Raw genomic sequence first — 144,179 nt, forward strand, 5'->3', positions numbered from 1 at the left:
AAATATTTTGTTTTCATTGGATCTGTAAAAACAAAGTTTATTTTGGCACATGCATCAACCTAAGACCGTACCTACCACTCATGTGAGTGACGGAACACTTGGCCATAAACAGTTTCTTTTTTTCTTTTAACTAAAAATTAAATATTTACAAAAATTAATTACAAAAATAAACAAGAATGGTTTCTATCTAATCATGCAATTATCATTAGTTTTTTTTTTATCGCTACTGTGTCAGATAGTATCAATATATATATTTAAAATATTTGAGAAAATACTAGTGTACCAAGAAATAAAAAAATATTTTTAATAGTATCACCGACCGATATGTAAGATAAGACCACCGAAAGTGAAAATAAAAAAGATTTGATTGAAAATGAAAAAGAATAAACTAAAGTTAAAAAAAATTAACCCTAAAATGGAAAGAGAGTAAAAGGGAAAATTAAAAGCTTTGAATTTTCACTTTTTGTTGGCACCCCAAGAGAACAAAATATCCTCAGATATTGAAAAAGATATGTTTTTATGATACAAAGAAGAAAAGTTTGAAAAAAATATAAAATAGTACCGTTAGAGGGAGACCTTTTAAAACTTTTAAATAAAAATTATTTATTATTTTCTAATAAAAAATAAAAATAAATTCGATTCCTTAAGAAATGATAGTCAATTAAGTTGAAGTTGCTTGGGAATAAAGGAGTAATCAATTATATTTTTGTTTTATTTATTATTGGGCAGGACGCAGGAGGAGTACTAAATATATGTGGATGTTGAAGTTGGAAAACATGAAGGATAGTAGAAGTATATTTAAAACATATTTGTTTTGTATTAGGAACAAAAATTATCACTTCTTTCTTCCATTTTTTTATTAATCATGTAACTATTTGTTTATGATTAATTTTATATTTAATTAATTAATTGAAGGAAAGCTTCATGTGCCTTTACTTACAGACAGAAAAGACTAAAGAGAGTTATAATTTTAATTATTATTATAATTTTAATAAAATAAATGAATAATGTTGAATTATTTGAAGTTTTTGAATAATTTTACATTCTTTAAAATGTGTTTTTACAACTAATTTATAAATAAATAATGAAAATATAACATTAAAAAACCTTGGACTGACTTGCATGTAACGAAAACTTTGAAGGAGTAAAAAATCAATTTAAAACACTTAATCTATAATTTAATCAATTTTATCCTATCCTAAATTGTATTTTAACAAATGATTTCAAATGAATTTTGAAGATAAAATTTTAAATGATTTCTTAAAAAAGTAATATATATATATATATATATATATGAATTATTGTTAACAAAGAGTTTCATTTATTACATAACGTTAGGAATCATATTGAATTAAAATTATATTACCAAGCATGTTGGATTTAAATACGAAGCAATTAATATTTTAAATACTTTAAAAATGGAAATACATAATTTTATTGCTATCATTTACGATTTCAAATTAGTATTTATATTCCTACAATAATTATGAAAATTAAAAAAAATTATTTTCAGCCTTTTTCTAATAACATGCTCAATCAATCAATAGTGGTACCTCATAATGATATCAATTAAATCGTTTATTTTAAAAGTAACTTTAAATTAATTGACTCCTCGGAACGGAAATTACTTTTAATTTTTTGATTAGAAAAAAGAAACAACTTTTAATTTAAAAGTTTTAAAAGCCTCGGTCTAATTCTACTGTTCTATATTTTTATCAGCATTTCTTCTCTATATCTTTGAAAACATTTCTTCTTTCTTAACATTTCCTCAACATTTGGAAATTACAAAATAAAAGCAAGGGCGACAACTTTTAGTTTTCTTTTTTTTATTCTTCTTCTTTTTTCTAGGGCCATTTTTTAACTTTAGTTTATTTTTTTCCAATTAATTTTTAAAATTTTCACCCAGTATTGCCTTGGCATATCCGTATCAAACGGCACAAATTTAAAAAAAAAAAAAAAAACTAATGATGATCGCATAGAGGGTTGGTCCTGCTGGAACAGTTTAATTTATCTATTTTTATTTCTCTCATTTTCATAATTATTTATCGTAAAAAAAGCCCCATAAACATGGCTGATTTGTACAATTATGTTTATAAAATGGTATTGGCTAAGGTAGAAGTTGGAATGTAGATGTATGTAAGATTAATGACATCCTGGTGGTTGGATAAATAAATTAATCCCTTTTACAAACTTCAAAACTAAAGACGAAAACTTGATTGTTATTTGTAAATGTTGGACTTCAGAAATTAACAAGAAAGATGACAATCAATATAACCAATCTTCGAATACAACTAATTTATGAATCATGGTGATGAGACTTTAGTCAGTGACTTGAACGTCACTGATGGAGCGAACATAAACGTCCCACTCTCAACCTCAAACGTCTCATAACGAAGGAAAAGCTCCACCACCATTACTCTACACAGCTGTACCACCAGATCTTTCCCAGCGCAATGCTTGTTCCCCGCCCTCGTCTCCTCCGTCTCACGCCCATTCGACCAATAAACATACTTTAACAGCTTCTCTCCTTCCCCAACAAATCTATCAGCCACAAATTCCTCAGGGTTCTCAAAAACCTTGGGATCTTTAGTTGCAAACGGTTGATATCCAAATATCATCTCTCCTTTCTTGATCTCAAAGGCTGCATCGTGGCTTTGAATTACAAAATCAACCTTAGCTTTGCCATATTGGAAAGGAACTGGAGGATCGATCCTTAGGTATTCATAAACCACTGATTTGGTCAAAACCATTTTGTTCAAGGCAGATAAAGTAACCCCACCTTCCACTTCGACGGTAGTCCTGATTTCATCAGCTAATTTCTTGTGTAACTTTTGTCCCGCTAATGCAACCCATTTAATCAACCCAGGGAAGAGGACTTTCATACCACCATAAGCATTAAAATCAGCAAGGAAAACTAGGTTATGGCAAGCTTCATCTCTTTCAATCCCGAACTTACTTTCAGCTTCATCCAACACTGAGCTTCCGAACTCATAAAACACATCGTACAGTTTTTTATAATCAGATTTAACGAGAAAAAAAGGGAAAGTGAATGTGCGCAACAAAATATCTTCTAAATAACATAGAAGATTTGGTAACAACCCTAGTGATCCAAGTGGTGCAAGCTGAAACAATAACCATTTGTCAACAAGTTTTGGTCCTTTAAAACCTATCCTTGTTTCACTAGGGCTTTTGTCACAGAAGAGGCGAAAAACGTAGTTAAAAGACATGGTATCGCTCAAGGTATTAAAATAAGCTTCTTTTTTGCTAGAAATTTGAGCTTCAAGCTCATTAAAAAGCTCTGATAAGCCTGTTTGAAAGAGTGGTATGAACTTATGATGTCGGGCTGAGAGAGTAGACAAAATGAAGGTTTTCAAAGAAGTGTGCTTTGGCTCGGAAGGGTCGAGGTAGGCGCAAACACGATGGCCACCAGTGTAGGCCAGGGAAGGCAAGAAAGTACCGTCAAGAACATCACGTTTTTCAACTTTTGAAGTGTCGAAAAGGACAGGAAAGGAGACAGCATCCAGAAGACAAACAACACGAGGGCAAGAGGCAATTAAAGGTCCAGGAGGCATATTAGTTTTGAAGATTGTCGATTTGTGCTTTTGGATTCGGTTTTCAAAGAACTTGTCTCTGCCTTCATTGTAAAAGTATGCTAAACGATCTCGAAATGGACCAAAGAACGTATGTCCGCAGTCACCGGGAATTGGTTTCAATGGTAGCTGCAGTGTCGACAACAAAGAAGAAGACATTGTTTATCAGCTCAGGTAAATTATTAGTTTGGAGAACTGTCTCTCTATTTTCTATATCTATATATAATATATAAATCCAGCTCATAAATATGGATAAAATAAGTATAGTAATTAAAACTCAAGGACAAGATAGAATAAGACTACATTGGTTTTAATATAAATCAAGCTTTTAAAGAGACTTGTGAAATAAATAGGGTAAAATAGATATATTATCTAAAACTTAAAAGCACAAAATAAGAATAGGATTTCATTTTTTTAATTAAGTAAATACGGTAAATTATTTAATATAATTTTAATCTATTTCTAAATTCATATAAAATGGCTTAAACGTGCAAAAAGTCCTCAAATTTTTTCCAAAAAATGATTAAACTCTTTTTTTTTGTACTTATTTGAATACTTAAACTTTCAAATACATCAAAAAGCCCTTAAACCTTTAAAAAATTAAGCCCCTACTTTTTTGCTCTCAATTGGGTACTTAATTTTCAAAATGCATAAAAAAACTCTTAAAATTTAAAAAAAACAATTAAGCCCAGGCTTTTATTAAAAATTAGAAAAAATTTATAAAAAATTAAAATCAATAAAAGCTATAAATATGATTAAATTTTAATAAAATATAAAATATTAAAAATTAGAAAAATATAAAAATTAAAAATAAATAAAATTTTTAAAATTTTATAAAAATCATAAAATATATAAAATATATAAAAATATAAAAAATTATAAAATTTTATAAAGTCGTAAGAATATTATACAAAATGTAAAGAAATATAAAATTTGTAAAAAAATTATAAAAATTATCATACCAAAAGAAGCTCTTTATAATTTTTCTATAACTTTTATTTATTTTTATTTTTATTATATTTTTCCACATGTCACTTGTGTTGCGACACATGACGACTTTAATTAAAAAACTAGGGTCGTTAATTTTTTTATGATTTTTATAAAAAATTCTAATTTTTAATAATTTTAAATTTTTATTAAAATTTAATAAATTTTCTAAAATTTATTATTTATACTTTTTTTCTAATTTTAATAAGAGCATGGAGCTTAATTGCTTTTTGAAAATTTTTAGGGTCTTTTTAATGCATTTTGAAAGTTCAAGTATCCAATTGAGTGAAAAAAAAAGCAGGGGCTTAATTATTTTTTTTAAAAAAGTTTGAGGGACTTTTTGATACATTTTGAAAGTTCAATTGCTAAATTGAATGTAAAAAAAAAGGAGGCTTAATTATTTTTTTTAAAAAAGTTTAAGGGCTTTTTGCACCCTTAAGCCTATAAAATTAAATGGATATGTACCAAAAAAATGGAGATATAATAGATTTAAATAATTATATTTTTATTAACCATACTTTTAATGGGAAATGCAGGGTCAAACTTTGAAGATGCATTGTTGAGAATAGAGGTGTTTATAGATTAGGTTGGACTCATACAAGGTATTTAGATTGATTTTCTAATCTTGAAAAATGGCCTTACTTTTTTGCCTCGGCCTGCCCATATTTAATTTTTTGGGTAATCTACAAAAATAATCACTTTTGTTTGCCTGATATTATATTTTAGTCACTTATATTTGAAATGTTACGTTTTAGTCACTTATATTATTATTTTATTACGAAGTGATCACCCTACTGTTAAGTTCTGTTATCTCCCTAACGGTAATCCTATGTGGTAGTCCAACTAAATTTTAAGTGCCAACTGGAATTTTCAAATGGGATGAAAATAGATTTTTAATTAAATAAATTTAATTAATTAAAATTTTTAAATCTTAAAACTTAACTAAAAAACTGTTCATCTTCTCTCTTTTTATAATTTTTCTTCCGTCTTTTCTTTTGTTTTTAGTTTTTCTTCTTCATTTTATTGGAAAAACTATTATTAAGATATAACCGATGTCCAATACATTGAAGATAGCAGTGCCGAGTCTTCTTCATCTTTATCATTCAAGGGAAATCCAATGAATAGAGGAAGAGAAGTTAAAGAATTCTTCCCTTGCCTAGAAGAATTAGTGTTTTTTCACTTGCAAAATCTGAAGGGATGGTGGGAGGAAGCCCCTCTTGTTACCAATGATAATCATCGCGCAACAGTATCATCACAAAGACCATTGCAGAAGAAGGAATCAATATGCTTATTCCCTTGTCTTTCGAAATTAAAAATTGGGATTTGCACCAACCTGACACATATGCCATTGCATCCATTTATGGAAGAATTGGAGCTAAAGAATATGCCTGCAAGGCTTTTACAACAGTCAGCAATGGTAGCAGCAGGAGCAAATTTGGTGTATCCATTGTATCTTTCCAAGCTAAAGGTTATGCATATTGATGGTATCATAGATTTGGTGTCATTTCCAGAGAAGGGGCTTCATCAACTTACATCTCTTCAACATCTATCAATAGAAAATTGTCCTGATCTAGTATGCCTAACTGAGGAAGGCCTGAAGAGTTTAACTTCACTCTGATTTTTCAATATTGTCCTGATCTATCAATAGAAAAAGTGAATTGAGCATTTCACAACATCGAATATAGAAAAATCAGAGTGAAGTAAAATGAAAAAGAAAAACTAAAAACAGAAGAGACAGAAGAAAAATTAAAAAAAGAGAGGAGATGAACAATTTTTTAGTTAAGGTTTAGGATTTAAAAATTTTAATTAATTAAATTTATTTAATTAAAAAATTATTTTCATCCCATTTGAAAATCCAAGTTGGCACTTAAATTTTAGTTGGACTGCCACATAGGATTACCGTTAGGGAGATAACGAAACTTAACGGTAGGGTGATCACTTTGTAATAAAATAATAGCATAAGTGACAAAATATAATATTTTAAACATAAGTGACTAAAATGTAATATAAGGCAAACAAAAGTGACTATTTTGGAGATTACCCTAATTTTTTATATTAGTTTTCATTTTAAAATATAATATATTAAATGCACTAAAAACACTAAAATAAAATTTTCTAACACATTAAAAAGTATTTATATTAAAAACTACCATAAATATAATAAATATTTTGTTATATTAAAAGATACAAATAAATAAAATAAATATTTTATTAAAAATTTTAAATTGTAATTTAGTTGGGTAAGGTTTTTTAGGTTTTAGGTAATGGGTTTAATTGTTATTATGTTAGTGATTATAAATATATATATATATATATATTATTATTTAACATATATAATTAATATAATAATTTTATAACATAATATATTTGAGCCGGGCCACGGGCTTTAAATTTTACTCAAACTTATTTTTCGAGTCTCATATTTTTATTCAAATCTTTCTAGTTTTCAGGTGAGCTTTCAAGGCTGGACAGATAATCCAACCTGTCGAAACCATTTTTTTGAAAACGGGAATCGACTTTGAAAATTAAAACGGGAGTCGCTACCGATCTTTATTTGGTGTGATCAGATCACCTTTGTTTTAACAAAACTAAAATGGCATTTTGGTCTACGAATTTCAAGAGAACAAGTTCGGGAGTCAGTTACGTGCGAGGAAGGATTAGCACCCCCGACACGCCCAAAAATTGGTACCGAATTGATTGGTTAGTGTCTTAATGTCGAAAATTAAAAATTTTAAAATAATTTTTGACATACGATCCCTTTTTATGAATGTTTGGATAACTCGAAGTGGATATTAAGATTCTCTTGTTCCGAAGAAATGAAATAGCACATCCTGCACGTAGGACACGACATTTCAAACCCTCGATACCAAAATCATCTCATGATTTCCAAAACTTATACATTGAAATTATAAAAAGGATATTTGGTCGTTCAGTCAAACGATAAATCGAAACCCAACACCTAGGGCACAATTTCTCGAAATTTTCAAACACGAAATATTGCCTTATTTGCAAAAAAAATCTTATCTCGAGGTAATACGATGTCATATCCAGTGAGTTAGGACACAACACCTCAAATCTCAGAGAATAAGCATTTTATTTAAAACTCATATTATGATTAAAAAATATGCCATTATTTAGGTTAAACGAGAAAAATCGAAACCCAGTAAGTTAGGGCCCGATCTCTTGAATTTCCCAAACACGGAATATTTCCTTTATTAGAGAATTTTCTTTTTATGAAATAATAGCAAATATGAAATTTAAAACGATGTGTATTTATTTAGGTTAAAATAAAGTGATTTATTGGATAAATGTATTGGGGTTTAATTTGAGGCAAAGATATGGAATGAAGTATATATATATGTATAAAACGTTTACATAAAATAGTATCTAAAAATGTGAAAATACAGTTACCTAAATTAAAATAAACGAGTAAGCAAATGATACAAATAATTAATACAAACATTACAAAAGACATCAATGATATGATAAAAATAAAAAAATTTAAAAAATAATTACTAGACTCAAAATATGCAAGTAAATAAGCCGAATAAAAAAAAACTATAAAATAAATCTAAACAAATTACCTAATTAAAATCAAAGTAAAATAAAAAGGATAATTTACAAATAAAATAAAATACTAATAATAAAATAAGGACCCATGTATAACACGCGTGAATTTATAGGGACCAAGACTGAAATTATCCCTAATCTTGAAGCACTGCGTTGAGACATGGGCTAAAGTGTAAGAACTTACAAATATTAGGGAACATTTAAAAAATAAACAAAGTACCAACAGAAGTCAATTGAAAATTGACGCGAAAGAGAAGGACCAAATGCGTCATTAGCCCATTTGAAACAAAAGAATGCGGATCCAATCTTTTGGATTGGGTCAACAAGCGTGGGTCCCCTCTTTTAAACTCCATCATTTTAAAATTTGTTGCTAAGCTTTAATTCCCATTTATTTTCTTTTTAAAACCCAGCAACCTTTCATTCTTTTTTTTTTTTAAAAACAGAAGTTTTAACCCCTTGCCCTAGGGTTTGATTCAACATGCAGCCGCCTAAACCATCATTTATTTGATGGCTGACTGTGCGTCAATGGCGACCGGGCCTTGTCAACGGAGGACACGCCCACAGAGATCGGGTAAACACACGCCTTCTCCCTTTTTCTTTTTTTAAAAGAAAAAACTTAAAATCTTGTGCTATTCTACCAAAACCAAAGCAAAATCGATGAAAATAATAATAAAAAGCATTTCTAGCCCGAATCTCCATATTTTCGAGACATGTGGGCTTTCATCGGTGTTGTTTCAAACACGCCTTCGTTTTCCATGGTAAAAAAAATCACAAGTAGATCGAAAATAAAGAAAAATGTGAAATCACCTTTGAATGACTTTTTGATTTCTTTTTGCTATTCAAGATCTTGGTATTGTGTCTTTTTTCTTATTTCCGTAAAAACTTACAACGGCTATTACATGGCTTTATAGCCGAATGTTCCAAAGAAAAGTACAAAATTTTGTTTCTTCTATTGGCTCTTGCTCTGTTCTTCTTAGTTGTTTTGTTTCCTTCTTGCAGTCTGAGTCTGTTGGCATGCGTCTGAGGTGTGGGCGTGGCGTACGAGGGCTGTGGAGGTATGGGACTGCTGTAGTGGGGGTATGGGGCCGCTGTAGTGGAGGTATGGGGCTGCTTCATTGTTGCGGCGCAAAACAAAAAGAGGGGGGGACCTAGGGTTGCTGAAATGTTTTGTGTGTTGGGCTAGGTGGGCTTTAGGGTTTTTGTATTATTTGGGTCATTTAGTTTTGGGTTTGGGCCTTTCAATGTGGAAATTGGGCCTGTTTTGAATATTTTGGGCTGTTTAACATTGTAAATGGACTTAAATTTTGGCTATGTGGATTTTATTTTTGCTTGGGCTAAAAATTGACCATTACAGCTGCCCCTCTTTGCTCATTGTCGTGTAACGAGAATGGAGCAAAGACTCCAAAATGGCCAATTTTGCTTAGTCTCACTGAATCTTAACTTCTTGGTACTTCTTTTCTTCTAATAGCCTCGTTTCATCCCACTGCATCTTTAGGGGCATAGGAATTGTTGCTTTGATTCACTCTACTGCAACTTCGGAGATTTAAGGAGAAGAGATTTGTAGCCTCGATCTTCTCTTCACTGTAACTTTAGGGATATAAAATTTGTATCTTCGATTAACTCTAATCTTTATTTTTTACTCGGCATGTGATCCTGAGCTCAACTCATTTCTCGTAATATGAATTGACTTTTTAAAAACAGACATTAAAACAGAAATAGCTCAGCATGTGAGCTAAGGCTCAACTCACCTCTCGCAATATGAGTTGGTTTTTTTGAAACTTAATTTGAAAAGCAGATTTTGAAAATACCTCGACATGTGACCCGAGGCTCAACTCACCTCTTGCAATATGAGTTGATTTTTTGAAAAACAGAATTTGAAAAGCATAAATTGAAAAAACGAAAATTGAAAATACCTCAGCGTGCGAGCCGAGGCTTAACTCACCTTTCGCAATATGAGTTGATTTTTTTTTGAAAAGCAGAACTTGAAAATACCTCAGCGTGTAAACCAAGGCTCAACTCACCTCTCGCAATATGAGTTAAGTTTTTTGAGAAGCAGAAATTGAAAAAAACATCTATTGAAAATACCTCGGCGTATGACCTGAGGCTTAACTCACCTTTCGCAATATGAGTTGATTTTTGAAACATAAATTGAAAATACCTCGCTATGTGACCCGAGGCTCAATTCACCTCTAGCAATATGAATTGATCTTTGAAAACATAAATTGAAAATACCTCGCTATGCGCCCCGAGGCTCAATTCACCTTTAGCAATATGAATTGATTTTTGAAAACATAAATTGAAAAACAGAAATCGAAAATACCTCAGCATGTCCTGAGGCTCAACTCACCTCTCGCAGTATGAGTTGATTTTGACAAACAGTAATTGAAAATACCTCAGCGTGCCCCGAGGCTCAACTCACCTCTCGCAATATGAGTTGATTTTTTTGACAAACAGTAATTGAAAATACCTCAGTGTGCCCCGAGGCTCAACTCACCTCCTGAAGTATGAGTTGATTTTTGACAAACAGTAATTGAAAATACCTCAGCGTGCCCCGAGGCTCAACTCACTTCCCGCAATATGAGTTGATTTTTGACAAACAGTAATTGAAAGTAGAATTTGAAAATACCTTGGCGTGCCCCGAGGTTCAACTCACCTCTCGCAATTATGAGTTAATTTTTTGAAAACAGAAATGAAACATCCACATACCAAAAGATGTCATCTGGTGGAGCTCAGGTGTTTTTTCCTTGATTCAGTATAACTATCATTGCATTTTCTTGCTCCGCTGGAGTACCTGTATATGTCATTCATGATGTTATCATGATATGCACATGTTTGTCTTAAATGCCTTTATGCCTACATGATTATGTTATGAGCTTTAGGCATGTTTGTCATATATCCCTTTTTCGTCACGATTTTTTATGATCCGCGTTCATTGCTTCGACTCTTGACTTTCTCTTCAGTACCCGCACCCGTCCTCAAGCTTCACGAATAATCTGTATTTCTCAGATATCACTCTTTTGCCCCTGGTTGAGCTTTGTCCTTGCGTTGAGGCTCTTGTACTTATCAAATTCTTACCCGGGTAATGCTTAACATTTCTTTTGTTTAGAGTATGTCATTTCACTATTTATCATGTAAATGAACCACATAATGAGATGCATAAAAATGGTCAGGTAGGGATAAAAGGATACCTCACATTTATTCATTTCAAATGTAGCAAACAAAGAAAGTTAACCAATGATAGTAAAAGAGTGTCATAAAGAGAAAAGGGATTGCATTCAACGAATACAAATGCTCTAGATATTCAATGCATGAACTCTTCCACGTTCCTCAATCAAGAATCTTTCCGAGCATGGCTTCTTGCGTAGAAGATTTCGAGCTTTCAGAAAAGCTTCAAATACTGTAGTCTCACTATTTGACCCACCGTTTAAAACGCCTTACTTTTTAAGCCAGTGCTTGCTTCATTAGAACGGTTTTCATCCTAATCTTTTGTGTTAATCAAGACGCCCTTTTCGGGTTTTCGCCTTGATCACCCTTTTTGTTTTTTTTTTTTGTTTTTTTAGGCATAATATTTCTTCACAGCATCTGAGTTCACTGGATTCGGTGACTCCTTCCCATCCATCTCAGTGAGAATCAAAGCTCTACCCAATAATGCCTTCTTTACGACGTATGGTCCTTCCCAATTTGGTGCATATTTTCCTCGCAGGTCTCTTTGTATTGGGAGAATCTTTCTCAGTACGAGTTCTCCTTCGTGGAATTCTCTTGGCCGTACCTTCTTATCATGAGCCGCGATCATTCTCTTCTGGTACATCTGTCCATGACAAATTGCCTTTAAATGTTTTTCTTCGATGAGGTTTAACTGGTCATATCGAGCTCGAACCCATTCTGCTTCCTCTAATTTTGACTCCATTAAGACTCGTAGAGAGGGGATCTCAACTTCGATAGGTAGCACAGCTTCCATTCCATAGACTAGAGAGAAAGGAGTTGCCCTCATAGATGTCCGTACAGATGTGCGATATGCATACAAAGAAAATGGTAGCTTCTCGTGCCAGTCTTTATATGTCTCGGTCATTTTTCCAATAATCTTCTTAATACTCTTGTTGGCCGCTTCAACAACTCCGTTCATCTTTGGGCGATAGGACGAGGAGTTATGATGCTTTATTTGGAATTGCTCACACACTTCTTTCATCATCTTGTTGTTCAAATTCAAGGCGTTGTCTGAAATGATTCTTTCAGGCAAGCCATATCGACAAATGATTTCCTTTTTCAAAAACCTACAAACCGCAGTCTTCGTCACATTGGAAAACGATGCGGCTTCTATCCATTTTGTGAAGTAATCAATAACTACAAAAATGAATCGGTGTCCATTAGAAGCTTTTGGGGAAATTGGCCCTATAACATCCATGCCCCACATAGAAAAAGGCTACGGAGAAGTCATGACGTGAAGGGGCAAAGGGGATACATGAATTTTATCACCATAAATTTGACATTTGTGGCATTTTCGTGTGAAATTAATGCAGTCGCTTTCCATCATCAGCCAGTAATATCCGAGTCTCATAATCTTCCTGGCCATAGTGAAACCATTGGCATGTGTCCCGCAAATTCCCTCATGGACATCTTTAAGTATTTTTCTGGCTTCAACAGCATCTACGCATCTCAAGAGCACCTGATATTTTCCTCTTTTGTACAGGATGCCCCCATCAAGAACGAATCCTGCTGCCATTCTTCTGATTGTTCTTTTGTTGTTCTCGTTTGCTTGTTCGGGATACTTTTGATTCTTGATATATTCTAAGACATCATGGAACCATGGCCGTCCATCTGGCTCTTTTTCAATGCTGAAACAATGTGCAGGAACTTCATATATGCTCATTTGAAGAGGCATTATTTCTGTTTCTCTATTTGCTTTGAACATTGAAGCCAAAGTGGCCAGGGCATCAGCCAATTGGTTTTCTTCTCGTGGGAGGTAATTAAAAGTTATTTCTTCGAATTCTTTAATCAACTCTGCCACTAGATTACTGTATTTAACCAATTTCGAGTCTCTCACTTCCCAATCTCCACGGATTTGGTAAATCACCAAGGCTGAGTCTCCGTATACCTCTAAAGTTTTGACATTTCGTTCAATAGTTGCACGAAGTCCCATAATACATGCCTCATATTCCGCTATGTTATTGGTACAGAAGAAATTCAGCCTGGCAGTGAGTGGGTAATGGTTCCCTTCTGGCGATACTAAGACTGCTCCAATCCCATGCCCCAATGCGTTCGATGCACCATCAAAGCTCATCTTCCATGACTTCTTTTTTGATAACTTGCCCTCTTTTTCTGTAATGCATATCAAATCTTCATCCAGGAATTCAAATCTCAATGGCTCATATTCATCCATTGTTCGGGTCGCCAAAAAGTCAGCTATTGCGCTTTCTTTTATTGACTTTTAACTCACATAGACGATGTCGTACTCCGATAGTAAGATTTGCCACCGTGCCATTCTTCTTGAGAGTGCAGGTGATTCCATCATGTATTTTATTGGGTCCAGCTTTGAAATTAACCATGTTGTATGATACAACATATATTGCCTAAGTCTCCGAGCTACCCAAACCAGAGCGCAACAGTACTATTCAATAGACGAATACTTTGCCTTGTATTTAGTGAACTTTTTGCTGAGGTAGTAGATCGCCTTTTCTTTCTTTCCTGACTCGTCATGCTACCCCAGTACGCAACCCATTGAATTTTCGAACACTGTCAGATACAAAATTAATGGTCTTCCCGGAGTTGGCGGTACTAGCACTGAAGGACTAAACAAATATTGTTTTATCTTATCAAAGGCCACCTGGCATTCCTGATTCCATTCTCTCGGGTTATATTTTCGAAGAAGCCGAAAGATTGGGTCGCATTGGTTGGTCAGTTGAGCGATGAATCGGGCGATGTAGTTTAACCTCCCTAAAAATCCTCTGACTTCCTTTTGCGTGCGCGGAGGTGGTAACTCTTGAATAGATTTTATTTTATCTGGATCAACCTCGATACCTCTTTTACTGACAATGAAGCCCAGAAATTTTCCCGAGGTAGCCCCAAACATACATTTGGCAGGATTGAGCTTTAGCTGGAACTTTCTCAATCTATCAAACAACTTTTTCAGGTTCACTACATGCTCTTCTTCCCCTCGAGATTTAGCAATCATATCGTCGACGTAGACCTCTATTTCTTTATGCATCATGTCATAGAATAACGTCACCATAGCCCTCTGATATGTTGCCCTGGTATTCTTTAGCCCAAATGGCATTACCTTATAGCAGAATGTTCCCTACATTGTTACGAAGGTAGTTTTCTCTATAACCTTAGGGACCATCTTGATCTGATTATACCTTGAGAATCCGTCCATAAAAGAAAACAATGAATGTTCTGTTGTGTTATCCACCAACGTATCAATGTGTGGTAAGGGAAAATTATCTTTAGGACTTGCTCGATTCAAGTCACGATAATCCACGCACATTCGTATTTTACCGTCTTTCTTTGGTACCGGGACTATGTTAGCCATCCATTCTGGATATTTGGAGGCTTGTAGAAAGTCAGCATCAAATTGCTTCTTGACTTCCTCTTTTATCTTCAACAACATCTCAGGCCTCATCCGTCTTAGCTTTTGTTGAATGGGTTTGCATTCTGGCTTTAATGGGAGCTTATGGACCACTACATCTTCATCCAATCCTGGCATGTCCTGATATGACCATGCGAATACATCTTTGTTCTCACAGAGCAAAGCAATCAAATTATGCCTGGTGCCCCCTGAAATAGAAGTCCCAATCTTCACTTCTTGCTTCCTTTCTTCAGTTCCCAGATTTATTGTTTCAATAGATTCTTGATGAGGTAAAATCTGTTTATCTTCTTGTTCCACCATTCTTAGCAAGTCAGGAGACGGGACATAGTCTTCAGCATTTTCTTATGCTTCGAATTCTCCTAAACAAACAGCCTTCTCAAAATTGATTTCAGGACTCGTAACGGGTTTGTTCATGCTGTTGACATCTGAGCACCTGAAAGTTGAATGAAAAAGAAAACTATAGAGGGGCATCCAAGTATTGGAACCAACAAACGAAATGTTATGGCATGGCATGAGGCAAATGTAAGGATTGGCTATGAAATGAGAAAACGATTATGAAATTAGTGATAATGTGAAAGATTATGACAAAATGCATCTTCATTGATATTCATTTGAATGATAAAGAGCGAATGCAGGCTCTTACAAAAGAATTCTATTATATCTAAGGACATAACAGAATGTTAACGTTTGAGCATTACTCTGAAGACTTATAAACTACAAGAAGATCCACAGCAGTCCAATTGTTCAACCTGAAACCCAGGGGATAAGGGCGTATCCTTGAGACGTCTTTACTTGCGTTAGCTCCTTTGTCAATGGCATTTATACTGACATTCTAAAGACCCCTTTCAATTAATAACAGCGTGATTTGTATATTATCCTGTCTGGGGTATATCATTCCCGCAGACGTAAATGTTCTTGACAAAAGAGGGAATTCCATAGGCTCCCATTCTGGTTCTCAGCCTAAGGTTCTCGCGATCCTTCTTTTCTGATCTTTCTTCTACTGCCTTCTTCTTTGACGCATGTCTGGCTGGAAACCTAAACTGTATCGGGCCTTGTGGTGTACTGGCCTTAGAGCCCTAACTATTCCTTGCAGATATCTCCCTAAACCTCTTCTTACTCGAGCTCCTCTTCCTATAGTCAACTTGATACCCATCCTGGTATTTCTCGACAGTTTTGGCTCGGGAATTTTGTTTCCCTCAGCGACAAATGTGGTATTCACAAACTCAAGGGATCGGAAGGAGCATTCTATAGCATCTTTACTTACTTCAATGTATGGTGCGTCAGTAGAAATAGATGCTACAATGTCTTCTTTTCCCTCAACAGTGACCAAACAGCCATCCATGATAAATTTCACCTTTTGATGGAAGGATGATGGGACCGCTCCGGCGGAATGGATCCAGGGTCTTCCCAAAAGGCGGTTATATGATGGTGTAATATCCATAACTTGGAACTCGACATCGTATATGTAGGGACCTACTTCTAGAGGGATCTTGATTTTTCCCATGACCTCTCGTCTTGTTCCATCGAATGTCCTTACTGTGGAATGGGAAGGCCTTAGGTAGGACAAATCCATTGGAATCCTGAAAAGTGTGGCCAAAGGCATAACGTTGAGTGCCGATCCATTGTCGATAAGCACATTTGGTATTATGTAACCCCTGCAGTGGGTTGTGATATGCAATGCTTTCACAGAGCCTCTACCATTGGACGGTATTTCATCATTACTAAAAGAAATGAAACTATCTGCGTTTAAATTATTCACCCATCTGTCAAGCTTTTCAACGGATATATTGTTTGCCACGTAAGCTTGATTCAACACCTTTAACAAGGCGTTCCGGTGGGGTTCTAAATTTAATAGTAGAGGCAATATCGAGACTCGTGTTGGCTGCTTGCTCAATTGTTCCACCACGTTATACTCACTATGTTTGATAAACTTTAAGTATTCCCGTGTTTCTTCCTCATCCACCGGCTCTTTAGTTTTTTGTTGCTCGGGCGGAGTTTCGTGCTTAGTTTCAGCCTTATACATCGGTGCCTTTCCTTTTTGTTTCAAATCACTATTCTTCTTCACTGGTTCGACTTCTTTCGAATAACATCTCCCACTGCAAGTGAAATGACCTACTTCTCCAACGTTTCCAGTTACAGCTTTGGATTTTTCGTCTTCAGGTGTAACGATATTGACGTCGTATTTCCATGGTACTGCTTTATTATCCTTGTAGGGGAAAGGAAATGGTACTTCAATTATCATTTTTGGTTTCACCGGTTCCTTTCTTGCATCGTAATAAATTACGAATGGTCGATCGGCGCTATACGGAAAACCTGACGATTGATTGTCAGAGGCACATACTTCTCTCTCATTAGCCTCTCCTTCATTAATGATCTCAATCTCCTTATTATCTATCCGGTCTTGAAGTAACCTTTTAAATTCCTTTTGAAGGCAAGGCAGTTTTCCGTAGAGTGTCCCTGGTTCCCGGCGTGGTACACACAACTAGCGTTTGGGTCGTACCATTTCGGGTGTGGAGGCCTCAAAGGTGCTATATAATGCGGGGATATCAATTGTTTCTCCAAAAGTTTTGGGTACAGTTCCCCATATGACACAGGAATAGGGGTAAATTGTGGTCTCTCAGAATTGGGTTTTGCTGGCCTTTGCTCGTTTTTGGGTTGACCTTGGGTGGGTATTGTATTTGGTGGGAATATGACGGTTGGTCTCGGGTTACTTGTGGCGTAAACGGGGTAAGAAGAGTAAAGAGGCGGTGTTTGGTAGTAAGGGGTTTGAGGAGGATAATAGAAATTCACAGGTGGATAATTTCGAGGTCGGGGTTGGTTTGGATACGGATTAGGAGTATAACGGCTTCTCATTCCCACCATGTGGGTTTCTAGTTCTTTCTTCTTCATGGGGGCTACCCTTCTTGAACTTTCTTGACCTTCCATTCTACCGCTCTTGACGGCATTCTCTATAAGCTCACCGGATATTAAAATATCCGCGAAGTCCTTAATGGCGCTTCCCACTAGTTTGTCATAAAACGGCGTCTTTAAGGTGTTGATAAAAATGACGGTTATCTCCGTTTTTGTTAGTGGGGGTTCCACTTGGGCTGAGACGTCCCTCCATCTCTGCGCATACTGTCTAAAAGTTTCTGACGGCTTTTTCTCCATCATTTGTAAAGTCATCCAATCAGGCACCATATCTGATACATGCTTGTACTGCTCAAAGAATGTCGATGCCAAGTCTTTCCAAGATCGGATCCTTTCCTTACTGAGCTGGTTGTACCACCGAAGAACCGATCCTACTAGACTATCTTGAAAACAATGTACAAGTAGCTTATCTTCGTTCACGTAACCGGTCATTTTTCGGCAAAACATGACAAGATGTGCTTTTGGACATCTTGTCCCATCGTACTTTTCGAAATTAGGCACCTTGAACTTCGGAGGCAGGATTAGGTTAGGTACCAAACTGAGTTCTTTAGCACCTAGTACAGAGAAGACTTCAGTGCATTCTATTTCCTTAAGTCTTTCCTCCAAGCTCCTATACCTCTCTTGAGCCTCGTGATCATCTATTTTCAACTTGGCTATTTCAGTCGGATCATTTCAATCTGGAACTACAGGATTGGCAGGGGTTGCTCCGGGATTTGACAGAAATGTTCATTGCCCTAGATGAGCAAATGACATAGGTCGTTGTTCCAAGCCTGTGGATTCCCCTTGAGTATACCCTCTTTGTGCTACGTGGGCATGTGGTGGAGTGAATCCTGAGGGATAGAGTGGACCCTAGTCATGATTAATTCTTGATTGAGGGTCCACACTGTCGGGGTTCTGCATGGGTCCTTTTTCTTTGACCAAAACTGACATCATCTCCATCACTCTAGCCATTTGATCCTTCTGTTCAAGTGATTCCTCTTGAGATCTTACTATCAAATCTCTCGTTTCTTGCTGTGACTTAGCCAGTTGTTCTTGTAATTCCCTCTGGACTCTTTCCATCCTTTCGATTCTTTCATTGAACTCAGCCTCCATTGCTCTAGCTTGTCGACACGTTTTATACGAATGGCGTGGTTCCAGATTTGAAGTGTTGTAATTGCGAATTATATGATTCTAACCTTAGCGAATAATTATGGGATATGTATAATGAACGAATAAATGTACAATGAATGCCAATCATGAAAGAAATGCAAGAAATTGTTGTTGATTTCAAGATAGTCCCTATTTAGGCATTTCATTAATCAAAAGAGTCTATTACAAAGCGTTTTGGTCACTTTTGTAATTGACTCCTTCATCAGAAACCCGTTTTTAGCAACCAATCTCTAATCGACATATTCCTAACAAGATGCCTAGTCGTTTGACTTTTGTCTGTTCCCATGTTAATTGAAATAATTTTACCTAATTAGGGTCCTTTTTGTGAAAATCTAATGCATGTGATGAAATGCAATGCAAATGCAAGGGATGAATGCAAAAAGAAAGAGAGGCGTTAATTATGAATTCAATTCCATTAGAACAACTTTTCGAAAAAACAAATTTCTTTACATAAAGCGGATTACATATGCGGCCTTGCCCTCATATTCCAAACGAAGACACCGATCTTTTTCTTCATATCCGGATGCTATGGTCAAATCTTACGAATTTTTCAAAAGATGTCTCTATTATCTTCTTTCTGCTCGATCTGGATCGTGACCCGTTACTCATTTATCCCTACGATACTCGTTAGCTTCTTTAAGACATGACGGCTTGAATCCTCAGGTGATGAATCAAAGTCGTGTATTTCTTCATGAACTATCAGCCTTCTCTTGTTGTTTACTCGGACCATATTCAGACAACCGCGTTATAATCTACTTTATCAAGAAATTTGTTTTCTTATGACAAACTGTTCTATTTAGTAATCAAATATGAATCAACACCTCCTTTCTATGATGATGTAATACAATGCAGTTATAACAAAACAAAACTCGTTAGTACCAGAGAAATAAATAACAGAGAAAGTACCTATTCGGGTGACCACTAAATTTGGGTGTGGGTTTACCTAAGGGTGAGCTCCTAGGGTTCTCTATATGTGGTTCAGTTCTAGAGAAAGGGTACCTGAACTAGCAGATTCCTCAACCCTCACCCATTATAGGCTCATATGGATCAAGTTCGGCTCAGGGGAATACATTTCCCTATGCCCATGCGGAGGTGAAAACCTCATGAAGACATAAGTACGGATGTATTCCGGAAGCGATCCCCTAGCCCATGCGGTGGTGAAAACCTCACGAAGGCATAGTTTCTCACTCCCACTTAAAAGGTGTGACCACAACGGTCATGCGATATGTAATGCGAGGGGACATAAAAACATAGAACTAAAAAAAATATGAATAACATGATGAAAACCATAAAACCCACGAGATGCAATAAAAGTATCGTATGTTAAAAACCAAATTTTAAATTTTCAACAAAAAGACAGAAAATGATCAATTTTACGGCTTGACTCTCTTTGGTCCCCAGTGGAGTCGCCAAGCTGTCGAAACCATTTTTTTGAAAATGGGAATCGACTTTGAAAATTAAAACGAGAGTTGCCACCGATTTTTATTTGGTGTGATCGGATCCCCTTTGTTTTAACAAAACTAAAATGGCATTTTGGTCTACGAATTTCAAGAGAACAAGTTCGGAGTCGATTCGTGCGAGGAAGGATTAGCACCCCCGACACGCCCAAAAATTGGTACCGAATTGATTGGTTAGTGTCTTAATGTCGAAAATTAAAAATTTTAAAATAATTTTTGACATATGATCCCTTTTTATGAATGTTTGGATAACTTGAAGTGGATATTAAGATTCTCTTATTCCGAAGAAATGAAATATCACATCCAGCACCTAGGACACGACATTTCAAACCCTCGATACCAAAATCATCTCATGATTTCCAAAACTTATACATTGAAATTATAAAAAGGATATTTGGTCGTTCGGTCAAACGATAAATCGAAACCCAACACCTAGGGCACAATTTCTTGAAATTTTTAAACACGAAATATTGCCTTATTTGCAAAAAAAATCTTATCTCGAGGTAATAAGATGTCATATCCAGTGAGTTAGGACACAACACCTCAAATCTCAGAGAGTGAGCATTTTATTTAAAACTCATATTATGATTAAAAAATATGCCGTTATTTAGGTTAAACGAGAAAAATCGAAACCCAGTAAGTTAGTGCCCGATCTCTCGAATTTCCCAAACACGGAATATTGCCTTTATTAGAGAATTTTCTTTTTATGAAATAATAGCAAATATGAAATTTAAAATGATGTGTATTTATTTAGGTTAAAATAAAGTGATTTATTGGATAAATGTATTGGGGTTTAATTTGAGGCAAAGATATGGAATGAAGTATATATATATGTATAAAACGTTTACATAAAATAGTATCTAAAAATGTGAAAATATAGTTACCTAAATTAAAATAAGCGAGTAAGCAAATGATACAAATAATTAATACAAACATTACAAAAGACATCAATGATATGATAAAAATAAAAAAATTTAAAAATAATTACTAGACTCAAAATATGCAAGTAAATAAGCTAGAATAAAAAAAACTATAAAATGAATCTAAACAAATTACTTAATTAAAATCAAAGTAAAATAAAAAGGATAATTTACAAATAAAATAAATTACTAATAATAAAATAAAGACCCATGTATAACACGCGTGAATTTATAGGGACCAAGACTGAAATTATCCCTAATCTCGAAACACTGCGTTGAGACATGGGCTAAAGTGTAAGAACTTACAAATATTAGGGAACATTTAAAAAATAAACAAAGTACCAACAGAAGTCAATTGAAAATTGACGCGAAAGAGAAGGACCAAATGCGCCATTAGCCCATTTGAAACAAAGAATGCGGATCCAATCTTTTGGATTGGGTCAACATGCGTGGGTCCCCTCCTTTAAACTCCATCATTTCCAAATCTGTTGCTAAGCTTTAATTCCCATTTATTTCCTTTTCAAAACCCAGCAACCTTTCATTCTCTTTTTTTTTTTTAAAAAACAGAAGCTTTAACCCCTTCCCCTAGGGTTTGATTCAACATGCAGCCGCCTAAACCATCATTTATTTGATGGCTGACTGTGCGTCAATGGCGACCGGACCTTGTCAACGGAGGACACGCCCACGGAGATCGGGTAAACACACGCTTTCTCCCTTTTTTTCTTTTTTTTTTTAAAAGAAAAAAACTCAAAATCTTGTGCTATTCTACCAAAAAACAAAGCAAAATCTGATGAAAATAATAATAAAAACAGCCCTAGCCTGAATCTCCATATTTTTGAGACATGTGGGCTTTCATCGGTGTTGTTTCAAACACGCCTTTCGTTTTCCATCCTAAAAAAAAAATCAAGAGTAGATCGAAAATAAAAAAAAATGTGAAATCACCTTTGAATGACTTTTTTTATTTTTTTTTGCTATTCAGTATGCGAGTATTGTGTCTGTTTTTTCTTATTGCCCGTAAAAAACTTACAATGGCTATTACATGGCTTTATAGCCGAATGTTCCAAAGAAAAGTACAAAAATTTTGTTTCTTCTATTGGCTACTGCTCTGTTACTGCCGTTGTTTTGTTTCCTTCTTGCAGGTACAGAGTTTGTTGGCATGCGTATGGGGTGTGGGCGTGGCGTACGAGGGCTGTGGAGGTATGAGACTGCTGTAGTGGGGGTATGGGGCCGCTGTAGTGGAGGTATGGGGCTGCTTCATGGTTGCAGTGCAAAACAAAAAGAGGGGGGGACCTAGGGTTGCTGAAATGTTTTGTGTGTTGGGTGGGCTTTAGGGTTTTTGTATTATTTGGGTCATTTAGTTTTGGGTTTGGGCTTTTCGATGTGGAAATTGGGCCTGTTTTGATTTTTGGACTGTTTAACATTGTAAATGGATTTGAATTTTAGTTATGTGAATTTTATTTTTGCTTGGGCAAAAAATTGGCCATTACACAACCCATGAATAAGTTTAATTAGAAAGGGTAACTATACAGTAGACATGGCTATAAAATTAACAATACCAAAAAATAAATGTATTTTTATTGTTTCTGAATCACCTTAATATATCTTCAAAAAATATTTCTTTTTTTCCTTCAAAAATTCTTTTTTGTTTTTATAGTATATATAGATTTATATACACAAACTGAAGTAGAAAAGGAGAACATTTATTTTATTATATTTAATACATATTTCCAAATTTTTGTAAGCCTTTTAAAATAAGTAAAGTTAGAATAATGTTTTAAATAATTGTTATTTAATCTATTTACTCTTAGGTTAAATCACATTAAAATATTCTTTACTCTCTTTATATATGTGTATTTACATTTAATTTTAAACACTTCATTTCTTTTATATCTTACCTTTCTATCTTACTTTGATTCTGCAACTTACTTTTTTTTTTATTTAAAAATCACTATTAAATAAGCTTTTACTCCAAATGGAGGAGTTAATATTGTCCCTTTTACATTTATTATTATATTTTATTTTATTTTAAATGCCATTTATTATTACTCTAAAAAATGTCACTTTTTATTAATTGTTTTCATTTTTTTTATTTTGAAAGTTATATTTTCTATTTTTATTATTTAATTTTCTTTGTTTCACTTTTTAAAGTTACATTTTGTGCCTTTATTATTATTATTTTTTTGTTAGTTGCCTTTCATTCTCTTTTTAATTATTTTGGGAGTTACAATTTCTGGTTTTTCTTTTTTGAAGTATATATATTTGGTTTTTATAGACAACGCTCAAAATATTTATAAGATTATTTTAGTATCATCATGCATAAAGCAACTATCTATCCTTTATTAATTAAGAATTTCTTCAGGGGTTCCTGGAAAACTATCGGAATATAAGGGTATATTTTCATTGTCCCTGCCAACATATGAGCAACTACATTAACTTTTCTTGAAATTTTCTTAATGATCACCTTCCACTACCTTCTACAAAGCTCAAGAATCCTCGAAGTGAGATTCTTATACAATTGCCCATACGACCTATCTAGAATGACTTCCACGACTTTTTGTTTTTAATTCTTATAAAAGATACAATCTTTTTTTCACATAGATATTGCTTTCAAATCTTTTAATTTTTCAGTTCTTTTTAATTTTGTCGTTAAATCTATGAAGTCACATTATATCTTTAAAACAATATGGATTCTATCATTTTGGACATTATATTCGAGAATTTAAAGTATGTTGATGCTTGGTATTTTTACTTTTAAATCACTAATCTATTTGACTAGATATTTTCCCTGTCTACCTCAATGTTCATACTACATAATGGAGAAAATCTACAACCGACACCGATGAGAGTTTTAACATAACAAAAGATGTTAAGTGTAGAAGCCCAAATTACTTGGGCCCGATTACATTAAAATCCAACCAAACCTCTAAACCCACTAAAACCCTTAACCCATGACTCATTTACATCTACCAAAACTCATTACAAAACCTAAACATTAAACCTAATTCAAAAGCCCATTAAGCCCCCCCAAAAAAACTAAGAAACCCTAGCCACCTAGCTACTTTCCCACTTGTCCCATTTTTCCTCCCATTTTTGATATCCATTGTCTGCCACCATCACCTACAAAATAGAAAAAGAAATAATAGAAAATCATGTAAAAGATGACTATAAAAGGCCATTTAAAAATCATGTAAGGGGAGGGGGAATTTTGATCAATACAAAGAATTTATCTTCATTTTTGCATCAATATTAGTAGATTAAAACCAAGAAAGAAAGTGGATAGCGTCGAATACAAACCAAAAATCTCGAAATCGAAGCTAAAAATACCTAAAGGTGATTTTATCTTATTTATTATTTTACTCTTATTTTTATTTTTATTTTATTTTTCCCTTTTTGAATCTATTAATCTATATATATACATCATAATAAAAAAAATAAAAAAAATATATATACAAAACAAATATTAAAAAAAAAATTACCTTCACGCTGGTGGCGACGCGGCCAGAGACAATGGCCGACAGTCGAGACGGTGACCGGTTTTGTGGCCGAAAATCACCTCACCCCTCTCCCTCTCTCTCTTTTTTTTCTGCTTTTCAAGTGCAAGAATGAATTTTTTTTGAAGAAAAAAGTGCCTTTTATAGCCCCCCCAAACGACGTCGTTTTGGGGTTGGCCATTAAATCCCAAAACGACGTCGTTTTGACTTGGACCGGTTCGACCCGACCCGACCCGCCTAGGATCCGCGTTTTTTTTAAGGAAGGGCTAATTCGCTTTTCGCCCTTCCGCTTTTTATTGTTTTGCAATTAAGTCATTATTCATTTTTTTTATTTGGCCCCGAAATTTGTCGCGATTTTCAATTTAGTCCCCGCTAATGTGCTGAGTTTTGATGGGAAGGAATATTTGTTGTTTTGGCCCCCCACTATTTCCGCGCATGTTCAATATAGTCCTTTCCTTTTATTTTTATTTCAATTTTGCCCCAAATATTTTGTTTTTAGTTCAATTTAATTCTTTTTAGTTACTTTACGATTTAAATTAATTATTTTAGTATTATTATCATATTTCATTTACTTATGTAGTGTGTTAATAATTTTTTTATCATTTCTAATACGTATATATATATTATATGTATTTTATATATATTATGTATATATTTTAATGCCATTAGTTATATATTTCTTATACTATTCCATGTATGTATTTTATATCATCTTATGTATATATTCTTAAATACTATTATATATATATATATATATATATATTTAAAAATACCATATTGTGTATATATTATTGTTACAAATTATTACTATTGCTAGTATTATTATAACTATTATTATATTAGTGTATATTTTATGTACATATGTACATATATATATTTTGTACATATCATTATTTTATATTATTGTTGTAAATTTTTATGTATATATTTTTTATGTACGTTTCCTAATATTTTCTTTTATTGTAGATATTATTATTATTATTACATACTTTTATTATATGCATATATATATGTATTTTTTGTACATATTATTATTTTATATTATTATTACCAAATATATCATTTTTCCTATTTTATTATTAGTACATGATTTGTTTTATTTTTATTTTTTGTAAATATCATTATTATTGTTATTCTAATATTCTAGTATTCTATGCTAATATTTTTCATTAATGATATCATTTTTTTTCGTCCTTTATCTAATTTTAATTTCTCACTTTAGGAATATTTTTCTCATGTTTTAATTAATTTCAAAAATAAGGCAATGTACCGATTTAATATTAAGCCATCGATTTCATCGCTATGTTGGGTGAAATTTGTCGGCTTGTGTTAAAAAACGGGACACCCTTTCTAATAAAAAAAATCAAAAACTAAAAATTTTCATTTTTCAATTGGATCACGAGTAAATGTCAAATTGAATTCGTACTTTTGAAAATCAAGACAATATGAGTTTAACAAGATACAAATTTTGGGCGTCGCAAGGGTGCTAATACCTTCCTCGCGCGTAACCGACTCTCGAACCTAACTTTACTCTGGCTTTTGACGTAGACCTAAATTCGGCCTTCAATTTTGCTCAAGAATAAGTTTTCTTTTCTAAAAAGGATGATTTATTAGGTGTCCGGTCACACCTAGAATAAAGATCGGTGGCGACTCTCTTTTTTAATAAAATTGAAAGTCGATTTTAAAATTTTCAAATAATCGCCTCAATTAGCGACCGAAAGAGAAATTTTTACGTCGCTACATTAAGAAATAAAAATTAAAGTCATTCATTGATATGAAATATTACGTAGGAAAAGACTCAAATTTTAAGCTCAATAACAAGCTTTTTAAGCTATGATTGGAACATTCATTCTTTGTTCAGTGTATTTTATAGAAAAATTAGTGTAAACAATATTAGAGCTAGTAAAATAGGCTCGAGTTTGAAAGTCCATTCGTGCTGATTTGAATCTATAACGATTCGAGTTTGAGAAAATTTGAGCCCGTAATAGATCCAAGTCCAAAAAGTTTCAAGTTCGAAAAAGCTCAAGCTCAAGCTCGTAAGAATCTGAGTTCAAAATTGATTTGACCTAAGCTCGAGATTAATTCAACCCAAAACCCGAAAAAACCTTAATTTATAGTTGAACAACTATAATAGACATTATGACTAATTAATATAATTTTATTATATTACTTAATATATATAAATAAATAATAATTCTTTATTTTATGAAAATATATTAATAGGCATTACATATACATATTAAAATTTTATTAATAGAATAAGTAATTAATAATAAATTCCTATGTTAAATTATAAAGTGAATTTAAAAATATATTTATTTAATATAAAATATTTTAATACTATAATACAATAATATAGTTTATAAATATTACTAAAACTATTAATACATATATAACAATTATTTTATTATATACTAAATGATATAATATTATATAATATAGTAGCAGAGTTAACTTTCAAATATATGAAAAGTATTGGGACTTAAAGCATATTTCAACCAGTTAATAATAAACAATAATATATAAAAAAATTAGGGTAAACTACGTAATTAGTCACTCAACTATTAGCATGTTTCTATTTTGGTCATCCAACTATGAAAGTTTTAAATTTAGTCACTGATATTTTAGATAATTTCTATTTTGGTCACTCACGTTTTAGATCATTTTTATTTGGGTCACACTCCATTAAATGGTAAACGAATGTGATGATGTGGCCTTTTTCTAACCAGTATAATAACACATTTAGCCCTCAATACTTACATACACTATCAATTTGACTCTAATTCTAAATAATTTAATAAATATAACCTTCCACATTTACAAATTCTATCATTTAATACTCAAAGTATCATTAAAATCTAATTAAATAAAAAACTTATACAAATGATTATATCAATATTAAATAAAAATTATATTAATATTAAATAAAATAAAAATTCCACCCCTTCCCAAACCTCCCCGTGCCTCTCCTTCCTCCCTCTCCCTACCGCCTCCCTCCCTCTTTAATAAAATATTATTAAATACAAGTTTATAATTATAATTAGCAATTCATAAAATTTAATTAAAAATTTAATATCTTACTAAAATATTTTTTATTAAATTAGATTTTGAGTTGGGCTTTAACTTTTGAGAATTATAATTGGGAATTGGGTTTTTTTGTTTAAATTTTGTACTTGAAATTTAGCCTATAATTATTTTATTTTGAGTTTAGGCAATAATGAGTATATTATTTGGGTTTGGGCTTAGTATAATATATTTTAATTTTGGAATAAATATTTTAGAAAATGGGTATTAGGTTTATGAATTTAGTAAGAATGATACTATGTTAGTCAATTGTCAATATAATATATTAAGGAACAATAAAATTTTTTATTAATTTAAATAATATCATAGAATAATAAATTTTACATACAACAAGTATTTTAATTGTTTTATATAAAATATCTTTATTAAATATATATAATTTATGTTTTTATAAGACAAAATTGAATTGTGTTGTCATCGTATAAAAGTAAAATAAATTATTACATTCAAAAATAAGATATTTATAACTTATAAAATTCAAAATTATTTGAACCAGCCAGAGGCGGCTTGGCTCAATCCGAGCCCAAATTCGAAAGGAATCCAAGCCCATAAAAGATTCGAGCTCAAAAAAATCCGAAATTTAAGAGAATCTTCTTTAAAATGAAATTAACTAAACAAAACAAGATGGTAATCAAATTAAACACCCTTTAAATACAACTATTTTTCTAATCATCAGTCATGGACTCTCAAGTAATTGATGAGGTTTTAGTCAAAGTCTTGAACATCACTGATGGAGCAAACATAAATGTCCCAGCCTCAACCTCGAACGTCTCAAAATGAAGGAAAAGCTCTACCATCAACACTCTACACAATAACACCACCGAATCTTTCCTAGCACAAGCCTTGTTCTCCGTTGTAGAATCCTCTGTCTCACGCTCATTCGACCAATAAACATACTTCAAAAGCTTCTCTCTGTCCTCCCTAACAAATCTATTAGCGGAAAACACCTCAGGGTTCTCAAAAACCTTGGAATCTTTATTTGCAAATGATTGAAACCAAATAGCATCTTGCCTTTCATGATCTCAAAGGTTGCATCGTGGCTTTGGACAACAAAATCAACCTTGACTTCACTGTATTGGAAAGGAACTGGTGGATTAATCCTTAAGTATTCATAAACCAATAATTTAGTCAAAAACATATTGTTCAAGGCAAATAAAGTGACCCCGCCTTTAGCCTTAACGACGACCCTAATTTCATCAGCTAGTCTCTTGTGTAACTTTTGTCCGACTAATGCAACCCACTTGATCAGCCTTGGGAAAAGGACTTTCATGCCACCATAAGCTGTGAAAAATAAAATAGAATAAAATAAATAAAAATAAAGAACACATAAATTTTACGTGGAAACCCTTTCGGGAAAAAAACCACGGGCAGAGGAGAAGAAAATTCACTATGTCGAAAAATTTTTACTCAAATACAAGAGGAATAGACTATGTCTATTTATAGGCTTGCAAAGCCATATTCTAGTAGGATTGAAACACCTTATCCTAATCAATATAAAATAGATGGAGTTTAATAAGGTTTAAAACCTTATTCTAAAATAAAATAAAAGAAGTCTAGTTCTATATGGATTTTACTTTTATTTTATTTTCCATCGTATTTTATTTAAATAAGAATTTGGGTCACTTAATTCTAACAATCTCCACCTTGACACAAATTCTCAATGAACAAGTTCTTCATCGCGAACTTTCAATAAACAAGTTCTTCACCTCTTCCAAAAACCCTTAAGGGTTTAACTTCAACAATGAACACCAACCAAGTCTAAGCAATGCTCAAACTTGGTTATAGGAAGTGACTTAGTCATCATATCTGCAGGATTTTCATGAGTGCTAATTTTGCTCACAACAATATCACCACGAGCAATAATATCACGAACAAAATGATACCGAATATCAATGTGTTTTGTTCTCTCATGAAACATTTGATCTTTTGTAAGAAAGATGGCACTCTGATTGTCACAAAATCTTGTCTGATTTGAAGGTCTTCATTGAGTTCACTAAATAGTCCCTTCAACCAAATAGCTTCTTTACAAGCCTCATGAATCGCCATGTACTCGGCTTGATTGGTAGACAAAGCGTATGTAGTTTGCAAAGTGGCTTTCCAACTAATTGCACAACCTCCGATTGTAAAGACGTAACTTTGTGAGAGATCTTCTTCTATCAAGGTCTCCAGCAAAATCAGCATCAACATACCCTATAACTCCATCTTTAGTTCTTCCAAACTGTAAGCAAACATTAGTAGTGCCTCGTAAGTATCTTAAAATCCACCGAATCGCTTTCCGGTGTTCTTTACCGAGATTCGCCATGTATCGCTAACTGCCTTGATTGCATATGATAAATCGGGCGTGAACAAACCATAGCATACATGAGAGATCCTCTTGCACTAGAGTATGGAACATGTGACATGTACTCAATCTCATTATCGATTGAGGAGATAAGGTAGATGAAAGTCCGAAATGGGCGCTAAAGGAGTACTAACGAGCTTAGCACTCTGCATATTGAACTCGCAAAGAACTTTCTCAATGTACCCTTCCGACTTAGGTACAATTTACTTGCTTTTCTATCTCCGAGAATCTCCATACCAAGTATCTTCTTTGCTGGTCCTAAATCTTTCATCTCAAATTCTTCACTTAGTTGGGCTTTAACCTTTCTTATCTCTCTTTTATCTTTTCTTTGCTATCAACATGTCATCAACATAAAGAAGTAGATACACAAAAGAACCATCACTTTTTTTCTTAAAGTAGACACAACTATCAAAACTACTTCTTTTGAAATCATGAGAAGTCATAAAGGAATCAAACCTCTTGTACCACTTGTCTTGGTGATTGTTTCAAACCGTAAAGGGACTTTTTCAGCAAGCAAACATAGTCCTCTTTTTCGAGACTATAAAACCCTCTGGTTGTTGCATGTAAATATCTTCCTCAAGTTCTCCATGCAAAAATGCGGTTTTACATCTAACCGCTCAAGCTCCAAATCATGCATGGCAACAATACCAAGCAAAGCTCGAATCGAACTATGCTTAACAACCGGAGAGAACACATCTGTGAAGTCCACTCACGGAATTTGATCAGTAACCCTTTGCAACAAGCCTTGCTTTATATCCGGGTTCTTCAACTCCGAGTCCTTCTTTCTTTTAAACACCCATTTACAACGAACAACCTTTTTACCTTTAGGAAGTTTTACAAGATCCCATGTTCTTTTTTGTGGAGTGATTCCATCTCCTCTTGCATAGCAAACATCCACTTTTCGAGTCTTCACACTAATCGCCTCGAATAATTAAATGGCTCTTGATTCGCATCTATATCTTCACCACATTTAAAGCATAAGCAACTAGATCAACCTCGGCATACTTCTTTGGAGGTTTAATTTCTCTTCTTGTCCTGTTTTTGGCGATAGAGTATTGCGGTGAAGAAACAACTCTATTCTCAATTTTTGTCTTGGCTTGAGGAGTTGATTACAGATTAACTCGATGCTCCATCTGCTTTTGGTTTTCTTTATTGGAAGTCTTTAAGAGATAAGTTAGGTAGCATAGCGTTTCATCAAAAACAACATCTCTCGCTAATCACAACTTTTCTATTTTCGTGACACCATAACTTATAGCCTTTTACACCACTTTATAACCAAGAAAACGCATTTAATGGATCTCGGTTCCAATTTTCCATTATCAACATGAGCATACGCAGGACACCCAAAAATCTTTAAATCGAATAATTAGCGGGATTACGGACCATACCTCTTGTGGAGTCTTTTCTCAATGGCAGCGGATGGAGATCGGTTGATCAAAAACATGCATGAGAGGTCTTACGCCCAAAATGACTTGATAAGTTGGCATTTGACAACATACATCGAACCTTCTCCATGATCGTTCATTCATTTGTTCTGCAACGCCGCTTTTTTGTGGAGTATGACGAATCGTCAAGTGTCTCATGATCCCTTCGACTTGCACAATCTATTAAACTCATCGAGCAGAACTCTAAGCCATTATGCATGCGGAGGTATTTTATCTGCTTTTCCGTCTGCTTTTCAATCATAATTTTCCAAGACTTAAATGTGGAAAACACATCGCTTTTCCTTGGAAGAACGCCCAAACTTTTCTCGAAAAATCATCAATAAAGGTTAGCATATAATTAGCTCCACCTCTCGAAGGCACTCGGACGGCCCCACAGATCGAATGGATATACTCCAACGTTTCCTTCGTGTTATGGATTCCTCTAGTGAATCGAACTCTCTTTTGCTTCCCAAAAACACAAGGCTCACGAAATTCAGTTTGCAAATTCCTTGCCCATTAAGAAGTCCTCTTTGCTTAATTACGCCATGCCATTCTCACTCATATGCCCTAGGCGATATGCCAAAGTTTAGTAATATCATCATCGACAAGGAAGAGAAGCGGCAATTGCATCACCGATAATGATAGAACCACAGAAAACATATAACTTGGCAATCTTTCTTTGCCCTTTCATCACAACAAGGGACCCTTTGAAATCTTTAAACCCCACTTTCACCGTGTATCTGCACTTTTGAATCAAGAGTACTCAACGAAATTAAATTTCTTTTCAATTACGGAACATGCCGCACGTCACTAAGTGTTCGACAACTCCATCAAACATCTTAACTTTAATTGTTCCAACACTGCGATTTTACATGAAGCATTATTTCCCATCAAAACAACACCTTGAATCTTCGTTTCATAAGTTGTAAACCAATCCCGATTGGGACTCATGTGGAAGGTGCACTGAATCAAGTATCCACTCCTCGCTTACTTTAGAATCATTGATGAAGCAACTAGAAGTTCACCATCGCTGTAGTCTTCTACAACATCACCTTCACCGAAATTTTCCGTCTGTTTTCCTTTTGATTCGCACCTCCTTTTAATCTTATTTTGTAGCTTATAGCACTCAGTTTAATGTGCCCTTTCTTCTTGCGAAGTTGCAAGTTTTACCTCTGCTTGAAGATTTCGATCTACCCTTAGATTTACCACGAGGATTCCGTTCTGTGTTCTACCACGATCATCATCAACATTCGGTCTTGTCTCCCACGAACAATGAGACCCTCTCCCGAGAGTTGGGTTTAACCACAAGATGCTTCATCTTATCATACGAGGTTAAAGAATCATAAACCTCATCAACTGTGAGAGACTCGCGGCTATATAAAATCGTGTCTCTAAAGGTTGAATAAGACGGGCAACGAACAAAGTAGAATCAACCCTAGATCTTCCTTATCATCTTGAACCTCCATGGCCTCCAAGTTTGAGAGAATTTCTTTAAACAACATTAAGTGTTCGGTGTCTGACGCACCTTCCTCCAAACGATGAGCATAAAGACGCTTCATATGCAACTTGCTTGTTAGAGTTTTCGACATACATATTTGTTCTAGCCTCTTCCATAATGCAATGGCGGTTTTCTCTTTCATCACATCCTGCAAAATTTCGTTGGACAAATGCGATGTAATTGTGTTAATGCCTTCGATCCTTACGCTTCTTCTCTTCATCTGTTAATGTCGAAGGCATCTTATCTATCCTAGCAGGCATCCTCTAGATCCATCTGCAAGAAGCGCTTGCATCTTAATTTGCCACAACGCAAATCGGTGTTGCGACCAACAATGAATTTCATACTTCAAAGACGCCATTACCGTGATCGAGATGAATAACCCTAAGCTCGATACCAATTTGTGAAAAATAAAATAGAATAAAATAAATAAAAATAAAGAACACATAAATTTTACGTGGAAACCCTTTCGAAAAAAAACCACGGCAGAGGAGAAGAAAATTCACTATGTCGAAAAATTTTTACTCAAATACAAGAGGAATAGACTATGTCTATTTATAGGCTTGCAAAGCCATATTCTAGTAGGATTGAAACACCTTATCCTAATCAATATAAAATAGATGGAGTTTAATAAGGTTTAAAAACCTTATTCTAAAATAAAATAAAAGAAGTCTAGTTCTATATGGATTTTACTTTTATTTTATTTTCCATCGTATTTTATTTAAATAAGAATTTGGGTCACTTAATTCTAACATAAGCATTAAACCAACAAGGAAAATCATGTTATGGCAAACTTTGTCTCTTTCAATACCAAATTTATTTTCGACTTCATTCAACATTGTGCTTCTGAACTCATAAAACACATCGTACAACTTTTTGTAATCATATTTAACGAGAAAAAAATGGAAACTAAATGTAAGGATAAAATATCTTCGAAATAACCTAGAATTTTAAGTGATAACCCTAATGATCCTAGTGGTTCAAGCTGAAACAATAACCATTTGTCAACTAGTTTTGGTCCTTTAGAACCTATCTTTGATTCATTAGGGTTTTGCTAAAGAATAGGTGAAAAATGTAGTTGAATGACATGGTATTGCTTAGGGTGTTAAAATAAGCTTCTTTTTTGGTAGAAATCTGAGCTTGAACCTCGTTAAAAAGCTTTGATATGCCTATTTCAAAAAATGGTATGAACTTATGATGATGGGGTATTAGGGGTGAGTATTCGATCGAGTCGAGTCAAATCAAGTCAAAAAATTTTGAGTTAGTCGAGTTGGCGAATATTATTTTAGCAACTGAACTCAACTTGAATTTTTTCAAATTGAATCGAATCAAATTGAGTAAAAAATTTTCAAGTCAAGTCGAGTTGAGTTAACAAATCCTATTACTTATACTCAATATTGCATTTATATGGACCAATTATTTAACTAGTAGATAAAGTAAAAGATTATTTAATTACATAAACAATATAATGGTTTTTCCTTTTAATTTAGTAGGTAAACATTTATCAAAACGACGTAGTTTTACCTTTTCTTATTCGGATTTTTGGATAACTCGAATTGTGTAATTCATATTCAAGTTAAACTGAAAATTTTTATTTTTTATTTGAGTTTATTCGAATAACTCAATTAACTAAAAAACTAAAACTATTTAATTCAAAATTTGAATTTTTATCGAGTTTTTCGAATCGAATCGGATTTTGCTCGCCTATTTGGCCTATAATAGTAGATGAAACGAAAGATTTTAAAAAAGTGTGGTTTGGCTCAGAAGGATTGAGGTAGACACAAACAAAATGACCACCGTTGTAGGCCAAGGAAGGAAAGAAAGTTCCATCAAGAACATTACGTTTATCGACTTTTGAAGTGTTAAAAAGGATAGAGAAGGAGATAGCATCGTGAAGATAAAAAATGCAAGGTCAAAGGGCAATTAGAGGTTCAAGATGCATATTAGATTTGTATAATGTGGATTGGTATTTTTAGGTTCGATTCTCAAAGTACTTGTGTAACATCCCTTGCCCGACTCGATTGTCAAGTCTAAGCTATAGGATGCCACGTTTGTTGCCGGAGCAACTATAATTAATTACAACATAATTTCTATCAATTCAACGTTTTATATTCATTAACATGTTCATTACATCATTATATTATAATATATAATTTTTTTCGAGGTTTATACGAGCTTGCAAAAACTCTTTCCATAACCTAAAATCGTTGGAAGATTAAACTGCAAAGTTTCAAAATGTTCTGAGTTGGCGTCACTACTTCAGGGGTGCGATGTCACTACTTCCAAAATAGTAGGTTGGCATTGCAACTTGAGGACTAAAATGTAAACTTTCCAAACATTACCGAGTTGGCATTGCAACATCAATGGTACAATGTCACGACATTGAAGACAGTGAGCTGATGTCGCGACCTCAAATAGGGGACATTGCGACATTAAGGGTTGGTGTCACGACATCCATGAAGTGGTGTCGTGACTTTGAGAGTAATCTACTACAAGTTCAATCCTTTTTTTGTTTCACCCTATCAGCCACAAATAATGGTGAGCATAATGAGTAAATGTTCATCCCAACTTCCCAATTCATCATATCATGCCAACTTACGCAATTAAGGCTTAAGAGACCTTTAAAACCAAATTCTCAAATGACAAACACAACCTAGTGGCGAACCTAGGGGGGTTGGGAGGGGCCCCAACCCCCCTAAAATGGAAAATTTCTATTTAAGCCCCTTAAGATTTTAAATTTGTAATACTAAAATTGCACTTTGGCCTCTAAAAAATGATAAAAATTTGATTTAATCCTTTAAAATTATAAAAGATATTGGCTATTAAAATGGTAAATTTGCATTTTTACTATTATAAAAATATACAATTTAATTTCGGCCCTCCTAAAAAATTTCTTGGTTTCGCCCATGATATCAAGCTTAACATACACATACCCATAAGCAAAAATCCAAGATTGGCATTCATAATTAAGGATGACCATTTACATATCAAAGACCCTATATACATGCCACAACATTAGATATCAAAATGAACATATTTCTACCATATTGATAGTAGTGTGATATCCGCAATGGTCCGGCTTCACGTGTACCACAATCTTGGGATCTACATGTAAGAAAAACAATCATAGGTAAGCATTCAATGCTTAGTAAGAAAAACAATTAGATTGTTACAACTTGTCCTTGCCATGGTAAAATTATGGTAACTAATCTTGAATTAGACCAAAGAAGGGATGGCCATAGTCACCGGGAAATAGTTTCATTGGCATCTCTGGTGGCAATAGTGAAAAAGGTGAAGAAGAAAAAGAAGAAGAAGAAGAAGACATTTTTTAGGGGCTTAAGTAAAGTAAGTGATTAATTTCCCTTTGTCATAGTATATATAGAAGCAACCACTCAAAAGTTATAGGGATAAATATTAAAACTATACATGAACTTTGATCCAATGTACGATATCATACGTGAACTTTAATTTTGTGCAATCTTAAACATAAAATTTTGATTTGATTCAATTTTCACAAGTCATTGGAAATATTATCGAATTAGCACCATTTATGTTGATATATTGCATACGCAAACAATTATATTAATCCATTATAAAAATAAATATATGTATTAATTTCTTTAAATGTATACAATTGAATCAAAATTAAAGCTTCATGTATACATATGAATCACAATTTAAGTTTCATGTATATAATTATTCCAAATCGAAGTTCATGTATCAAATTGCAGATTGGATGAAAGTTCATGTATAAATTTGATATTTTTCCCAAAGCTATTATATAATATCAATAATAAGTGTTTATGTGTTGTTTGATTACTCAAGTAATAGGATGAGGAAAAAACTAATTTATTATATAAAATAAAGAATCTTTGGTACAAATTTAAACTTGAAATTAGAAAGATGAGTAAAAATTATTGTAAAAAATAAGGCGTCTTTAAAATAAGTGAGAATTTTTCTTTCCTCTGTTAAAAAGAAGGTGAGTAATGGAGGGACTAAGTATTACCAATTAAATTAATTTATCACTAATTCATAACTAAAACATGTATAAAAAAATAATCTTCCTATTAAACATAGAATTAAAGTTATTTTATCTCAAAAAACAAAAAAGAATCTAAATTGTAACCTATTAATCAGGTTTTAACTTACTTCAATAATAATAAGTTACTGAAATTATTGAGAGTTTGGAAAATGATTTACACGTTTTTTGAAATGAAAAGGTTATGAAGTGATTGTTGACTATGTGGGGATGGTCGTAACTCCTAACCAAGTTTGGTAATATTGTCCCACTGAAAATACAAATGTTATAAATTGATAAAAGAAAGGAATAAATCTCAAAATTATATATCAATTTTAATTTAAGGTGTAATTATATATATCAATTTTAATTTGATACAATTATACACATTAAATTTTAATTATAGTTTAAATGTATACTTAAAACTTTAATTTTGATTTAATCATGTACATTTAAAGAAATAAATATATCAATTTATTGTTATATTGGATAAATATAATTATTTATGTATGTAATATATATACATAAAATGATGTTATATCAATAATTGTGTTAATAATTTATAAGAATTTATTCTATACAAATAATTTCATTTTATAAAAAAAAAACATATATTTCCATCCGATGTGTTTTAGGTTAACTCTCTTTAACTTTTACAGCAAAACCAGAAGCAGATGAAAGACAGATCACCAAACTTTTTATTTCATGGAGAACTAAAAGTAAAATTATTAACATCTTCCATAAAGGACGAGACAAGAAAAAAAAAAAAACATCAAAAGAGTGTGGGAAAAACAAGCACTTCTCTAATGGCTTATTTTAACTAACTTGAACAAATATAAAGAAAAATTTCATTCTTAAGGATAACTATAGCCCACGACAGACACAAAGGACAAGGTGAAGGGTAAAATTATGAGAAAAGAAAGAAAAGGGTAAAATTATATGGAAAAGAAAGGTATTGCAACAGGGTTTTAGTGTTTCTTTCAAAGAGCATAGTAGTGACACCAGTATTCCTCCAGGCGTTTGGGAAAATCCTTTTTCTAACATCTTATATTTTTACCTACCTTTATTAATTGCTGCCATTAGATTTTCATAAGTTTCGTAAGAAGGTAAAGAAGACGAGTGAAAATATTATAGATTGGGCACAAAGAGAGGCAGCAATAAATATTGTTCCAAATCAACTTTGAGATGAAAAGTTCAGCAGCTTTGCTTCCATCAGGAAAGTGCAAAATATGCTATATTGGATTCGACAATAGATTGGAGAGATTCGTGTAGTCATTTACCAAACCATGGTCGTATCTTTATCCTAAAACATTGATGCAGTCTTCCATGAGAAAGGGCTAACGATAACACAACTCTTAACTCTCGTTACCTGAACAGATTTACACAACTTTTTTTTTTTTTTTGATGAGTTGGATCGAAAGAGTGAGATTAAATTTCAGGGAGGTCAAAAGCTTTGCTCTCGAAAGATGGTAAAATTATGACTTTAGTCCCTCTAGAAAAAAGTTTATAAATTAATATAAAGATAAAATTTTATTTTGAAATTCCAAAAATTTATAATTCATATTTTCCACTCAAAAATTTATTGTTTCACTACTGGATTTGTAACGATCCGATTTTTAGTAGTATCGAAAAACGCTATTTCAAAATTTTATTTTCGTAAATTGAGTCTCAGAAGGTAAAATATGAATATTTACAAAATTATTATGAAAATATGTTAAAGATTGGTTAAGTAATTTAACCGAAAAGATAATTAATTAAAACTTAGGGACTAAATTATAAAAATTTAATCGCTAATTAAATACTTAAAGACTTAGATAACAATTATCTAAAGGACCAAAATGGACATTTAACTAATTTTAAATAAGAGTTAGTGGAGAATGATGATAAAACCACTAAGCTTTCGTAATTATGATTAGTACATTAATATTTTTATTAAATAAATATAATTAAACTAATGAAGGTTAATTATTCTTAAACTAAGTATAATTATCAACCTTAGTTGAGATGACAACATTGCCATCTTCCGCTTAGCCAACCGTCCAAATAAGAAAAAAAAAACACCAATTAAATTTAAAGATGAAAAACGCTCAAACTTTTTAAAGAACTGTTTTAAAATGCATAGAAAAATTTTAAATTTTTTAAAAAATTAATTAATCTCCTACTTTTTTTTTTTTTACATTTGATTGAGTATTTGAATGGTCAAAATATATAAAAAATGGTGTTTGATCGTTAACTTTAACAATTAGTTGTTAAAGTTAATTGTCTTTATTTTTAGTTAAAATCACCACATATCATAATCACGGCGTGATGTATAGTAAAAATATAAAAATAAAAGTTATTAAATTTTAATAAAAATAAAAAATAAAATCGTAAAAGATTATAAAAAATTAGTTAAAAATTATGAATTTGACTGTTGATGCCGACTTACAACAATTTTATCACTACAATTATAAATTTAATGGCCCACTTATCCCATTTACAATCGAAGAAGACTTTTTCTATTCGTCTTAGATTAATGTAGTAGTGCAAATATTCATCATTTTTAATGTGAGTTCATAAAAGGAATCATGTTTTTTTTAAATCTTCTAAAATTATTTTAACTTTTCTTTTCTAAAAGTGTAGTCTCTCCTTATTTTTGAATTTAAAATTGTTATGATACTTACTGTTATCGACTCGTTACCAACTCGCTACCCGATTACTTGATTGGGTCCTAACCCATACTCTATGTGGTTTGTACTTTGGGTTTACATTCAAGGTGCTCGCATTCTTTTATGAGACTGCACAATGTGGGTTCATACTACCGTGTAGACGAACCCACATCTAAAAAACACGTGTTAACCCTAGAGTAGGGTACGTGTCGACGTGCATGGAAACCTACCTACAATATCACATCTATGAATAGTAACCATATCATATAGATACACAGTTTAACCATTTGAAGGACAGAGTCTAGAATACTTAACAATTTTGTGCAATAAGCGTAGATAGACTTTCGATCTCCAGATTCTCAGATTGCTAAAAAATCAAAATGACTCACCCCAACGAGAATTTCCCCACTAATTTTCCATCAGGCTAGGCAGGAGGTTCTAGCACTAGCAATAAACCCAGTGAAGTAGCCCTTTTTGCTGGTTGGTTTGCTAACTGACTAAAGAATTTGGGTAACTTAGGTCATGCAAGTGCTTCCAACTCTTTCAGCCTCAATGCTCCCTTTGGTTAGGACTGTCATTTCCCTTTGATCAGGGAGCATCATCACAATAATTATTTGGTTTGTAGGAGCAGCTGAGGTTGATGAAGGAACAAATGGCTTAATAAAGTGCTAAGTTTGAGAAGCAGCAAGTGTTTCAGCAGGAACTGCTAAGACAAAATGAAAAATTGAGGAGGAAGATGCAATTTGATAACTCTGATCTTCAGGATCGTGTCACGCCTACCTAGGAGGAGGATGTAAAGGCACATGCAAAGCCATGGTAGAACAAAACGGATGCTTTGTGTAGAAATGTCCGAGCATTGCATCCTGATGTGCAAGATATGGATTGGTTGTTTTGTTCTAACAACTCATTGTCTATTGAAATAGTAGTTGTGAGTCTACCAATTGAGTTTAAAGTTCCAAAAGAAATGTTCAAAGGAAGAACGAATTCTCGAATACATCTTACGTAGTATAATGATTATATGAATATGTTAGGGGCTCCAAATGTAGCAAAATGTAAAGCTTTCTCGACGACTCTTAGAGAAAGTGCAAAAGATTGGTACTTGTCTTTACTACAGGGCTCCATTCAAAGCTTCTCGCAATTGAGCCAGATGTTCTTAGAAAAATTTTGAGCTCATAGGACAATAATGAGTACTCTTATGTATTTGATGCCAGTGAAACAAAAGGATGGAGAATCTTTACAAGATAATGTCAAGCGGTTTCATGCAGCTATATTAAATACAAAGAATTTGGAAGACCAATAAGCCATTGATGCCTTTATAATGGGAGTCCCAAATGAGCATGTGTAATATTCCTTTACTGATAATAGGCCATAGAGTTTGACATATTTGTATGAGAGGGCTCATAAGTTCGCCGAAACAGAGGAAATTAAGAAGGTAGTTTGCAATACTTTTCAGAGAGATGATAGATAATTTAGAGGTCGATAGAGAGTTTGTAGTCATCAGGGTCCTCTTTCTTAAAGTCTACACTTACAAGGTAGGGACACCAGAGGAACTATTCATAGAATGAATCGCCGAGGGCATTTCAAAGATCTCAAGTTGAGCACACAAGAAGGTACGTTCCTCATGAAAAGTTTGAAACTTATACTCTCTTAAATTCTACACATGCCTGCATTTTTAGTCAAGTTAATAATTTAGGCATTTTGCCAAACCATCCACCCATGCGACGTAATCAGTTAAGAACCAATTCCAGAGATAGGTATAATTTTCATAATGATGGAGGACATAAGATCGAGAATTTTTTTTCTTTGAAAGATGCTATTGAGGAGGCAGTTAGAAATGATGAGCTAAAACATTTTATGGCTCAAGATGCTAAATCGTTAGGTCAGAGTTCACGGGATGTTGACAAGAGTAAACAAAAGGTTAGAGGCATGATACATGTGATAATTGGTATAAATAAATAATGAACGACCTCTAACACAGAGAGAAAGGCTCATCTTAGAAGTGTAATGTCAGTTAGTTCACCGAAGAGACTGTATCAATAAGAAAAGTGAAAGGTAAAGTTTAATAATCAGGATAAAGATTCTGTATGTCATGAAAAAGGAAATTAACCAATGGTTGTGTCAACAACTATATAAGGATTTGAGGTGAAGAGAATTTTAATTGACAGTGGCAGTGTTGTAGAGGTGTTAACTTGAGACGTAGAAAGAGCAAGCTTTGAATAGGGCAAACCCTTTGTATGGTTTTGCGAACCATCAAAACAAGGTGAAGGGATGCATTACTCTGCTTGTTACCTTAAGGGATGCTGAATACACCACCATGGAATATGTTCATTTCTTTATGGTAGACCATCCAATGGCTTATAATGCCATTTTTGCGCATCTCATTATTAGAATGGCTAAAATGATGATTGCTACTTTTTTATGAAGATTAAGTTTCCTACTAGGACATGAATAGGTTTTATGAAGTTTGACCAGTGAACAGGTAGATAGTGTATTATTTTTTCAGTTACGCAAACACGTGAACAAATACCGCAGGGTCAGAGTTCGTAACAAACAAAAGGGGCTAGTCAAGTTTTAGATTTAGATAGTTTGGATGTAAAAAATGATGAAATTCACAAGCTAGAAGCAACAGAGGTCATGAAAATTTTGCAGTTGTTTTATGATAACACAAATAAGTAAGTAAATATTTCATCAGCTTTGGCAAAGGAAGAAATACAAGACCTGCTTTAATGTTTAAGAAAGAATTCATACATTTTTATATGGTCAACTGCAGGCATGCCTGGTGTAGATCCTTAAGTGATTGTTCATCTGTTAAATGTATCCCCTCAGGTCAAACCAGTTAATAGAAAAAAAAAATCTCCCAAAATTTAGATTTCACAATATATTCATATTCAAATCATCTCCCAAATCAATTCCCAATACTTTAATATTTCGAAACATATCGCAAACTAAGCATATCACATTAAAACCATTTAATTAACTAATAATATTTTATAATTATGGAAACCAAAAGTTAATTTTTTTTATGTCACAAAGATATATTAATTTTTTATGTCACAAAGATATATCGATAGCCAAATGACTTTACTAAAAACCAAATACATGCTAACTTGAAACAAAAGAAAATATACGAGCTTTGTTGAGTCTAAGATTTGTCGGTTGGATGCTGACAACTCTGAGTACAAAATCTCAAAATACACCTAGCATGCATATGAAAACAAGACCATTCGGTGAGTATTAATTTCAAATGGTATTACTATAACATACTCAATATAACATGAAATTTAAATAATTAGACTCTGTTGATTTGTTTTTTCCTTAGACCAATTCAAGTATGTTTCATATCGAAGTTATGCAATACATTAATATACACATGTATGCCAAACAAACCAAATGCGATATTTTAACAAACCAATATATTTTAACGAACATATTAACACTTTATGCTAACGATGTATGCAACCTTGTTCAGTTTTTTCTCATTTTGTTATATTGCATTATATTATCAATTTGAATCAAACTATCCTTCTTGTTCAATATTAATATTTGCTAATACATAGCTCAAATTCGAACTAATTTATGGATCCTACTAATACTATAATTCGGCACTCAGTGCCTCATCGATACGTCCCGAACTAAACAAATTATGCCCAATGCTCATCGGTTAATCTGAAGAAATAATCGTGCCCAACACTCGTCAATGCGTCTGATGGTTAGTGTGGCTAACGCTTATTGACATATAGTTGAAGTAATTTTATATCGACACATCCGATGTAAACAATTCATGCTCTGCGTTCATCGGCTCAACCGAAGTAGTAATTGTGAAAGCCACGGTTGGGATGTTCGAAGGAAAATATGCCTAGCACTCATCGACTTATAGTTGAAGCAATTATTATTATCTTACTGATTCTATAACTCATTAATTGTTCTCAACTTTTCCCAATAATTACTATAACAACCCATAGTCTAATTTTATTCTCAGTTCAGCTTCCATTCTATTGATCTTAACAACAACTCTTCTTTTGAATGTCATTTCATATGAAACATGGCATGATTCGTCTCATGTTCAAGCCAAATGTGCAACTTTACTAAATTATACTATTTCAAATTATTATGCAATTTAACTTTCTATCACGATAATCAATCTCAATATTGTATTTCTAGTCAGCCGCTCATGTGTAACTTCCTTTGTTTTGCAAACCTACCTAACAATGAAATTAAAAGGAAAAATAAATAATAAGTTGAGTTATAGTGATACTTACAGGGAATTTCGAACTATTTTTCGATGACTTTAGCTTTTTCCTTCACTTTTGAAGAGACAAGATCATCAGTAGCTACGAATTAACATAAACAAATAACACCATCAATAATTTACCTAATTCACAATCAATTATTATCTCAAACAAACTTTACATTTCACTCAATTTAAATTCTTAAAACCAAAACGATCATAACTCTCCATTCTAAACGTCGATTTATAATCCGACTTCATTTCGTTCTATTTTAGATCCTCTATTATCGATTTCTAACAAAATCTCATAACAACTCTACTTGATATCCACTTTATTTTCTCAAGTGAAAAATCTAACATCTAACTTCAAAATCTAGTCCTTTTTCACGTATACACTAAAAATCTATCAATTTAACATAAAAAATATAGAAAAATCATTAATGGTAACTTTCTAACCTTAACAGTTTTATAAAGTGATACACAAGTTAGTTAAAATATGATTCCCCAATCTGAAAAATATAAAATTAAAAAGAAAAGTAATAAATTACACTCACCAATTTGTGAGTTAAAGCTTGAAAACCTTAAGCAAATTTCCTCTGATTCTTTTATCTCTCTTTTTTCTTGTGTGTGAAAAGATAAAGAAGACAATCTTCTCTCTCCTTCCACTTAAATCATTTCAACTTTATTTTTGACAATCTTCTCTCTCCTTCCACTTAAATCATTTCAACTTTATTTTTTTCTTTTTTGTAATAAATAATAATAACATAACAACCATGTTTTTTTAACCACAAATTTAGTCCCTTTCGAGCTATTAGAAATTTTAGTCATTTTAACAATTTTCAAATTAAAATTTATGTTGGAACATTTTCAAATATTTATAGTGTTCCAATAAATATAAATGAATGGGTGTAATTAATCAAAATATTATATTATTTGATTTTAAAAAGAATTATAACTATTTAAATAATATTATTTGAATAGTTATAATAACATGAATGATTATGAGTTTATTTTAAAGACATTATTATTCTGAAAGACACCTATTGATAAAAGATGTCTCTATGAAGAGACATAAAAATTCCTATAAATAGGAATGAGATTTCATTTGGAAATCATACCAACAAATTCTAATATTGTTTCTTTCCTTCTTTCATATTCTAATATTATTAGATTATTCTATAAATTATTACTGCAAAAATCCCTTATAGAAATTGAGTTCTTTGTCATACATTGCTCAGTGTGTAATGGGCTATTCTTGTTAGTGCAAAATGCAAATAGTCATTGGCTTCATTGTACCCTCGAGGTTAATTTGCTTGAAACTTGTTTGCACACCAAAGATAGGTGGGGGCGAACATAACCTTAAAGATAGTGGTTTGATACACACCTTGGAGCCTTGTCCTATTTCTTCTTTTGTTCGAGTTCCGTTCGTATGTTTGAGATTTTGCTTACCGAAAATTTGTACTAACAATAAGGTTATATTTCATGATGACTACCATAACTCATGAAAGTGGAACACTAAGGGAGTTGGCTTCCAATTTTGTCAAACTTGATCGGTTTTGTAACACCCCCTACCCGTATTCCGAGCCTAGAATAGGGTACGAGGCATTACCAAACTTAATATGATCAATCATGTAAAAAAATCAGCCATAAAATTTTTTCTAAATTAAAAACTTTCATACATATGTTTAACGTCCCTTATATGGGCCTACGGGGTCCAAAACATACATTCAGGGTGGTTCGGGACCAAACCGTAAACATATGAAACTTTTTCAACACTTAGAAAATTTTCACACTTTGGAGAGTCACACGCTCATGTTTTCAACCCATGTAACTCTCTGTTTATAACTTCATCACTCTTGTCAGTCGTACACTTCATATAAATAACAAGAAATGTGTATGGGCTTAATTCTCATTCAATTTCTCATATATATACACAATTTCACGTTATGTAATCATACAACATATATCAGCCATATCTCTGTAATCTAAATATTTTTTCATAACAACTTATCTTGATTTCAGACTATTTCATATTTAAGCTTAAAAAACTAAAGTATTTGAAATATCATCTTTATGCAAATAGTACACATGAGGTATATAATTCTATAATTATGAATAAACACATTTATCAAACATTTTCCATATTCATAAATCAATGTCTCATGTCTCTATATATCAATAATCGTCATTTTCATGAATTCCGAGTTCAATTTCATAATTATTTGTCTCGTGTTCAATTTATTCCATATCGGAATTTTATTCATTAAAACATTTGAATTATCAATACATATGGATAGTACATTCAAGATGAACAATTATATAATCACAAATGAATTCATTTATCAACCAAGTTCTATACTCATATCTTATCAACTCGTACTTCCTTGTATTGCATAATTCCATGTAACACTTACCAAACTTTGTCAAATTAGTGAACGTCTTACGAAATTGAGTACTTCGTTTTCTCGATGCCATAGTTCAACTATGGTCTTACACATCTTCACATAATGATGCCATAGCCCAGTTATGGTCTTACACATATTCATATATCGATGCCATAGCCCAACTATGGTCTTACACAAATCACATATCTCACCGATGCCATATCCCAGATATGGTCTTATACGGAAATCACTTGTCACTTGTCATTTGTAGCCGAAGCTACCACTATTCACTGATCAGGTAGCCGGAGCTACCACTTTTCACTGATCAGGTAGCAGAAGCTACCACTTTTCACTAATCAGGTAGCTGAAGCTACCACTTTTCACTTGTCATTTGTCATTGATCAGATAAGTGTAGCCGAAGCTATCACTTATCACTTTCACTTTTCCTTGATCAGATAAGTGTAGCCAAAGCTATCACTTATCACTTGTTGCCATGGTCCAACCATGGTCTTTTCCTTCAATTCATCTTGTCACTGAACTGAAATGCTCAATTTGATCATTTATTCAATTTTCATGCTTTTACATTATTCACGATTTTATCATCAATACATATGAAATAACACATCATGAAATTCATAAAATTAACAAATAATCACTAAAATTTAGCCATATAAACTCACAAGTTCAATTTTTGTATTATAACGATAATCATAATTTCATAATAAATATACCAAATAAAACATTATATCATTTCTAATCCAACACTTATCGATTATAATCGGGCATGTGATCAATTTATACACTAGTCATTCATATATTTTGTATATTTTCCTCCTCCTCCTCTCCATCCACATCCTTAGTATAAACAACACACTTGTAGGTAACATTATCCATAATTTTCACTATCTACTTATGTGAATATTCAAGCTGTCCATCTGTATCATAGTCACTAAATTATTTTTATCTTGAGCTACAGAACTCCAAATTAAGATCCATAAATTTTCCCAAAAACTAGACTCATATCTATTCTTACCATAAAAATTTCATAATTTTTGGTTGGGCCAATTAATACAGTTTATTCAATGAATTCTCCCCTGTTCTGCTGTCTGACAGTTCCGACCCTTCTTCACTAAAAATTAATTATCTTCTTGTACAAGATTCGAATGATGTCCTCGTTTGTTTCTCTTAAAAATAGACTCATTCAGGATTCTAAACATATAAATTTAAGCCTATAGTTATTTTTATCCAATTTTTTATGATTTTCCAAATTCAAAACAGGGGAACCCGAAATCATTCTCACCTTGTCTCACAAAAGTTATTGTATCTCATGATTTACAATTCCATTCTTACATAATTTCTTTTATAAGAAACTAGACTCAATAAGCTTTAATTTCATATTTTATTCATCCTCTAATTCGATTTTTAAAATTTTTTGTGATTTTTCAAAGTTAAACTATTGCTGCTGCCCAAAACAGTTTTAGTGCAAAATGTTGATTTCCATTTTACCCCAAATTTCACAATTCATACAATTCAGTCCTTGCTCAATTAATCCCTCAATTAAGATAATTTTATCAATTAATACTTCTTATAGACATTATAAGTTATTTCATGACTATTGAAATTCATAATTTCCACATAAAACTCTAACTTCAAACTCTTTTACAATTAGGTCCCAAACATTCACTTTCTATTCAATTCTTTCAATAAAATCAGAATATAAACAATTTAAAGCTCTAATTCCATGCCAAATCATCATATACTTCCAGCACTCATCCATAACAACTTCAAAAATTAGACATGGAATCAAAAACTAATGAAATAGTAAGTTGGACCCAATTGTAAAAGTCCAAAAACATAAAAATGTCAAGGAGAAAGCAAGAATTAAACTTACATAAAGCTAGAGTATGAAAACAAGCTTGAACCCTCCTCCATGGCTGTTTTTCAGCTGATGAATATGAAGAGAAATGAAGAGAATTCTAGATATTCCAATTTAGTCCCATTTTTATTTAGCCAATTTTGTCAATTTTCCAATTTTGCCCTTATTTCACCCATTTCCTGATTTTTCTCAGCTATTGCAGCCCAAAATATCTCCTTTGGGCTTATTTGCACTTTAGGTCCTTCCTTATTTGATAATTGAGCTATTTAATCTTTTAGCAACTTTTACACGCTTTTCAATTTACTCCTTTTTATTTAATTAACCACCCAAACGTCAAAATTTTCTGACTAAATTTTATTACTACCTCACCAACACTCCATAAATATTTCTAAAAATATTTATGGCTTGAGTTATGAAGTCGAGGTCTCGATACCTCATTCTCGACCCAGTTTACCTAATTAATTCTTTTAAATCACCAAATTCACTAATTCAAAAATGCTTTTATATTCACATTTGACTCATAGGTATTAATTTATTAAATTTTCAACTCACCCATCGGATTTAGTGATCTCAAATCTCTATTCTCGATACCACTGAAAATTAGGCTGTTATAGGTTTGATGGTGACAATTTTTGACGATGGCAGAAAAAGATGCACTTCTTATTATTAACTTTGAATATTGCTTATGTTTTGGATACTACAAGACCTGAAGAAACTGAAAACGAATCTGTTGCTGCAACCCGAAAAAGAAAAAAATGGGACAATGCTGATTACATGTGCATGGGCCACATATTGAATGGTTTATTTGATGGTTTGTTCGACACCTACCAAAACGGGTTCACCGCTAAAGAAATATGAGACAAATTGGAGACAAGATACATGACCGAAGATGTTACAAGTAAGAAATTTCTTGTCAGTCGTTTTAATAATTATCAAATAGTTTATGGTCATTCTGTTATGAAATAATTCCGTGGTATTGAAAAGATGTTGAATCAATTCAAGCAATATGATATGAAAATGGATGAAATGATTGTTGTATCCTCCATAATAGACAAACTTCCTCCATCTTGGAAAGACTTTAAAAGAAGTCTAAAACATAAGAAAGAGGAAATATCTCTTGAGGCTTTGGAAAATCATCTTCGTATTGAAGAAGAATATCGAAAGCAAGATCAGAATCTAAATTCAGAAAATTCCAAGTGCATGTTATAGAGGAAGTACGGACTACTAAACCGTTCAAGAGAAAGTTCAAACGGACTGATAGAGCACCTAAGTTCAAAAAGAAACAAAAAGGCTCATGCTATCATTGTGGTAAGCCGGGACATTTCAAGAATGAATGTCGATTTTTAAAGAAGAAATCATCTTCTAAGGCTAATAATAACGAAAAGTTAGTTGCAATGATATCTGAAATTAATATGGCACAAGATGATAATACATGGTGGATTCATACCAAACATGTGTGCAAAGACAAAAGCATGTTCACAAAGTTCACACAATGTGAAAATGACAATGTCTTGTACATGGGAAATTCTTCCATCGTAGCAATCAAAGACAAAGGGTCTGTTGAACTACAATTCACTTTTGGAAAGGTTTTAACCTTAAATGATGTATATTATGTACCAGAAGTTAGAAAGAATTTAGTGTCTGAAAGTCAGTTGAATAAGTTTGGTTTCAAACTTGTTTTTGAGGCAGATAAGTTTATTTTGTCTAAGGGAGGAATTTTTGAAGGGAAAGAGTATATGTATGAGAGTATGTTCAAACTGAATATTATTAATAAGAATAAAAATGCTATTTCTGCTTATATGATTGAATTTTGTTGTTTATAGAATTATAGATTAGATAATTGGAATTATAGAAAATTGAATGGCATGTATAAATTAGATTTAATTCATGTTTTTAATAATAATATTGAAAAATGCAGTACATGTATGTTGTCTAAAATTACAAGAAACCTTTTTCTCAAGGTTAAAAGAAAAACAAAATTGCTTGATTTGATACATAGTGATTTATGTGACATGCATAATACTCCTACATTAGGTGGAAAGAAATATTTTGTTACTTTTATTGATGATTTTTTTAGATATTGTTATGTATATTTATTGCATTCAAAAGATGAAGCTCTTGATAAATTTAATGTTTATAAGTCTGAGATTGAACTTCAGTGTGAATCATTTATCAAGTGCTTAAGATCGGATAGAGGTGGAGAATACTATAATCCAAGTTATTTTGAATCCACAAGGATTGTCCATCAAGTTTCAGCCCCTTATACACCACAACAAAATGGTGTAGCTGAAAGGAAAAATAGAGTCTTGACTGCAATGGTAAATTCATTGTTATCATATTCAGGTCTTAGACAAGGTTTTTGGGGAGAAGCTATTTTAACAGCTTGTCATATATTGAATAGAGTTCCTAATAAGGAAACTAAAATAACCCTCTATGAACAAGGGAAGAAAAACAAACCAAACTTTAATTATTTGAAGGTCTGGAGTTGTAGAAATATTGTCAAAGTTCCAACACCTAAATGTAAAAAGTTAGGTGAAAGAGGAATTGAATGCATATTTATAGGATATTCACATAATAGCAAGGTATATAGGTTCATAGTAATTGAACCAAATGATTCAATTTCAATTAATATTGTTATTGAATCAAGAGATGCTATTTTTGATGAAAATAAATTTAATTCTATATCAAGACAATTACAGCCACAACAATTGATTCATTCTTCAAATGAGAATGAGATTCCATTGAAACAAATTGATAATAATGATGAATCTTATTAAGAATTAATAAGAAGTAAGAGAATTAAAAAGGTCAAAGATTTTGGACCAGATTTCATTATGTTTCTTGTAGAAGGAAAAGGTGAAAGTATATGCAATAAGATACCTTATTGTTATAATACAGAATCTGATCCTATTACATTTGAAGAGGCAATGAAATCTCAAGACTCTGCTTTTTGGAAAGAAGCAATAAATGATGAAATGGATTCAATAATGGGAAATCAAACTTGGATATTAGTTGATCTTCCTCCGGGTTACAAACCAATAGGTTGTAAATGGATCTTCAAAAAGAAAATGAAGGTCGATGGAACCATTAATAAGTTTAAAGCAAGGTTGGTAGCCAAAGGTTTTACACAAAAACAATGTATTGATTACTTTGATACATATGCTCCAATAGCAAGAATTGCTACAATTAGACTCTTAATATCACTTACCTCTATATATAATTTGGTTGTTCACCAAATGGATGTTAAAACTACATTTTAAATGGTGAATTGGAAGAGGAAGTGTACATGGAACAACTAGAAGGATTTGTTGTTCCAGGACAAGAGCATAAGGTATGTAAGCTTGTTAAATCTTTATATGGACTTAAACAAACACCAAAACAATGGCACCAAAAGTTTGACAATGTTATTTTAGCTAATGGCTATAAAATAAATGAATCTGATAAGTGCATATATAGCAAATTTGAAAATGGAAAAGGTTTCATAATTTGCTTATATGTAGATGACATGCTCACTTTTGGCATGGATTTGGAACAAATAGAAAACACAAAGAAATTCTTGTCAAACAACCTTGCTATGAAGGATGTGGGTGTGGAAGATATTATTCTTGGGCTTAAAATAACCCTAAATGAAAGCACTATAGCTTTATCACAACACATTACATTGAAAACGTGCTTAAAAAGTTTGATCTTTTCAACTGTATACCAGCATCTACACCCATAGATCCTCAAATAAAATTAGCATCTAATGCTAGTAGGAAAATTGATCAATTGAAATATGCAAGTCTAATTGATTGTCTTATGTACATAATGACTTGTACAAGACTAGATATTGCATATGCTGTTGGGAAATTGAGTAGGTACACAAGTAATCCAAGTAGTACATTGGCAAACTTTGAATAAAGTACTTATGTACTTAAATAAAACTACTAATTATGGATTGTATTATAATGGATATCCTCCAATTTTGGAAGGGTATTCGGATGCTATTTGGATTAGAAGTTTGGAAGATCATGCATCTACTAGTGGATGGATCTTCATTCTTGGTGGAGGAGCCATTTCTTGGGGGTTCTAAGAAACAAACATGTATTACTGATTCCACCATGACAACAGAATTTATTGTATTAGCAGCTACAACTAAAAAAGTAGAATGGTTAAGAAATTTACTTTATGATGTACCTTTATGGCCTAAGCCAATTTCACCTATTTCTATCCGTTGTGATAGTGATGCTACTCTAACAAAGGCATATAGCCAAGTATATAATGGAAAGTCTAGACACATTGGATTAAGACATAGTTATGTCCTACAAATAATCTCTCATGGAGTTATTACTATTAATTATGTGAGGTCAAGTGAAAATTTGACGAATCCTTTGACAAAAAGTCTTGCTAGAGATGAAATAAAAAAGACTTTAAAAGGGATGGGATTCAAGCCCACTAATTAGTGTCACCCATGATGGAAACTCGACTCAACGCTTGGTATAACATCAAGTCTTGAGTTCAATGATTCAAAGTACATCATTAGTATGTGACTGTTAGCACTATAAATAAATCCATCCTAAGATTAAAGTGCTAGGTACCCGTAATGATAAGGGAAGGATGAGTAATGTACTCTTAATGGACCCATAACATAAATATGTTAGAGTGTTATAATTATGGGAACACTCTTGATGGGATCTACCTATGTGACTGGAAGTGTGGCCGCTTCTAGGAGTTCAAGGGCTTGGCTCTGACAGCACTAATCAAAAGAGGACACAGACACATGGCCATAATAGTGTCTCTGGATACTATGCATCGACTGATGTTGAAATCATTGTGTGAGATGTGTTCGGTTAATCAAATGAAATAGTTGGTTCAAAGCTTAGTCTACCATGAAATTTCGATTAACTTTAACATGTTTTCACTAAGTGAAGGTTCAATTGTAAGATACATTCATTTATGCAAATTGATTTCCAAGAATATCAAAATCCAAAATATTTTGAAAATAGGGGAGATTGTTGGAACATTTTCAAATATTTATAGTGTTACAATAACTATAAATGAATGAGTGTAATTAATCAAAAGATTATATTATTTGATTTTTGAAAAGAATTATAACTATTTTAATAATATTATTTGAATAGTTATAATTAAATGAATAATTATGAATTTATTTTAAAGACATTATTATTCGAAAGACACTTATTGATAAAAGATGTCTTTATAAAGAGACATAAAATTCTTATAAATAGGAATGGGATTTTATTGGGAAATCATAGCAAAGAATTCTAATATTGTTTCTTTTCTTCCTTCATATTCTAATATTATTAGATTATTTTATAAAGTATTATTACAAAAATCCTTTATAGAAATTGAGTTCCTTGTCATAAATTGCTCAGTGTGTAGTGGGATATTCTCGTCAGTGCAAAACGCAAATAGTCATTGGCTTCATTGTATCCTTGAGGTTAATTTGCTTGAAACTCGTTTGCACACCGAAGATAGGTGGGGCGAAATAACCTTAAAAATAGAGGTTTGATACATGCCTTGGAGCCTTGTCCTATTTTTTCTTCTATTCGAGTTCTATTCGTGTGTTCGAGATTTTCCTTACCGGAGATTTGTATTAACAATTTATGGTGATCTAACTTTATAATTTAATCCTTGGACTAGATTAAATACTCAAATCAACTAAATTACTTATCATTGACTCAATTAATTTATAACATAACTCCATAAATATCTTTATTAATTATTACAGAGTTGGTTCATTAAAACGAAACGTGAAATCGTACATTTCGACACCACTATACCAAGTTGTTATAAACAACTGGGCACCAGTGATATGACTAAGAGCATCAAAATTTTACCCTGCAAGCATTGAAGGGATCACTAACTACTTGAGTCTACTTGAGCGTGCAACAAGAAGTTAGACTTTAAATTTGGCAAGTAGTCTTGAAAGTTTTGCACGGTATTACTTTTATATTTTTCCAAAGCCTCTTCATGACTCTTCACCAGATTAGCCATAGAAAGTTTTTTTTGTTCATCCATATTTTTCATGGCCACTTCTAAGATATTTTTACATATCTTTTTCAGAAAGGGTGAAATGTTCTTGTAGTCTCCTATTCTACTCAAATAATTTCTTGTTTTCTTTACCCAAGAGCTTATATAAATTGCGAGCCTTTTCTAGTGCCTCCACGATAAATTGATAAGCATTTTTAGTCTCTTTCTTCTTCGCTTTTGTTTCATCAGTACCCACAGCGAGCCCCATACTGACCATGCCAGCTTCAGCTAAGGCTAATTAGAGCGATAGTATAAGCTCTTGTAAGGAACATTTCCTTATACAATTGGACGATACATATAGCTAAATATGCTCTTTTGCTTCTTCGGGCATGGAGTTTTTCCATTATTTACTCACCTCAATAGGATTGTAAGGAAACTTTTGCATGCTGAGATGCTTGCACTACGGAAATAATGTTCCTGCCTTACCACTAGAAGCGATAAATTTCATAGAACCATCAAGAGGGCCATGATAAACAATTACCCCAAATATATCTTCAGTTGGTGGTCTTGGTGATGGGTAAAGATCAGTAGGAGAGCTAGGGGAAAATGAATCATAGTAGAAACTGTAGAAATAGGTACCATATCACCAGATCTTGCAGTGCGATCTTTTTTTTTCTTTCAGTGAAGCTCCCTTACAGGGATGCACTCGTCTTTGCTACTAAAAATGATATTGGCAGTCGCAGTAGCAATTTTCCTCTTTTTCTTACTTCTTGCACTTCTTTCTCTAGTGGAAGTGCTAGAGGGACCACCTCGCACACTTTGATTGAATAATCGCACATCTATAAATTCGTCGATCTCCCTAAATAAACTGGTGGATTCCTTTTAATTCTCTTCAGCAGCGCAAACTGTGTCTATATCACCAAGAAGTCTATTATCAGCACCAGTTCGCATCACTCTCTGGATCCCCTACAAGTTTAGAGAACTACATATGATACTTTAATTTACAAAAGCTATAAAAAATAATTCTTAAGTTCCTCTTTCTTCCCTAAGAGTATAAGCCCCAAATCATCAGTGGCTCCATGTGGCCACATGAACTGCGCAAGCAATACCCTCACGATGTTTGCACCATTACCAACATCAATAAGTCATCATCCATTAAGACTCAGATTTAAGAAGCAATGCTGCAACACATTTTTAATAGTTAACACTTCCTCCAAATCTAGTACATGACCCTTGCGAAGTCTGTAATATTGACTCCACCCTATTTCAGATATAATCTCTCATTTTTTCAGGCACATACTCTTATTAGGTATTGACATTTTAGTTGGAAAATCAACGATTTAGGCGAAGGCTCAATGACCAGTTTGAGATGATTGATTCTACATTTTTCTGAGGAGAGAAATAAAACAAACCCACTGAACCTCCTCGATTACACACGTTCAGTTGGCACTAATTCTGGAAAATAGAGATCAATGACACTTCCTCTTACCGATTGTATTCAATGAAATATGTCATTGCGACCCACCATGAAAAGCCAGATAACTATCTCGAAGCTATCCTGTATTCATCAAGAAGATGGTAGAAGAAAAGGGTGGAGTGGTGAATGGAAACCTGTTTCTATTATAGGCAATGGAAATAGGAAACTTCCATCAGTGGTGTTGCTTAATCAATTTGGGTAATTGAATTACCCGAGCAACCAAAACACGATTCATATATTCCTTTTTTGTGGTGCAAACATAAGCCCTTGCCTCCACCGTAGTACTTACTTCATGGTGTTATGAAAAGATACCCTGAATAACACGATCCCTTCCTCTCATCCTAACCATTTTGTTCTAATAAACCCAGAAAAAATACAAGAATGATGGGGAATTTAAGAAATTTACCTCTAAAATTGTCCTTCTTAACTGTGACTCATTCTCCAAATTTTAACTTCAAACAATTTAATTTTTAAGGTTCAGGTAACCTTCTTTTAAAGGGATTTTACACTTTAAGGATTCCTATATCCGAGAATAATGGCACAATCAACTATGCACAACTATATCACTCCTTAACACGTGGCGAAGTGTACGTGACAAGTTAAAGTACAAAGCGTAGTTAATAAGCTTCTCCTTATGTGACCTCTCATCTCGCGAAATCAAGTTCTAAGAAAAGTCACTTTATAACTTTTCTTCGAACTAGGTAAGGGACAAATTGTTATGATACTCACTATTATCGACCCGTTACCAACTCGCTACCTGATTACCCGATTGGATCCTGACCTATATTCTAAGGGGTTCGCATGTAAGGTGCTCGCACTTTTCTATAAGACTGTACAATATGGGTTCACACTACTATGTAGATGAACCCACATCTAGAAAACACGTATTAACCCTAGAGTAAGGTATGTGTGAGCGTGCATGAAAACTTACCTACAATATCACATTCATAAGCAATAATCATATTATATAAATACATAGTTTAACTTATCTGAAAGGCTAACACTAAAATACTCAACAAAAACTAATATAAAGCTAATTCATGATTTTCATGCTCTTTTTTCTTTTATGTGATTTAAATATTGTAATCGTGGCGAGTGAGGGGGACAGTATTCTTGGTTTGTTATAGACAACTGGAGTAGCGCCAATTATTCAACCCCTTTTTATCTTTTATAAATTCCATCCTATGTTTTTTAATTAAGACACATGAAAGCAATGACGTTATTTTAACTTTTTTGTTCCCGCTTTCATATCATTTCATATAAAATGCGCAATATTTATCACGAGCCTAATTATTTTATCAAAATTACTATAAATTAATCTTTTATATTAATTATTTTCTAATTATAATATCATTAAATTTTACTATTAGATTATCAATAATTTAAATAAAATATATTATATTCAAAAGATTTATTCATGATCCAATTCTACTCATAAAATGACTCAATGTTCCTCTAAAAATATTATATACCTTTGAACTATTATGTAGCTGAAACAAATATCGATTAATAATTTTTTTAATCATACAATAGTTTAAAATATATAAATTTTTGGATAATTGAATTTATGTATGAGTTAGATTAGTTTATAAGTAAATGAATTGAGAATGATATATTTTGTTCAAATTATCAATAACTTAAAGGTAAATTTTAATAGTATCATGATTCGAATAAATTTTTATATATAAAATTTAATTTAAAGAAATTTTAGTAAAAATAATTAAAATGAGGATGTAATATAAGGTTTGTAGTTGTTTGAATTTAATGATATTATAAAAGATTAATTTATAAAAAATAACTAATAAAAAGATTATTATAATATTAATAAAAGATTATTAGAAATGTGGGACACTGCGAGTGGTTGGACTTGTCTTTCACTCGCCCCAAAATCCAAACAAAATCTAGACATTCCTTCCACCACCTTTCTTTATTGTAAGTTGTTGGACCATCATATACAAATATTATAATGATTTTATATTAAAAAAATTATTCCCACGTTTTTTTTCAAATCATTTTAAAATATATAGAAATATCAACATTTTTAATTTTGGTGACACACGTCAATATTTAATTAGTTTTTTAAAATTAAAAATCATTAAAAATATTTTAAAAATATAAAATTTTAAAAAATATTTTTTTAATTTTAAAAATTAACTAAATATTGGTATGTCATCCACATGGCAATCCACATGTATGGGATGTCATCAAAGTTAACAAATATTAATTTTTCCATATATTTTGAGATGATTTGACAAAAAATACAAGTTTAAAGGCTAAAAAAGTCAAAAAGAAAAATAAATGAAGGGCTAGAATGACTTTTTTGTAAAGTTGGAGGGTCAAAAAAGTCATTATGCCTAAATTAATTAACATTTCAAGTATTTTAATGGTGGTCATTAACCATTTTTTTTTAAATTTAAGGTAAGGTGGCTATTGCTATTAATAAATTTACGTTTGGTTATTTAACTTTAATAAAATAATTGTTGAACTAGCTGTTAAAATTGTTGTTATATGGCCATCTATGTTTACACTGTTTGCACTAATCGAAAGCTCTCATTCTCTTTTTCTTATACATTTAATTTTTTAAATGAAATAACTTTGAGTGTTACGAATCTTTGATATTGATTGTTAGATTGACTTGGGTATAAGGTATGTTTTTCTATTCGTCGATAGATACTGATTCATCGTACCAGTCGTTTAATTGACGCTTGGAACTTACAAATCAGACTTTTTTATATATATAAAAAAAAAATATCCTAGTGACTTAAATAAAAACTTTTAAATAGTTCATTTTTTTACCTTTTTTACTCCAATATTCATGTGAGATTATATATTCCTATTTTTAAAATAAAAACTAGGGTGTATTGTAGTCAACATCGAACCAATAAGTGTATCATTTTGTTTTGATATTAATATGTATCAAGATGAGTATATTTCAATATATTATTATATAACTTAAATTAAATTAAATTGAATTTTTAATTTTAAAAATTAAATGATGATTAATTCATTTAATTATTTATTAAATAAGGATGTTTTAATTTTTAAATTAACATTTACTCTGCCCATTTTAATTTTAGTTGCATTTTAGTTCTAGTTTGGTTACTCAACTATTAATTCTATCGATTTAGTTACTCAACTTTTCGAAATTAAGTATTTTAATCACTCTTGCCATTAACTGAACAAAAAATTATGGCGAATAAAAAAAGTTGAAATTTTAAAAAATTGAGTGACTAAGTTGAAAAAAATTAATGGTTGGATGATAAAAATAGAACCCAATATATAGTTGAATGTAATTTTTCTTTTATGATTTTGTTTTCTATGATTGTGGTGTTTCATGAGATGCATAAACTTTCTTTTTATATTCTTTAGTTTATCTATAAGTTTGAAAGCCTCAAATTTAAGTATGATCATGTTTCCATTTATGATTATCTTCAATAATTGTGATACATTTATTTATTTTTATTGAAAAGCATGATTGGCTTTTTGTTTATTTACGTGTAGTAAATGAAGGTTAATAAATATATAGAAATTAAAATTATATATATATATATTAATTTTATTATAACCAGGATAAATGATTTTAATATTTTAATGAAAAATTGTAAACTCTGAAAACGAATACTAGTATAAAATATAAAGAAAATAGAAACTATAATTGTTTTTGATGTTATCTACCACGTAGCCGCGCTGACTTTTCGTCAATTATCTAATCAAAATCCTTGCATCAACCTAAATTAAATACATTTATCTGTCTATTAAAATATGAGTATGTGAAGATAAATTTCAACTTTTAAAATAATAAAAATAAGAAATTATTTATGTGCAGAATAAATTATAAAATGAAAATAATAGTTAATTAAGTCACAATTGATTGGTATGTACATTGTTATCAATGTAAAATGACTTGAATTTAAGTATATTGAAACGCATTAGATTATTAGTGAGAAATAATTTTCAAACAGCTGTAACGAAAATCATTTTGTGTTCATACCGACTTGTTATTAATATTATGTACTTAGAAGCAAATAACGTTGATTATGAATGTATATTATATGTAACAAACAAAATTTTAAAACACTTTATTTATTGCAATGTGCATATATCTGATTGATAGCTTTATTATATATAGATATGACTATGAATAGTTGAATCATATAAAATTTTGTACAAATTAAATATATTTATTTGTTGTTTTATGAATGAAAATATAGTAAAAGTCGTGGAAATTTTTATACTAGAAGTTAAATTGTTTGTTTCTTTTATTTAAAAATAGACTAATTATTCCATGTATATTAGATTAAAGAGCAAATTGATCCATTTGTTAAAAGTTTCATCTATTTCCACAGTTAAAAACTGGTCTTTGCACATTAAGATGAGGTATACGTGGCATGCCACATGTAACTATTTGATTATTCCATCAGCCACGTTAATTTTTAACAATAGAAATGGATGAAATTTTTAGCATAAACGATCAATTTGCTCTTTGATCTAACATATAGGAACTAATTTGACCATTTTTTAAGGGGCAAAATACAATCTAACTCCTAATATAGGAGCCTCTATAGTACTTTTACCATAAAATTATATATTTTGAAATTGAAACCTTTACATTTAGTATCACCGGAAGCTATGCTACAACAACACTAAATTTACTTTCAAATAAATGCAAAGGCCTTGAAGAACTTTAACTTGATTATGTATTTGTTAATAACCTGGATGGATTAACAAAGCAATAATAGAAAAAGCAATGCATCACTTGTAGCACTTATACAATTAAGAATAATATATGATTGGATGAGTAACAAAATAATCAAATTGGAAAAAAAGATTCACCAATCTTGCACAATTTTTTTTGTGAACATAAATCCAATTTTAGGTAATGACTAATTTCATGTATATATAGTTCAAAAATTGTAATTGATAGATGGAAGACAATTGACTAGAATTTAATGCCATTTACCTAATAAAATATAACAGCTAATTTAGATAGAATTACTCATAAATAGAACCAAACTACTATTTTTTATGTTGTAATATAAACTTTAGTATTTTATACTTAATTTTTTGGGTAAATTACATCAACAGTTACTTAACTTTGATGTAGTTAACAAAACAATCACTCTGGTTTCAATTCGGTCACTCAACTTTTGAAAAATAACAAAACAGTCCTTTTAACCATTTTCCATTACAGATGTAACGAAAAAGTGACATGGCATTTAACGGAGGATTAGCTGTAATTTAAACAACCTCATAGCCTTATTGGGTAGCAAAAAAGAAGAAATGAAGAAGAAGAAGAAGAAGAAGAAGAAGAAATGGACATACCCTAGCTACAACCGTTTTGTTCCTCCAAGGTGGAGCCACCACTCAGTTCGCTGCTATCTATTGAATCTCTGTCCCTTTTTTTCTTCTCTTCTCCTCTCTTTTTCTTTTTTTTTTCTTAACTCTAGTCACTATCGTTCATGGCCTTCTCTGGCCAATCGTTATCACCAAATGGCTCCCCTTTGCCTCTTCTTAAATCTCACTTTATATTTCTGAATAGGCCTTCAAAATCCCAAGATTAAGACCTTAAAGCTTCGAACAAGGCTTCAACAGATCTTCACCGTCCACCGTCTAATCACCACCATATTTCGACCACAGCTTTTCTTTGACCAACCATGACTCTTGACCACTCGGATCATCGAATTGGTGACTTTTGATCTCTTCTTTTTTTATTTTTTTTTATTTCTCTCTTTTGATGCAGGCCAATTTGGGATTCTTGTTCTTTTTTTACTGTTTTGATTTTGGATGCTTGCTATTTTCTATTTTTGTTTCAACTGATTTTTGTTGTTTTGTCGTAGATTTTGATTTGAAGCTTCAGAACATTGCCACAAGCAGGAGTTTTGACCAAACCGATGTCGATGAACAGGCTGTGATAGGATCCCCCTTGATGTTAGCCCAAGAGTCGTTTTGATGCCAGCCTCAATATTTTTACCATCGATTTTCAATTTCACTACCATGGAAAAAATCAAGCTTGATGGTAGCTAAGAGCTTTTCTAGGTTCCATCTGCCAAAATTTTGTTCCCATTCTGGGGCCTAATTTTAGGTAAATTTTGGGTAAATTCAATGTCAATTTGCTATGTCAGCTAATTGGGTTTCCAACGTGACAAGTTAATTGGCCACATCAACTAGTTAACTTGCTACATCAGTGGTCCTATTAAGACAGTAACAGAAATATTTATAGACTCGGTCTACGAAAATAGGGTTCTAAAATCGTATTTTTTCATACACTGAAAATTGGGCCATTACAGTTCTCCCCCTTATGAAATTTCGTCCTCGAAATTTACTTGAGAATAGATAAGGGTACTGAGATCTTATAGCTTCTTCCAGTTCCCAAGTAGCCTCTTCTACACCATGACAATGCCACAAAATTTTCACCAACGCCAAGCATTTATTTCTCAATTCTTTCATTGCTTGAGCTAATATTTTTACATGTTCCTCGCCATAAAACAAATTACATTGTAACTATATGTCATGGGGAGTTAAAACATGAAAGGGGTCAAATTTGTATCTTCCTAACATCAACACATGAAAAACATTATGGATCTTGTCCAATTCCAGAGGTAGAGCTAATTAATATGCTACAGGCCCAATTCTTTCGAGAACTTCAAATAGTCCAATGAACCTCGGATTGAGCTTCCTTTTTCTGCCAAATCACAAAACTTTCTTCCAAGGTAAAACTTTCAGAAAGACCTTATCGCCAAATTGAAACTTGATATCCTTTATTTTCAGGTCGGGATAAAATTTCTTTATATTAAGTGCAACTTTTAAAGAATCTCAAATAGTTCTAACTTTATTTTTCGTTTCTTGCATTAAGTCTGTCCTTGCTATTTTTCCTTCGCTCAAGTCTACCAGCACAGAGGAGTTCGGCAACTACGACCATATAAAGCTCCGTAAGGTACCTTTTTAATGCTAGATTGGCAACTATCGTTGTAGGCAAATTCGACCGACGATAATAATTTTTTCCCAACTTCCCTCAAATTCATTTATACAACAACACAACATATCTTCAAGTCGCTTGGATTGACCATCGGTCTGAGGGTGACAAGTTGTACTGAAATTCAACTTAGTACCCAAAGCTTCATGCAACTTAACCCAAAATCTGGAGGTAAACCTCATATCTCAATCCAAGATGATAGATAATAGCACACAATGCAATCTCACAATTTATGAAATGTACAATTCAACCAATTTTTTCAATTAATTATTAACTCTCACTAGGATAAAATGAGTGGACTTCGTCAACTTGTCAACAATCACCCAAATTAAATCTTTCTTTTTTGACAATAACGACAATCCTGTTACAAAGTCCATGGTGACTCGCTCCCACTTCCATTCAAGAATCATTATATGTTGCAATAATCCTAACGAAACTTGATGTTCTGCCTTAATTTGCTGACATACTAAACACTTAGCTACGTATTCGGTTATCTCATTTTTAATGCATGCCCACCAATACAATGGTTTCAAATCATTATACATTTTGATGTTACCCGAAATATATTGCATAGGTACTGCTTTGAGCCTCATGGAGAATGTCTCGCTTCAACTCCGAATCATTCAGCACATACAACCTATCATGAAAGTATAAACTCCTTTCATCACTTATACTAAATTCATTGGTTTGCTCATTTTCAATCAGCTTCTACTTAGCTTCCAGGTTGCTCTCACTTTTTTGCAATTCCCAAATCTTGTAAAGAAATATGAGTTTAGATCTCAACTCAGCTAAAATAGAGTCATATCGCTCTAAAATCAAATGTGCATTCATCGCTTTCAAAGTGAACAGGGACTTTTGACTTAAAGCGTCAGCCACAATATTAACCTTTCTCGGGTGGTAGTCGATGATTAAATCATAATATTTAAGTAATTCAAGCCACTTGTGTTGTCTCAATTTCACATCAGCAAATACTTCAAACTCTTGTGATCGGTAACGACGTGACATTTTGTCTCCATATAGGTAGTGCATATTAGGAAATGTGCCCATATTGTAATAAGCATGTAATTATTTTCTATGTATCTGAACGATGAATAAATAAATAAAGTTAATTTCACATTTCACTATTATGTCTTTTGTGTTTCTCTCTTTCATGTTTTGCAAACATAGCAAAATTGTGGTAAGCAAATATTAGCTTATAGATTGCCTAAATTCAAACTAATGGTTAGTGGCAATGTAAGAACATTTACATTGCGAGAAAGACAACTTAGTTCATTAGATTCTCTAAACAAATATGTAATCCCGTAAAAAAAAATTAAAGTGAGCATTTGATTTAAACACTTAGAAGGATTATTATGTTGTCTATAATTCCAATTATGGAGATGGCTAGTCTTGGCTATCGGAGTATTGACTCCGCGAGTAAAGATATAGATGTATTCATTGGAATAATGATACATTAGACTAGACCCAAGATGAATTGATTGTGAATCTATTTGTGAATTGATTCACTTGTGACATTCATGGTGTGATTTACCTAAATCTTGAGTTAGCCACTGACCATGGGTATGTAATTCCTTTGATATAAGTGGAGGCTTATGCTGTAAAGATAATCAAGTCCATAACCGATATTTTGGGTACATGACTTGTGTATGGCATGACTTTACTAGTAACAATAGAATTCATAAATAAAAGCGATATATTAGTTGACACATATGACAAATAAAAACATATACTTCACAAACTATGTATTTATTGATAAATGTTGTTTACCTTGTCACCAACAGAAATATGTATGTGTTGGTCACTCTGGGATGTAGAAACGGTATTCACCACCAGGCCCAGGATTGCAGTAGTAGGCAACTACCAATCGACATCTTATTCTATTGCGTTGCTCGACAAAGCTCCCGATATAACATAGACGACACGGTAGATCCTCAACTTAGTTTTGTATAGTCACTGAAGTTCACTAAATGTAGAAGCCGGCTTACGTGCACCAAATTTCTAGATTTATCAGGCATTAAAATGCCCGTGATTAACCTCATGATGAATGCTCGGACGTATTGTTGTATGACCTCCTTCATTGCGTGGTCGGGAAGCTTATTGAAATTTCTCTCCAACTAATTGATTGATATCCAACCACCTTCGTATCTGTTCAGAACCTTCCCCAACATTCCCATGTAGAGGTCCACTCTCTCTCGAACCACCGTTGATCCTGTGATGATTGACTCATCCACCGGTAGACCGAGCTGTGATGATACATTTTAAGTGTGATTGTATACTCACTACATGGAAGGTGGAAAGTGTGTGTTTCAAGCCTCCATCTTTCCACCAACGCGCTGATTAATGTAGGATTGAGTTTGCAACCCCCTTGCATGCGAGACACATGCAAGAATCCAACCTCTTGCAGGTACCCACAAATTTCAGGGATCGGAGGCTCCCTCTTATTATGTATAAACGCCTCCAACAGAATATCGTCCGCCTATTTGTAACATAAAAAATATTTAGATTTATCAAAAAAAATGAACATAATTAAAAAACGAAATTTTAAATTTTGTCTTACCGTTGTTAATTCGGCAGCAGAAATATGGTTGTTGTTGAAGCGGATTAGAGAGGCATCTATTTTTGAGAAATTGATCCGAACAAATAAAATACGATATAATTAAAAATAATAATATTTTAAAATGAAAATATAAATAAATGTCGAATAAAAAGCTTAAGAGAGTTGAGAGAGTTTGAGAGAAGGATGTGAATGAAAAAAATGGAATTTGGGGGCATTTATAGGTTAAAAAAAATACAGTTGGGGGATTTTAATTTTTTTTTACTGTTTAGTGTGGCAACGGTCAAAAGTCGTTGCATTTTACCATTGATGGAAAGCATGTCCAGCTGGACAAGCTTTCCTGCCATCTGTACGAAAAGCACGCCGAATTAGACACGTCTTCACTTTCTCACTTTTAAAAACAACTTATTTCCCTAATTAAATTTTAAAATGCCCCAAAAGGCCAAATGAAAAAGAATTCGGCTTATTCTTCTAATTTAGCCTGCATTTTTAATGAATGGCAAATAAACAATTTAATTTAAATAATAATATAACTATATGATATGTTTAATTTGTATATAATTTCTTGTTAGACTTATTTAAGATTATTATTTTTATCTATACATATTTGGTTTTAAGGAATTGAAGAGAATTTTAATAATAAAATAAGATAGATTAGTATTTTTTGTTATAATGATAATAACTTAGTTAATAAAATTTATGATATCTTTTATTTTAGAAAAATTAATAATGATTATATATGAATTAAATTTGTTGAACTATGCCCTTTTTAGTAATGATTAAAAGATGTAATCTATATTAATATGAAAAATATAATAATAATTATTATATAAATTTATTTAAATAAGTCAATGTTTATATAAAATTGAATTTAAATATTTTATAAGGTCGGTTTTAAAACAATGGCTAAAAAAAATTAGCTAATCAATTTTGAATGCAATATTAATTTAATTTATGCTGTAACATGTAAATAAGATATTAGTTGTAATGAAATTTACTAAGAAAATGTAAATAAATTTTTATACAAATTCTTAAAATAAGCAAAATAATAATAAATTTTCCTTTTTCTAATTCATTTCTGTTGTTCAATTTTTAAAATAATATTTTAACTTTTTACAAAAAGCAACAACCTAAGGAAACCGATGTGATAGTTTGAAAATATTGCTTGAGCTCTTAAACAACCAATTCTAATTCTGATGCCAAACTCTCTATTTATAGGCTAAGAAAAGGGTGCACTTAATTCAATATTTCTACTATTAAATCGGTTTCAAAGGAATTAATCGTGACATTTTTTATACTTCAATATAATTGATTTTCTATAATTCCCAAGCTTTATCTCCTTTGAATTTTTGTTATATATCAAGGTAATGTTACTTCCATGTTTCTTATAATTGGTAACCTTGAAAATATGCATAATCATTTAATATATTTGTGCCCCCTTGGCAAGTAATTATTATTTTTAAATGGTTACCTAATTGAAATTTAAAAATGGTGTTGTTCAATTGGAATCAAGGAGTTATGCGCGATGAGAATCGAGATTGGGTCGTTGGATATAATTGATTTATAGGGAAATGTTAGATTTTTTACGCAAAATTTTGGGGCATTTTAGATGGTCTAAAACTCATCCAACAAAGAGGCCATGACAGGGTGATAATCCAATCGAATAGCTTGGAGGTTGTTAAAGCCATACATAGAAGTGTTTGAAAGACTTCAAATTTTGGGATGATCAAAAGAATACACTATATACATCCTCAGGAAACATAATCAAAGTGCGAATTATTTAATCAAATTGACTTTTACAAAAAAAAAAAAAAGGATTTTGAGACCTCTCCAAAACAAGCAGTAGAATTTCTTGAAATAAACTAGGAAAAAGTATTTATATCCCTCAATCTTTTTCCATGTAATTTAGGATAATAATATTTTTATTCACCGAAAAACATCCCATATTCTATACATTCATTAAAAAGAATGCAAGTTAAAAAGTAAATTAGAAATTCAAGAATATTGTATTCAACGTTTATATAATTACATGTGAATGTCTCATTGAAAAGTAATTAACAACTGTCAAAATGTAATTGATAACAGAGTTAGGAACTAATTGTTTTCAAAATTATGTTAAAATTTTTAACACAATTAGAATTACTAATAGTTTCTCCTCAACCCATAAATAAGAAAATAACGCATTTTAACGCATTCGAAACCACATTCTCTTAAATTGACAACACAATTTTATATATATTATATATATATAAGAACACGTAACAACATAACATATTCTTACTAAAGTTAGAATAAAAACATAACATATTATAATAAATAAATAAAAACCCATCAATTAAATTTCTTTTTTTCTTTTATTTCCCATTTATTCTCATTATCAACTCTATAAATCCTTATTGTAAACACAGCTGAAAAGATATATAAAAAAAGAAGCTAGTGAAAAAACATAACAACTTGGTACGATGAACCCCACTTATGAAACAAGGATTTTGGGTCACTCATTCCCCATCTTCTAGTACTCCATGCCCATTTGCTTGTTGCAAAAATCTCTTTTTCTTTTTTTTTTCCATCACATGATTTCTTGGCTCAATCATTTCTCCATTGCTAGCACCACAAAGGAAAGGACTTCAAATGAAATTTACAGAACAAGAAATGAAATTTACAGAACAAGATGGTAAACCAAATTAAACACCCTTCACAAGCAACTAAATTTCAGTCATGGGCAGTCAAGTACTTGATGAGGCTTTAGTCAAAGACTTGAACGTCACAGATGGAGCGAACATAAATGTACCAGCCTCAACTTGGAACGTGTCATAACGAAGGAAAAGCTCTACCAACAACACTCTACACAACAACACCACCAGATTTTTCCCGGCACAAGCCTTGTTATCCGCCGTGGAATCCTCCGTCTCACGCTCATTCGACCAATATACATACTTCAAAAGTTTCTCTCCTTCTTCCCCAACAAATCTATCAGCCACAAACTCCTCAGGGTTCACAAAAATCTTAGGATCTTTAGTTGCAAATGGCTGATACCCAAATATCATCTCGCCTTTCTTTATCTCAAAGGCTACATCGTGGCTTTCAACTACCAAATCAACCTTAGCTTTACCGTATTGGAATGGAACTGGCGGATCGATCCTTAGGTATTCATAGACCACCGATTTGGCCAAAACCATCTTGTTCAAAGCAGATAAAGTGACCCCACCTTCAGCCTTGATGACGGCCCTGATTTCATCAGCTAGTCTCTGGTGTAACGTTTGTCCGGCTAATGCAACCCACTTGATCAACCCTGGGAATAGGACTTTCATGCCACCATAAGCATTAAAGCCGGCAAGGAAAATCAGGTTATGGCAAGCTTCGTCTCTTTCAATCCCAAATTCATTTTGAGCTTCATCCAACACCGAGCTTCCGAACTCATAAAACACATCGTACAACTTTTTGTAATCAGATTTAACGAGAAAAAATGGGAAACTAAATGTACGTAACAAAATATCTTCGAAATAACCTAGAATTTTGGGTGATAACCCTAGTGATCCAAGTGGTGCAAGCTGAAACAACAACCATTTGTCAACAAGTTTTGGTCCTTGAGAACCTATCTTTGTTTCACTAGGGTTTTTGTTACAGAACAGGCGAAAAACGTAGTTGAATGACATGGTATCGCTCAGGGTGTTAAAATAAGCTTCTTTTTTGGTAGAAATCTGAGCTTCAAGCTCGTTAAAAAGCTCTGACAAGTCTATTTGGAAGAATGGTATGAACTTATGATGACGGGCTGCGAGAGTAGATAAAAAGAAGGACTTTAAAGATGTATGCTTTGGCTCGGAAGGATCGAGGTAGGCACATACACGATGGCCACCGGTGTAGGCCAGGGAAGGCAAGAAAGTACCGTCAAGAACATCACGTTTTTCGACTTTCGAAGCGTCGAAAAGGACAGAGAAGGAGATAGCATCGAGAAGACAAATAACGTAAGAGCAAGAGGCAATTGGAGGTCCGGGAGGCATATTAGTTTTGAAGACCGTGGATTGGTATTTTTGGATTCGATTCGCAAAGAACTTGTCCCTGCCTTCATTGTAAAAGTATGCTAATCGATCTCGAATTGGACCAAAGAAATGAGGGCCATAGTCACCGGGAATTGGTTTCACCGGCAGCTTTGTCGACGGCAGTGAAGAAGAAGAAGAAGAAGACATTGTTTATGGGCTTAAACGAGGCATATAAATAATTTGGAGAACTACGCCTATGATAGCATATATAGAAGTTGGAAAATGATTTACAGGTTCCAGAAATCTAAAGCTATGAAGTGTGAATGGTACTAATGAATAAAAGTACCCTACCCATTGTTTATGCATGCTCGAGAACGACAGCATTTGTATTTTGCCATGGATTATTTATTTGGATTACCCAAATTATTCAACCGCTTTAACTTTTATAAATTCAACACATTTAATTAATAATTGAAAGCAATTATATTATTTTAACTTTTGGTTATTTAAGGTAAAAATCACAATCTAAACATAAAAAATAATAAAGAAATTCTTCAAACAAAATCAAGATATTAACAAATGTCTATATATCAATTTTTCAAAATTACTTACAAAATAAAAAATTATATTACCAATATACTAACTCTAAAAATATTTATAATTATTCATTTACTGACTCTAAGAATATCGTTATAAATTTTATTGATAGCAGCTGGGATAATCCAAATGAAGCACTTCGGCCTTTATGACTCATTCAATTTACTTCTTTTAAAATAATTTTTAAATTTTGACACTTAATAATTTATATTTTTATTTGAGATTACTTACATCGACTCTATCGATTTTAATATTTAAAAAAAAAGCTAACAGTGACGGGTATAATTTATATTTTTATCAAGACATGTGCATTTTTATTTAATGTAATTTTCAGCATCACACAAAAGTATAGTTTTTTAATGAATGAAAGTTGGTTTTATGATTCATAAAAATCAAGATATTGTTTGATTTTACAAAATATTTTTATTTTTATTTTTATAAAATAATTTCCTTTTTAAATTATTAAAATTTAAAATCACTCGATAAATAGAAATAAAATGTGTTTTAATAATGAAAATATAAAAACATGTTTGATAGTTATTTTTTATAATAGAAACTTGAGAAATAAAATAACAAATTTACATTTGTATGAATTTGATTATTATTCATACTTAAGAATTCAGTACGATTCTTTGACATCATTAAATTTGCCGGCGTGATTTATTGAAACTAAAAAGTAAACAAAAAATCATTGTAATGGACTTTAAATTTAATCAAGAATTTTAACAATGTTAATAATTTTAAAAGTTTACATTAATATTTTAATCGAATAAAGATTTACACTAACCAATGATGTTAAAATAGTTGAAATACCAAATTATGTAAAAAATTAAAGTATAAAGCCAAATATATATATAGGGACTAAAATTGAAAATTTATTATTATATAATCTCAAAAAAATGTAAAAGGCTATGTATTTTGGACACGCATGCATCAAGATTTTAATTATTGGGTATTTTTTATGTCCATTTTACAATCCATGTTTGGGGTTTGTGGCAGGCTGTCCCAATAATGTTGTCTTCAAGGTTTAAATTTGCGCTCTCCCTTAAGAATGCAATGTATCTTATCACTAGATTCAACACTTGTTGGTCGCCCAATTCTAAAAATTCTCAAAAATTTTAAAGTGAAATGGTCTACCAAGTTTCTCAATCAAGAAAACAAATATCTAATACCTAAATTGATTAATTTAATCTCTTAATTTCTATTCCAATTTTTTCTCAAAAAATTTAAAATTGACATTAAAGATTATCCCTTTTAAACTCTAAGACATTTCAAAAAAAAAACTAATTGTAAGATGAAAAGAAGAAAAAAAAAGAAAATATTAGGTGGTGTTGTTTTTATTTTAATGAGGTAAGTTAAATATAAAATCTAGAGCTTAAAATAATTTATTTTGATCTAATGGCTAAAGTTATTTTGATTCTCATGGTTCTCAATTTAAAAATTCTCACTATAATTATCACAATTTTCTTTTAATTTTTTTGCTTAAATTTTAAGGTTTAATTTATAAGAATTCTAAATGTATTTAAAATAATTTACTAGCATAATACATTTTATTAATAAATATAATGAATTTATAAAAAATATTAATATATTAAAAAATATAATAAAATATATAATTTTAATCTAATGATAAATTTGTTATTTAATACATTTTCTTTATATATTCTTTACCAAAACCATTTAACCATAAGCTATTTGGTGTCTAACAATTTCCTCGCCGTCTATCTTACCACCATCTGCTGAGGCTAGACTGAATCAATTAGCTTGGAAATGGATGGCAAAATATAATTTTTCCAGTTCTGAGACTTACACGAACCTTCATCAGTTCTGAGTCTTCTAAATTTTGGAACTTGATTTGGAAGTCCAAAGCTCCTCAAAGGGCGCGGGTCTTTATATGGCTTTTATAGCAGAATGGATTAATGACAAATGAAGAGAGGGGAGGGAGGTATATGTCTAACGGGAGACATTATATGAGGTGCGACAATGTTTTAGAATCGAGTTTGCATGGTATTTGGGATTGTTCGTTCTCAAAATTTGTTTGGTGAAAAGTAGTCTCACACGATGCGCATGGTATGTTTTTCCTTATATCACTTCAAGTATGGCTAGTTTGGAATCTACGGGATGAAGGGAACTGTGGCAGAGATGATCTTGCTTGGCAAACTTTGTTATCCATTTTATGTTGGTTATTAAGGAAAAATTGTATGCAAGGCCTAGTGGATACAGGGTTTACTTGGGCAAGAAGTTATAATCAGACTGGTTCGAAATTGGTTACTCCAAATCCATTGGTTACGAGGTCCCATTGGTTGCCACCAGAGAGATAATGGATGGAACTTAACATTGATGCGACTGTGTGGAGGAATGGTTTGTCTGTATTGATAGGAGGAGTGATTAGAGATGCTGATGCTACTTGGGTATGTGGTTTTCAGATCGGTTTAATTGATGTGTTTCGGTTAGTCGGAAGTGCGTGGGAATAGTCTTTCAGGTGTGTTTCCTAAACACATGTAATTAGAGGTTGACTTGCTATTGAATTTTGTGTTTTACAGCAGATTTTGGGGTGGTTTATGAACCACATGAGCGTGTGCCGCACATGGGCTATAACGCCCCAAAATTTGAGTTTTCATGTTAAGTTGTGTCAATAAATGTATGTCTGTTTTTGTGGTTGTGTGTTCTGTTTGCTTACTTATGATATGAGGTTTGAGTCGCATTAATTTTGGAATTTGTTAATTTCTTTATTTGAACCTTAGCTTAAGTTGCTTCTTTAAAGTTTAATTCAGTGTCTTTTATGTCAAGAATTAGCATGCTAGTTCACTGGTTAAGCATTTGCCTACTTTTTGGTCTCATGTTCGAGTCTTTGCGTGAGCGAAGCGACGATATGTTTTTGGTTACTTTGCGAGATTAGTTATTTTTTTTTAGAAAATATTTTTATTCTTGTAACACCCCTATCCCGTAACCGTCGCCGGAATAGGACGAGACGTTACCAGAAATTAGGAATCGAATCAGAACGGTAAAATTTTGAACCCTTTCTTAAATAAAAGATCATTTATTTATATAACTAATAGACACAAACAAAGATCGAATTTAAAACTTATAAAAGTAAACTTCCATAAGATGCCATATTCGCATGGCTTATATACAATAGTCAAAATATCATTCTACTTATAGTCTATCCTATACATGCCATAAGCTAAGTCCAAATCACATGATTACTACAATAGTAGATAGTGTGACAAAGTGCTGACGATCCCCGAGCTAATAGTAAGAGTCAGCGATCTACAAAAATAAAAAGAGAAACATAACATTCAAAGTAAGCTTTCATAAGCTTAGTAAGTCTTAAGCAATTTAAACAGTTGAACTTAAAAACAAACCAAATGTTCGAAATCACATAACACTTTCTGAGTACAATACTATTTGGCCGATTATGCACAAACACATATCCTTTTACTCCGTTTATACTCAAACTCATATGAACATAGTATTTACAAGCTTCCGGATTAACTTTAATTCTTTCAAATTTCACTAGTGTATCATTTCTTACCCACACTTAATTTCAACATTCATAGTTAAATGGCATATCGAAAATTATCTTGTAACTTTACATAATAACTGAATGCACACATATACAAATATACATATGAATTTACAACATCTTTTCATATGCTTCTCACCCGTCAGATCAATCTCACATATAATATATATATGTATCACATACCAGAATCACTTAATGTGTAATACGAGTTCAATTTATCATTTTAGCGTAGGATCTCGTAGTCATATACTTTATCAAATTCACTAACGCTTGGCCTGCGAGGCATAAAACCCGAACATAACACCAGCACGAAGCCTACGGGACTTTAAACTTAGATATAATACTAGCACTAGGCTGCGGGATTTAACCCTGATATAATACCAAGACGAAGCTGCATGGATTTAACCCGGATATAATTCTAGCATATAGCCTGCGGAACTTTAAGCCCGGATACATATCAAATATCATGCATATTTAATCATATATTAACACATCTCATTCAACATATCACATTAGTAGTCATTTGCTACATTCGGATATAAGCTTCATATGAACACTATCATTTACATTTCGATTCACACCAATCATCAAATTCATTTAATTCACATTTACTTAATTAGGTTGTTCGTACTGAATAATTTACTTTACGGAACGAATCCACATATCGTATTAGCCTATAGTCTTATAGCACCACACCTCATTAACAGCTTTACCTCATCGAAGTTCACATTTAATCACTTTAGTGCCAAGCCATATTCGGCTACCACAAAGGACTAATAATAATAATTTTATACACATCATGGTTTCCTTTAGATATTTAATAATCACAAATCGTGATACAACACATATACGGCATAGTTTATTCATTGTAACACTCATTTAGTGCATCAAATTTCCAAATCCAATTCAACTTAAGCATAATAGTCATAATCGGCTTATAGCCTTAAATCATTACATATTCGGCACATTAACCAAATAAAATTTACATTCTCCTTGCCATATTAATTTAACTCTTAGGCATATAAAAGGGAATCAAGCTTAAACACTTAAGAACTTACCTTGAAGGTTGCCGAACGATTACAACGGCTATTCGATTACTTTCTCTTTTCCCTTATTCGAATTTGCCCCTCTATGCTCTTGAGCTTAAATTCAAAGATTTTAAACTAGTCATTATTCAACTATTCAAGCATCACTTTCAAAATATAATATATATATATATATATACATTCGACTTTCACACCTACTGATCGTAGTAAACTTATAAGAAATCAATAAGCAACTCATTAACAAATTTTTTTTTGTCAATGTTTACCACATAATCATAATTCCACTGCAAGCTGTCTTCCTGAGCAACAGTCACTAAATCATTTATAACTAGAGCTACGAAACTCCAAATCAAGTGTTGTTAATTTTCTCTGAAAATAGACTCATATATCTTTTATCCATAAAATTTTCAGAATTTTTGGTTTGGCCAATCAATACCAGATTTTTCTTAAAGTTTCCCTTGTTTCACTATTTGACTAATCTGACCACTCTTCACTATGAATCAAATTTCTTATTGTACAGAATTCAAAATATGTTCTCGTTTATTTCATTTGAAACTAGACTCATTAAGGAGTCTAAGAATATAAATTTCATCTTATGACCGTTTTTGTACAATTTATAATGATTTTATAAAAACAGAATAGAGGATCTAGAAGTCATTCTGACCCTGTCCCACATCACTTCAAATATCTCATTATCGGAAATTATTTTGTTTACACGGTTTCTTTTATAAGAAACTAGACTCATTAAGCTTTAATTATATAATTTATTATGCTCTAACTCATCTCCCACAATTTATGGTGATTTTCCAAAATCACATTACTACTGCTGTCCCAAGCAGATTTATTACCAAATCACTCTTTCACACATACCTTGCATGCATGTTATTTAAACATGCATATCACAAATCCATCATCACATACCTATAATTTCACTTAAGCATAAACGCATTTCATCATTTTAAAACACAAAAATTACTCAATATTATCCAAGTTCACACACAACATGTTAGCCGATTTTCCCCCTTAGCATCTAAGGCACATGCATGCTCATTTGCTTGGCTCAACTTCACCTATCTTCCATTATTCATCAAAAGAACATGAAACAACAACCATTTCCCTCATTTCAATTCATGACCGAATGCTCACAACACAACCAAAAATCAAAAATATGCTTCATGAGTTAAGGTATAATCAAGAAGAACCCATGAACATCAAAATAGAAGCAAAGTACCAAGAACTTACCTTCAATTTTCCTCCTCCTAGTGACCGAATATTCAAGGGTTTCCTCCCCTATTTGCTCTCTCAATTTTTGGCTATGAAGAACCAAGAATGAACAAAAACCTTCCTTTACTTCCCTTTTGTTATTCTTATTATTCTTTATTCCTAAATATTTTATGATACAAAATGGCATATATTAATTTGTGCCATACCTATGTCATAACTTCAATAAAAAAATTTGCACATGTTGTTCATCATGACCATCATCCATTATAACTATTATAATGCTAAAATACATATATTATCTAATACCCATCACCTTGGCCGGCCACTACACATAAAATGGGAGGTTTGACATGCAAATCCTCCTATTTTGCACTACTATTTATTTGGCCACTACAAATTAGCCTATAGCATTTTCAGAAATTTTCACATAAGTCCTATTTCATAATTTCACTCACAAATGGAAAAATCAAAGCATGAAATTTTCACACATGCACTTTCACATGTAATAATCACAGAATATAACATTTAATTATTTTTGTGACTCAATTTTGTGGTCCCGAAACCACTTCCCAACTAGGGTCAAATTAGGGCTGTCACAACTCTCCCCCTTTAGGGATTTTCGTCCCTGAAAATCTTAGTAGCGACTAGGTTAGGATAACGCCCTCTTATTGAATTATGTCCATATACACAGTAGCTCATCAATAACAATTGTAATTCATTACTGCTTTCACATCGATCTATAAAATCATTTTCTTATCTTAAAACAAATACATAAAATTTCTACAAGTATACACATCCATCGCATTTTCTTGATTTCATAAGCAATAATCACTTAATTGAATTTATACTTGCATTTCAAACACATATAAATCACTTATTAACATGTATAATACATAACATCAACTCACATATTCATAACCCACATTTTCATTCATGTATAAGCTGTAACCTGGCCGAAAGTATACATATTCTCAAACATCCCAATGAATATCCTTTATAACTTTATCACATTTCAATATTCAACTTAACTCATTTCCAAAAGAAAAGTCAACTTCCACGTACCTGAACATTTAGTTCATTTATCACATTCAATCATAGTTAACGTTACCCGTATACAGTCGAATAGGCATAAAGCCTAATATAATACACTGGCATGAGATTTATTCTAGCGCATAACTTGTATATCCAAAATTATCAACATTCATCAAAATTCTTCCAAACTTTCGAATGTCGGAACTTAATCAAAATAATTTCTTGAACAAGATTAACAAAATAGTGTCCATTCAACAATAGCACATATAACTTCATATACCGAGAATCTCATAGACTAAATCCATAACACATTTTCAACTAAGCACTTAAGTGTACATATAACATAAATCCATTCCTTAACAACATATCCACCACTTTTTTTTTTCGTATCCACTTATAACAAAATTACAGCCAAAACAATAATCAATCGTCAATTTATATCTATTAATCCCCAATTCAAACTCAAATACCGAATATCAGTATCTAATTAAAATTCAACATCTAACTTCAATTCTACTTCCTAACATTTGTCAATTTAAAGAGCGTCGTACTTGTCTGAGTATGTCGTTTACTTTAAGCCATAGTCCAACCATGGTCTTACATGTTATCACATATCAAGTCGATGCCATGTCTTAGACATGGTCTTACACAACATCTCAAATCAATGCCTTCGTCCCAGACGAGGTCTTACATGAATCTCATTTTACACATTTAGTGCCCACTAACCGATCTCGCACACATAGTGCTCGGTTGAAGAACTCGCACACACAATGCCTCAATTACCGATCTCGCACACATAGTGCTCGGTTAAAGGAATTCGCACACACAGTGCCTCAATTACCGATCTCGCACACATAGTGCTCGGTTAAAGGAATTTGCACACACAGTGCCTCTAATCATTCGTACAAATAATGCTCATATTCATTCATTATTACACATTGAAATGACTTAACCAAGTCTATAAAACATCATATATGTACACTTTAAATGTTTTCTTTCATTTAACTTTGAATTCATATAGTAATGTACACTTAAACCTTGCTCGAATCACCGGCATTAAGCCTGCTAGGCACGAAGACCCGAATACACATCACTGACACAAAGCCTGCTAGGCACGAAGGCCCGAATACACATCACCGGCATGAAGCCTGCTAGGCACGAAGGCCCGAATACACATCACCGGCACGAAGCCTGCTAGGCACGAAGGCCTGAATACATATCACCGAGTTTCATGCATATTTATTCACATTTTAGTACATTTCATATAGCATATCATATTTGTAATTCACTTACTTCGTTTCAATATATACATATCATATACACCTTGACATTATATCATAGATATCATTTACATGTAGGCTCATTCCAAATACATTATTTTCTCTTCAAAGTTCTCATTCACATATTTAAAACATAACATCATATATAGCATTAACAAAGCATAAACTACACAGCAATTCCATCTCTAATAGATGACATATATATGTATATATTTCGCCCATTTACATAAAATCCTGAACCAAAATATAACTTCTCATGCATATAATATACATCACTATTATCCTAATATACTTTTCCATATTTATTTCATAACACTTTCAGCAAAATTACTTTGCATTTCAATACTTCAAATATATATCATACTTCTATTCATACCTTTTTCAATTTTGACACATCATAAGCATGTTTCAATCCTCTCAATACCATCTGCTACAGCTTGATCGGGATCAGAATTCATTATATTACGAAAAACACATTTTAACTGTCAGAAATCATCACACTATCATTTTATCACTTTATGGCATGTATAGCTAGACTCACACGTGCTACGTTAGTCCTAGAATCGACTAAACCGTAGCTCTGATACCAATAAAAATGTAACACCCCTATCCCTAACCGTCACCGGAATAGGACGAGACGTTACCAGAAATTAGGAATCGGATCAGAACGGTAAAATTTTGAACCCTTTCTTAAATAAAAGATCATTTATTTATATAACTAATAGACACAAACAAAGATCGAATTTAAAACTTATAAAAGTAAACTTCCATAAGATGCCATATTCGCATGGCTTATATACAATAGTCAAAATATCATTCTACTTATAGTCTATCCTATACATGCCATAAGCTAAGTCCAAATCACATGATTACTACAATAGTAGATAGTGTGACGAAGTGCTGACGATCCCCGAGCTAATAGTAAGAGCCAACAATCTACAAAAATAAACAAAGAAACATAACATTCAAAGTAAGCTTTCATAAGCTTAGTAAGTCTTAAGCAATTTAAACAGTTGAACTTAAAAACAAACCAAATGTTCGAAATCACATAACACTTTCTGAGTACAATACTATTTGGCCGATTATGCACAAACACATATCATTTTACTCCGTTTATACTCAAACTCATATAAACATAGTATTTACAAGCTTCCGGATTAACTTTAATTCTTTCAAATTTCACTAGTGTATCATTTCTTACCCACACTTACTTTCAACATTCATAGTTAAATGGCATATCGAAAACTATCTTGTAACTTTACATAATAACTGAATGCACACATATACAAATATACATATGAATTTACAACATCTTTTCATATGCTTCTCACCTGTCAGATCAATCTCACATATAATATATATATATGTATCACATACCAGAATCACTTAATGTGTAATACGAGTTCAATTTATCATCTTAGCGTAGGATCTCGTAGTCATATACTTTATCAAATTCACTAACGCTTGGCCTGCAAGGTATAAAACCCGAACATAACACCAGCACGAAGCCTACGGGACTTTAAACTTAGATATAATACCAGCACTAGGCCTGCGGGATTTAACCCTGATATAATACCAGCACGAAGCCTGCGGGATTTAACCCGGATATAATTCTAGCATATAGCCTGCGGATCTTTAAGCCCGGATACACATCAAATATCATGCATATTTAATCATATATTAACACATCTCATTCAACATATCACATTAGTAGTTATTTGCTACATTCGGATATAAGCTTCATATGAACACTATCATTTACATTTCGATTCACACCAATCATCAAATTCATTTAATTCACATTTACTTAATTAGGTTGTTCGTACCTGAATAATTTACTTTACGGAACGAATCCACATATCGTATTAGCCCATAGTCTTATAGCACCACACACACTCTTAACAGTTTACCTTATCGAAGTTCACATTTAATCACTTTAGTGCCAAGCCATATTCGGCTACCACAAAGGACTAATAATAATAATTTTATACACATCATGGTTTCCTTTAGATATTTAATAATCACAAATCGTGATACAGCACATATACGGCATAGTTTATTCATTGTAACACTCATTTAGTGCATCAAATTTCCAAATCCAATTCAACTTAAGCATAATAGTCATAATCAGCTTATAGCCTTAAATCATTACATATTCGGCACATTAACCAAATAAAATTTACATTCTCCTTGCCATATTAATTTAACTCTTAGGCATATAAAAGGGAATCAAGCTTAAACACTTAAGAACTTACCTTGAAGGTTGCCGAACGATTACAACGGCTATTCGATTACTTTCTCTTTTCCCTTATTCGAATTTGCCCCTCTATGCTCTTGAGCTTAAATTCAAAGATTTTAAACTAGCCATTATTCAACTATTCAAGCATCACTTTCAAAATATAATATATATATATATATATATACATTCGACTTTCACACCTACTGATCGTAGTAAACTTATAAGAAATCAATAAGCAACTCATTAACAAATTTTTTTTTGTCAATGTTTACCACATAATCATAATTCCACTGCAAGCTGTCTTCCTGAGCAACAGTCACTAAATCATTTATAACTAGAGCTACGAAACTCCAAATCAAGTGTTGTTAATTTTCTCTGAAAATAGGCTCATATATCTTTTATCCATAAAATTTTCAGAATTTTTGGTTTGGCCAATCAATACCAGATTTTTCTTAAAGTTTCCCTTGTTTCACTATTTGACTAATCTGACCACTCTTCACTATGAATCAAATTTCTCATTGTACAGAATTCAAAATATGTTCTCGTTTATTTCATTTGAAACTAGACTCATTAAGGAGTCTAAGAATATAAATTTCATCTTATGAACATTTTTGTACAATTTATAATGATTTTATAAAAACAGAATAGAGGATCTAGAAGTCATTCTGACCCTGTCCCACATCACTTCAAATATCTCATTATCGGAAATTATTTTGTTTACACGGTTTCTTTTATAAGAAACTAGACTCATTAAGCTTTAATTATATAATTTATTATGCTCTAACTCATCTCTCACAATTTATGGTGATTTTCCAAAATCACATTACTACTGCTGTCCCAAGCAGATTTATTACCAAATCACTCTTTCACACATACCTTGCATGCATGTTATTTAAACATGCATATCACAAATCCATCATCACATACCTATAATTTCACTTAAGCATAAACGCATTTCATCATTTTAAAACACAAAATTACTCAATATTATCCAAGTTCACACACAACATGTTAGCCGATTTTCCCCCTTAGCATCTAAGGCACATGCATGCTCATTTGCTTGGCTCAACTTCACCTATCTTCCATTATTCATCAAAAGAACATGAAACAACAACCATTTCCCTCATTTCAATTCATGACCGAATGCTCACAACACAACCAAAAATCAAAAATATGCTTCATGAGTTAAGGTATAATCAAGAAGAACCCATGAACATCAAAATAGAAGCAAAGTACCAAGAACTTACCTTCAATTTTCCTCCTCCTAGTGACCGAATATTCAAGGGTTTCCTCCCCTATTTGCTCTCTCAATTTTTGGCTATGAAGAACCAAGAATGATCAAAAACCTTCCTTTACTTCCCTTTTGTTATTCTTATTATTCTTTATTCCTAAATATTTTATGACACAAAATGGCATATATTAATTTGTGCCATACCTATGCCATAACTTCAATAAAAAAATTTGCACATGTTGTTCATCATGACCATCATCCATTAGAACTATTATAATGCTAAAATACATATATTATCTAATACCCATCACCTTGGCCGGCCACTACACATAAAATGGGAGGTTTGACATGCAAATCCTCCTATTTTGCACTACTATTTATTTGGACACTACAAATTAGCCTATAGCATTTTCAGAAATTTTCACATAAGTCCTATTTCATAATTTCACTCACAAATGGCAAAATCAAAGCATGAAATTTTCACACATGCACTTTCACATGTAATAATCACAGAATATAACATTTAATTATTTTTGTGACTCAATTTTGTGGTCCCGAAACCACTTCCCGACTAGGGTCAAATTAGGGCTGTCACAATTCTTTTAACGTAACTCTCCCTTCTTCCCTCCTTTCCTTTTCTTCTATTTTATTTTTATTTTTTCTTCTTCTCAAATGTTAGTCCTTTGTCGAAGCCATTTTTTGGAAAAACAGGGTCGACTTGGGTTTCGAAAATGAAAGAACGGGAGTTGCCACCAATCTTTTTTGTTTAGGTATGATCGGATCACCTAGAAATTTGGTTATTTTAATAAAACATTTCGATTTACTAAAACATTAATGATTTTGGTCTACGAAATTTGAGAAAACGGGTTCGGGAGTCGGTTACGTACGAGGAAGGATTAGCACCATCGTAACGCCCAAAATTGGTACCTAATTGATTAATAAATGTCTTAATGTCGAAATTTAAAAACTCAAAAAGAATTTAGAATACGATCCCTTTTTATGTTGATCTATACGAAGAATTTGCTTGAGTAAATCGAAATGGATTCTAAAGACCTTCTTGTCCCGAAGTAATAAAATGCCACATCCAGTACGTTAGGACACAACATTTCAGACCCTTGAGGCCTTTCGATTTTCAAAACTCGCATGTTTTAATTTTAAAAGATTATTCGGTTATTTGGGTTAAACGAGAAAAATCGAAACCCAGTAAGTTGGGGCACGATTTCTCAAACTTCCAAATACCGAATATTGCCTTTGTTTGCAAAAAATCTTATCTCGAGGTAACAAGATGTCATATTCAGTAAGTTAGGACACAACACCTTGTACCTCCGAGAATAAGTGTTTTATTCAAAACTCGTGTTAAGATTTAAAAGAATATTCCATAATTTAGGTTAAGTGAGGAAAATCGCCAGTAAGTTAGGGCACTATTTTCTCGAATTTCTAAATATAGAATATTGCTTTTAAAAAAGAATTATTTAATGTATTGAGAAAAAATATGACGTGATTTATAGTGAAATATAAAAGCAAATTATGGTACTAATATTATAATAACATAATAATAGGTGTGACGGTGTTAATAACAATAATATGAGCAATTATAAAAGATGAAATAAAAGCAACGCTAGTGATATAAAAATATAAAACAAATGCATAAGGAAATAAAATAAGCGAGTACATAAATAAATAAAAATATAAAACATGACAACATAAAAATGACAATGATGATGAAAACGATAATAATATATATTAATAATAATAAAAATAGTAGCAAAAATGATAATACTAATGATAATAATAATAGTAATAAAAATATTAATATTAGTATTAATAATAATGACAATAGTAATAGAAAATGACAACAAAAAAACAATATAGTAATGGTAGCAAAAGTAAAAATAATAGTAATAATAGTGGTAATAATAAATAATAATAATAATAACAATAACACAAATAAATAATCTAAAGTTTGAAATTATTTTTAAAACATATAAACAAAATGAAACAGTAATGACATATAAATAATATAACGTGTAAGTAAATACAAAGAGGAAATGTAATAAATAATAATAGTAATGATACAATAGTAATAATAATAATAACAAAAATAGTAATAATGTATTAAATGGTAAAAGAATAATAGTAACAATAATTTAAAAAATAGTAAACACGAAAGAAAATATATAATATAATAATGATAATATGAACTTAATTAATTTAATACTAAAATAATAATAATAATAAAAGTAATAACATCAATACGTTAGATTATAATAATAAAGCAAAAATAATGATCATAATAATGTATTAGGTAATAATAATGGAATAATAGTAAATATAATAATTTTAAATCAATTAATTTAATTAAAAATTGAATATAACAAAAGGACTAAAATGAACCTAAAGTAAATGTCGTAACCATTTTTTAAAAAAAGCGGAATCGATTGAATTAGGAAATGAAAACGATTAGAGTAGTCGCCACCAATCCTTTTTGATGAGGTGTGATAGGGTCACCTCAAATTAATCATTTTAATAAAAGTTAAGATTTACTAAAGCGATAATTTTTGGTCTCTGAAAATCGAAAAATGAGTTCGAGTCGTTTACATACGAGGAAGGATTAGCACCCTCGATCGCCCAAAATTGGTACCTAGTTGATTAATTAGTGTTTTAGTGTCGAAAATTTGAAAACTTGAAAGAATTTAAAATACGATCCCTCTTTGTATTAATGCTAAATTAAAACGGATGTTAAGGACTCCATTATCTCGAAGTAATAAAACGTCACGTCCAGTAAGTTAGGATACGACATTTCGGACTTTGAGAATGAGCTCGCCTATATTTGAAATTCATGTATTTTGACCCCCTTTTTTAAAAGGGTATTCGACTATTTAGTATGACCGAGAGAAACCGAAACCCAGTAAGTTAGGGCACGATATCTCGGATTTTCAAATGCCGAATATTGCCTTTGTTAACAAAAATCTTATTCCGAGGTAACAAAATGTCATACCCGGTAAGTTAGGGCACAACACCTCGTTTCTTCGAGAATAAGCATTTTTCAAAACTCGTATTGTGATTTTTTAAAGAATATTCCGTTATTTAGGTAAAAAGAAGAATCGAAACCCAGTAAGTTAGGGCACGATCGTCTCGAATTACCAAATACGAATTATCACTTTTATGAAAGAATTATGATTTTAATGTATTGAATAAAAAGGTTTAATGCTATTTATAATGAAATACAAAAGCAAATTATGGTATTAACGCGTAGAATGAAATATATGCGAACATTAATAATAAAGATGATAGGGGTAAAATTAATATAATAATTACATGTGCATGGTAAGGCATTAAGAAATATTGTGTTAAGAATGTACACATAGTATATATGTTAGGAACAATAATAATGGTAAAAATAATGCTATATAGATAAGTATGGTAATAGTATATACGTAACATAGTTATTATTATTAAATTTACATACATAACATATAGAATAGCACAATATTAAAAGGATGTGTATACTGGTAGCATATATTATAAATGGTAATAATGTTTGGAAACAACTATTAAAGGTATTGCATAAATATATATATACATATATGAAAGACAAATACAAAAAGTATGCACATAGTATATATATATTAGAAAATGTATACATAATATATAAAATATATATATATACACAGTATATAGTATTTAGAAAAGGCAAAATATACATAGTATTGATATACATATGTGTAGCATGGGGTATAAAGAGTATATAGGTGTGACATACAAATATATATAATGAAAGCAATGATGTTAAAAGCTTTTAATAATACCATGTAATATGTATGATATATATATATATATATATATATATAAAGTATCAAGTAAGAAGAATAATAATGGGATACCAATAGGCAAGAATAATATAATAACAATAATAAAATATAACAGCACGAATGGTATTAAAATTAAAAAAAAAACAATAAAGAGGGACGAAATTGAATTAAAAATGGAATTTTCGGGGCAAATCGGGATGGGACGAAATTGCAACACGCGAGAAGGCGCAGGGGCCATATGGGGCAATGTTCCAACACCCGAAACGGCACCGTTCAGATGTCTAACCCTCCAATGTCCTGAGGTCCGAATTGAAGCAAAATTATAGTTAAAAGGCAGATTTAAAAAATGGACAAAAATTGGATTTAAACATAGCAGAAATGGGGAGGGACCACGCGAGTAATTATCCCAAACGGTAGAAACACGCGGATCCTCAGGCATCGGGTCGGGTCTCACACGGGTTGTCCAAAACGGTGCCGTTTTGGCACCTGGACTTTCCACAAAAACGGCGTCGTACGGGGGCCATTATAAAAGTCAAAATTTGGGCTAAAATTTTCATTTTTCCACTTCATTTAAAAAACAAACCGAAATCCCTTCCCCCTTTTCTCTCTGCCAACCCAGAATCTGGCGAGGAGCCGACCGATTGCCGTTGTGTCGTCCGCCATGCCGGCCACCGTGTACGGTGGCCGGAAATCGCCTGGAGGTGATTTTTCTTCTCTTTTTTATTATTTTTTTATGTTTTTAATTTGCATGTATAAATGAGGAAATAGATCCAAAAATAAAATGAAAATAAAGTTAAATCACCTTAGATTTGCTACTTTCAGTTCTCCGATCTCCGATATTGGGCTATTTTCCTGCTTTTGATGTTGCTAGGGTCTACGCTCGTATGTCAAAATCTAATGTTGTTTTTATTTCATAAAACGCCGAATATTACAAGGGTACTCGATCTGGCTTTAAATAGCCGTTTACATGCTTTTATTCTTACTTTCTGTCTATTCTTATTAATGTTTGCAGGTGCAACTTGGGCGGTGTACGATGGCGATGGGCGTGATGAGTGTGGCAGACACTGCACTGGTCTGCAGCATTGATTAGGCTAGGGTTTTCTAGTTCTTTTTTTCTTTAATGTATTGGGCTATGTGGGTTTGGGTCAAAAGTTGTAATGGGTCTTAGTTTTGGGTAAGTTGGTTCAGATTGGGTTTTGTGTTTGGGTCAAAAGTTGTAAAATGGGTTTAGGTTTAGTGGGCTGAGTGAAATTGGGCTTGTACAGCTGCCCCTCTTTACTTGTTGTCGTGTAACGAGAATAGAGTAAAGACTTATGAAAGACCAATTTTTCCCAGTCTCACCATGTCTTGACTTGTTTAGCGCTCCTCTTCTTCAGGTAGCTTCATTTCAATCCACTGCATCTTGTTGCTTCACTTCGCTTCACTACTCTATTGCAACTTCAGGGTAATAAGATTTGTAATTTTCAGTTTGCTCAGCTACAACTTTAAGGAGATAAGACTAATGGCTTCAATCTACTCCGCTGAAACTTCAAGGAGATCTGCTGTGGCTCCGAGCCGCTCCAACGCTATTTCAGGGAGAAGATATTTGATTTTTAGCCTGTTACCCTACTGCTTAGAGGGTTAAGGCCCATCTTCTTTGATCTGTTTCCCTACTACTTAGGGGTTTAAGATCTGTAAATTCAGCTTGTTACCCTACTACTTAGGGGGTTAAAGCCCATCACCTTCGATTTGTTTCCCTACTGTTTAAGGGGTTAAGACTCGTCGCTCTTCAGCCTGTTACCCTACTGTTTAGGGAGATAAGATCTTGTAAATTTAGCCTGTTACCCTACTGCTTAGGGGTTCAAGGCTTATCTTCTTTGATCTGTTTCCCTACTACTTAGGGGGTTAAAATCTGTAAACTCAACCTGTTACCCTACTGCTTAGGGGGTTAAAGCCCATCATGTTTGATCTGTTTCCCTACTGCTTAGGGAGATAAGATCTTGTAAATTTAGCCTGTTACCCTACTGCTTAGGGGTTTAAGGTCTGTAAATTTGGCTTGTTACCCTACTACTTAGGGGGTTAAAGCCCATCATCTTCGATCTGTTTCCCTACTGCTTAGGGAGATAAGATCTTGTAAATTTAGCCTGTTACCCTACTACTTAGGGGGTTAAGGCTTGTGAATTCACTGATTATAGGGATATGACCTGTAGAATCAGTTTCATATATCTATGCTTATGTCAAATAATTAGGATGCTATGATCGAAATGAATCAAGTGCTCCTAACTAGATGTGTTATGAATGTGTCAAATAATTAGGATGCTATGATCGAAATGAATCAAATGCTCCTAACTAGATGTGTCACAAATGATCTATGAATGCACAAGTGCAGCATGTTGTGAGAATGAATCCCTTTTTAATGTACGAGGTTGTCACTGCTCTTTGTTTATCAAGGTTCGATCACTAAAACGGTACCCTGTCTTCTTGTTCAGCTTAGATCTTTGAATAGAAAACTCGAAGAGGTAGTCTCAATTTAAAGTCTTTCTTCTCAAATGTTTCCAATCTTTAAGTTTGGTTAATTCTAAATAACAGTCCTGTGTTCAGGTTCCTGTACTATTTAGAGACTTTCAGAGTAATATGCAGAACTCTTTTTGCGAAAATGACTTTAGTCCATTAATCATCATTTTAATGCAAAATGCTTGAAAAAGATTATAATAATGATAGAACTGAAATTTGTCAGAAACAAAATTTGAAGGGAATAGATTAATCACAGACAACCAACATTGCTGTAATACAAAATGAATAAAAAGGGAATAGGTGCTTCAGATATTGCAACGTGAGCTTCTCTGCACTAACTTCTTGAGGACTCCCTTTTTTGCCCAATATGTGTTTAGGGGATCTAGAGTATCCTTGTAGATGCCCCAAGATGTAACATCTCTCCTCCTTGTTGATTTGGGTATCATAAGACTACCGCATGCCCTACCTTTGATCAAAATTTGAATCGCCCTTTACGGGTTTTCAATTCAAAATCCTTTTGTCTCAAGGTGCCCTTTGCGAGTTTTCACCTTGGCCTCTCCCCCTCCCCCTTTTTTTAGGCGAAGTATTTCTTTACTGAATCTGAATTTATGGGATTGGGTAAAGTCTTGCCATCCATTTTGGCCAATATCAATGTTCCTCCAAAAAAGGCTTTCTTTACTACATAAGGTCATTCCCAATTAGGCATCCATTTTCCTCTGAAATCTTTTTGCATGGGCAGAATCTTTTTCAATACTAGGTCCCCCTCATGGAATTCTCAGGGACGAACCTTTTTGTTGTAAGCTCGCATCATTCGCTTTTGGTACATCTGACCATGACGGATAGCCCTTAGCCTCTTTTCTTCAATCAAATTCAACTGATCGTATCGTGATTGGATCCATTCTGCTTCATCAAATTTTACTTTTGACAAAAATCTGAGGGAAGTAATCTCCACCTCGATAGGTAAAACCGCCTCCATTCCATAGACCAATAAGAAAGGCGTTGCTCCGGTGGAAGTCCTGACAAACGTTCGATAAGCATAGAAGGCGAATGGTAGCTTCTCATGCCAATCTTTATAAGTTTCTGTCATCTTTCCCACAATCTTCTTGATGTTCTTATTGGTTGCTTCGATTACACCGTTCATCTTCAGGCGATACGGTGACGAGTTGTGGTGTCTAATCTTGAACTGCCTGTAGACATCCGCTATCGTACTGTTGTTCAAATTCAATGCATTGTCAGATATGATCCTTTTTGACATTCCATATCGACAAATGATTTCCTTTTTTAGGAACTTGTTAACTGCCAATTTTGTAACATTGGCAAATGAAGCGGCTTCCACCCACTTGGTGAAATAATCATTGACTACAAAGATGAATCGGTGCTTATTTGAAGCTTTTGGTGAAATTGGCCCAATCACATCCATGCCCCACATCGAGAAAGGTCATAGTGAAGTCATGACATGCAGAGGTGAAGGAGGTATATTAATCTTATCTCCATAGATTTGGCACTTATGACATTTTTTGGCGTAGTTAATACAGTCTCCTTCCATAGTGGACCAATAATAACCGAACCTCATAATTTGTCTGGCCATTGTAAAACCATTAGTGTGTGTCCCACAGACGCCCTCATGGACTTCTTCCAAGATTTTCTTAGCCTCAATAGCATCTAAACATCTCAACAGTACCTGATCCTTCCTTCTTTTGTATAGGATCTCCCCGTCCAAGACATAATCACTGGCCAGTCTTCTCAACGTTCTTTTGTCATTCTCAGTAGCTTGGTCGGGGTACTCACGATTCTTCACATATCGCAGGATATCGTGGTACCAAAGGTGATCATCATTTTCTTCTTCTTCTTCGAGGTTGTAACAATGAGCCGGAGCTTCATAAATGCTCATTTGGATTGGTTTCACATCTTCTTGCTTATTCACCTTGATCATAGAGGCTAAAGTTGCTAGGACATCAGCCATCTGATTTTCTTCTAGCGGGAGGTAGCAGAAGACAATATAATCAAACTCTTTAATTAACTCAATGATCAGCCTTCGGTAGTTGATCAATTTGGGGTCTCTTGTCTCCCATTCACCTTTGATTTGATAAACCACTAGGGTAGAATCTCTGTATACTTTTAACACCTTGATTTTACGCTCTATGGCCGCACGAATTCCCATGATGCATGCTTCATACTCTGCCATATTATTTGTACAGTCAAAATCCAATTTACTAGTGAAGGGATAATAATCTCCGTTTGGGGATACCAGGACTGCCCCGATTTCGTTACCAACAACATTTGATGCTCCGTCAAACTTTAGCTTCCAAGGATGACCTTCTTGAGGGTCTTCTTCAGTGGTTGCTATATACATTAGATCTTCATTTGGGAAGTCAAAGTTCGGAGGCTCGTAGTCCTCTAGGGCTCTGCTGGCTAGAAAATCTACTATCGCACTCCCTTTTACGGCCTTCTGGTTCACATAGACTACATCGAATTCAGAAAGTAGAATTTGCCATCGGGCCATTCTCCCATTCAAAACAGTCGACTCCATCAAGTACTTTAGAGGATCTATTTTAGAGATCAGCCAAGTTGTGTGGTACAACATGTATTGTCTCAGTCTTCGGGTTGTCCAGATTAAGGCACAACACAACTTTTCAATGAACAGTATCTCGTCTCACACTCGATAAACTTTTCTTGAGGTAATATATCGCTCTTTCTTTCTTTCACGATTCATCGTGTTGGCCAAGTCGCATCCCATAAAATTTTCAAATCCGTCAAATCTGATGTCGATGGCTTATCTGGACTAGGTGGTGTCAACATTGGGGCATTAGACAAATATTGCTTAACTTGGTCGAAAGTCTTCTGGCATTCCTCGTTCCAAACACCAGGGTTGTGTTTCTTAAGGAGACGGAATATGGGGTCACATTTCTCGGTTAGTTGTGAAATAAAACGAGCGATATAATTTAATCTTTCTAGGAATCCCCGAACTTCCTTTTGAGTACGCGGTGGAGGTAACTCTTGTATGGCTTTGACTTTATCTGGGTCAATCTCAATCCCTTTTTCACTGACCATGAACCCTAGCAACTTTTCTGACCTGGCCCCGAATGTACATTTTGCTGGATTGAGCTTCAGCTAGAATTTCCTCAACCTCAAAAATAATTTCCTCAAGACTTGCACATGATCTTCTTCAGTTCGAGATTTAGCGATCATGTCGTCGACATAGACTTCAATTTCTTTATGCATCATATCATGGAATAGGGTTACCATGGCTCTCTGATATGTTGCTCCAACATTTTTCAATCCGAACGACATCACCTTATAGCAAAAGACTCCCCACATGGTCACAAATGTGGTTTTATTCATGTCTTCATGATGCATCTTGATCTAATTGTACCCTGAGAAACCATCCATGAAGGAGAAGAGTGAGTAACCTGCCGTGTTATCCACTAAGGTGTTAATATGAGGCAACGGGAAATTATCCTTCGGGCTGGCTTTGTTTAAGTCTCTGTAGTCTACACACATCCATACTTTTCCACCTTTTTTAGGGACGGAGATGATGTTGGTTACCCATTCCGAGTACTTAACTACTTGTAAGAAACCAGCATCAAATTGCTTCTTGACCTCCTCTTTTATTTTCAACAAAACATCGGTCCGCATCCTTCAAAGCTTTTGCTGAACTGGCTTCATTCTTCTTTGATGGGGAGCCTGTGTACCACAATGTCAGTACTTAGCCCAGGCATATCTTGATATGACCATGCAAAGACATCCTTGAACTCTTGGAGTAACTCAATAAGGTCTCACTTTGTCTCTGTGGTAATACAAGCTCCGATATTTACTTCTTTCTTTTCTAGTTCATCTCCCAAGTTCACGACTTCTACGGTCTCTTTGTGGGGTAGAATCTGTTTCTCCCCGTGTTCTACCATCCTTAACAAATCAGGGGATAAGTTACAGTCTCCGTCATCCTCAAAGTCCTGAGATCTCTCTAGACACATATCCCGCTCAAAAGGGGACTCTAAATTAGTAGCAACGTCACTCACATCGTTGATATATGGAGACCTGTTGTAGATGCGAAGGAAGATACAAAGAACAAGAGAGTCTAAGAACAATGATATGTATCGTATGATCATGAATAAAAGAATAAAAGAATATTTGCACGGAATAAGTCAAAAGGATGCATTTCATTGAAATAACGATTTCGAACATAAACCTATTTCACAAAAGGACACTTATTACTCTTAGGCCTAGAGCAATAAGTGTGTTTTGGACATTACTCTGAGTTAGTTCTAAAGACTACAGGAATCTCTTCCGCAGTCCAATTATTCAGAACACTTCTCGGCTCATAAGGGCGAATGCCCGACAAATTCTCTACTCCAGTTCCTCTTTCGTATGTGGCGTTGATGTCCAAACTTTCCATCATTCCTTCCACGATTTCCTTTCCTGACGTCTTCCGCTCGGAGTGAATGACCCCTCCAGACACAAAAGTCTTCGATATATGGAGGAAGATCATTGGTTCCCAGCTCAATCGCGCTCTCCTTCTTTCTTACTTCTTTTCTAGCTCTTTCTTTCTTTGTTTCGTGTCTGGCTTAAATCCTAACCCAAAACGGTCTTGTTTTTCATTCACCATTGGTGCATTAATCCTTCCCTGGAGGTATGTCCCGAGTCCTTTTTCCGGGTAGAGCCCCTTTTCCAACAGTTAGCCGTAGTCTCATTCTTGTAGTCTCAGATAACTTGAGCCTTGGAATCTTATTTCCTTCGGTAATGAATGTCGTATTCACGAATTCCAAATATCGAAAAGAGCACTCGATTGCTTTGTCATCTGCCTCTAGATATGGGGCGTCACTGGTTATTGCTGCGATGATGTCTTCTTCAGCATTGATCGTTACTAACCGACCTTTGGTCACCAATTTCAACTTCTGGTGCAGCGATGAAAGGACTGCCCTTGCTGAGTGTATCCATGGCCTCCCCAATAGACAATTATACGAAGGCTTAATGTCCATGATCAGGAAATCTACCTCGTACGTGCTCGGCCCGATTAAGAGGGGTATTTTAATTCTCCCCATTACCTTCCTTTCCGTGCCATCAAATGCTCTCACTACATTTTGGCATGTCTTTATATGGGAACTATCCACTGGCAACCTACTCTACGTAGATAGGGGTAGGACATTTAGTGCAGACCCATTGTCAATCAATACCCCTGGTAATGTGTACCCTTTACAGCGAGTCGTGATGTGTAAAGCTTTAGTCGATCCTCGGCCTCCTGGCGGTGCTTCATCGTTATTGAAGAATATGAAGTTGTCGGCACTTATATTGTTGACTAAGCGGTCCAGTTTGTTTACAGAGATATTGTTAGCAACATAAGTTTCATTCAGCACCTTCATCAATGCGCTGCGATGGGTTTCAGAGCTTAAAAGTAAGGCCAGTACTGATATACGAGCTGGCTGTTTGTGCAACTATTCTACGACACTATATTCACTGTGCTTTAGAAATTTTAAGAATTTATTGACTTCTTTTTCAGTCACTGATTCATTAACAGTTGGTTTAGGCCCCGCTGGCTTCTCTTTCTTTTGCTCAATTGCTAATGATTTTTCTTTAACCTGCTCGAATTTTGTATTTGGGGTATAACGCCTTTAGCTGCGCGTATAAAAACCCTCATCTTGAACTTTCTCTGATGCATTAATCAGGGTCTCCTCTCCCGGGAATGTCACATTCAGCCATAGTTCCACGGTACCTTTTTGCTATCCTTGTAAGGAAAAGCAACGGGCTTCTGGATTATGACCTTTGGCGTAACTTGTGCCCTGGCTTTATTAATTCTTGGACGTGATATGATAACCACTGGGTGGTTGACTTTGTAAAATCCTTCATCGACCCTTCTTCGGAGGCATACACATCTATTTTTTCTGGGCTCCCGACATATTCAAAGAATTCCAGCTCCTTATTATCCATCAATCTTTGTAACAAAGCCCTGAATTCACTGCATTTTTGAATCTCGTGATCCTCTTGATCATGAAATTCTCAATAATTCTTTGCTTCTCGGGGTCTGACCCTTGAATTCTGTGTTGTCAACCCTCTTTCCACCATTTTCTTCCATACCTCTTTCAACGGGGTATTCACTTCTGCAATATTCATCTTAATTTCTTTCTCCGAACTCTCGATTATCGCATTTGTTCCCTTATCCCCATGGTTAGGTAATGGATTCTCTGCACTGGATGTATCATCAAATTTCACGATACCCATGTTGATGAGTCTTTCAACCAATTTCTTGAAAGTGGTGCAGTTTTTTATCGAATGTCCTGTGGCTCCCACATGGTATTCGTATTGGGCATTTGCGTCATACCATTTGGGGTATAGAGGTTGCATTGGCTTTAGATAGAAGGGAGACACGACATGTGCATCAAATAAACTTTGGTATAACTCATTGTACGTTATTGGAATGGGCGTAAATTGGAGTTTCTCCCTATTTTGTTTTGTGTTGGGCTCTTGTCTGGGTAGGCCCTACTGTCCAGTAATTGTCGACCTTGGTTGGCTTACGGTGATTGATTTCAAATATGAGCTCACATTATTCACCTCGTGCTCTTTCTTTCTCCGCGTTGACCTTTTGGCGTTTTCCCCAGCCTCTATTTTCCCACATCTTATCACATTTTCTATCATTTCTTTAGACATTACTATGTTTGAAAAACTCTTGGTTGCACTACCCAGCATGTGGTTAATAAAATGTGCCTTAAGGGTATTGATGAAGAGCATAGTGGTTTCCTTTTCCAACAGAGGGGGCTGGACTTATGTGGCCACCTCTCTCCATCACTGGGTGTACTGCCTAAAGCTCTCATTATACTTTTTCTCCATATTTTGTAAAGTGATTCTATCAGGGGCTATACCTGCCACATGATCGTACTGCTTCATGAAAGCTTGTGCTAGATCTTTCCATGAACTGATCTGGGCGCGACTCAGTTGGTTATACCATCTAGAAGCAGCCCCAACCAGACTTTCCTGGAAGCAGTGAATTAATAGTTGGTCATTATTGACATGGCCTGTCATTCGTCTGCAGAACATAGTGATGTGAGCTTCAGGACAGCTAGTCCTGTTGTACTTCTCAAATTCCAGAGTTTTGAACTTGGGAGGGAGTACCAAGTCCGGAACCAAACTTAATTCCTTAGGATCGATTCCACCACGATAGTCGGTGTTTTCCATTTCTTTAAATTTTTCTTCTAACCATCTACACCTTTCTTCCAGCTCTCTCGAGAGTTCTACCCTTGTCTTTTCTGTTTCTGTTACTTCATCGAGATTGAGGACCACAGGGTTGGTCGGGTTATCTCTCGGATTGGAGCCCGAGCCGACCTGATAATTCATCGATGCCGAAACACCAGCCTGAATTTGTTGGGGTCTAATTGTGACCGATGGCCTTCTTGGATACATATCAGGTTGTGTCTGAATGTCTGCTGGGGCAAAACCTAGAGGGTAAGTAGAATCTTCATTATCATCCCCCGCATTGATCAAGGGACTTTTCCCTGTTTCTAATCTGCCAGGCAATAGACGCGTTAGTTGGTCCATCATGCTTTTCTAGGACTCCAGCATCTGGTCCCTCATATCTTGCTGGATTTTGGCAAGCTATTCTTGCATACATGTTTATAATTGATCCTGCATCTCTTTTTTCATTTGTTCCAATCTCTCTAACCTTTGGTCCATTGCTCTTGTTTTTCCTCTTGTACCGTAACGATGTTCCAGGGTAACTGCCATGATTTTTAAGGTTTTTTTTTGTGAGTTTTAGTGCGTATGATGCAATGCTGATGCATGAATGCAATGAATGCGATGAATGCAAAAAACGTTGATTTAAATTCGATTTCATTAGAGTAACTTTTCTAGAAAACAAGTTTCTTTACATAAAATAGATTACATATAAGGCTTGGCCCTGATACTTAAGGCCTTGACCTGCCTAAGAAGCCAAGCTAGCTCTCGGCCGCGGTCCGATTCTGACTCATATTTTAAACTCAGCACATTGGCTTGTACTGCTAGCATTTGCAAGTGATCAGCCACTTCTCGCACTTGAGTCAAAGCTTCGCCCATGACGTAGTCCCTATTCCGGATCTGATCTTGAGATTGATGAAGTTGTTCCTTGAATTGCTCGTTATTTACCTCAAGGAGTTCCATCTGAAGTTCACGATTTTGTAGTGCTGTTTTGAGTTCTTCTATATTCTCCTTTAATTCTTCGATTCTGCTCTGACTAGCTTTCAACTCGATTACAGAGTTACGCGAGTGATACTGATACAATGACCCCTCTAACTCTGATACTTGAATTTTTAACCCCTCCTTTTCATTCTGGCTTTCTACCAAACTTCTTTTCAGAGCACCTTCTCGAGCTTGAACATCACGGAATTTTTCTTCCCATTGGTTGGCTTTGCTTTGCTCTTCTTTAACTTCCTGTCGCCGCTGTTCGGATGTTTTTCCTAACCCAGTGGTTCTCATTGATCTGCGCAGCTTCTTATAGTCCATTTTCAAACTGTCCAAGTCCTTTTCAGCCTTGTTTTTTCCTTTTCTGAGTCTTTCGGCTTCTAGTTTATGGACATCGACATCTAACCCCAGCTGTATTTTTCTTCCTCCAATTGCTCGATCCTTTTCTCTAGCTCCAGACTCTTTCTCTCGGAATCTTGCCTGATGATTTCTAGCTCAGATGGGATTACTTTCAAGTGTTCTTCTATCGACTGAGGATTCCTTTGATCTGACATAGGGATGTTGTAATTAATCCTTTGATCCCTCCATTGGTCGTACTCAAAGGTAGTCATAGGATTGGCAGCAAACTTTTTCATTCTATGAGTCTGGTTCTAAGCATTTGATATCTCGCGAACTTTCTTTTTGTAATTATTCCCCGTGAACACGAACTCACACTAGGCTAACCCGTAAGTCGGTGGTGTAAACTGTCTGGATCTGTACTATCTTAATGCAAGCACAGGAGCATATCCGACGGCTCCCCATACTCCTAACAAGGGAACCCAATCGAAATCTCCACATCGGTATAATATTTCATCAGGAACCATCCACAGGGCTCTCCATTCAACGTCTTCTTCCTACAAATTTTGGAGAACCGTTATCCAATTTTTTTCTGTAATATCATCTCACCTCGGTGTAGCCACTAACTCTTTCAGTGGAGAGTAATTTTCAGAGAAGATACGATACGAGACTTTTTCCACTTTCCAAAAATAGCTGTGGAACCAAGATAGCAAGAGCTGTACACATCCAATAAATCTCCCTTCACCCGCTCTTTTACAAGCATTCAATGATCTAAAAGTTTCAGCCAAGATTGTGGGTACAGGTGTGGTTCCTTTATCAAGCCTGTCAAAAAGGTCGAAAACAGCATCGTCTACATGCCCCAAAGCTTTGGGGAAGATGACCAGTCCATAAATGCTTAGGGCGAAGACATCTATCCTTTTCTTCATGTCGGGGTGTGCTAAGATTAGATCCCTCAGGTTCTTCCAAGGAATGCATTTACAGTCTCCTATTTATTTTATCCGGGTTGTCACCCACTGTTCGCTCTTCCCTGTGATGTTCATCAGCTATTTTGAAAATACTGAGACGTTAGCAGGTCTGGAATAAATTCTGTCAACCTGAATCTTTGGGCAATGGAGCAAGGTCATGTATTCTTCTATAGTAGGTACCAAATCTACTTTTCCGAAAGTGAAGCAACTGTAAGCAGAATTCCAATATTGGGTAAGGGCTCGAAACAGATGTTCATCTACCTTGACATCGAGTAGATAAGGTAAATCACCGTAATGACAATAGAATAGTTGTTTGACCTCGTCATCCCACTGACCCCAAATTTCTTTCATATCTTGGAGATTATTCTGAATTACACTGATCCGAGTAAAATCCCATAACTCTAACACGTATCCCTCGGTAAGACTGTCACCTTTCTCTTGTTGTGTTGTCTCAGCCCATATCCGGATAGCCACGTTGTCTTCTACTTTATCAAAAAATCCCTTTTCCATGATAAGCTATCTATTTAGGAACCGAATGCGAATCAATACCTTTTGTGATGAAAATGCCATGCAAATACAATCAAAGTAAAACAAAGCAAGTCAGTATTTCATATGCAGTTTAAAGCAAACAAAGAATAATGAATATAGCATTTGCTCAGGTAACCACTAGGGTTTTGGAGTAGCTCTACCTAGGGTGGGTACTTAAGGCTCACTACATGGGGTTTGGTTCTAGAGTAAAGGTACCTGAACCAGCAGATACCTCGATCTTCGCCCATTATAGGCTCATACAGACCAAGTTCAGTTCAGAGGAATACATTTCCCTATGGCTGCACGGAGATGAAAATCTCACGAAGACATAGGAACGGATGTATCCTGAAAGCGATCCACTATCCTGCACGGAGGTGAAAATCTCACGAAGGAGTAGTTTCTCACTCCTACTTAAAGGGGTGTGACCACAGCGGTCATGCAATGCAATATGCAAAACCATTTAAAGACTCGAACCAATGCAACAAGTATTGTATCATAAACCACAAAAAATAGCTGATGAAATGCAATGAAATGATCGTATTTCAAAACCAAATTTTCGATAAAAAGACAAAATTTAATCAACTTATGGCTTGACTCTCTTATTTGGGTCCCCAGTGGAGTCGCCAAGCTGTCGTAACCATTTTTTTTTGAAAAACGGGAATCGACTGAAATTTAGGAAATGAAAACGATTAGAGGAGTCGCCACCAATCCTTTTTGATGAGGTGTGATCGGGTCACCTCAAATTAATCATTTTAATAAAAGTTAAGATTTACTAAAACGATAATTTTTGGTCTACGAAAATCAGAAAATGAGTTCGGGAGTCGGTTAAGCACGAGAAAGGATTAGCACCCTCGATACGCCCAAAATTGGTACCTAGTTTATTAATTAGTGTCTTAGTGTCGTAAATTTGAAAACTTGAAAGAATTTAAAATATGATCCCTCTTTGTATTAATGCTAAATTAAAACGGATGTTAAGGACTCCCTCATCTCGAAGTAATAAAACATCACGTCCAGTAAGTTAAGATACGACATTTCGGACTTTGAGAATGAGCTCGCCTATATTTGAAATTCATGTATTTTGACCCCCTTTTTTAAAAGGGTATTCGACTATTTAGTATGACCGAGAGAAACCGAAACCCAGTAAGTTAGGGCACGATATCTCGGATTTCCAAATGCCGAATATTGCCTTTGTAAATAAAAATCTTATTCCGAGGTAACAAAAATGTCATACCCGGTAAGTTAGGGCACAACACCTCGTTTCTCCGAGAATAAGCATTTTTCAAAACTCGTATTGTGATTTTTTAAAGAATATTCCGTTATTCAGGTAAAAAGAAGAATCGAAACCCAGTAAGTTAGGGCACGATCGTCTCAAATTACCAAATACGGATTATCACTTTTATGAAAGAATTATGGTTTTAATGTATTGAATAAAAAGGTTTAATGCGATGTATAATGAAATACAAAAGCAAATTATGGTATTAACGCGTAGAATGAAGTATATCGAACATTAATAATAAAGATGATAGGGGTAAAATTAATATAATAATTACATGTGCATGGTAAGGCATTAAGAAATATTGTGTTAAGAATGTACACATAGTATATATGTTAGGAACAATAATAATGGTAAAAATAATGCTATATAGATAAATACGGTAATAGTATATACGTAACATAGTTATTATTATTAAATTTACATACATAACATATAGAATAGCACAATAAAGGATGTGTATACTGGTATATATTATAAATGGTAATAATGTTTGGAAACAACTATTAAAGGTATTGCATAAATATATATATATACATATATGAAAGAAAAATACAAAAGTATGCACATAGTATATATATTAGAAAATGTATACATAATATATAAAAATATATATATACATGTGTATATAGTATTTTGAAAAGGAAAAATATACATAGTATTGATATATATATGTGTAGCATGGGGTATAAAGAGTATATAGGTGTGACATACAAATATATATAATGAAAGCAATGATGTTAAAAGCTTTTAATAATACCATGTAATATGTATGATATATATATATATATATATAAGTATCAAGTAAGAATAATAATGAGATACCAATAGGCAAGAATAATATAATAACAATAATAAAATATAACAGCACAATGGTATTAAAATTAAAAATAAAAAAAACAATAAAGAGGGACGAAATTGAATTAAAAATAGAATTTTCGGGGCAAATTGGGATGGGACGAAATTGCAACATGCGAGAAGGCGCAGGGGCCATATAGGGCAATGTTTCAACACCCGAAACGGCACCGTTCAGATGTCTGACCCTTCAATGGCCCGAGGTTCGAATTGAAGCAAAATTATGGTTAAAAGGCAGATTTAATAAATGGACAAAAATTGGATTGAAACATAGCAGAAATGGGGAGGGACCACGCGAGTAATTATCCCATACGGTAGAAACACGCGGATCCTCAGGCATCTGGTCGGGTCTCACACGAGTTGTCCAAAACGGTGCCGTTTTGGCACCTGGACTTCCCACAAAAACGGCGTCGTACGGGGGCCATTATAAAAGTCAAAATTTGGGCCAAAATTTTCATTTTTCCACTTCATTTAAAAAAAAACCGAAATCCCTTCCCCCTTTTCTCTCTGCCAACCCAGAATCCGGCGAGGAGCAGACCGGTCGCCATCGTGTCGTCCGTCGTGTTGGCCACCGTACACGTTGGCCGAAAATCACCTGGAGGTGATTTTTCTTCTCTTTTTTTTATTTTTTTACGTTTTTAATTTACATGTATAAATGAGGAAATTGATCCAAAAATAAAATGAAAATAAAGTTAAATCACCTTAGATTTGCTACTTTCAGTTCTCCGATCTCCGATATTAGGCTATTTTCCTGCTTTTGATGTTGCTAGGGTCTATATTCTCGCTCGCATGTCAAAATCTAATGTTTTTTTATTTCATAAAATGCTGAATATTACAAGGGTACTCGATCTGGCTTTAAATAGCCGTTTACATGCTTTTATTCTTGCTTTCTGTCTATTCTTATTAATGTTTGCAGGTGCAACTTGGGCGTGTACAGTGGTAGTGGGCGTGATAAAGATGGCGGACACTGCACAGCAGCGGCGTATTGATTAGGCTAGGGTTTTTTAGTTTTTTTTTCTTTAATGTATTGGGCTATGTGGGTTTGGGTCAAAAGTTGTAATGGGTCTTAGTTTTGGGTAGGTTAGTTCAGATTGGGTTTTGTGTTTAGGTCAAAAGTTGTAAAATGGGTTTAGGTTTAATGGGCTGAGTGAAATTGGGCTTGTACAGTAAAAGTTCGGGGCCAATTCAAAAATTAATAATGAAGAGAATGACAAATTTGGGCACGCGGATAACAAGGGAGGACCAAAATAGGCAATATCTCCTTCCCCAAAACGCACAGCACCAAGAGGGACCAAATTGAAGGTCAAAATAAATTATAGGGAAAAATTATAAATAATGAAAAATCCAATTTCAAAACAATAAAAAAATGGAAGGGCTAAATGCGCAATTATCCCTTTTATTAAAAAAAGCTCGGATCCTCAACTGAAGTGGGTTGGGTCACGGGTCGGCCCCTCAAAACGACGTCGTTTTGGGTGTTTGGGGGGCCTAGTAAAACGGCGTCGTTTAGTAGCCCCTATTTAAGCCCCAAAATTTTTATTTCCTTCATTTTAGCCCTCCTTCAGAAAAAAAAATTTGCTCTCAACTCTCTCTCTCCTGTTGGATCTAGCCTAGCTCTAGTTAGTACCCCGGTGCCGAACCAGTCATCGTCTGCCGTGCTGGCCACCATACACAATGGCCAGAAATTGCCAAAAATGTAAAAAAAAAAATTATCTTTTTGCTATATTTATATATATTATTTTTAAAGAAAGGAAAAAAGAAAATATATATGTACATATATTCGAAGGAAAGAAAAAGAAAAAAGAAAAAAAGAAAAAATAAACTAAAAAGAAAATCTAGACCTTTGCGCGCTTTTGAACCTTTTTTTCGATTTCTTCTTTGGATTTGCTATTTGTTGTTTATATATTTGAACTTGTTTTTTTTTTATTGTCTTCTTCAAAAAAAAAAGGAACCCTTTTACATTCAGTTTTGTTTGGCTTATATAGCCGTTTACATTGCTTTTTTAATCTATTGCGTATTTGTTTCATTTTTGCAGGCTAGTTGATGGCGGTGGAGCAGGTGGTGGTGGTAGACGGCATGGGGCAATGGGACAAGTGCGGCTGATGGCAGCAGCTGGGTTGATTTAGGGTTTTTCATTTGTTTTGTTTTTCGGTTAGGCTTGGGTTAAAAGAATTTTGGGTTTTCAGGATAGTTGGGCTTTGGGTCTGTTGTTATTAAGGCCCAGTCAAATTTGGGTATTTACACCCTTAATTCCCAAATTCTGCCAATCAATTTTCCTGATGTAGTCGTAAGAGTTCCGTTTTCAGTTGTTCTTTCACTAGAAGTCAATTCAATAAGTTTCGATGTTAAAATTCTATTAACATTCATTGTCGTTTGTTTTTCATTATTTTTGGTCAAAGTTGGTATCCTAAGTAAATTGCTCAATATCTCTGTCTAAACATTCAATTGATGTTCGTTAGAAGAAGGTCCAGAGGAAACATGTTCCCCCTACGTTTAGGCTCGTGAATTTTCTTTATCGTGTGAAGGTAATGGTTGTTTTCAGTTGGGGTTTGCTTGAGGTTTTCATCGAGGTTTTTGAATTGTTTGGTTGACTGTTTAATTAGTCTTGTAAATATGATTTAAGTTATGTAACTAGACCATTGTTGGCTATTTTTAGGTTTTGGAGTGTCTTTGTTGCTTCTACGTTCAATCTACATCAGGTGGGTACCGAAACCTTTCTTTTTTTTACATTTTTCTTCACCAGAATCGAGATTGTCGACGATACACAGGTGGCCACACGAGCCTGTGTGTTGGCCGTGTGGTGGACCTTGTAACTCTCTGATTTCAGATTTGGAGACACCATAGTGTATGAGAGGCCGTGTGTGGAAAATGAGATACAAGAATCATATGGGTGAGACACATGGGCATGTATCTAGGCCGTGTAGCACACTGAGTTTATATTAGAGTCACACGAGTAAGACACACAAGCGTATGTCCAGGTTTGTAACTCACTAAGTTCATATTAGAGTCATACAGGTAAGACACACGGGCGTGTGTCCAGGCCGTGTAACTCACTGAATTCATATTAGAGTCACACGGGTGAGACACATAGGCGTGTGTCCAGGCCGTGTCACTCACTGAGTTCATATTAGATGCACATAGACAAGACACATGGGCGTGTGTCCAAGCCGTATAACTCACTGAGTTTGTATTAGAGGCATATAGGCAGGACACACAGGCGTGTGTCTAGGCCGTGTGACTCACTGAGTTTATATTTGAGACACACGGGCAAGGCACACAGCCTGGTGCCAGTCCATGTGGGCATGTGAGCTTAAATTTCAAATTCTGTTAGCATGGTAGTGAACGTGCAAGGAGGGGGTAAACTATCGTATTGAGTTGTATGAACTTATTTATCATGAATGTTAGATAATCTTGGACATTGGAATAAGATAGATATTATTGATATTGGCATTTAGTATGATGATTTATTGGTTGTAAAAACAACAGTCATAAATCGACACAAAGCACAACAGAGAAAGAAAAATAGGACTTATTGGCATTGATATGAACAAGGGAAATGGGATGACAGTGGACAGTAAAGGTGGCTATTATGAGTGGCAAAAAGGGAAGTTTAGAGCAGAAAATAGGGTTGGTTTAGGATGTTTAGACGTTCAATAGGGTGGATGGGAAAACAAAATTAAAAACTCAAACAATAGGGTGGCACAATTGTGATGAAATCTTAGAGAAATGAGGAAACTTTGAAAGAAAAATAAGTCAAGAAAGGAGAACTACTAGGGTAGGAGAAAAATTGACTAAAGGCTGAAAAATAAGTGAAAAGTGATATTTATACCTATGTTAAAATAAAATAGGGGGAGGTGAAAAATTAGCAAAATTAAGCTATTTTGTAAGGGAAGGGAATTGAACTCGAGTTTTTAAGTGAATTACATTGTCTCCTTGTTTTCTCTTAACCACTAGGCTAAGGAAAGAATTGGAACTTGGGTTTTAAGGACAATTTTAGCAACACTTAACCAACAGCCCAACAACTCATTTTATTTCCTAAAAATGCACAAAAACATCAAAAATTAGGGTGTGACCACTCTCTCTTGGTTCATAAACTTAATCCTACTAACCCCCGATTTTTGAGATATGACACTAAAGCTTAGTTTGGATGGGCGGTGAGTTTACCTCCGGTGAGATTAGTTACTATAGTGGTGAGATTGGATACTATAGCAATGAGATTAGAAATAGCGGTGGGTGGGTGTTTGGATTCAAATGTACCAATGAATGTAAGGTAAGAATAAAAATGACTATTAAGAATATTAGATTAGAAATTATATATAATAGAAGTTTTTAAATTATTTTAATTTTATGAAATTATTAAAAATATGTTAATTTATAAATTCATTTAAGAAAATATTAAAATGTATCTTTCGATATTTTATTATAAATATTTTAATTAATTACATAATAAATTTAAATTATTTATTAGATAAAATGATAAGTTTTTTAAAATTTTTATAATTAATTATTTTTATAAGAATGAAAATATTATTTTCATAAACAATTAACATTATACTTGGATCAAATTTTATATATTTACTTTATTAATTGAAGGGAAAAAAACTCAAGCTCCATATGCCTACCTACAAACTGAAAAGACTAAAGAGAGCTGGCAAAATTTTCTTTTTAATAAAAAGGGTAAGGGTTAGTATAGGAAAAATAAATTGCGCTTTTCTCAACTGAAGCGTTTTCATGGGTGAAAATTAGGAGTCTAGTGCGATACAAAGAATTAGCTGAAACTCACCACAAGTGATCCAAACGCTATTTTGCACAACAATCGAAAGAAAAAGGGTATTAAACGCAAAGGCAGCCTTTAGAGTGGGTTTGGATCAGCAATTGGGTGCAGTGCAATGCGGTGCATTAGCTTACTTTTTATTTTATACTACAATATTGTTATAGTATCTAATCTCTTCATTACTGTTATTTTTACACTAATCGCATGTAAACGCATCACCTATCCAAACCTACCCTAAGTACATGAATTTTGAATTTATAAATTTATGTGTGTTTGATGAACCATCATTATCTATTCAAAGGTTATTATTAGTTAATTATAACAACTTTTCACAAACTTAAATATTATTTGATGCAATCACAATTTGTTATTATCTTCTAAAAAACCATTTAACCATCAAACAATGTAATATAAAATTTCACCATAATATTTATTTTTCAAATGAGGAAGCTTTTTAGAGATTGTATTTTTAAAGACTGGTTTACCTTATTTTATTTAAATAGGTCATATAAAAGTATTTTTTTCTTTTATTTTATCCAATTAATAATAACAATTTAATTTTTGTTCTTCAAATAATTGTTCTGACAGTTCAGTCATGAAACCAGACTTAGCCAGACTGTCTGAAAGCGAATTCGCCTATAATTGCTGGGCGAGCACGTAAAATTTTTATTAAATTCTATATTGTTCAGGATTTAGTATAATTTAATTAATTTTTATTTTATTTGAATTTATCAATTTTAATTTCTATATTTTTAATACTTTCTTAACAAGTAATAATTAAATTTATTTAGTTAAATTCAACAATTAATTATATATTTTACATACAGTTGCAGATGTAATCAATGTTCTTCAATTATTTTAAGTCTTTATACTTTTCAAAATTTTAAATTTCATTTTTGGTGTAAATGATAATTATTAATTCATTAACTGAAATTTTAGTGAGTGATACACTTATGGTAATATATTTGTCGCATCATATCTTGAAAATAACATAACTTAATTTAATAGATTTTGTTTAATAAAATTAAATTTTAAAATTTTAAAATAATAAAATGAAAACATAAGGATTAAATTTACAACTTTTCGTAAAATATTTTAACCAAATTATTTGCTTTGTGTCTTTAAATTCCTAGTACTTGAATGGATTTCGAGCTAAAAGAAAAAGAAAATTCAATGGTTTTTAGGCACAATAAGAAAAACAAAATAAAAATTGAAGACGAAAAACACATGTAAAATTTATATTAGAATACGAGGTAAATCATTTTCAATGGTCAACAAAAATTGAACTTTTCCTTTTTGCCTTTCTTGGGTAATTTTCCCTTCATTTTCTAAGTTTTCCCTCGACTTTCCCACCAACCAAACGGTATCTAGTGCTTATAAAACAATTAATGAGGAAGCTTTAATTTGGATGCATATTACATATTGGAAGAAGCTTCAATCTATGTCTTTAATAAATTTATTTGGGTTCATATTGGATAGTTTTCTTAATTTACCAGAAAAAGAAAGAAGAAGCTTAAGCATTATTGGTATATGCTTTGTATTCTCTGGCCTTGGGTTGCTTCACGTTTCTAAATTTGGTGGGTAGATTTTGAAACCTAACTAGGTTTCTGGAGGTATTATGCTTTTCATGATTTGACATTTCTTGTAGCCGCATTGATTTTCCTTCTAATAAACTCATAGCCACATTGAGCCTACATGTTAGGGGATCTTTCTTTATCCTCGTACCCACTTTTTTTTTTGAGAAACACATAGCCATATTGACCCACCTATTGGAGATTTTCTTTTTCTCTTCCTCACAGCCAAAATTTTTTGCAATCTGAATCACAATTTATTTCTTTTTCTTAAATATTTACCCATCTATTATCGTTTGCAGCACATTGACCCGCACTTAAAATATGCTTTGGGTATGGGGTATTCATAACTTTATTATTATTATTATTTCAAACAATGGATATTGTTTGATTGGTGAGAAAGTTGAGGGAAAGCTTTAGATTTTCGTAACCATTAATAAGAAGATGGACTTAATTCTAATTGAAGCAATAAATTTAGACTTTAAGGTAAAAAAAAACACTTTATTGAACTTTTAATGACAAAAAAATCAATTAAAACATTTTGTCATTAGAAACCGTGAGTGACCAGTTTGATTTTTATCAATAGTGGAACTAACATGACATTTCACATTAACATTTTATTAAAAAGGGTAAAGTAATGGTAATTAAACAATTGACTTTCTTCACTCAATTATTAATTTTTCGATTTAATTATTAAATTTTTGAAATTAAATATTTTAGTCATTAAAAATTAGTTGCCTTCAGATTTTTAACAGAAAACTGATGTGAAATTTTGATTATTTCTATATAATTTTTCAATTTTACACCTAGGTAAGTAATTTTTTTAAGCTTTAATTTTAACCTTTTAATCTCTCTTTGGCTTTTTTAAAATCTAGCCCTTATAAATTTAAAAATTATAAAATATTTAACTTCAAAATTAATTATGAAAATAACTTAATTTTTACAGTAAAATTAAATGTCGTCATTTTTCAAATTACACCACCCTAAAAATAAAATAAATAAATAAATAATTTTTGATGCGATTTAACAAATTAATGACACTAAACTGAAACATATAAAGACAAAAGGTTCAATGATTATTGATGATACGATGAAGCAATCATCTTTATATGAAAAAAAACTATTGATGATTCGAAAATTATAATTTTTAAATCCAATACTAGGATTTCACAATCCACTGTCACTTCCAAGAAGTATGCGTGAAAAACGTGGGGCTATTATTTACCTGAAAGCAGGTGAAAAGATTCAAGCAAAGGCCCTGCCAATAAGTAAAGACAATTTTACTTGGGTTCTTTTTGCCTCATTTAATAGATACGTGTATCTATATATTTATGAATAAGTTTGTAGTTTATTTTAGATAATTTAGGATTATTTTCTCTTTTAACTAATAACATAAGATTAAAGATTACCTTATATTTTATAATTTTTTTACTTATAGACTTTAAAAATTTTATTGATAATGTAACAAATATTTTCCTTTTATGTTTTAGTTTTTTAGAAAATTTTACATATTGATAGTTGTATTATATTCGCATAATTTGTTATTATGGTTTATTTTGAATAAATTTTTGTTTAAAGTGATGTGCTGAAATTCATTACAATTTTACTCATGATGTCAATTTATAATATTATTATTTATTTGTTTAAAGTATTTTAATTTTTATATATTCTACACATTAATAATTCATTTATATAAATATTAACACATGTATTAATATTGTATTCACATCATTTTATTGTTTACTAATTTGATATAAAGATTTAGTTTTAACTTTAAATTCATTTTCTTAAAACTAATACACATGGCTTATCGTTATATAAATATAACCAATACGTTAAATAAAAACTTTAAAATTAACTTAATTGAAATTAATGAAAATTTTTTTCCTTATCATCACTGATTAAGCGGTGGAAATGTGCTTGTCATTGAAATGAATAAGAGAATTTGCCATTCGTGAAAAATTAATCGAAATGAATAATCTACAAAATAATAAAATAAAACTACGTGGAAACTAACGTCGATAATGACAATATACAACGATCGCAAAACAATAAGAAAAAGAAAAAGGAAGCACACACTTTTCGGAAAAACCACGGGTAGAGGAGAAGAAAATTCACTAATGTTGAATACGAATGATATAAGAGGAGTTTAGACTACATCTATTTATAGGTTGAAAAATCTTATTCTAATCAATGTAAAATAAAAGAAGTACAGTAAGGTAGAAAAACCTTATTCTAATAAATGTAAAATAAAAGAAGTATAGTTTTATATGGATTTTATTTTTATTTTATTTTACCATTGTATTTTATTTTAACATGGATTCGAGTCACTCAACTCTGGCAATCTCCACCTTGACACGAATTCTCAGTGAACAAGTTCTTCACCACGAACTCTCAACAAATAAGTTCTCCACCTCTTCCACGAAACCCCTTAAAGGGTGCTCTTCAACAATGAACACCAACCAAGTCCAAGAAATGCTCAAACTTAGTTATGGGAAGTGACTTAGTCATCATATCTGTAAGATTTTCACTAGTACTAACTTTACTCACAACAATATCTCCACAAGCAATAATATCACGCAAAAAATGATACCGAACACCAATGTGCTTCATTCTCTCATGAAACATTTGATCTTTCATAAGGAAGATGACACTCTAACTATCACAAAACACTATACTGATCTGAAGGTCTTTGCTGAGTTCACCAAAGAGCCCCTTTAAACAAATAGCTTCTTTACAAGCCTCAGCAATCACTATATACTTAGCTTCAGTAGTAGACAAAGCAATTGTAGTTTGCAAAGTGGCTTTCCAACTGATTGTGCAACCTCCAATAGTAAAGACATACCTTGTGAGAGATCTTCTTTTATTAAGGTCTCCGGCAAAAACATAATCAACGTACTCAATTACTGCATCTCTAGTTCTTCCAAATTGTAAGCAAACATCAGTAGTATCTCGTAAGTATCTAAAAATCCACTGAACCATTTTCTAGTGTTCTTTGCCAGGATTCGCTATGTATCTACTAATTGCACTAACTACATATGATAAATCTGGAGGTGAGCAAACCATAGCATATATGAAAGATCCCACTGTACTAGAATATGGAACACGTGACATGTAGTCAATCTCATTATCTGATTGATGAGACAAAGCTGATGAAAGTCTAAAGTAAGCTACTAATGAAGTACTAACAGGGTTGAAATTCTACATATTGAACCTACAAAGAACTTTCTTAATGTATCGTTTCTGATTTAGGTACAATTTACATGCTTTTCTATAACTAAGAATCTTTATTCCAAGTATCTTCTTTGTTGTCTTCAAATTATTCATCTCAAATTCTTTACTAAGTTGGGCTTTGACCTTTCTTATTTCTTATTTATATTTGGCTACTATTAACATGTCATCAACATAAAGGAGTAGATACACAAAAGAACTATCACTGCTTTTCTTAAAATAAACACAATTATAGAAGTTACTTCTTTTGAAATCATAAGTAGTCATAAAAGAATCAAACATCTTGTACTACTATCTTGGTGACTTTTTCAAGCCATAAATGGACTTTTTCAGTAGGCAAATATAGTCCTCATTTTCTCAAATTATAAAATTTTCTGGTTGTTTCATGTAAAAATCTTTCTCAAGTACTACATGCAAGAATGTTGTTATTACATATAACTGCTCCAGCTCCAAACCATACATGGCAACAATATCAAGTAAAGCTCAAATCGAACTATGCTTCACAACTAGATAAAACACTTCTATGAAGTCTACACCTAGAATTTGATTATAACCTTTTGCAAATAGCCTTGCTTTTTATTTAGATTCTTCAACTCCTAAAGTTCCTTCTTTCTTTTTGAACACACATTTATAATGAATAGCCTTTTTATCTTTAGGAAGCTTCACTAGATCCCATGTTCTGTTTTTATGGAATGATTCTATCTTTTCTTGCATTACAATCATCCATTTTCCTGAATTTTCATAGCTATCTACCTCGGAATAAGTAGATGGCTCTTGATTTGCATCTATATCTTCAGTAACATTTAAAGCATAAGCAACTAGATTAGTTTTGGCGTACCTCTTTAGAGGTTTAATTTCTCTTCTAGGTCTGTTCTTGGCAATAGAATATTTTGGTGAAGAAGTAACTCTACTTTGAGTTTTTGTACTAACTTGAGGAGTAGACTCTGTTGTAGATCATGCATCAATCTGAAACTCCACCTGCTTTTGCTGGCCTTTATTGAAGAGCCTTTAAGAGATAAGTTAGGTAGCATAACAATTTCATCAAAATAACATCTCTGCTAATCACAACTTTTCTATTTTTAGGGCACCATAATTTATACCCTTTAACACCAGTCTTATAACCAAGAAAAAACACATTTAATAGATCTAGGTTCCAATTTCCCATTATCAACATGAGCATACGCAGGACACCCAAAAATCTTCAAATAAGAATGATCAGCAGGATTACTAGAAAATATCTCTTATGGAGTCTTTTACTCAATGGAAAGACAGAGATCGGTTAATTAAAAAACATGTAGTAAAGGTCGCTTCAACCCAAAATGACTTCAATAAACAAACATTCGACAACATACATCGAACTTTTTCCATGATTGTTCTATTCATCTGTTCTGCAATGTCGTTTGGTTGTGGAGTATGATGAACTGTCAAGTGTCTCACGATTCTTTCTAAATTGTACAATTCATTAAACTTATCAGAATAGAATTCTAAGTCATTATCTACGCAGAGGTGTTTTATCTCTTTTCCTGTCTGCTTCTCGATCATAGTTTTCCAAGCCTTAAACATGGAAAACACATCACTTTTCTACTTCAAGAAGAATTCCTAAACTTTTCTGGAAAATCATCAATGATCGTCAGCATATAATTAGCGTCACCCCTCGAAGGCACTCTTGATAGTCCCAAAAGATTAAAATGATTATAATCCAGTGTTCCCTTTGTGTTATAGATTCCTCTAGTGAATCGAACTCTCTTTTGCTTCCCAAAAACGCGGTGCTTACAAAACTTCAGTTTGCTAATGCCTTGTCTATCAAGATGTTCTCTTTTGCTTAATTCTATCATGCTATTCTCACTCATATGCTTTAAACGTATATGCCAAAGTCTAGTAACATCATTATTTGACAAGGAAGAGGAAGCGACGACTGCATCACCAATAATAGTAGAACCTTGCAAAACATATAACTTAGCAGTCTTTATCTGCCTTTTCATCACAATGAGGGAAACCTTGCTAATCTTCAGAACCCCACTTTCAGCTGTGTACTTGTTAATTTTGATCGTGCCAATACTTGCGACTTTATATGAAGCATTATTTATTATAAAAATAACACCTTCAGACATTGTTTCACATGCATTTTAAACATGCATTTCTCATTTTCATCTTTATTCTAAGTTACTTTATCGTTTTAAATACACAACGTTTAAATATTACATTTGTTATTATTCAAAAATCTTCAAAATAAGACAATATTCCGTATTTGGATTTGAGAAGTTGTATCTTAACTTACGGGGTTTCGATTTTTCTCGTTGAACCTAAATGACCGAATATCCTTTTAAAATTAAAATACATGAGATTAAAAAAAATAAAAGGCAAGCTTATTCTCAAGGATTCAAGGTGTCGTGTCTTAACTTTCGGGATGTGACATTTTGTTATCTCGAGATGAGAGGATCTTTAATGTACGTTTCGATTTATTCAAGCAATTTTTAAGTAAAAATAACATTAATACAAAAATGGATTGTATTTTAAATTCTTTTTGAGTTTTCAGCTTTTGACATTAAGATATTAATTAATCAATTAGGTACCAATTTTTGGCCTTACGATGGTGCTAATCCTTCCTCGTACGTAATCGACTCCCGAATCTATTTCTGGATTTTTTTAGACCGAAAAACATTGTTTTAATAAATCAAATCTTTTATTAAAAAGATCAAAGTATGAGGTGATCCGATCACACCTTATAAAAAAAAGGATTGGTAGCGATTCACATTTTAAAAAAAAAAAGTCGGTTTCAAAAATGGTTTCGACAATCTATTTATAGATTGAAAAACCTTATTCTAATCAGTGTCAAATAGAATTCTAATCAATGCAAAATAAAATAAGTATAGTTCTATATGGATTTTACTTTTATTTTTTTTACCACTATATTTTATTTTAACAAAGATTTGAGTCACTCAACTCTAACAAAATACAATATTTTTATACAAATTTATTGGAAATTTTGAATAAATCTTGACAAATAGAGAGTTTAAAGTAAATAGAGAGTTGGACTTAAGTGAAAATAATGGAAAATGGCATGGGTAATTATAGGAAATTAAAGTTACCGTTCGGCTGTTTCAAAATTTTACCGTTGGTACGTTTGAATTTTTACCGTTAGAAAAATTATCGTTGGAAGAAAACGCACTCAGTTAAACGCGCTTTTACACATACTTTCTAAAAATGACCTATTTCCAAAAATGACTAATAAACAAAATATTTCAGTATATATAACTAATTTAGCCAAATATATTGCCATAATTTTAAAAAAATTTAAAAATTATATAATTATTAAATTACTCACTCTAAATATATAGCAAATCTAAAGATATTATAAACACCTTTCAAATATAAATAATTTTCAGTCATGGGTAAGTAAGCGTGTATTTATGAATTGAAAATTTAAGCGAATAAAAATGTTAAATAAGTGTTAAATTTATATTAGAAAACTATTTAATAAATTAGTAAATATATGAATATAATTAAGTGCTTTGATAAATTAAATACTAATCTTAAAAGATTTTTAATTTTTAATTTTAAATTTAATATTTTATATTATTTTGAATAGTTTAGAATTCGAGATAAAAGTTTGCTAATCGAGCTAGAATTGGACCAAAGAAGGGAGATCCATAGTCACCGGAAACTGGTTTCACTGGCAACTCTGGCAGCGGCAGTGAAGAAGACGACATTGGCTAGAGGCTTGGGTTAGGTAAAGGATTAATTTGGAGAAGTTGGAAAATGATTTACACGTTCCAGAAATCCAAAGCTATAAAGTGACTGTGTACTGTGTCAGTGGTATTAATGAATAAGAGAAAGTAGTGGTCCAATCTTAAATTGACTATGTGGATCAGCATTTATATTTTGGTATAAATGATTTTCTCATTTATCATATTTAATCAATGCACATGAAAACTTAATAACCTAATTCATACACCACAAGTTTTAGGAGCTCAGGAGACTTGGAAACCACTTCTCCAACCTTGAATTTTGTTTCCCATTCATGGCTCACCGCTTTTGAAAAATTCCTCAATGAATTGTTAGACGATGGTTCTAGTCTTTGGTTACCGCTCACCTTTTCTTCTCTCCCATTAACTTTCTATTCTATCTTTTTCCTTTTTATTTTTATTTGTGGATGTATTTTATGAATAATTTTATTGCTTTAAGAAATTATGATGAATAGATGACGGTGTCGTTATTGAAACTCTACCAACCATCAACATTTTTCTTTAAAAAATGAGTTGCTCTTTTGTCTGCTTTTTAATCTAATTTTTGTTTTGAAAGTATTTTCAAAATAATAAATTATTTCACAAATTGGTTTGGATCTATGTTGTCTTATTTTTTTTTTGTTTTTTTTCATTGTTTAATAAGTCTCCCTTTTTATAAATTTTTTGTCACTCTTGTAGCACACTTTTTAATCTTGCTTATGTATGTAGTCTTGTTTTTGCAAGTAATTTTAAAAATTATTTTGTCGTTGTTCTTTCTAGTTTGGTGGATTTCGGCTTTTTTGCCTATTTTTTGCCACCATTTTGGACCAATTGGTATTGATTTCCTTATCATATTAACTGTTTGCAATTGCTCCAAATTTATTATACTTGAGTTGTGATAGAGGCAATTGTCAACATGCCATATATTTTATTGATGTTGAGGCTAAAAGTCTTTGTTATGTTGATGAAGCTTGTAAAGCCCAAATTTTGCCCGGGGCCTAATAAAACCAAACCTAATTTCAACCTTAGCCCGAGCCCAAATCAAAAAAAAAATCCAAAAAAAATAATAAAACAGTCCAATTAATAATACATGGCCCAAATTAAAACCCCCATCAGCCCACAACCTAAACTAACCCTACCAGCCCACAATCTCAAAAATTTTCAGCAGACTACAAACTCAACCCCCACGTCAGCACTCCAGACAGGATCCCCGTATACCCCGCTCCATGTTTTTGCCCATGTTTCACGCCCCTCGTTCTCCACAACTTCAACACCTGCAATTGGAGCAAAGAAATAGGTAGAAAATGTATGGTTTTTGGCTATAAAGCCTTCAATTTTTCATAGTAAAAAAGGGGATCCAAAAATTGTATCACTCGCGTATTTTTCAAAGAATCAAACAAAAAACACACAGAAGGTTGATCTCCGATTTTGTTCTCTTTATTTTCGTTTTTCGTTTTCTTGCTTCTTTAATATTTCTTTTATTTTTTATACAAATCTATTAAACAAAGATACAAAAAGAAAAATAAAAGGAAAGAGGAAGGATTCTCACCAGATCCGACCCGTCAGCAGCGTTATCGGAGCCTTCCCCTCCGTTCGGCGTGGTTGAGTCTAAAAAGGGGGTTGAACCCTTGTCTTTTCGTTTTTGGAACTAGCCTCCAACAAGTAAAAAATGGGAGAGCTAAAGGAGCCCATTTTGGTGTATCGTCGACCACCGAGTGCGGTGGTGGCGCGGCGGTTGAAGGGCGGCAATGATGGGTTTCTTTGAAACCCTAGCAGAAAATAAAAGAGAAAGGAAATGGGGAGAGAGCAGGAAAGCTCTCTGTTCTTTTTGTTTAAAGTTGGGGGAAGGCTGGTAATGGAATAATAAAATAAAAAATAAAAAAGGGGAAAGTTGGTAATGGAATAAAAAAAGGAAAGTTGGTAATGGAATAAAAAAAGGAAAGTTTTTTTTGGTTTAAATGATGATGATGAAACGGCGTGTTTGGTGGAGTGGGGTGTGCATTATCCCTAAATGGGAGATTTGCTAGATTAGTCCTTCTCCTTTGCAACTCTATTCGACCAGGCCCCATTTTCTGTTTTCTTTTGTTTTTTAATTTAGCTCTTAGATTTCGTTTGGGTTACATCTGGGTCCTTCGAAACACTGCGCATAAAAGGCTAGGAATATTTTCCAGCTAGTCCCTCGTTGTTTCAGCGTGATTCATTTCGATCCTTGATGGCCTTCTTTTCATTATTTACAATATGAGTCCCTCTTCCCTTACATGTATCTCATTTTAGCTCAAATTCCAACTTTTTAATTTATCCCTTAAAGTTCATTTCTTTTTATTTTCGGTTCCTTGACCATTTAATCTTGTTTATTTTTCATTTTTTTTATTATTTTCAATATTCGGTTTTATTTTTATTTTCTTTAGTATTTTATTTACTTGCTCTTTTAAATTCAACCCTTATATTTTATTTTATTTTTATATTTATTAATTTACCTATATTTTACGCCTTAGACTTCATTTTTTATGTTAATTCAATTCTTTTAGTTTCCATTTTGTTTTTTCTTTATTTTTATTTCACCATTGTTTTGTACTATTCTTTTGCCTTTATTTTTACATTCATGGCTTATTACAACTGCTCATTGTATTATTACTATTAATATCCTTATCACGTTGTCCTTTTGCTCCATCAATATTATTTGTTATTTTTGTCTTATTTGTTCTATTTATTTATTTTCTGTTTATAATTTCAAACTAAATTGTTTTATTTATTATCTTGTTCATCTACTTATTTCTTTATTCCTTTAACTTTTATACTAAAAAGTTCATTTATTTATGTTTTTAGATGCTCTTGATTTTACTATTATTATTATTATTATTATTATTATTATTATTATTATTATTATTATTATTATTATTCATGTATACACATTTAAATATTATATCATACCCCATATTATGCATACATATTAACATTATACCGTATATGTATTTTTTATAAATATTATATTTATATATTTTTATATATTATATATTGTGTACATGCTTTGAGTATTATCATGTGTTCATTTTGATATATGTATATATCTATGTAATATCATTAATATCTTTTTATTATTTTTTAGCATGTATATACTATGTAAATATTTCAAAGATTGCATTTTTATTATGTATATATTTTTTAATACGGGTACATTTTTATATTACGTGTATATATCTTTTAATATTGCATTTTTATTGTTATGCATATACCTTAATACTACATCATTTATACATTATTATTTCTCATACTATCTTATGTTCATGTTTTTTTTTAAACTATGCCATGTATATACAAGTACTATATATCTATTTATATAGTTATTAATAGTTGTTTTTTATGATTATTTCTAATATGTATGTATTGTGTATTTACCTCTAATACTATATATATTGTATATTCTTACCATTATCTTTGCTATATTTATTATTATTATTAATCTTTATTATTTGACATATTATTGTTATCAATTTTTTCTTTTTACTATCATTGCATTATTATTATTATTAATTATTATTATTATTATTATTGTTATTATTATTATTTTTATCATTGTTTGTGTTATTTATTTATTTACGTATATATCATTTACTTAAGTTTTTATTTTACTTTTCGTTATATTTGATCCGTGATTATTTAGCGTGTTAGCTAATTTTGTTATTCTCGTCTCTTATTTTATTTTATATTAATGCATCTATTATGCTCATGTATATTATCCGTTTTTATTTTATTCGATTTACAAATATCACTTTATGATTTCTAATTCTCTAAATCTAATTCAAGTTAAATTAGTGTATTCCAAGCCGGTTTATAATTATTCGTTTAAAAATTCTTTAAAACGGAGACGATGTTCGACGTTTAGCAATTCGGGGAATCGTGCCCTATCGTGTTGGGTTGCAATTTCTTGTTTGCCCAAAATAATCGGATGTCTCTTTAGAATTTCGTTCATGTTTTCTAAAAAAATTTTAAAACGAAGGAAATGTTCGACGTTTGGCAATTTGGGAAATCGTGCCCTATCATGCTGGGTTGCAATTTCTCGTTTGTGCAAAATAATCGAATATCCCTTTGGAATTTCATTCACGTTTTTCAAAGCGAGACAATGTTCAACGTTTGGAAATTCGAAGAACCGTGCCCTATCGTGTTGGGTTTCGATTCTCTCGTTGGACTAAATAATTGGGCATCCTTTTGCAGTTTTCAACATATAAATTTTTGAAGTCAAAATTCATCATGTTTTCGAGGGCTTAAAGGATCATGTCCTATCGTGCTGGATGTGATGCTATATTCCTCTTAGGCAAGAGAATTTTGATGACTAACTTGAGTTACTCAAATGTTATCAAAAAGGAATCACATTTCAAAAACATTTTTTAAAGCTTAGACATAAGGACAGTACTTAATCGATTTGGTACCAATTTTGGACGTAATGAGGGTGCTAATCCTTCCTCACACGTAACCGACTCCCAAACATTTTTCTCAAAATTTCGTAGACCAAAATCATTGTTTTAGTAAACCAAAATGTTTTATTAAAACAACCCAAATTTCTAGGTGATCCGATCACACCTAAACAAGAAAAGATTGGTGGCGACTCTATTTTCGCTTTCTGAAAAGTCGATCCATTATTTTTAAATCGAAATAAAAAAATGGTTTCGACAAAGCTTGTCCTTCATCGTTTACAACAGATCTTTGTTGTTGTTTTTTCTTCTAATTGTATAATCTCATTCATGAAATGAGTTAATGATTTTCCTTTCTTAAAAAAATAATATGACTGATTTAATTTAATTCTTTTAATAGAAAAATTTTAATTTTGACTATTATACTATGTTTGGTTATTAGTGTAATAAAAAGAATATTTAACACATATGTTCTAAAATAGATAAATATAAAATAAAAATAATTAGTATAAATTTAAACATGCAATCAAAGTATGAATAAAAGCTCTTGTAAAAAATTAAGACATCATCAAAATAAGCGAAAAATTTTCTTTCTCTTCACTATAAATAAGTCTTGTAAATAATTAAAATTACCAATTATAATTAATTTAAAGCTAACCAATGACTAAAACATATGGTAAAAGTAATCCTATAACCAAACGTATCATTAATAATAAATAATTTCTACGTTTATCAATATTTTTTACATCCGCTCTTTTGATTTTAACATTAAAGAAAAAGTCAACAATAGAGTTAAAGTCTGAAAATTTTTAAAGGGTCTAAAATTAAATTATATTTTTATAATAATAAAAGGTAATTTTATTATTTTAATAGTTTATATCTTTATAATTTTAAAAAAATTAAATAAAATTTTTATCATTTTTAAGGAAGATTAAATTTACTAATTTAAAATTTTAAAATTTTTAAAATTTAAATAAAAATTTTCATTTTAAATACTAAGTACGCCGCTGACGAACATGCCATGAGATGAGATTGTCACTTACAGCGTGGACACCATTGCAAATGATCTGTGATGATGTTTTATTATTATTATTATTATTATCATTTGATTTTCTAAAATATTTTCTATTTTTATTTTAAAGAATAAATTTTATTTTCTATCTTTTAAAAATTAAAAACATACTTGATAAATAGAAATAATTTTTTAATAATAAAATTATAGAAATGTGTTTGATAACTATTTTCTATAGTAGAAACTTGAGAAATAAAATTTTAAAATATTATATTTATATGAATTTTTAAATTTAATCTCATATTTTTAAAAATTGTCCTTTTATTTTTCAAATTTAAAATTCAGGTTCAGTTGTTCACACCATTAAAACTCTTCTATTAAATTCTTTTTCATGACATATTAAAACTAAAAGGTTATTTGATAGCCATGAAACAAAAAAATGATACTGGAATGGAGAATTTTGCTAATGTTGGTAATTCTTAAAACTCACCTCAATATTTTAATCAAAATAAAGTATTTAGATTAACTAATGACATTAACAAAATTTAAATATCAAATTATATAAAAATTAAAATATAAAGCTTAAATTTCAAATTTGAGCATAGTATACTAACTAAAATTGAACATCGATCATTATTATATAATCTCAAAAAAGTGTTAAAGGCTATGTATTTTGGACTCGTATATATCACTATTTTAATCGAAATAAAATAATTAGCCTTACAATAACATTATAAAAATAATATATTAAATTATGTCAAAATTAAAGTATAAATATTAAATTTCAAATTTGAGCATAATATAAGAACCAAACCTAAAATTTTACCATTATCGTATAGTCTCAAAAAAGAAGTAAAAGGTGGTGTATTTGGACACTTGCATGTCAACATTTTACTCAAAATGAAATATTTAGACTATGATTAAATTACTAAATTATGTAAAAATTTTAAGTATAGAAATTAAATGAATTAATATATACGGATCGGATAGATAACTTATATTTACTTGGTGCATTATTTTTTTCAATTTAACTGATACTTAAACTTGAAAATTATAAATCAATTTAATATTATTTTAAATTTTAATTAACACTGTTAAAATATGCTGAAACGAGAATAATAACTAATAATATAATACTTCCGTATATATTAACCTAAAATTAACTCTAATATTTAAGCATATTATAAGTAGTAAATAAATGACTATTGTGGGGCTTCTCAAAATAAAGCTTAAATCAGACATTCTTTGGAATGGAGATTCTCATTCTATGAACCAAACCATCGAATTATTGTAGCAGACCTTAAAGCAGCGTTATAATTTTCAATGGTTTTTTAGGCACATGATTCTTGAGGTTTCAGCTGGACAATCAAATCAATTATGACATTAATGATAATTAAAAGCAATAAATAAATCAAAATTAAAGAAGAAATAACACCAGTCAATGATGGTAAATCTTTTTAAATGGTCAACAGAAAATTTAACTTTTCCCTTCTTTTTTTTTTTTTTTTTTTAATTTTCCCTTCATCTTCTTCTTTATTACTGGTTATGAAAATAAAAAACTTTCCCTCAACTTTCTCACCAACCAAACGGTATCCAGTGTTTATAAAACAATTTCAAGTAATAAAAAAGCTATGAAAACCCTGATTCAATACGGAAGAAGCTCGAACCTTATGAGTAATTTCACTATTATTTCATGAAGAGGATGTTATTTGGGTGCATATCGGATAGATTCAAAACAACCAAATAAGAAACAACCTTTTTTTTTTTAATGGATTATAACACTTTACCTCAAGTTAAAAAGAAGCAAAAAGAAGTTACTGTAAACCTTCTTTTTGTCAAACCCCAATTTGGCAATGTGATCAGCTTCAATATTTTCTTTCTCGGAGACTTATTTAATTGACCAATTTTTCACATTTTTCAAAAATTAAACTATATGTCTAATTATTGTTAAATTTAAACACTTCGACAAACATAAAAAAGAAGCTTTAACCTACTTTGAAAAACAAAATTTGACTTCATATTGGATAGTTTCAACCACCTCCAAGTTAATTAACTTTCACTAAATTAATCTTAAAATATAAAATAAATTACATTTAATTAATTGTATTTGAAAAATTAAATATAAAATTAAATAAATTCATAATTAACATTAATTTTATATTATTAATAAAATCATAAAAATTTAAACCGAATAATACCAATATTAAAAATTTAACATTAATATCATTAAATATTAAAATGTATAATTTTGTCAAATATAACCATAAAATGTATAATATATTAAATTATATATTTATTAAATCTTTCTTATAGCCACATATTTATTATAAACTCATATCCACATCTTTTTCAGGGTAACTGATAGCCACTTTGGCCCACCGATCTCATTTTTTTTTTTGTTCTTATCTTTCTCCCAGCCAAAATTTATGCAACCAGTACTAAATCATAAATTTTATATTTTTCTTAAACATTTACCTAATTATTAAATTGAGATAAATATTAAATAGAAACCATAAATTTAGAACGTAAATTTGTATTAAACAATAACATATAATAAATAATGAAGTTTATTATTTGAAACTAATTAATAATAACATATTAAATATATACACTATTAAAATGAAAAAAAAGATTAAATGTTTATCACGGTGTTGTCATCAATCTTGAGTTGGTGTCGAATTAGCTTGTAGCACCAACTCAACCAAATATATTATTGAGTTATACAACAAATCGAGGTAATAAAATATGCATAATAAAATTAAAATATAAAAATTAAAAATAAAGTTTTAGTTGAGTGGCAAAAGAAACATTTTACTAATGCAATTAGTGTATTTGAATCTCATCATATGAATATTTTCCTTTGGTTTTCTAAAGTAAAAAGATTAAAATACTCTCAAATGATATTATTTATTTTAATTACAAATTTTTTTATAATTTTTAATCGAGTTAATATCTAATTGATTCGTGACATTAAATTAATAAAAATATAAATAATAGTATAAATGCTTTAAATCTTCATCATAATTTTTTATTATTTTTACTAACAATAAATATTGTTTGGTTGGTGAGAAAGTTTTAGATTTCCATAACCACTGATTAAGAGAAAGACGAAGGGGGAATTATCGAAAAGAGATCGAAGTTTTAAAATTTCGAAAAAGGTTATGAAAATTTTTACCACATGTTCCCATAAAAATTTGAGATGCATTTTTATTTAGTTTTAATTTTTAATCATTGTGGTATTAGTTTATTTAGACAAAATTCATTAACACCATAAGAAATAATTAATTTAACTAAAATATTAATTTGGAATCATACTACTAATTCGTGACTCGATTAGATTAGTAATTATTTTTTGTAGTTAATTTAATAATTGTTTCTCCAATTAGTAATTCCTTGGGTACAATTCTCGAAATACTTATCAGTGTTTTGTTGTAAACTTTATTATATTACTATTTTACTCGTACGCTTGCAGACACCGTCGATTTAATTTCTTATATTTTTTATGTGATATTTTTACTATAAACAATAACATATTTATAGGCAATCAATAAGTTAACATTATGGTACTTAGGAAGAATAAAGGTGCCTACGTTTAGGACATGGGGAAGATTATCGAAAGGAGTAAAATACTTGAAGTGCGCCTCTATAAATAAGAGCAAGAGGCAAACAGACGACTAGAGGGATCTTGCCAAGGACAATGATGAATGGAACCTAAGAAGCGTATTAACTTAATATTGTGAAAAAGGTGGGAAAGGTTCTTTAGACAAGATGGTAAGTGTGATGCCTGCCAAGAAGAGTCCGTCAGAGAAGTCACGGATTCTAAAATGATTAAGCAAATACAAACTTAGATTGGAACCGACAAAAGGTAGTTGAATAAGTAGGCGCCAAGAGTATTCATGGGAATAAATGTCAGCGCAAGGTTGAACAATTAATAAAGCCCTTCAGAAAATAGTAAGGGGTGAAAATCTATCAGGGCTATGAAGCATTCGTAAGACTTTGTAGGTCCACCAATGGTGGAAATTGTCGAGAGATACCTAAGTAAGAGAAAGTTTGTTGGGAACTACTTGTCTATTGAAGTATTTAAAAGTAATGGACTGAAAGAATAGGTAATATAGAGTTGCATTGAGGGCACAATTCCACTAAAGAAAAGTAGGTATCAGAAAGAGATCTTATTCTAGAAAAATGTTTAGGTTAAGGATCCACAATCAAGGTGATTATTTGTATAACCGCAACTAGACATTGCTTGGTCACATCGGCGAATAGGGGACAATGTTGAAGCATATCCGAAAGGGTACGATAAAAGTGGAATCAAGGAATAGTAAGGTAAGACCTTGATGAGAACATGGTTGTAATCAGGTCCATAATTATACCGCTATCAGTTGGCTCAACATTATGAAAGCATTGACTACACCAATTAAGTCCACAAATTTTCCTCATGAAACCTAAGGAGCTTTACTCGTAGAATCTTTTTCCTTAGAATTTAAAGCAACATTTTTAAAAGATGAATGTTTAGACTTACTAAGTTCATTGGAACTTATGAAAAATTCTGCTTGGATGAAGGGTATATAAAAACTTGGAAATCAAGTGGAGGGACCGAGCTAGTCTCCATCAGAATTAAGAGTTTGGCATGAGAGTTGACTCATGTATATAGAGGGGCACCCACAAAGGCCACGCCTCAGGGTTGAAGTTAATTGAGTCTATATGGAGTCGAATTGTTGGACCATTAAAAGTGCAAGATTGTAAGCAATTAGAACTAATATAATATGTGTATTAATATCAAAGAGTTATTGGAAGGTTGAAGTCATCTAAGTATGTAATCAAATTAAAATAGAAATGTATTAAGTTAATCAGATCGTTGTGACATCTAATACCCAGAATTAGCGATCGGATCGGGTAAAATGTGTTACAATACTCATATTCTAAAATACTTATTCCAAAACCCAAATAAATTATACTAAGCTCAAACCCAAATAATATACTAATTTTGTAACACCCTAAACCTGGCTTAGACGTTATGGCCATATCCGGAAGTGTCACATGGAATAGGTTGAAAAACCGTTGTTTGTTGAGATAAAAACCTTTTCCAGTTTATTTAACCTTTATCCCTATTATTAATTTCAAAGCTCTCTTTCATTTAATTATTTGGAGATAAAATGTATTTGTAGCGAAAGCTTGTAAAATTATCGTGTTTAGAAAACCGTTCAAGTTATAAGTAATTAAAACCGAAAACCCCAAACCAAAGTGGAATAATTTAAACAGTCTAGAGAGTCCTAGAAAATACAAACTCTCAATCTTAATTCCAAATTTAAATAAAAACTAAATCAAATAAAAACAATTTTTCCGAGTGGTCACTATTGAGTCCTTCGTTGCTCCGATCCACCTAAGACTGTGGGTTACTTGTACAAACAAACATAAAATGGGTGAGTTTACATAAACTCAGTGTGGAACCCCACAGAATTAAGCATGCACACAAACATAATATTAGAATCAGTCAGATACAAAAGCGGGCCTAAACCCATTACAGATACAGATGCAGATTCTGGCTTAAGCCCATCTCAGATACAGATTTGTAGATCAGATCGGAAACCAGATAATAGACTCCTACCCCTATCCTCTACACACCATCTCCGACCATCCCTACACACCATGTGGGGTTTAAAACACCCACCCAGCCCTACACACCATGCTGACTGATGCGGCACATATCAGATATAATGCAGCTGTGCTGCCAGATATTAGGCATAATCTGCCTTTCAGAACACTTCCTCCATCATAAATATCATCCCACCCCAATCACAATATCAGATTATACATACAGAATTCAACAGACAAATCATGCTTAACATGATTATATAAACAGATAATAGATAATAGATATGCACTCATAGGCATGCTTATAATCATATTATAGTTTAATACATCGCTTGGTTTTAGGGTTAGATAGTGTTTACCGACACTGCGGTAGGCCCACAGTTTATTAGGACAACCGTGCGACCCTACAAAAAATTTCAGTATAATGGGCCTACATGCCCGTGTAGGCCCAAACGCAGAGATTGGCCTTGCTAGTGTGGATCACACGGCCTGGCCTAGCAACCCATATACCAGTTTGGACTACCCGTGTGGGCCCATATGCCCGTGTGGACTACTCATGTGGACCCACACGCCCAGTTTGGTTTAGCCCGTGTGGCCCACACGGCCACACTTCAGCCACTACACTACCATGTCTTCATCAACCACACTGCCGTGTTGTTGCACATGGCCTACCACACTGTTGATCACACGCCCGTGTGGCATCGACAGTGGGGTTTTTCATCTTTCGCTGAATCCTTTTTTCTTTTTCATTTTAAGTACACACCTGGTATTGATTTGATGCAAAACCACTCTCGAGCCTCCAGAAACCTAAAAATTGTCATAACCACACTCAATTTCAACAACATCTACGAATCCTTAACTGAAAAATTCCATCAACGGAAACTCACAACACCAACAACGTAACCATGATCTTAACGGTAGCGAAAAGAAATCTTTAATGCTCAAATCGTAGCAAAAACACCCACAACTTCTTAATCTTCGCCTAATCCAAGAAAACCAAAGACAAAACCCCTTTTAGAAACTATTCATGAATCAAAAAGATAGATGGAAATCCATTACTTACCGAACTAGCGTACACAAATGTTAAACAAAAAGGAACCAATTTGGAAAAACCAAGAAAAGAGGAGAGGCAAGGAAAAATCAGCAGTGAAGGAGAAACAAAACGTCAGATGGGAATTTTGGAAGATGAGAGAGAAAATTTCAAAAAGAAATAAAAATAAAATCAGAATAAATTAAAAATATTCTAATAACTTCCTCATCCTACAAATCTCTCTCCCACTATTCCTTTAACTTAGAATTCCAACTGCATTGAAACATTTGCGCTAAATTGAGAAAAATAAATACCCATGCTTGCGTAGAGATTCAAATACGACTTGAACCAACAGGCTCATTTTGATATGGTTTAATAAATAATTTAATATAAGCCCACTGTGCACGTAAGGCTTAAGTAAAAAAAATGCCAAAATTTGCCAAAGCTAGAGCTTGAACTTGGGACCTCCCACACACACCTAAAACACTTAACCACTGAAGTAAATACTCAATTATGTCAAAAACTTATAGAAGCAGAATTATAAAATTTGGGGCGTTACAAATTTTTACCTAAAGTCAAAATAAACTAATTATAGCCCAAACCTCAATTCCAAAAATATAAAGAAATTAAACTCAATACTCAAATATAATTTGTAAAAGTTAAAGCCCAATTCAAAATCTAATTTAATAAAATAATATTTTATTAAGACATTAAATTTTAATAATATTTTATGTATTACTAGTTATAAACTTGTATTGTGATATACTAAGATAAAATATTTAATACACTGCTAGTAGAGTCATTAGACTCATAAGCAGGGTTAAAAATGTTCTATAGGTATAATAAAATATTTTAAAATAAATATATAAAAAATTAGGACACGTGACATTTTTTAGTTTAGTTGTGGAATTAAAATGTAAACTACTAGTGTACCAAATACTCATCCATATACTAAATTACACATAACTATTGATATCATATATTTTAATATAATCGATAACATCATATTAGTTATATATATGTTACGTATTAATAGTTTTAGTCATATATAATATATTATTATATTATACAATAGTATATCATATGTTATAGTTAGCTATTAAAATTGACTTAACCGACCAAATTGTTAAGAACTCATTCAAAGAAGTGGGTTGTTTAGTTGACCAAGTATGATGGGCGTCGAATCCACAAAAAATAATTCCTACAAAATAGCTCTAATTAGTAGTAGAGTGGTAGTAGGGTTGAGTCCACAGGGATTGGTACTCTAATCAACTTTCGAGTTTGGCTTATGAACAGAATGTCGTGTCAAGGGTCATGGCTAGAGTCGTGCCCACGACTCAAAACGTACCAGCTGAAAAATAAGCAAATAAATAAGTAAAGCAAGGGATTTTGAAATTGAGTAGAAACTAAATAATTAAAACTGCTAAGATAAATAATTAAATAAATCAGAAATTAAATTGGGATTTGCAATCAAATGTAATAAGCCTTAGCCTTAGACTCGGTAAATTCCGTGTTGAGAATAGATCCTCGAAAATTGATCTTCTCCTTCAAACGATAAGCTGGTTATAGTGGTTAAGAACGTCCTAACCACGAATACTTCCTCTCGTAGCTGATCCCGGTACGACCTGCAAACCAACCCTTACCGATTATCTAACCGAGATACATGTGTTCCCAATTCAAGATTCCGGCAGCCTTGCGTTCTGAAGAACCCAACTCGAATTAACAGCCTCAACCGTATGGGTTGTTTAAACCCGATCACCTCTTCCTCGATTTGTTCTCGGAGATCCAAATACAGCACGGTCGATTCGTTTCTCCAACTGTCAGAAAACACGACTCCAACCCAACGAGCTCTTTTTGACTTGAAATTGAATTATCCTTAAAGGATGAGTTATCAATCCCAATACTTAGGAAAAAGGTGAATACCGATTAGAAGGATTTTAGGCGCGAGTACGAATCTCAAAATTCTCGATCGGAAAGAACACCGTCCTAAAGCTAAGATGAAATTTAGTTAAGCATGAAATTGTTCATGCTTTGTGAGTTTAGAAAGAAGATTGATGATTATGGTGATGGAAATTGGAAAGGAAAAACACTTAAAAAGCAATTAGCCCAATTTTAAAAAAGAAACAAAACCAAGTGAAAAAGTGGCAGAATGCTAAACTCCAATTTGAAAAAGGGAAAAAGAGAGTATTTCTATTCCAAATAGAAGTAAGAATACAAAGATAAGAGATGATTTTTCTGAGAACTAAAAGCCTCTATTTATATACATGGGGTTTATTAAAAATAGCTTAATCCTGAATTAATAAAATAAAATAAAAATAAATAATAAAACTAAATAAAACAAAATAATATCTTCTATTTTAAGCTTTTTACAAAGTCAAAATTGATGTTAAATCCTTGGCCTTCCCTTCTTTATAATTTGGCCCCAACTCAATGATTTGTCTTTCAATTTGACCCCTTTTTGCTCGTTTTTGACCAATTACATCCCTGACAAGATTAAATCATAAAAATACCAATTAAACAGGGATTAATTCAAAAATAAACCAAATTAGACACAAGAATTATGTAAATTAATGTGTTTATCAACTCCCCCTACTTAGCTCATGCTTGCCCTCAAGCATGTTGTTCTTTCAAACATCAAATTTATTCTACACTTTATTAACAATCGAGCTTCTTTTCGCATACATGATCAATGTAAGCAACTTAGGAAAAAAATAAATAAACGCTCAAGATACAAAGTTCGATCAACAAGTGTCATAGAATTGAAACATGTGGACTAAATAATTTCACTAAATTGAGTTTGAATCTAATAAATTGCAAGGCATTATTTAATTAACTATGCATTAGAAAAATAAAATTATTGACGTGGTCAAACCTTTTTATGCGAAATAAGATGACAACCCAAGCATCTTACCCCAGTTACTCAGTTCAAGCCGTCTTAAATTTTATTTATTATTATATTTATTATTATTATTTTATTATTATTATTTATTTATTTATTATTTTTTTAAAGTGAAAGCTCAGTTAGCGGAATGTTTATAAATTATCAACTTGTCACTCGAACCTTTTTACGCGAGATAAAATGACAACCCAAGCACCTTATCCCGGTTACTCAATCCGGTCACGTTTCTAAAACTTCACTCATAACTTGAACCTTTATTTATTCACTTATTTATTAATGCACAAGCAAATATAATTTTCCAAACAATCAATTTATACGAAAAAATCTAACTTCATATATCAATTTTAAGACACAAATATTGACTAAAATATATACTTGAACATTTTAAATCAAACCTTGCCCAATTGTCCAAATTAACTAAGTCAGACCACCCGACGGGCTCATGCCCGATTTTAGAGGAGGATTCGACAGAACAAGCGGATACTGTCGGGAACTTTCCAGGACCGCCCCAAAGACGGTATAACCCCTACTCGAACTCGTATAATATGGGGTGGAAAGATCACCCGAATCTTAGTTATGGGACGAATCCGCGATTCAATCAATCGTTCCAACAAAGTCCGCCATAGAATCAACAGATACCAACCCCAAAGTCATCTTTGGAAGCCATAGTGGAAAGGTTATTCAACAGTACTGAGAAATTCCAACAAAAAACTGACATGCATTTGCAGGAGTTGGATAAGTAAGTGAGCAAACTCACGCTCACGGTTAGCTGTTTGGAATCCCAAGGTAAGTTGCCGTCCCAAACTGAGCCAAATTCTCAACACAATGTAAGCGCTATAACGTTAAGGAGCGGGAAGATTTTAGAGCCCGTACCTGGCACGAGTTGTGCCCACGATGCTGGTCGAGATGAGAAAAAACTTGACACAGAGGCTCTAGTAGAGTTAGCACCACAAAAGTCATTTGCAGTACCACCTCCATTCCCTAGAAGACTTGCCCAATGCAAGAAGGAGCGAGACGAGAATGAGATCCTCGACACCTGCCGAAAAGTGGAAATCAACATACCTCTTCTCGATGCAATTAAGCAGATCCCACGATACGCAAAATTCTTAAAAGATTTATGCACAAGTAAAAGGAAACTTCTGGGCAATGAAAAGGTAAGTGTCGGAGAAAATGTCTCCGCCGTTCTGCAACGGAAAATACCACCCAAATGTAAAGACCAAGGTACGTTTTTCATATCATGTACAATAGGTAGTGTCAGTATTAAAAAAACAACGTGTGACTTAGGCGCATCAATTAATTTATGGCTTTGTCAATTTATAAACTACTTAATGCGGGTTCTTTAAAAGAAACAGGTGTGATTATTCAACTTGCAGATAGATCCGTAGTGCACCTGGAAGGAGTGTTGGAGGATGTTCTTGTTAAGGTAAACGAGCTAATATTTCCTGCAGACTTCTACATTATCGACATAGAGGATGACAACTGGGCCAATTCGTCTAAGACACTTCTCGGAAGACCATTCTTGAGTACAGCACGAACGAGAATTGATGTTTGGAGTGGAACACTCACCATGGAATTTGACAATGAAATGGTTAAGTTTAATGTTTATGAAGATATGGGACATCCCAATGATAAGTCACAAATCGTGCTTGCAAGAATGTAGATCTCGATGTTAAGCAAGAGGAATTATCGATGATCCAAAAACCAATACGTGAAGCTGTAATGAAGGCCTCAAAATTAGAGTTGAAACTATTTCCAGAACGTAGAATAATTCCGACAGAGAATAATGCAAACTTGAACGGTGAAGCTCAAAGACACCTTAATCCACTAATGATAGGGGAATCCAGGAAGAGCTTCAAAGATAATGGGCAAAGGTCCAAACTTTTCTGCAGGAACATCCAAGTGCACGAGATGGAAAAATTAAGTCTCAATGAGCCAAACAGATAACATTTATGGTTGTCCAGCTAACGACGTTAAACAAAAGCACTTTTTGAGAGGCAACCCGAATTTATTTTTATTTATTTAATTTTGAGTTTTAGTAAGATTTAGGTTGTAAATAAATAAATTTTTATTTAATCTAGTGAATTGGCTATTTTCAGGAACGTAATGGAGGTTTTGCAGAAGTCAGATAATGATGGTGGTGTGGGCACGCCGTGCTAAATGCTGACAATTATTTCCCAACACCGACAACATCAGTTGAAACACATGGGGAGTATTCTTAACCTTTCTCTTTGCTTGTTGTTTGAGTTTACTAAACTTTATTGCATATAACACATGCTTGAGGACAAACATAGATTAAGTAGGGGGTTGAGTTGGTAAGTAAATATGCATGACTTTTACTGCATGTCTCTCTTTTGCATGTGTTCAATCTTATGTTGAATTCATTCGAGAGCTTATTTAACATTGAGCCTTTAATCCCATACTTAGTTAATTTGGACAATTGGGCAAAATTTGAATTAAAATGTTCAAGTATATAGGTCAGTCAACATTTGTGTCTTAAAATTGATATATGTAGGTTGATTTTTTCCGTATAAATTGATTGTTTGGAAAATTATATTTGTTTGTGTATTAATAAATAAGTGAATAAATAAAGGTTCAAGTTATGAGTGAAGTTTCGAAAACGTGACCAGATTGAGTAACCGGGGTAAGGTGCTTGGGTTATCATCTTATCTCGCATAAAAAGGTTCGAGTGACAAGTCGATAACTTATAAACATTCCACTAACTGAGCTTTATTTTATAAAATATATATATAATAAAGAAATAAATAAATAAAATTTAAGACGGTTTAAACTGAGAAACCGGGATAGGGTGCTTGGGTTGTCATCCTAGTTCGCGTAAAAAGGTTTGACCACGTCAATAATTTTATTTTTCTAATGCATAGTTAATTAAATAATGCCTTGCAATTTATTAGATTCAAACTCAATTTAGTGAAATTATTTAGTCCACATGTTTCAATTCTATAACACTTGTTGATCAAACATTGTATCTTGAGCGTTTATTTATTTTTTGCTTAAGTTGTTCACATTGATTATGTATGCGAAAAGAGGCTCGATTTTTAATAAAGTGTAGAATAAATTTGATGTTTGATAGAACAACATGCTTGAGGGCAAGCATGAGCTAAGTAGGGGGAGTTGATAAACACATTAACTTACATAATTCTTGTGTCTAATTTGGTTTATTTTTGAATTAATCCCTGTTTAATTGGTGTTTTTATGATTTAATCTTGTCAGGGATGTAATTGGTCAAAAACGAGCAAAAAGGGGCCAAATTGAAAGACAAATCATTGAGTCGGACCAAATCAAAAAGATGGGAAGGCCAAGGATTTAACATCAATTTTGACTTTGTAAAAAGCTAAAAATAGAAAATATTATTTTTTTTTATTTAGTTTTGTTATTTTTTATTTTTTTTAATGTGAAAGCTCAGTTAGCGGAATGTTTATAAGTTATCGACTTGTCACTTGAACTTTTTTACGCGAGATAAGATAACAACCCAAACACCTTACCCCGGTTACTCAATCCGGTCACGTTTTCGAAACTTCACTCATAACTTGAACCTTTATTGATTCACTTATTTATTAATGCACAAGCAAATATAATTTTCCAAACAATCAATTTATACAAAAAAATCTAGCTACATATATCAATTTTAAGACACAAATGTTGACTAAACTATATACTTGAACATTTTAATTCAAACCTTGCCCAATTGTCCAAATTAACTAAGTATGAGATTAAAGGATCAATGTTTAAATAAAATATCTAATGAATTTAACATATGATTGAACACATGTAAAAGAGAGACATGCAGCGAAAATCATGTATATTTACCATCCATCCCCCCTACTTAATCAATGCTTTGTATCAAGCATATATTATATGAAAGAAAAGTCAGCAGCCCAAATAATAAGAAAAAGTTAGGAGTATTCCCCATATATGTTAATGACGTGCTTGGTGTTGGGGGTAACGATTCTGCAGGATGTCGAGGATTGTGGAAACTTGGGTTACCATTGTTCCAAGTTGAGCCTCGATTCGGCTTAAATGGACCTCCACAGTTGGAGTCTGTTCCTCATGTTCTCTAGTAGCGAAATGTGGGCGTTGGGGAAAAACCATATTCCCACGAGCAGTCCGTGCACCTGGAGGAACAAAATAATACGCAGTAGGGGTGCCGGCAAGCAAACCCATAGAATCCAAATAATATTTATCTAGGCTGTCCATATGATATGCACATGTCAAGGACGAGAAATCGATTTTAGAGGGAAAAAATATAGAGGTTAAGTTCGTAATGTACGAACCAAGTATTAGAGGACGATTACAACGCAAAACAGCATGAAAATTTCGTGCAAACCAATATCCTAAATTAACTTTATAACCAGAATGCATACACCACAAGAAAAATAATCCAGTTCTCGTTAAAATAGAGGATGAATCGTTTCGTCCCAAAAAAATTAAACGCCAAAAATCGATGAATATATCTCAAAGAAGGTTCATATACCAATAAGTTTTTTGTGGTTTTCGGATTATAAAGTTGAGTAGAATGGGTTAAAACACGATAGGCATCTTGAGCATTAAAGTCACTCAGAATGTCTAACAGAGCAGTATGATTGGAATCAAACTGAATATTATCAGGGTCAACGAAACCCATGGAAACATTAAAATCGAATATCGACATTCAAAAGTCCTTTCCAAACAGACGTAAGCAGACAATGCTTTGTGTTTCAACTGCCTGTAATGCATTAACATTGAAGCTAAATGTGGTGTAAAACTCATAGATTAACTCATAATATGCATGACAAGAAATATTTGCAAATGAGCTCCAACCAATAGCATCAAAATAATTACGCACAGCATCATGAATATCTAACATATCAAGAGTGGTGGAATCAATTTGCTTACAGACCGGGATTGGACGTTGTCGAATATCGTCGTATCGTGTGCGATGCTTTGGGGCCGAAAATCCAAAAAACCTTACAATCGACCTTCGGTGGGTATGGTGTAGGCACGACCTTGTCTATTATGTTGATCGTTCCATGTTGGTCGAACATGTTCATCGGGCGAAGGGGTGGACTTGAATTTTTAGCAGCGTCAGTACTGCTATGCGGTGGTGTCATTGGTCTACGTGTCTATTGTCGACAACTTCGAGTAGCAGACGATCGTGTTTGGCGTTGATTGACACGTTCATTTATGGTCGAAGAAGCCTTGACATGGTCGTTAGAGGTTCGATCCTCGTTTGAATTACCTGCATAAAATGTTAGTAAAGGCAATGTAGGTTGAGGTTCAGTAATCGACCTTTCAGGAGGAGCGGGGTTGCTATCCGAGTGTTCTGTATTGACTGGATTCGGGCTTCGTCGGCGATGAGTTCTTATTGGTGGGGCTATTCATCTTAGAGGTGGTGGAGAAGGTTCGTCATTGGTTATATCGACGACAGGAGTCGCAGAGAATCGGTGCCGACTTTGATTGAGTGAGATCGAAAAGTTGTCGGTCGTTTGGTTCCTTGTTCGAACCATGGTCCCTGTCATAGAAGCAAACGTTTTAGATGATTTTGACGATGGATTTAGTAGCGGCGCATTTACGACAATGATGATGGCGGAGACGATGATGATGATGCGTCTGGTACATGCGATGGTAGGTAGGGCGATTTTGGTCGAGTTTTTGAATTGTGATGGTGAGTGCGTTGGTGTTGGCGTCGATTAAGGTGGTAGGTAGTGGTTTTGGGTGGTTCAAAGGAAAAAAAGAAAATGAAAGGAAAAATAGGGTTGGGGAGAAATTGGCGCACGACGATGGTGGCTCTGAATAGTGACGATGGAAGGTTGTATTGCTCCGTTCAGCGGTGGTTAGGTGGTAGGGAGGTGTTGGTCGGCGTGGAGGAAGGGAAAAAGGAAGAAAAGAAAATTGAGGGGTTGGGTTCGGGTTCGTAGGCGCGAGGTGGGGTGGCGAGGTGCTACGTTGGCTACGGGGTGCGACGACGGTGCTTAGGTGGTAGTGGAAGGTGCGGCGCCGGCGACGTGGGTTGGGTTAGGGTTAGGGTTTCTTTTTGAAGTTTAAAGAAGATGAAGATGAAGATGAAGGAAAAAAATGGGTTTTGGGGATTTTGGGTGTTTAATTTCCTTTTTCTTTTTCTTTTTTTCTTTTGTTTTCTTTTTTCCTTTCTTTAGGTCACCTAGGCCATACAACCTATTTCTTTTTGCTCTCTTGGGTTTGTTTTGGGTGTTAGGCTTGGGTATTGGTATATTATGTGGTATATTATTTGGGTATGGGTGAATTAGTTTGGTGTTGGGTAGGTGGATTGGGTCGTGGGTATTGGGTTGATTTTGGGTTTGAGTTTATGTGGGTGTTGGGCATGGTAAGTTAATTGGGTTGGTTAGGAATTTTATGGATGGGTGTTGTATTTAGGCTTTGGTGGGTAATTTGGTTTTTTGGGTTTTGGATATTTTAATATGTGGGTGAATGGTGTGTTGGGTATTTATTGAATTTGGGGTTTGAATTTAGTTTTGGGATTTTATGAGGATTAGGATTTTTTACTGTCAACAAATTAGCAAGTCGTGCCCACGCCACCATCATTACTCGACTTTTTGAAAATTCATGACCTCTATAATGTTTCTTGAAAACATCAAATTGACTGAGTTAAGTAGGAATTCATTTATTTATTTACACTTTAAATTTTACTTAAACTAAAAATTAAATAAAAGAGAATAAATGAAAATAAATTTGGGTTGCCTCCCAAAAAGCGTTTTTTTTTAACGTCATTAGCTCGACGACCTGGAAATTTATTCAGCTAGCTCTTCGAGGACCAAATCTTCAACCAAGTGGACTTGGATGTTTTCATAAAAAGGCTTTAATCGCTGTCCGTTGACTTTGAAAATTTTTCTGGATTCCTCGCTTTTGACCTCAACTGCACCATGTGGAAATACGTGAGTAACAATAAAAGGCCCTAACCACTTAGTCTGAAGCTTACCTGCAAAAATTCTCAATGTAGGGTTATAAAGTAATACTTTCTAGCCTACCATAAATTGTTTGCGATTTATCTTTTGGTCATGGTACGCTTTGACCTTATCTTTGTAAATTTGGGCACTCTCGTATGCTTCTCGTCGAATTTCCTCGAGTTCTTGGATATGTAACTTGCGATACTTACCTGCAGCTTCCAACTCCATGTTGCATTGCTTGACCGCCCAAAATGCCTTATGTTCTAGCTCAACAGGGAGATGGCATGGTTCACCAAAAATTAGTCGACAGGGAGATGGCACGCCTTATGTTCTAGCCCACAATGCATCGTTAAGTCACAAACTCCAGTCTTTCCTATCTGGCTTAACGGCCTTCTCCAAAATCAACTTGATTTCTCGATTCGACACTTCCACCTGACCGTTCGATTGTGGGTGATAAGCTGTAGCGACTCGTTACACCACTCCGTATTTTTTCAATAGCGTATCAATTACATTGTTGCAAAAATGCGTCTCTCGATCGCTGATTAAGGCTCGTGGTGTGCAAAACCTGGAAAAATACAACTTTTCAAAAAATCGACTATTGTTTTGGCATCAGCACGACAAGTGGCTTTTGCTTCCACCCACTTTGACACAAAGTCAACAGCAAGCAAAATATAAACGTTCCCGAATGATGAGACAAAAGGGCCCATAAAATCAATGCCCCATATATCGAAAATTTCACAAACATGTACAGGGTTTAGGGGCATTTCATTTTTTCGGCTCAAGTTTCCTACCCTTTGACATTTTTCACAAGTTTTACAAAACAGATACGCGTCACGAAAAATATTTGGCCAATATAGTCCACATTCGAGGACTTTATACGCAGTTTGTTTAGGGCCAAAATGTCCACTACATGCATAAGAATGACAAAATGATAGAATTGATTTTACCTCAGTTTCAGGAATGCATCGACGAATTACCTAGTCAGAACAGTACTTCCAAAGATAGAGGTCGTCCCAAATATAGTATCGAGACTTACGTTTGATCTTGTCTTTTTCAGATCGCGAAAGGTTAGGAGAGACCATACCTGTAGCAAGATAATTCACCATGTCTGCATACCAAGGAAAAATCGTTTGGGCAGTAAACAAGTTTTCATCCGGAAAATCATCTTTAAGTGGTGTTACTTCCTTTGATGGAGGAATTCGGCTCAGATGGTCCGCCACCAAATTCTCATGTCCTTTCTTATCTTTTATTTCGAGATCGAACTCTTGCAAAAGTAGTATCCACCTTATAAGCCTCGATTTTGTTTCCTTCTTTCTGATCAGATATTTGAAGGCTACATGATCAGAAAAAACCACAATCTTAGTTCCTAATAAATATGAATGAAATTTTTCTAAGGTAAAGACTATAGCTAGAAACTCTTTTTCAGTGGTTGAATAATTGATTTGGGCAGCGTCTAAAGTTTTAGAGGCATAGGAGATGACGTGTGATTCCTTCTGGATCCTTTGTCTAAGGACTGCTTCCACGCTATGGTCACTAGCATCGCACATTATCTCGAAAGGATAACTCCAATTCGATGGTTGTGTAACACCCCCTTAACCCTAAACCGTCGCCAGAATAGGGTTACGAGGCATTACTAGACGTATCGGACAACTTACAAAATAATTCACAAATAAATAATAATATTCATAGTATAATATAATAGTTAAGTCCTAACAATAGATGCTCGAAACCAAAACGTAAATTAAAAGTGAAACGAAACTTGTTCAAATTCTCCGGAATTTTTTTTTTGTAATTTAATTTTTATATATATATAATTTTTAAATTTCGACAGCATTTCTGCTTATTTTTACATAAAACCCCCTGCAAACTTTAAACCCAAAAACAAACCAATATCAATACTCCAACCAATGATTAAGTATACTCAATTACATCCAGTTTATATTAAAATAATAAATTAATACCTTAGTTTAAACAATATAACATGTTAGTATATATGTATAATTAATAATATTTATTTCATTTCAATTATTTAATACCAAACCTACCATTTCACAACTTTATATCATATTCATAGTCCAAAACATTATAATCATTTATATACAACCAAAATCACTTAACTTAATGTATACACATAATTTATATGCAACTACCTAGTACATGCCACTTAACAAAAGGAAGAAATACATCACCAAAATCTTTTTGTTGGAGTCGGGTTTGTTTTGAATGCTAGACCGGATCCGAAACTCTAATAACCTCAGCATGGAAACAATCAAATGCATTGAGTATTTCATACTCAGTGGTATTACTATAAATCAAGACTATTTAACATTAATAAATTACAAACATCAACCATAAATTTATTATTTATTTAAACTAATTATATATATAATTATATTACTTCATAAATCTTAAATTCATAATTTTTTTTTTCATACCAACTCAATTCATAATTTAGTTCATATATTCTTTCTCATACTTTTCAATAGTGCTAAAACAAATAATCTCATTTTCAAAATTTCATTTCAATTATTTATCCTATTAACAAGGCTTGGACTTTGACAGATATGCGGATTCCATCCAAACACACCAGAATATCCAACCCAAATACACCCGGAATATTGTAAATCCTCCATAACACACCGGTATAATATATCCTCCCAAACACACCAATAAGGCATTAAATGCCTCTTCGGATAAACTGAAGTATATAATAACAGAAACATCTTCTTGGCCGAACTACAAATCTTCTCATCACATCACAAATCCAATGGCATGCCATTTGTATCAAATCTAGTCCGACATGTTACTAGGGTATTATTTTACTTTTCTAATTTCTAATTTCAATTTTATTTCCACAAAAATTTTCAATACTCAAACAATTCAAACATCTATTACCTTAATTCATATACAAATTAATTTTCACACATACTCATATTTAATTTCAAATATAATACTTACCTTATCTTAATTATTTCATAACTATAATTTCAATATACATTTAATAAATAGTTTGAGTTATAGTAATACAAACCCAAAACACGAGTTTACTCCTCAACGATCTTTTCTTTTCCTTTGGATGCCGATGCCTCGTTTTTACAGCATTAATTTAATAATTAAATTTCTAAACAATTCCTACCTTCTTCCCAATTTAATCCTAACTAAACTTAATTATTTTCTTAATCCAATTCACTCTCTTTTTCTATTCAAATTTTGTCTATACTTATATTTAACTATAAAATTTCCTGCATATTTTCCTAATTTCGAAATTTCTTCAATTTAGTCCCTACAACAAAAAACTTATAGCCTAGTTTACAATTTAATCCCTTAATCAATTCTAACTTAAAATTCATTCAATTAAATCCCTAATTCCATAATTTGTCCAACATGAACCATGTTTGGAAACATATGAACTCTTGAACTATCAACTTAATTTCATCAAAATCTTGTTTTAAAGCTTCTAAAACATCAAAATTAACTAAAAAGGACTTAATTGACTTACCAAATTAACTCCAAGCTTCAAAAACCCTATTTTCCCTTTTTCTTTCCTTTTCTTCTCTTCTTTCCCCTGTTTCGAATGCTCTCTGTAACTTTCTTTCTTCTTTTTTTTTTGCGTTTCATTTGTTTTATTTCTTTTATGTTATATTTTATATTTAATTAATTTAATAAATATATATTTTCATAACAAATACTAATATTACAATTGGATACATATTTATTTTTACATTTGTACCAATGATTTTATTACCATTGTCATTATTTAATTTGTTTCTCAAACAAAAATCTCATAATTTTAATAATTTAATTATTTATTTAACAAATATCATTTTACTTAAATTATAAGTAATTAAGTATTTAAATTACAAATGTACCAATGTAATTTTTACACATGTATATTTTATTACCAAACAATTATCTACTATTTAATTTATTTAATAATAATGCTAATAATAATAATCTAATATAAAACCATAATGTTAATTAATAATTATAATAATTTAATATAAAACCATAATAATAATCATTATAATATATAAAACCTAAATAAAATCTTTGATTTTATTTCACCAATATGTCGCCTCATTTGTAGTCAATGGCTTAATTGCCATTTTAATCCTTTTTATTTTCTATTGCTTTAGAATTAAGCTTTTACCCCTTTTTCAATTTAGTTCTTTTTGCTAATTTTTCTAAATTAAGCTAATTTCACCTAATTAAATCCTAATTAGACACACCACTATGCTCATAAATATTTTTAATAATTATTTTCAAACTTATTTCACTAAGACGGAGGCCCTATAACTCACTTTTTCGGTGTTCGTGAATTTCGGGTCATTACAGGTTGAACAATAGGTGCCGAAACGTGCTTATGTTTGAGTGTGTCAAACGCTTCTCTGTATGACTGGTCAAACTCGAATTCCTTGTCCTTCTGTAATAGGTTACAAAGGGGTTGCGTAATTTTCAAAAAGTCCTTAATGAACCGCCTATAGAAACCTGCATGACCAAGGAAAGATCGAATCTCCCTCACAGCAGTGGGGCATGGTAGTGAGTTAATGATGTTGATTTTTGTTTTATCGACAGAAATTCCCTTGGCAGAAATAATATGACCTAGAACTAATTCATTGTCTACTATAAAATGGTATTTATCATAATTTAGAACAAGATTAAATTCTAAGCATCTTTCCAAAATTTTTGCAAGGTTAGTTAGACATACCTCGAAGGACTCACCATATACAGTAAAGTCGTCCATGAACACCTTGATAATTTTCTCAACGTAGTCTGAAAATATACTTACCATGCACCTCTGAAAAGTGGCTGGTGCGTTACAGAGTCCAAACGGAATCCGTTTGTAAGTGAATGTGCCAAATGGACACGTAAACGTCGTTTTCTCTTGATCCTCTGGTGCCACTTGAATCTGGAAAGACCCTGAGTAACTATCAAGACAACAATAGTGAGACTTTCTAGCTAAACGTTCTAACATCTGGTCAATAAAAGGAAGTGGAAAGTGATCTTTTCGAGTTAAAGAATTCAACTTCTTGTAATCGATGTAGACTCTCCACCCATTTTGGACCCGAGTGGGAACCATCTCACCTGTCAAATTCTCAATTACAGTCACACCGGTCTTTTTTGGTACTACATGGACTGGGCTAACCCAACTACTATCGGAAATGGGATAGATCATCCTGGCGTCAAGTAGCTTTTGGACTTCTTTTCTTACCACTTCTATAATGGGCTGATTGAGACGCCTTTGAGCCTCTCTTTTAGGTATAGCATTATCCACCACTTGAATTTTGTGCATGCAAGTCGATAGACTTAACCCTTAACGTCGGCTATTGTCCATCCAATTACCTCTTTATAGTCTCTAAGGACTCGTACCAAGTTTTCTTCTTCTACTTTCGAGAGTTTACTCGAGATTATCACCGGTAGTGTATTTCCTTGACCGAGAAAAGCATACTTCAAGTACTTGGGAGTGGTTTGATTTCCAACTTTGGGGCCTGCAAAACAGATGGCACGAGCTTAGTCTGTGAGGGAGATAATTCAAAGGTTTTACCTGAAGCTTTCTGTAGTTTCGATGCCTCCATATGAGCTACTGCTTCGTGAACAGAATCTTCAATGGTTATCCTCTCCTCAAGTTCCTTAATGGTATCAAAGTCTAAACTCCTGCAAAGGACAGTTTGTAACTCATCCTTGTCATGATATTCCAAATGTAACTCAGTTAAAGGATCAATAATATCAATATTAGAAACATTAGAAATCATGCTAGGACAGTTCATGGCCTCGTAGACATTGAATTTTACTACTTTCCCATCGAACGCCATAGTGAATATCCCACTTCTTACGTCAATCTTTGTTTGTGCGGTACTAAAAAATGGACTTCTGAGAAGTATGTCTGATGCATTGGCCTAATTGTCATCCTCCATGTCGATCATGTAGAAGTCCACAAGAAATATTAGCTCATTTACCTTGACAAAAACGTCCTCTAATACTCCCTCCGGATGCACCACAGATCTATCTGCAAGCTGGATTATCACGCCTGTTTCCTTTAAAGGACTTGTGTTAAGTAGTTTATAAATTGACAAAGGTATAACATTAATTGATGCACCTAGGTCACACATTGCTTTTTTAATACCAACGTTACCTATTTTACAAGATATGAAAAACATACCTTGGTCCTTATATTTGGGCAGTATTTTTCGTTGCAGAACGGCGGAGACATTTTCTTCGACATTTACCTTTTCATTTCCCAAAAGTTTCCTTTTACTCGTACATAAGTCTTTCAGGAACTTCGCGTATTGTGGGATCTGCTTAATTGCATCAATAAGAGGTATGTTAGTTTCCACCTTTCGGAAGGTGTCGAGGATCTCCTTCTCATCTTGCTCCTTCTTACATTGGACAAGTCATCCGGGAAACGGAGGTGGTACTGCAAATGAATTTTGTGGTGCCGACTCCACTGGAGCCTCTGTGCCAAGTTTCTCCCTATCTTGACTAGCGTCGTGGCGCGACTTGTGTCATGTACGGGCTCCAAAACCTTCCCACTCTTTAGCGTCATAGCGCTTACATTGTGTCGTGAATTTGGCTTAGTCTGGGATGACAACTTACCTTGGGACTCTAAACGGCTAACCGTGAGCGCGAGTTTGCTTACTTGCTTGTCCAACTCCTGCAAATGCATGTCAGTTTTTTGTTGGAACTTCTCAGTACTGTTGGCTAACCTTTCCACTATGGCCTCCAAAGATGACTTCGGGGGTGGTATCTGTTGATTCTGCGGCGGCCTTTGTTGGAACGGTTGATTGAACCGCAGATTTGTCCCATCGCTGAGATTCGGGTGATCCTTCCACCCCACATTATACAAGTTCGAGTAGGGGTCATACAGTCTTTGGGGTGGTCTTAGGAAGTTCCCGACAGCATTCGCTTGTTCTACCAAATCTTCTTGTAAAATTGGACATGAGTCCGTCGGGTGGTCTGGCTTGGCGCAAATTTCGCATAACTGTGTTGGGTTTATTTTATCTGAAAGTAAATTTTGAACAACGTTAGTAAACTTGTCAATTTTATCTTCTACAGATAGAGAATTTAACCCATGAACCTGTCTCGTGGGTTCTGTAATCGGTCGGAATTGTTGAGAGTTGGCAACCATGGTTGAAATCAATTCTCTCGCTCTTTGAGGCGTCATGTTGACTAGTGCTCTTCCACTTGTAGCATCTATCATTTTCATTTCCATCGGGAGTAAACCCTCATAAAAATACTGCAAGAGTGACTGCTCAGCCAGTCCATGTTGTGGGCAGCTCGCATACAACTTTTTGTATCACTCCCAGTAATCATAAAGCGATTCAGTGTCCTTCTGACGGATTCCTACGATATCCCTCCTTAGTTCGGCCGCTCGTACTGCAAGGAAGAACCTGCCAAGAAACAAACGAGACATGTCAGACCATGTGTTGACTGATCCCAGAGGCAAATAAAATAGCCACTCTCTAGCAGAATCGGTTAATGAAAACGGAAAAGCACGAAGTTTCATTTGGTCTTCGGTTACTCCCTGAGGCTTCACACTGGTGCACACCATATGGAACTCCTTAAGGTGGGTGTGCGGATTTTTGTTTTTTAGTCCACGAAAAGTGGGCAGTATGTGGATCAAACCCAACTTTAGCTCGAACGGCATTCCTCTTGCCGGATAGGCTATACATAAGGGCTATTGTTCATCCAGTGTCGGTGCGAGCTGGCGTATAGTTTGTTCGGCCATCTCATCTGGTTCGTCAAAAAATTCTTCGGTGTAAGATATAGTTTCTGGCTATTGACCACGTTGTATGGCTTCTCTTCGTAGTTGTCGGGCCAATTTCTCAATTTCTGGCTCAAACTCTAGATTTCTCAGTTCTGATCTGGTCATAAGCTAGACAAACAAAAGTTAAAAAATATACCCAATCCCCGGCAACGGCGCCAAAATTTGATGGGCGTCGAATCCACCAAAAATAATTCCTACAAAATAGCTCTAATTAGTAGTAGAGTGGTAGTAGGGTCAAGTCCACAGGGATTGGTACTCCAATCAACTTTCGAGTTTGGCTTATGAATAGAATGTCGTGTCAAGGGTCGTGGCTAGAGTCGTGCCCATGACTCAAAGTGTACCAGCTAAAAAATAAGCAAATAAATAAGTAAAGTAGAGGATTTTGAAATTGAGTAGAAACTAAATAATTAAAACTGCTAAGATAAATAATTAAGTAAATCAGAAATTAAATTGGAATTTGCAATCAAATGTAATAAGCCTTAGCCTTAGACTCGGTAAATTCCGTGTTGAGAATCGATCCTCGAAAATTGATCTTCTCTTTCAAACGATAAGCTGGTTATAGTGGTTAAGAATGTCTTAACCACGAATTCTTCCTATCGTAGCTAGTCCTAGTACGACCTGCAAACCAACCCTTACTGATTATCTAACTGAAATACACGTGTTCCTGATTTAAGATTCCGGCAGCCTTGAATTCTGAAGAACCCAACTCGAATTAACAGCCTCAACCGCGTGGGTCGTTTAAACCCGATCACCTCTTCCTCGATTTGTTCTAGGAGATCAAAATACAGCACGACCGATTCGTTTCTCCAACTGTTAGAAAACACGACTCCAACCCAACGAACTCTTTTTGACTTGAAATCGAATTATCCTTAAGGGATGAGTTGTCAATCCCGATACTTAGGAAAAAGGTAAATACCGATTGGAAGGATTTTAGGCGTGAATACGAATCTCAAAATTCTCGAACGGAAAGAACATCAGCCTAAAGCTAAGATGGAATTTAGTTAAGCATGAAATTGTTCATGCTTTGTGAGTTTGGAAAGAAGATTGATGATTATGGTGATGGAAATTGGAAAGGAAAAACACTTGAAAGGCAATTAGCCCAATTTTAGAAAAGAAACAAAACCAAGTGAAAAAGTGCCAGAATGCTAAACTCCAATTTGAAAAGGGAAAAATAGAGTATTTCTATTCCAAATAGAAGTAGGAATACAAAGATAAGAGATGATTTTTCTAAAAACTAAAAGCCCCTATTTATATACATGAGGTTTACTAAAAATAGCTTAATCCTAAATTAATAAAATAAAAATAAATAATAAAACTAAATAAAACAAAATAATATCTTCTATTTTTATCTTTTTACAAATTCAAAATTGATGTTAAATCATTGGCCTTCCCATAATTATAATTTGGCCCCAACTCAATGATTTGTCTTTCAATTTGGCCCCTTTTTGCTCGTTTTTGACCAATTACATCCCTGACAAGATTAAATCATAAAAACATCAATTAAGCAGGGATTAATTTAGAAATAAACCAAATTAGACACAATAATTATGTAAATTAATGTGTTTATCA

The 144,179-nt window shown here is 32.9% G+C and overlaps 3 protein-coding genes, 2 long non-coding RNA genes and 1 pseudogene across 5 annotated transcripts; 1 reads left to right on the top strand and 5 right to left on the bottom strand.

The window, feature by feature from the left end:
• Positions 1-2,133: 2,133 nt before the first annotated feature.
• LOC108478764 (allene oxide synthase 3-like) lies at positions 2,134-3,798 on the bottom strand. The gene has a single exon (XM_017781227.2). It carries the CDS (start codon positions 3,747-3,749, stop codon positions 2,304-2,306), a length of 1,446 nt encoding a protein of 481 aa, XP_017636716.1. The 5' UTR covers positions 3,750-3,798; the 3' UTR covers positions 2,134-2,303.
• Positions 3,799-21,649: 17,851 nt separating this feature from the next.
• On the top strand, positions 21,650-22,615 carry LOC128285722 (uncharacterized). The gene is made up of 2 exons (XR_008276265.1): positions 21,650-21,858; positions 22,303-22,615. It is a non-coding gene; the product is annotated as an uncharacterized LOC128285722 (long non-coding RNA).
• A 5,809-nt stretch (positions 22,616-28,424) lies between these two features.
• Positions 28,425-65,476, bottom strand: LOC108477630 (allene oxide synthase-like; annotated as a pseudogene).
• A 1,984-nt stretch (positions 65,477-67,460) lies between these two features.
• LOC108478504 (allene oxide synthase 3-like) lies at positions 67,461-69,482 on the bottom strand. Its single transcript, XM_017780963.2, has one exon. The coding sequence runs from the start codon at positions 69,314-69,316 to the stop codon at positions 67,856-67,858; it is 1,461 nt and encodes a 486-aa protein (XP_017636452.1). The 5' UTR covers positions 69,317-69,482; the 3' UTR covers positions 67,461-67,855.
• Positions 69,483-113,894: 44,412 nt separating this feature from the next.
• On the bottom strand, positions 113,895-114,873 carry LOC128285708 (uncharacterized). The gene is made up of 2 exons (XR_008276250.1): positions 114,536-114,873; positions 113,895-114,260 (listed from the first exon to the last, which is right to left on the bottom strand). It is a non-coding gene; the product is annotated as an uncharacterized LOC128285708 (long non-coding RNA).
• A 25,869-nt stretch (positions 114,874-140,742) lies between these two features.
• LOC108477629 (uncharacterized) lies at positions 140,743-142,055 on the bottom strand. The gene is made up of 3 exons (XM_017780150.1): positions 141,228-142,055; positions 141,006-141,141; positions 140,743-140,873 (listed from the first exon to the last, which is right to left on the bottom strand). The coding sequence occupies exons 1-3, from the start codon at positions 142,053-142,055 to the stop codon at positions 140,743-140,745; spliced, it is 1,095 nt and encodes a 364-aa protein (XP_017635639.1).
• Between the last annotated feature and the right edge of the window lie 2,124 nt (positions 142,056-144,179).

The sequence above is a fragment of the Gossypium arboreum genome, chromosome 12 (genome assembly GCF_025698485.1).
Source record: "Gossypium arboreum isolate Shixiya-1 chromosome 12, ASM2569848v2, whole genome shotgun sequence".
NCBI classification, from domain to species: Eukaryota; Viridiplantae; Streptophyta; class Magnoliopsida; order Malvales; family Malvaceae; genus Gossypium; species Gossypium arboreum.

Bases quoted from the DNA above. Each gene is read 5' to 3' on its own strand.
- LOC108478504 (XM_017780963.2), bottom strand. From the start codon at position 69,316: ATGTCTTCTTCTTCTTCTTCTTCACTGCCGTCGACAAAGCTGCCGGTG.
- LOC108478764 (XM_017781227.2), bottom strand. From the start codon at position 3,749: ATGTCTTCTTCTTTGTTGTCGACACTGCAGCTACCATTGAAACCAATT.
- LOC108477629 (XM_017780150.1), bottom strand. From the start codon at position 142,055: ATGGAAATGAAAATGATAGATGCTACAAGTGGAAGAGCACTAGTCAAC. The intron at 141,142-141,227 runs GTAAGAAGGAGC...GCAATTAAGCAG, and splicing joins TCCCGGATGACTTGTCCAAT to ATCCCACAATACGCGAAGTT. The intron at 140,874-141,005 runs GTATGTTTTTCA...TAAAGGAAACAG, and splicing joins GCCCAAATATAAGGACCAAG to GCGTGATAATCCAGCTTGCA.